Consider the following 127291-nt stretch of genomic DNA (forward strand, 5'->3'; position numbering starts at 1 on the left):
TTATCTGTAGCCGGAAGAATGCTTATTACTCTTAATGTGGACACAGCATGCATACAATGTGAACGGGAAGCCCTAATCCTCTGAGATGCTGCCACACGGCACAATGGTTAGCACACTGAACTTGCAACCCAGAGGTTGCCGGAACACCACAGCGAGTCAGCAGCAGGTCGAGTGTGATGGGGTGAACTGGGGGTATTCCACCGCTTCCGAGACGTGTCCGCCAGCGTCTAGAGGGGCTCCATAGATCTCCTGCTAGGGGACACCCTTCCGCCGGCAGTGACGCGAGAAGGAAATTTCAGGGCCGCACCTTTACCTATTACACTCTTCCTGCACGCTATAAGTGCCTTGGAGGCGTCAAAAGGCGCTAGGTAAGAGTCTGCAAACACTTGCAGAAGCCGTGCAAGTTAGAATGTTCGTATCGCGAGGAGCTGCAACCGTGCGCGCGATCGTTTGAGCGCACGCTCGCTCGCTCGCCGCTTTGTGCCTGGCGGGGTCCAGCCGGCACCTCGTTGCGTGCCGGGAGCTGTCCACGTGGCGGGAGCCGCGGTGGTGTCGAGACCTCTCGCCGGTGCCAATCGTGCCCCGAGAGCGTTTGGCCAGAGGACGACAGTTGTGATATTTATAGGATTTAAAAGTGAGACTGTTAAAAACAATGATCCCCTTCTTCTTGGTTCTTTCGGTAAAGTCACGTAGAATGGAAATAATAAAATAATAAAATGAAACATAATAAGATAATATATTTTATTATTTTATTATTTCCATTCTACGTGACTTTACCGAAAGAACCAAGAAGATGAATCCCTGCAGTCACGAAAGCTTTAAATCGAAACAATGCTCCCGTTATTTATTCTAATTAGTATTATGACGAGTCTTGTTTACCCCAGAAAGTCCCACTTAATCTCAAGACTCTTTTTTCTAGAGGGTCCTGTAAAGTGTCCACAGTAGGGCGGCGATGTTCATACGTTCCATCTCAATTTGCAGGTAATATTTTCTGTCTTGTGAATGCGGAAAAACATTTATGAACGATGATAAGCCACTTTGTTTAACTATCATTTGTGGCCAGGTCGCTTCTGATAAAGAAGCCGTACAGCTCAGTGGACCTTACCTGGTAAAATTAAAATATATAGTTAGTTTGGCGAATAACAGTTCTATTGTGTGGTACAACATGGGGTAAATTTCACCCGTAAGCAAAACCTGATCCGCACCATGGAACAATCCCCTGGCCTCTGTCTGGCTTGCCCACTCCTCTCCACCAGTGACCTCCGCTACAAGAGGCCGTGTGCCAATGTCTCAGGAGTGTTGACCCCTGCCCTTTGAACCCAGTTCAAGTGGCAGAGGGCAGCTGGTTCTCACTTGGGGGACCAACATTCCAGCGCTTTTCCTTTGCTTTCAGTGCTGAAAAAACAAGAGCTTTGAACGCAAGAGACTTGTGGACCCAGCGCACGATGTTAATAGTCGATGCGTTCACGCAAAATCCGATTCGTGTATCCTGAGCGTGAGAGTTAATTTTAATCAATGATGCCTCGCGATAAGTGTAATTACTTGCCCACTCGCCATCGCGATTTAAGCCTGACATTCGCTGACATTTCTTGACATTCCCAAGACTTGCCTTGCATGAGTGGTGGTGCAGTGATTAGGGAACTCCGCTGTGAACCCGGTAACCTGAGTTGGATTCCTGGTCCTGCCTTTCTCCGCATGCCCCTTCACCACGCCTCACGAGTCAGTACAGTACAACACTCCTCCACGAGCGACACAGTGAGGCGGGCCTTCATCGAGCGGTAGATTGAGCGAGGACTGTGAATCACCTTGCATGGAAGGCCACCGCCATACAGCTACCACCAGGCCTTCCCCAATCACTACCCCAATCACTACCCCTACCCCAATCACTACCCCTATCACTACGCCTGCCCCAATCACTACCCCTAGCACTATCCCTATAACGACCCCTATCACTACCCCAATCACTACCGCAATCACTACCCCAATCACTACCGCAATCACTACCCCAATCACTACCCCTACCCCAATCACTACCCCAATCACTACCCCTATCACTACACCTACCCCAATCACTATCCCTATCACTACCCCAATCACTACCCCTATCACTACCCCAATCACTACCCCTATCACTACCCCAATCACTACCCCTATCACTACCCCAATCACTACCCCAATCACTATCCCAATCACTACCTCAATCACTACCCCTATCACTACCCCAATCACTACCCCAATCACTACCCCTATCACTACCCCAATCACTACCCCAATCACTACCCCTATCATTACCCCAATCACTACCCGAATCACTACCCCTACCCCAATCACTACCCCTATCACTACACCTATCACTACACCTATCACTACACCTACCCCAATCACTACCCCAGTCACTACCCCAATCATTACCCCAATCACTACCCCAAACACTACCCCTACCCCAATCACTACCCCTATCACTACACCTATCACTACACCTACCCCAATCACTACCCCTATCACTACCCCAAGCACTACCCCTTTCACTACCCCAATCATTACCCCTACCTCAATCACTACCCCAACCCCTTTCATTACCCCTAGCACTACCCCTATTACTACCCCAATCACTACCCCTATCACTACCCCAATCACTACTCCAATCACTACCCCAATCACTACCCCAACCCCTTTCACTACCCCTAGCACTACCCCTATCACTACCCCAATCACTACCCCAATCACTACCCCTAGCACTACCCCTAGCACTACCCTAATCACTACCCCAATCACTACCCCAACCACTACTCCTAGCACTACCCTAACCCCAATCACTACCCCAACCCCTATCACTAGCCCTAGCACTACCCCTAGCACTACCCTAATCACTACCCCAATCACTACCCCAACCACTACCCCTAGCACTACCCTAACCCCAATCACTACCCCAACCCCTATCACTACCCCTAGCACTACCCCTAGCACTACCCTAATCACTACCCCAATCAATACCCCAACCACTACCCCTAGCACTACCCCAACCCCAATCACTATCCCAACCCCTATCACTACCCCTAGCACTACCCTAATCACTACCCCAATCACTACCCCTAGCACTACCCCAATCACTACCCCAACCCCTATCACTACCCCAGCCACTACCCCTAGCACTACCCCAACCCCAATCGCTACCCCAATCACTATCACTACCCCTAGCATTACCCCGACCGCTATCATTACCCCAACCCCTATCACTACCCCAATCACTACCCCTAGCACTACCCCTATCACTACCCATATCACTACCCCAATCACTACCCCAACCACTACCCCAACCACTACCCCTAGCACTACCCCAATCACTACCCCAACCTCTATCACTACCCCAATCACTACCCCAACTCCTATCACTACCCCAATCCCTATCACTACTTCTATCACTACCCCAACCCCTATCACTACCCCTACCATATAACTACCCTGATCTCAATAACTTCCCCATCCCCTATCACTATCTAAGCCCCAATCCTTTCTCAAGCTGTTTAACACGTAGCAGGCTTTCGCGACCAATATCATCCATAATAAAGGTTTTTTGGGGGGTTAGATCGTGTAAATATATAAATGTGTCTTTAAAACCCGCCACCACCCGACACAGCCAACTAGTAAGGGTTGTCACGTCAACAGCACGTGGACAATTCGTCACGAGTACAGCACTAGTGTGTAGTGTAGTGTATAGTTTAGTATATAGTAGTGTAGTGTGTAGTGTAGTGTATAGTGTATAGTGTAGTGTATAGTGTAGTATATAGTAGTGTAGTGTGTAGTGTATAGTGTAGTATACTAGTACAGCACACCGGTGTGTGTTGTAGAGCCAAGCCACAACATTTACAATCAGAGTACGACGTTTCGCCAGTAATTACAACTAGCTTCATCAGGCGACAGCCAGCTCTCCAACACAAAATAAACCTCTTTCTTCAGCTCTTCCACCTGTGCTCCTATCACCATGACTGCATCACCTTTAACATCATCTCAAGTGCAATTTTGTAACTGCTGTCAAGCACCTTGGAATCGAGCGCGATGTAAAGCATCTCCACGAGGTGAGAAGGCGGCACGCTCGTGTATGGTTGGGACGCGACTGGAGCCGTCTTCACGACGGCCTCGATCCCGCAGGCCCTGTGCTCGGCACCCGACTCGCCGTGCTCACAGGAGACGACGCTGGGGGTGCTCGCTCACTGGGGGTCCCTGGGGGTGCTCGCTCACTGGGGGTCCCTGGGGGTGCTCGCTCACTGGGGATCCCTGGGGGTGCTCGCTCACAGGGGGTCGCTGGGGGTGCTCGCTCACAGGGGGTCGCTGGGGGTGCTCGCTCACTGGGGATCCCTGGGGGTGCTCGCTCACAGGGGGTCGCTGGGGGTGCTCGCTCACAGGGGGTCCCTGGGGGTGCTCGCTCACTGGGGATCCCTGGGGGTGCTCGCTCACAGGGGGTCGCTGGGGGTGCTCGCTCACAGGGGGTCCCTGGGGGTGCTCGCTCACAGGGGGTCGCTGGGGGTGCTCGCTCACAGGGGGTCGCTGGGGGTGCTCGCTCACAGGGGGTCCCTGGGGGTGCTCGCTCACTGGGGGTCCCTGGGGGTGCTCGCTCACAGGGGGTCGCTGGGGGTGCTCGCTCACAGGGGGTCGCTGGGGGTGCTCGCTCACAGGGGGTCCCTGGGGGTGCTCGCTCACCGGGGGGTCCCTGGGGGTGCTCGCTCACAGGGGGTCGCTGGGGGTGCTCGCTCACAGGCGGTCGCTGGGGGTGCTCGCTCACAGGGGGTCGCTGGGGGTGCTCGCTCACAGGGGGTCCCTGGGGGTGCTCGCTCACAGGGGTCCCTGGGGGTGCTCGCTCACGCTCACAGGGGGTCGCTGGGGGTGCTCGCTCACAGGGGGTCCCTGGGGGTGCTCGCTCACAGGAGACGACGCTGGGGGTGCTCGCTCACCGGGGGGTCCCTGGGGGTGCTCGCTCACCGGGGGGTCCCTGGGGGTGCTCACTCACTGGGGGTCGCTGGGGGTGCTCGCTCACCGGGGGGTCCCTGGGGGTGCTCACTCACTGGGGGTCGCTGGGGGTGCTCGCTCACCGGGGGGTCCCTGGGGGTGCTCGCTCACTGGGGGTCGCTGGGGGTGCTCGCTCACAGGGGGTCCCTGGGGGTGCTCGCTCACAGGGGGTCCCTGGGGGTGCTCGCTCACAGGGGGTCCCTGGGGGTGCTTGCTCACCGGGGGGTCCCTGGGGGTGCTCGCTCACAGGGGGTCCCTGGGGGTGCTCGCTCACAGGGGGTCCCTGGGGGTGCTCGCTCACAGGGGGTCCCTGGGGGTGCTCGCTCATCGGGGGGTCCCTGGGGGTGCTCGCTCACAGGGGGTCCCTGGGGGTGCTCGCTCACTAGGGGTCCCTGGGGGTGCTCGCTCACCGGGGGGTTCGCTGGGGGTGCTCGCTCACCGGGGGGTCCCTGGGGGTGCTCGCTCACTGGGGGTCGCTGGGGGTGCTCGCTCACAGGGGGTCCCTGGGGGTGCTCGCTCACCGGGGGGTCCCTGGGGGTGCTCGCTCACAGGGGTCCCTGGGGGTGCTGGCTCACAGGGGGTCGCTGGGGGTGCTCGCTCACAGGGGGGACGCTGCCTCTCCGTCTCGCCGCGCGGTAGTGCATGGCGCCAGTTCGCACCACTACGCGCGGGTTCACGCGTAGCGATCATCGCATTTCACGAGTGAACGGCGCGCACCAATTAGGGATTAATGCAAATGACGATGATTGTGGATGGTGGAGCGCGCAGCGGCGCGTCGCCGGCTCCCTGCGCACCGTCGGTTAGCCCCCCCCCCCCCACCGCGATAAGAGCGGTGGCACCGTGACAGGTAGCGGTGTCTGCAGCAGATGACCCTCCGTGGTGTCGCAGCGACGCGTCAAATCCCTGGCGTCTAATCCGAGGCAAGCCGCGAGTAAATCAACACGAGAGTCGAAAGCTGCCTCGGACCTCTCGGCGTTGCGGCGTCGTCGCGGCACGCTCGTGGTGCCATGTCAGCCGACGCCGAGAGCCATTCCTCGGCCGTGCTTTTGATCCGAGTGCAATGCCTGCCCCTTCTTTCTTTTGTCTAAATGTCGGTGCGTGAAAGTGGCATGCCGGCTGCAGTGCGTGCGTCGCGTTGCTGCAGTGCGTGCGTCGCGGGTACGGCGCTGTGGGGCCGCCGGGTGGATTTTGTTTTAGGAGCAAAGGGCAGTCGGTGACCGGACCCCCCCTGAAGTGGAGGAGGCGAACGAGGTAAAGGCGTCGTCGTCGTCACGAATCTCCCTCTCAGCCTCGCTCCCTCGCCACTAGTCGAGCCCAGCCACGGTGGAGCGAGTGTCCGGCGAGACCCACAGCCCCGCACTCGCAGCCCCGCACTCGCAGCCCCGCACTCGCCGTCACGCACTCGCCGTCACGTCACAGCGACACTCCTTCCTCTCAAACCCACCTGGGCATTCCAGCGTAGGGAAATTCCACATTCTTGTGACAGGGTCACTCTATTCATAGGTTGAGCACTGTTGTTTCCACAACATCATCATCATCGCTAGCAGCATCATTATCATGAGCCGTGGTCGCTTTCCATAACAATCAATATGTTAAAATAATACAAATAAAACAATACAATTCTCACGACGTTTCAATAGCAACACAAGCAATCATCATCAGGTGTGAAAACCACAGCAAGAAAAATAATTCATTAATTAAGTTGCTATTTCCCTTCTACGTGACTTTACCGAAAAAACCAAGAATATTAATCCCTGTAGTCACGAACGCTTTAAATCGAACAATCAATATGTTGTCTCTAACTTTCCATAACAATCAATATGTATGTGATGTATTCTCTGATCTGTGTGTTTCCTCCTTCTGTCTCTCAGAGTAATTCCGAGCACGCAGCTCTCCGTGATTCTCTGCGCACGTTCCATCTTTTGTCTCAGTTTATCTGTCAATGCCCCTGCGTCTGATCCACGTGTCAGAGCAGGTCATGCGCTGATTATGAACCTTTTATACTTGTGCCGGCTTTTATACGTGGATTTTCTGTAGCTGCTCTTCCAAATCCACACAGCACATCCAGGGACAATAGTCGATTGCATCTCATACTCTCTTACTCGTGGTTGCTGCATTGCCGTCGGCCGTATAACGTGTGCAAGATTTTGCAGTGCGCGTGATGCAGTGGGAGACTTTCTTGATCACGCAACGCGACGTCACGTGACCCCCAGCCTCGAGAAACACTTTCTCTGCGGGGAAACGAGCAATGAATGAGGCCGGGGGCCTATCGGATGTCTCGCTCAGTCAAACTCTGCCAACTCGACCATCGGCACGGAGTTGCCACGAGCACCGATCACACGACCGCGCGCGCGCGCACGGGGATCCAGAGCCGCTGGGATCGCAGAGCGCTGATGTTGAATTTGTAATTGGGAGAGGTGCGCGACTAATTGGTAACGAGCAGCATCTGAAGCGCGCACAGAATTCCCATTGACTGAGCAGCTGGCGCACAAACGCGTCTTGTTCGCCGCAGCACAGAGCCGGCGCTGTCTCGCGGAACAACCCGAAGCCTTGTCTGCGACGTGGACACTAAACTATTCGACTTTATTTATTTATTTGTTTATTTTGGCCAGGTAAGGCTCCACTGAGCTATATAGTTATATTTTAGAAGCGGCCAGGCCATCAACAAATGATAGGTCAAAGAAGTGGCTCATCACGTGGACATTTATAGCGGCCAAAGACTCTAAATTTTCGTCGATTCTCTATGTGGAGGGAAGAACCCAGAGGGCTCAGAGAAAAATCCACGCGACCATTGGGAGAGAGAGACACGCAAACTACAAATATACAGCAGCAGGCATCAGGGTCGGTATCGAGCCCGCGACCTCCTGTATACCAGGCGAGGTAGTCAACATCCCGTCACCGTGACACTGGCCCACTCGGCCACCACCCTGCCAACAGGCCCTGCTGTTTTACCGACAACAACAACAACAACAAAACAGCACTCATCCATCTCCTTGCTTATTTGTGTGGAGATAGCATTGATCCAGGCCAGATTACGCAATCTCGCTAAAACAAGCAGGGCTCAGCGCCCCCCCCCCCCACACACACGGGGAGGGAGCAGGGACACGAGGCGCGGCCCTGGCGGTCGCTCTGCGCGGAAGGGCCTCCCTCGAGAGAGAGCTCTAGAGACACCCCACCCTCCGTCTCTCTCTCTTAGAGGGTATTTTGGTCTACTCTTCCACGGTGGCGTGACGAATTTGGAAGAGGTGTGCGTAACCCACCACTTACCCCACCGCGCGCGAGCCGACGACCGACTGACGGTGGTGTGCGCGCGCACAGGTGGGTCGACAGAGCTGCGGGGACTTTGAGAAACTTGTCGTGTTTATTTTGTTTCGACTGCTGACGCTGGGAGATGGGGCTCGCTCCAGCAGCGTCCGGATCGCACCGCGGGTGGCAACATCCCTTGCACGTAAACACAAACAAGACAAAGATCCCCCTCCACCCCGTGTAGCCTTAACAGACTGTAGGGGCAAGTGCTGTTAGCTAGCACCTATGAAGACCAGCACGGCACGAGGGGGTGGGTGGGCAACACCACGCCCGGCCGCCTTTGTCTCCCCAGTGGTGATGTTTACACACCGCACCAGGTACTCATTTTAGGCTGAGACGACCTAGGTGAAGCCCAGGACCGGTTCAGATAATCGTCACTGGTGTTGGCCGTAAGTGGGATTCGAACTCGGGTGTCCGGGTTCGTAGCGCAGCGGAGTGCTAACCGTTACCCTTACCGCTCCCCACTTAAACACACGTCGCACACACACATACACACATACACACACACATACTCACACAACAACAACCGCCATTCGCCACTAAGTGGCGGTGACGTCACCACGACGCTTGTGCCAGGCCATGTGCACCTTGAGGCCACGTGAAGTGTCGAACGCCCGCTGGCAGGAGGTCACGGGGCAGACCCAGCAGGTGCCACGGGTCGACTGACCGAGATGACCGAGATGACTGGCTGATGCACCACCTGTGCCCCCTACTGTACCAACTTGCTGTGCTTTATCCACCCGGCGCTCCGTTCGTTGTTGTGAGCGTCGCTCCTCCGCCCTCCGTTGTTGTTGGAGGGCGACTGCCTCCAACTGCCCAGTAGCGTCCTTCACGAGCCTCCTCCACTGAGGCCGATCTTGACACCGCTGGTACCAGTCATCGGCAAGTCCACTCAGCTCCACGTCCTCCTGTACCACATCACTCCATCTCTTCTCTAGCCCGTGCCGCGCCCGTTTAGCCCCCTCGATCCAGGCCGAACAAAAGCTGTTTAGGCATGCGGTGGCTGGGCATGGGCATACTCACACACACACACACACGCACTTTTGTTAATGTTGTCGCTACATCAGTGAATATTTTCAATTCAGGCTCGGAGCAATTGAATATTGTGTAATATACAAATACATTTTGATAAATAGCGGGAGAAGATTGCATGGCTCGGTTGAGAAGCCTTATTCAAGATTTTTTTTTACGTTTGTCAACTTTGGTGTTGAAGATACCCAACGATGAATACATTCTTTGAAAGTAAAATATGTACTCGCTATTAACGTGTGAGTTACGGACTGATGTGCTCCCGATTTTTCGCTTTAATCTTCAAAATCCGCAAATCAGGCTTGGATCCAAAATTTGGGACGATCTAGGTCGACTCAGCCTCAAACGAGTACCTGGTGCGTTGTGTAAATATCGCCGCAAGGCAAACAAAGGCGGCCGGGCGTGGTGCTGGCCACCCACCCCCTCGTGCGCCGTGCCGGCCTTCATAGGTGCTCGCTAACAGCACTTGCCCCTACAGTCTGTTGAGGCTACACGGGGGATCTTTGTCTTGTCATCGTGATATTTTTTTTTTCAATCTGGAAATCCTGTCGAGCTGCCGTTTGCGATTGTGGTCTCTTTTTGATCTCCAGGGTTACAAAAAACATCAACAACAATAAAAATAACAACAACAACAATAAAAACAATAAAAACAACAATAAAACAACAACAATTAAAACAACAATAAAAAAACATCAACAACAATAACACCCCACTGCACTCCGTGCCACTGCGGTGCGTTCCGGAGAGCTCCACCGAACTTGGGGCTCGCGCAGCGGTAGAAGCGTCATCGTGTTTGTTTGTTTGTTGTCATCGTGTTTGTTTGTTGGTTTTCGTCGAGGGGGAGTGCTCGCGGGCGCCGCCCCGGCACGCCTCGATCCTCGCGCCGCTCTCCTCGGCGGCGGCGGCGGCGGTCCCCTCTGTGCGACGTTGGCGATCGTCTCGAGACCCCGGGGAGCTGTTGCTACCAACCAACTTGAGGATGCAACAACCGGGAAAACGGTGGCCGGAGGGACGGGGACGTGGCTGCTCAAGAGGCAAGGCTGCCTCTCAAACACAGTCGGCGTCCGCTATTCCCGTCCGACGCAGCGCCGCCGACTTGCGATCCGGAGGTCGCCGGCTCGATTCAACTTCTCGGCGTGGCAGTGGCAATGAGACGGTGGTGTGGGCTTCTCAAATCCCCGGTCCCTTTGTCCACCGGCATGTTTAGAACGGGGTTCACCACAGTCAGACGTGTGGTGGGGTAAAGTGTGGGTAATGCGACCCCTTCCTAAACGCCCGATCGGTGTGACAGAGTCGGCAAGGCAGAGTGGTTCTCTAAAGCTCCCTCTAGCAGTCGTGATTGCAGGGCTCCACCTTGATACGCTTACCATCAACCACTCCTTTATATGCTTCCACCTTGCTCCCAACACTATTCATTCGGAACACTCCCCCCCCCCCCATGTGTTAGAGAATAGCCCGCTGAAGCAGATTTCAGAGAACTTTACGGAAATTATGAGGATTCATGCTCAGGAGGATGTCAATGCTCTTTAGCCAATGCGCCACCGGATCGCCTGCACCCAATGCTGGAATCGTAGCGTGTAGCTTCTGCCGTCACTAGAGGCCGTTACATTCACCACAGCGCCATGTATTTACTTAATATGATGGACGTTCCAATTGAATCGCAGTAATTAATCGAATTTTCGGGTAGGTGTGTAGTGTTGGTCTTGGGTTTATATTGTACGGCGTGCGGGTGTGAGTGATGGGACAGCTGATGACTAATGCCAAGAGCATTAGAGCGTTAGTGCCTAACCTCCCTGGACAGGACAGAGGATTAAAATCTAATTGGAGAGGAAGGTGTACGTACAATGGGGCAATTCTCCAGTGAAGTATGCAAATGAAACAAAAAGACCTACTGCACCTGTCATAAATAATACGACGTAATTATGAAATATGGAATATGTTGATAGGTGTCTCGGGTATCGAACGCAAAAAAAAGTGTCGGCTGCAGATATTTATAGACGTGTGCACACTCGTGTTCCAGGAGTACTGGGGAACCTGCTGCAATTGAAGGGGCCCATTTATCAAAAGATAATCTTTTGAATTATTACATGCCTACATTGTACATTCAATGGCGAATTGTACCCACCATCCCCAAATGATGGTAATTTATTTTGGTAGTCCATAGCCAGTGGTGGAAATTCAACATCTCTATGGCATGAACCAGTATTTTCACAAAAGTAGTACCTGTTTTATCGACCACCCAAAGTGATGATGGCCTGAATTGAAACCATGACCATTATTTGAATTGACAACTTTGCAATTGCGAGTCGAGACATCAGGCACATAACCAGCAGCGTATGACCTTCCGATAACTTTGTCTCGTGGTCTACAGGACTTGTAGCAACACAGCGTGTTTAGATGCGATCGAGGCGAGAGAATAAAGTGAAGGTTAAAAGGTCACCACTGCCAGTGCCTCGCCGCTGCTTACTACTCTCTGCTGGACCCTGCAGCGTCATTCAAGTCGACACGCAGTTCCCGAAGAAAAGTGCTGTCCTGTAGGAAAAAAACCACAGCGATTTGTAGAAAGGTGCCAGTTGTTCTCCCACCGGAAATCCCATTGTTGCTGGGACTGCTGGGGGGAAGGGGGGGGTGGAAGATGCTCTTGACTGATGATGAGCAACGAGTCGACAATGTTGGCAGGGCGGTCCAGAATAAAGCGGTCCACAAGTGGGATTGGGCCCTGGGCCTTCAGGAACCTCTGAGCCGGCGTGACGCTTGGGGAGGGCAGCTCCGGCTCCCGTCGGAGCGGATGTCGCCACGCGCCGTGCGACGGATCGTTGCCAGCAGAGTGTAGGAGACGCACGTGGTTATAGAGACATCGCCACCCGCCCTTCCCCAGTCTGTCGGTGGCACATTTGTGAGTGGATTTGAATGCCACGCGGGAAGAAATGCGCCCTCGATAGAGAACGGTTTGAGCCGCGCTTCTTTCTTGGCACGCGCCAGGATTGCTCAAGGGCAGGAATCGACGGGTAAGATTTGTGAGCGCTAATTGCGTGTCCGCGTGGCTCGCGGGCGTGAGAACGGCGCCGGCAACGGCTGTGCGCACGTGCGAGCGAGCGGACGAGCGAGCCTGCTTAGTCAACATCGAAGCTCTTTGGGCAAAGTACAGCGATGTCTGGTGTGGTGCTTTTTCACTGTTTGGCAGAGCATGACCCCAAAATGTAAACTGCACTGACAGCCACGGACGTGCTCTTTAATGAAAGGTTATCTATTGCCAGTGCGTCGACGCAGCTCTACGATCTTGTACGCCATAATGAGATACCGTACATCTATGTATTTTTTTTCTTTTTGTCTGGGATTAAATCTCTTGGGGATTTTATGAAAAAAAAACCGTTAAATGCCATCATTACCATGTGAAAGATGGGCCCTTTTCATATTAAAATAAGCGACGTATAAGATATTCCATCATCATTTTGTACTGAATTCAAATCGAGTTCATCACAAATTCCCACGTTTCAATAAGCATTTGAAAGCCCCGAGTTGGTAACTTCCGGGTGTTGAATCAATGGCCCGGGCATGATCTCACAACCACCCTTGAGTCAGCCAGTAACAGAGAAGTCATCGCCAGAGTCAGCTACTGGCCTCCCCACCACCTCCCCACACCGCCCCTTGCGAGTGCTCGGCGCGCAGGCCAGGTCACCGAATGTTAATGCGGTTTTCCCACAGGCCTCGGGCTTTCGCAACAATTGTTACCTCTGCAATTAAAGGCTCCGCTAAAGCAGGCGATTGAAGGTGGCGTGAGACAGACAGACGGGAGGGAGGAGGCACACGAACCCCAGGAACCGCCAGGAATACCGATTTAAGAACGGGTGTTGCGCTTTCTCCCCCTCCATCTCTCTCTCTGTTGTCGTGCGGTGCGACGAGAGGGAGAGATGTCTCAACGTTCGCCTCTTTGGCCGTGCGTGGTGAACCCTTTTACGGGGAGCAGTGGCACAACAGTGCACGAGCTGAGTTCGATTCCCACCCACGGCTAACGTCGGTAGCAATCCAGATCATAAGCCTATCTTGGAACTCCGCGAAACGTCGTGATTTTTATTTTATTTGTATTTTACTTTTATTAATTTTAATTAAAACATTTTACCTACGTGATTTTACCGAAAAAAAAATCTAAGAATGTCAACTTAAACTAGTACCTGTGTCTGATGTGGTGGTTTCAGATGCCTAGGAGACAAAGGCGGTCGGGCATGGTGCTGTCCATACACCCCCTTGTGCACGGTTGCGGCATTAATAGGTGCTCGCTAACAGCACTCGCCCCAGCCAAAAATCATGGCTTTATGTAGAAAGCAATGCGTTACCTTACGTAAAGCATTGCTTTGAATAACATTTTCTAACCAGGTGAGCAGTAATTAAGTGTCATCTTCTCTTGTTAAGTATAGCTGTATCACTACACTTACCGTACGCAGATGATTTTAGATTTGATTTCGAGTAGTTTTCGTATTTTATTTTTGGGGACTTTAAGTAATGACACGTCGCACCGTAACCTACCATTTGTAGTTATGTAACACAATATTTAATATACACTACAGCGTGTTACGTAACCGAGTGATGGTTCGAGCTGTTATGTAGTGAAGCGTGCGTCTGCTATTTTAACACGCACAGAGCCGTGCACCGTCACTGCGCTCTTGATAGAACGGGACCCTTCCAGACAAACGTGGAATTTCCACAATTGTCTCAGGGCCCGCAACAAAAATGAGCGCGGTTGGCTACGTGTACGACGCGAAAGAAGTTCAACACACATTCACACGTACATGCAAATGAACAGCGGGCCCACGTGTTCACAACGGGACACTTTGACTTTGGCAAACGCTGCCGCGGATTTTAACCGCACGGAGCGCCGCGTCGGAGCCACGTTCAGGAAGGCGTCGTCCCGTTTGTCGAGGCAGCTGTCCCCCTCGCCCCCCCCTCCCCCCTCCCTCCCATCGCGCCCTCGCCCGAGTCCCTCGCCTCCAAACGACTCCCGTCGGAGAGGGCGCGGACCATCGCCAGCCGCCCCGGCCCCCGTCCGCGCCTCCGCGTTTGAACGGAGAGCGCGAGCCGCGCCGATCTCCTTTTGTTCCTGACACCGGATTATTCCGGAGGGGGCAGGGGGGGGGGGGCACGGCTGGACCTCGACTCCTTTCCCTGTGGGGCCGAGGTGATGGAGCGGTGCGGCGACGACGACGACGAGGAGGACGAGGAGGAGGAGGAGGAGGGGGCAGGACTATTATTATATCCAGGAGGCCAACAAAACCAGGAGGAGCAGCAACATTCGTCTTGTGGACGTGTAGAGACATTTCGGCGGCTCTAGGTGCTTTGCGAGGGTCCGGGTGATGGGGGGTGCGGGGGAGGGGGTGGGGGGGTGGGGTGTGTGGGGTGTGGGGTGGGGGGTGGGGGTGTGTGGGGTGGGGGTGGGGTGCGGGGTGGGGGTGGTGCGGATGAGACGTGGGCAGTGATTTGGAAAGACATCGGTGCGTGGACATTATATCTCACGTGCGCATGCGATGTTCAACGCACCTATCACCCGCCTCCCGCGACTGGCAACTTGACACGCTCATTACTAATGACTAATGATTATGTATCAATCCGTCTCGGGACAAGTTCTACACGTATATCCCACGATCTGTAAATCTCCTTGCGGCGTTTCTGTGTCCGTGTCTGCCCACGTGCCTTCGTGTGCATCTCGCCGTGCCGCGCACTATGCGAGTCTCTCTCCTCCTCGAGATCTCGGCAGGGCGCGCGCGTGTTCACCCAGTCGGGAGGAGCTCATGCAACAGCCCATCATCCGCCCAGGGTGGATAAAATGCACACGGCTGTGTTTGAAGTCAACGGTGCTTGCGCTACAAACGGTCTGTCGCTGTCGTTGGAATGTGGAATCTGCGTCGTCGGACGAGTGCTGCTGCTGCTTCCAGACACGAGCCCCGCCAACCGTCGCTAGACAACGGAGACGCTTCGACGTGCAGCCGCACGCTGCCACGCACGTCGCTCGGTGCCTTCCCATGACCGCACTCCACGTCCCAGGGCCCAAGTGTGGCATTATGATCATTTCCCACACCTCCGATGAGCACGGTTGTCTACGTGCAGTGCGAAAGACGTTCAACATACATACATACATATCTGATCGAGTTCCGTGAAATGCTGGCGTGCGTTCGGGGTTTTTCGCTCCCGGCCGGGGACTGCAGCGTGTCCGGCCGCTGACATTTGGTGCTTCTCTGCGGAGTACGCGAGATGACGGAGCAGCAGCAGAGCGAGCAGAGCAAGGGCAGCCGCCGGCCTCGTCCCTTGCCCAGACGGGGCCGGCAGACGCCACGAGGCCTCCCAACGGACCGGGGCGCGCGCGTGGCTCACGGGCAAAGCGGCGTGGCCATCTGCCGATCGGGGCTCATTTCCCTTTCTCGCGCGGCGCTGTGGTGTTCGTCGGCAGTTCCAAGCGGTGCATTGAACGCTTTGTGGGCATTGTTCTCGTATCGGTGAGGCTGCTGTGAGCACGGCGAAGGGCTGGCGGCAAGCCGAGTCAAAGCCGCGCAGCGTCTGCCTCTCGAATTCGAATGAACGGCGGGGCAGTGGTCATCTCCATCGGTGGCCCCTCGTGGGTTCAAATTCAACATTTGCACGTGGTGGTTGGGTGGGGGGCAGTTTGTTTATGACAGGATAGGCACGGGTCGATTAATCGATGTATATAAATCCTTGTTGTGCAAATAAGCATCACCGTTGAGTCATGTCGCCTGTTGTTTCATGAACTCTGCAATCACTGGAGGCGCTACCATAATCGCCATAAAAAAGAAGAGTTTAAATAAATCGTGATGCTTCATCGAATCGCGATGGGGCAAGGGAGGATGACCGCCGACTTCCGATGTTATCAACCTGAGAAATATGAAGAGGTGACTCCACCTTAGATCCCAATTTCAGCTCTCAACCTTTGTGACTGCGAGCGCTTCTAACCACTACGCCACCCAGCTCGACTCCAGGCTGCGGTTCGAGGGGTAATTACGCGTAATCGCTATCAATCATTTCATTAACTGCACTGGCCGCACCCGACACAAGAACCCGGACTACCTGGGTCAGGTGACAGCATATCTCGCCCCCCAAGGCCTCGAAGGCTGCCCGCACAGTGGGGGGGGGGGGGGGGGGGAAGGTTCCAGGAGCCAATCGTGACGAGACGATCTCAACGGGGCCTAAGACGATGAGCAAATTGGCCGGACTTGTGTCCTTGTGCCACCATGGCGAGATGTCAACTACCTCGCCTGGTATACAGGAGGTGGTTCGAGCCCGACTCTGGACGCCTGTTGTATATTTGGAGGTTGCATGTTCTGCCCGTGGCCACGTGGCTTTTTATCCGGGTCCTCCGGTTTTTCCCTCCACATATAGAATCAACGTCCGTTTAGTGTATTTGGCTTCTATAAATGTCCACACGATGAAAAGCCATTTTGTTGAGTTCTCATTTGTGGCGAGGTCGCTTTGAAAAAGAGCTATCGAGCTCAGTGGGCCTTACCCGGAACAATAAAATAAAAAGTGTTTATTTATTTTCCCACCCCTCACCCCTCGCTGATTCTCTATTCGGCTTCTTGGCTCGAGGCGATTAACCTCTGACCCCTGCTCCACGATTCGGTCGGTCGTGGTGATTCGCGGCTGCTATTCAACCGTAAGAATCGATTCTTTTTCTTTTTTGGTCTCTAATTTTAATTGTTTTGTTGGACGATCCGCCTCGCCTGTTCCTCTGCGTTTTCATGGGTAACGTTTTTCGCACGAGTTGCACGAGTGAAGGAGTGTGTTTCGGATATCTTCATGTCCACCGCTGGCCCAGGTCCACACGCGGAGATGTGCTTCGTCGTATGAGCAGAGGTTACACTTCCATCGTTGACTTGATCAGTCCAAGACGTATCCGAAAGCAAACGCCTACTTGCCTGGCTGCAAGTGTTTAAGGCAATTACGGTATTGGCCCCCGCTTTACCGTACACACTCTGTACAAAGTGGGGTACAGGCGCAGTCCTGCAATTGCTCGCTCGCACATCACTGCTGAGGAAGCTCTCGACATGCCCCTTCTAGAGGGCAGTTTGGCCTACTCTTCCACGTTGGCCCGGGGTCTTGGAAGAGCTGGGAGTGACCCACACGTGCCCCTACGCGCCCAAACGCCTCCCTGCGCCGGCGAGCCGCGGGCGCCTCTCCCTCGCGCGCCGCAGTCGGCGATTTGGCGATGTTGAAGCGACGTGGTGCTGCTTAATGAGCCACCTGATGGCCTGCCGTTGAGTCGTGGTCGTTCGGCTGTCGAGCGCGCTCCGGCGTCAGCGCGCGGACGCCTCTCCCGCCCGTGCTAACGAATGAGTGTTTACTTCCTCGCGAGTTAATCACCGTCACGCCGAGCGTTCCCACTGGCACGGTATCAGGAAAGATGTCACCTTGTTCGGTCATTCGTCATGTCGAGGCCTCCCGCAGCAGACGCATCCGGTGGGGGGCGCGAGGCGGCGGTGCGGGAGGCGAGAGCACAAAGTCCGGCTGGAGGAGCACCCCCCCCCCCCCCACTAACACTCATACGGTGAGAAACGCATCGCGAACGACGTCATTCTTCGGCCCCTGGCTTCGTTGTTCAAGAGGCAACGAACTACGGCCGTGGGGTTTTTTTCTCCCCAGTCGCGGGTGATAACGCGCGCGGATGGATTGAGCGAGAAACCCGATTGCGCTGGCGGTGGCTTCGTCATCAGCGTGTCGTCACGCGCAGATCCATAGACACACACGGAGACGTGCAGATTCACACAGAAACCCGCGGACTCGCGTGGTGGAGACCAACAGAGAAACTTGAATGCGCTGGCGGTGGCTCCGTCATCAGTGCTGTCTCCAGCACGCGCAGCTTCCCAGGAGAAACAGGCTGTCGGGGGCTCTGCACCATCATCATCACCATCGTCATCATTACCATCACCGTCGCCATTTATCTCGTTAGAATCATCAATTAATCCACCAGCACGTGGTGCCTGAAACTGTACAAGGCGAGGAGGTGTTTGCTGCCACCTTCAAGCGGAGTTCAGGATGACGGTGAAACCCTCTAGGGTACGGGCAGCGTGGTGATCCTGTCACGAGCGGGGAGACCGTGTTCCGTCTGCTGAGTGAACTCTTAGACCAGCTCTTGCCTCTGACGGGTTTACAACAAACGAAGTGATTTGAGCTGGTGGTGGAAAGTCTACATTCCCACGACAGGGGCGAGTATATCCATAGGAGAAACCAATGCTGACTTCCCCACAAAGTGGTAAGCATTTTTGACCCCGGAGAGATGATGGGCCGAATGAAGCCCTCGGCTCGGATGTGAACTCGCCTCGTTCCACCCGCGAGCCACGCGGGGTGGACGTGGATGCCGCTCGTTCTATCCGCGAGCCACGCGGGGTGGACGTGGATGCCGCTCGTGGTGCTGGCACCGCGCCAGCGAACGGAGACTGCGCATTGGTGGCGTCTGTGCGAGGATACACAAATGAGTAACGTGCGGTGCGAAAGAAATTCAACATACATACGCAGCTAAAACAGAAAGTAAAAATATTTACATTAAACAAAAAATTGCTTCCGCGTGTTGGAATTGCAGAGTCTCGTCTCAGCCGTGAGTCGCAAGCGTGCAGCCGTGACCCGGTCGCGCCGCGGTGCAAAGCGAATAATTCACATTTTGCTTTGCTCCGCGTGCCAAGAGAAATGACGTGTCAGATATTAACGCATTTACATATTACTGATTAATTGATCTTCTGAGACCTGGATTAAAAAAAAATTTGAGAGGGAGGGAGGGAGGAAGGGGAAAAATCGTCCTCCTGAAAACCGTCAGCAGGGCTTCGGTAATTATGCAAACGACCGCGTCAAGTGCGTTGGTGGGTAAGAGCCCCGTTAATTAATGTATGCGCTCGATAACGGTGAAGCCAATGGGATTGGCTCGGCAGATGTGATAGCGTGACAGTGATGGATTGGCTACGGCGCTCAGCCCACGTGTGCTCCACGGGAGCGCCTCGCCTCGCACCCCCCCCCCCCACTCACTCTCTCCTCGTCGCTCCAGACTTGATACCGTCCGTCGAGATGGATGTAAATACATTAAACGGGGTGAAGCAGTCGGCGTAGGATCGGGGAAGGATCGCTATCGGACGCCCGCCCGCCTGCCCGCCCGCCCGCTCGCGCAGTCGCGAGCCCCACTCTCTCGCAATCATCCGTGGCGCAGGAGCCCGGGACTCCTAATGAGTTTAACCTGTAATGAGGGATCGCTCCTGTGTCTCGGCGCAGCGGCGGCGGCCGGATTAAATTAAGCGCCGCGTTGGGCACGGGGAGCCGTTCGGAACTGACGCTGAGCGAACTTAAATTGTGAAATACGCGAGTGTTCGTCTTCACTCGATTCGAGCGCGCACGCTCAGAATTCATTAATGGGAAATGTTTAATTCAGCTGCGTCTGCTCAGCCGAAATAGCTGCCGCCCAGCGAGACGATGCTCTATCTATCGTATCGGCGGTGCCGTTTAAAGACGTATTGTGTCTGCCGCTGCGTCTGTGTGTTTGTGTGTGGATGATACTCGCAAGCACGTGTCTTGCACTGCGTGGCTGCAGCGTGTACATGGAACGTACGTTCGTACAGATCATAATTAATTGAGGTGTACATATAATTGGTTTCTGTTTCACCGGGCGAGACCCTAATTAGATACTTTTGAAAATTCAGTTCCTCGGTAGCTAGCGACATGAATGTTGACAGTTTTTTGTTTCAGACGTCTTTGGTTATCAGATCTTGAACGTGGTATTCGAGCCGCGATGCGAGCGTATCGTGACCTACTTTTGTAAACGCCTCTCGGGGCCTTTGGGCCTTTCCTCTCCCGCGCCGATTCTCCGGAGAAATCGCCGAGCGGCAGGAGGACATCGCGCGGCGCTTGTCGCGAATCAAAGTGCGCTCACCACGGCAAAGGGGCTGATCCCGTCGCGTTGGACATGCGGCGATGGTGCGTGCTGCTGATGGTCGTGCTTACGGGTTGTTGTTTGTTTAACCCACCGACATAAATTCCGTTTGTTTCCTTGTTCTGAGATGAACACAGCACCTTCCAGAGCTCTCGCAGCGAGCAGCGCACCACCCTGTGGCAGTGAAAGGCTCGCGAGGTGACGTCACAGAAGCACTTCTGTGACGTCACATGAGTACTTTTGTGACGTCACAAGAGTACTTCTGAAGCCCCTTGAGTGGGCCTTGTCACTGGCGCTTGGGACAGCGCGCTCGTGTGTCGCACCACGTGTCAGGAGGTGCAACGCTTTGGTGATCAGAGCTGGGAGATGACGAACCGAGTGGAGTTCTGTTGACGCAATGCGTTCGTGGCGCAGTCATTGGCGGCGAGACTGAGAGCCACAACTCGCGCTTGAGAAGCCGCTCCCATCACGGTGGGCAGCAGCAACCTGGACGTCGAACCTCGCGAATCAGCCAGACTCGCTCGCTGTCACCGCGCGATATTTCCCCTCGATCGCCACCTCCCCTGTGTCTCCACCGTCTTGGAATAAACAACAACAAACACGGCTGTTTTTGTTCAAGGTGTGTCGTCTGAGAAGCGTGACGAGGCGAGTGGTGTGGCTGCCCCCCCTCCCCCCTCCCCCCCGGGGAGCCGACTCATCTCCTCGGCCTAACGAGCTCATGAGCTCAGTGTTTGCACCTCCGATTTCCCGCGACGGGGTTAGTGGCGAACTTGGATATCCCATGCGCCGTGCGTCGTCAACGGCTCGACTGACTCGACGCCTCAACTCGCCGTGGGCGATGGGACCAGTTGTGCAGGGAGTGGAGGAGTTCCCGTGGCTGGGCAATGCGCCGATTGACTGCATCCAGTTTGGCAGCAGAGGTCTCACTCCGAATCAGTCGAGCGGCATTTTCTTTTCATTCAAAGTTTCGGTTCGATGACAAATGTCTGGGCCGGTACTGGGCCTCCCTTAGGTCAACTCAGCTTTAAATGAGTAAATGGCGCGGTGTGTAAAACATCAGCACACGGGGGAGACCAAGGCGACAGGGCGTGATGCTGGCCACCCACCCCCTCTTGTGCTATGCTAGCCTTCATGGGCGGCTCGCTCAGAGCAGCACTTGCCCCTACAGTCTGTTAAGCCTATACAGAGCGGGGGGGGGTCTCAGTCTTGGTCTGTTTTGTTTGCGAACTTAACTTGGCACGGGCGGCAGCGGTGAGCGCGTTGCACGCTGCACTGTTGTTTGTTCGAGCTCGCGGCCGAGGGCATTAATCACGGCGAGACACGCGCCGTGGCCACACGGCAGGGTTCGTGCTCCACTGTCTGACATCTGCTCAACGTAAAGACGGGGGGTGGGTTTGGACGTAAGAGCTCAAGGTATAAACGCATAAATTGCAAGTGGGATTAACCAGTCCATTAAATAGGCTTTTAATTCGCAAGCTGAATTTAAATGCAGCCCTGCAATGAGTTTCGCACAATGGCGTGTCGAGCTCTGCTAAAAATGATACGGCTGTCGGCGGCATGCCAAGTGTGGCTGTTTATATCCGGCAATGTCTGTCCCAAGCCAGCTGTACATGGTGTGTATATTTACACATCCTGTGTATTTACGTCGCGTCTATGTTGATGCTGTACTTCTCGTGTGTCTCTGTGTGTGTGTGTGTCTGTGTGTGTCTGTGTGTGTGTGTGTCTGTGTGTGTGTCTGTGTGTGTGTGTGTCCTGTGATCTTGGGAAGGGCGGTGGGTGCTGTGGTGCTTGGCACACTGCACGATGAACCCGGCGACCTGAGTTTGATATCCGGACACGGTGAACGTGAGTGACGAGTGATATCTCAACCGGTTCTGGACCCCCAGCACCTTCCACCTCCCACTGACCACCGTGGGGAAGTATGGTCAAACAACCTTCACGATCGACACGGCGTGGGATAGCCCTCATCCAGCAGTGGATTGAACAAGGGCTTTAAATTGATATTAATTTTGTAATTTTATACGGCGCGCACAATTCCCATAAAAATACGCTTAATATGTACAGACTGAATTCAGTAGGTGTTGGCTCCACACATTCTCGTATAATCGCCGCAGAAAACCACATTTCATCTGGCGGCAATTACATTCTATTATAATGTATCTAAATGGTAATTGCGGTCGACAATTAGTGCATCTAAACAGTTATAGAAATTCCATTGGCAAGATTACCAGAAGCATCTGCATTGGGGATTATTTTGCATTTTACAATTAATCGTGGCTGCCTGGACACGATAAACACTCTGTCTAGAATTCAGCAGCTTCAAAAGTGACGCCTCTCTCAAACTAACCACTGTATGTACGTATGTGGAACTTCTTTCGCACCGTACATAGCCAACCGTGCTAATTGGAGTGTGCAGGGAGAAGGACAACAAACTAAACACAACAAGCAGTTCTAGAGAAATGAGTTTTCAATCGAGATTGAAAAGTGCATCGCTCCTGGGGCTTCAAATATCGGAAGGAAGAGCGTTCCAGACGGCCCCAGAAGCGGCGCATCTGAAAGGAGGGGAATGGCGGAGCGAGAGTTCTCTGGATTGTAAAACACAAGGACACACAGGGGACGCCACCACGGTGTTATGGTGACGGCGCTGGACCTGCAATGCGGAGGTCGCCAGTTCGATCCGAACTCCCGGCGTGGCAGCAGTTGAAGCAATCGGGAAAGTTCCTCACATCCTTCCCATCCGCCCAAGCACCACGGTTGGTCGATGTGGCAGGTCCGCGCGTGGTAGGGTCACGTGTGGGTACTCCCGCTTCTCCACAGACGTCCCCGGCGGCGTGCCAGGATAGAACGAAGTCCCCTCTGCAGGGGGGGCTCTATTTAGCTCCCTCCAGTGGAGGCCCTTTCGCCAGCAGTGGCGTCGAGCGAGCACTTGCAGCGCTGCGCCTTTACCCTCCCACACGCGGTAATGAGATGTGCCCACAATTGACGACTCGTGCTCGGTTATTAAGAAAAGCAAATGCATCACTTTGTGTTCGTGCGACAGTGATTCATCAGCGGCTGCAGTTATTCTGTTCTTTCAATAAATAATTTAGTATCAATGGAAGTTCCTTTTTATTACGCCGCGCCCCGTGTTGTTTGTGTAATTTACTCTGCGCCTGCAAGCGAGACAGAACGGACAGACCCATTACAAACCACGCTGGAATCTATTTGCGTTAATTTCTCCGTCAATGCGGCTCTTCATGAAAGGTATTAATAGAAACGGGGTTATTACGCGAACACAAACAAAAAAATGTTTTTTTTTACAAAATCACACACGTGACTTATCAGCCGCGCTGATAAATGAGATGGATGAGTGTGCTAACTTCATGAGACCGCCAATGATTACATCTACGCAACTTCAATAAGTCCCAGAAAATCATTTACAAATGTAGCTCATGGCTTGGATGTGGTTATTGATCGGCGCTTGAGTATATTTTGGCGAGGTGTGGTATTTCTTTGTCCTGGCGAGGGGAGGTGAGGCATTGGTCCGTCGCACCTGAGGTGGGCCAATTTCGGTATTCAATGTCTGGCCAATCTTCAAGGTTGTTTTTGGGTTAGACCGCGTAAATATAAATGTGTCGTTCACCCACCACCATCTGACACGGCCAATTAGTAAGGTTTGTCACGTAAACAAAACGTGCCAATTGGTTGCTAATTCAGCACACCGCATGTGTGTTGGAGAGTAAACCCACAACATTTACAATTTGAGTACGACGTTTCGCTGGTGATGACAACCAGCTTTTTCAGACGATTTGCCAGAATGGTGACATGTTGTTGCCGTGGTTGGTAGCAAGCTGAGTGCAGGCCCCAGGACGCGTGGCGTGTTCTCTTCTGCTGGCGGGGTGTTCCGGTGGGGTGTCCACACGGACCAACACTAATCAGGAAACTATTTGTACATTTATTTTAGGACACAATTGCGTATTTTACTCGTGAGGCTAACTATGGCAACGTTTAATCAATTAAGCAGATTCTATTGTAAACGAACGTTCAGTGATAAAGTTACGAGATTTTCACCTAACTCTGTTGGTCAAATATAAGTGTCGTTATTTAATGTGAAAGGAGTCTGGGCAATTTGGTGGGGTGTAATAAAAATGATATCTCCTTGATCAGCAAAGCGACACGGCCTAGCAGTCGTGCATTCACCGCTTGGTGTAGAGATTCACGGTTCGCTTCGAGCCGCCGCCCTGGTTAATACTGCGGTGGTGTGTTGGTATTAACCAAACCTGTACTACGCGCCGTCTGCATCATATTAGACGTTAAGATTCCCTAACGTCGTTTGCAAAAGTAAGGCCATGAGGTGCTGGTGTTGCTCTGCTCCCACACCTCTGATCAGAATGGTTGGCTACGTAGGGTGGAAAGAAGTTCAATATGTACGTACATCAAGGCCCATTTTTGCCAAATTTGGAATTCATTACTCGATTGGGATTACACACACGGCAGCAATCATCGCCCCTTACTGGGAGACCAATGCCCCAGGTAACCGCTGCCAATGAAACTAACCCCTGGGTCTCTTGAGTTTCCCACTTGGTTCAACAAAATAAACGCATCCAACTACATTGGAAGCACTTTTAGGGTGCAGTAAAGCAAGGGGAATGCATTGGGTGTAAATGGAGTGATAATCTCATGCCGTTTTGTCCGAGGCGCGCGTGGTGGGACGTGGGTGCTGACGCCACCCACGTGGCGCTCACCGCACGGCGCTCACCCGGCGGCGCTCACCGCATGGCGCTCATCCGGCGGTGAGCATCGAGTGGTGAGCGCCACGTGGTGAGCGCCACGTGGTGAGCGCCGTGCGCGCCTCGGCTCGTCATGGGAAAGTCATTCAGAGGCAAGGGCAGCCTTCACACCGCTTGGGGTTAAAAAATAAACCCCACTGCCAGTTGGGACTCTCCGCCCTGCCACAGCCGTAGGTCGTCCCGCGGAAGGGAGCCGGTAGCGGGCAGACGGTGACTGTGAGGGGGCGGGGGGGCTGTGGGCCAGGGCTGGAGTGAGGAGGGGTGGGGGTATCCTTGACGTTGATAGATGCGCGGCCAGTAATGACGTCCCCTGCTCTCCGCCGGGCCCATAAATCACAGGGACCCCCGCCGTAATTGCAACGGAGCGCGCCGGCAATTGTTATTAACCGCACCGTGATACGCGGCCGGCTGACGGCTCCCGCCGTCCGTCTTTATTTGGTGCGCGCTCGGCGCGGACTCGGCAGCGCTGCTGCGCGGAGGCGCCGGGCCTCGCACAAACAAACAAACAAGATCCATCGCCAGGCCACGATAGATCATCCCTATTGATCGTCCTCAACGTGCATTTTCCGCGCTTTATAAATACCACGGACGGCGAAGCCGGTTCCTGTCCGAGTCGCCCGGCCGTGGGAAACGTTGAGCTGACAAAGAGCAGAGTGCATGCGGCGCCGTGCGTAGGAACAGAGGAGCCTCATCGGCGAACGCGTTGCGTGAACGTAGTTTCAGGTGTGGCTCGGATTTCATATCAGGCTCTGCCGCAGGTGACCACCAAATGTGTGGTTTTCCCACCTTCTTTCCACTGTCGCACTGTGGGCCTTTCATCAGCGGCTCTTGGCACAAAATCACGAGTCGTACCCGCGTGATGTGGTGAGTTGTTAACTACCTCGCCTGGTATACAGGAGGGCGTGGGTTCGATCCCGACCCTGACACCTGCTGTATATTTGGAGTTGGCGCGTTATCCCCTATGGTCGCGTGGATTTTTCTCCAGGTCCTCCGGTTTTTCGCTCCACATTTAGTATCATTTGGATGCTATACATTTCCACATGATAGGCCACTTCGTTGAGCAATCATTAGTGGCCAGGTCGCTTAGAAAAAGAGTTACATAGTGAGTTCACAGTTAGCTAATAGATGTTAGTCACCATGTCTGACCTCTAGCCCCACGAGCCGGGCGCTTCTTCGCGGAGGAGATTGGCGGCGCACCGCCCGCGTGGTCCAAGCAGCACGCGGGCGGTGCGACCCGACGGCACCTCGGGGGAGCCGTGCGGCACGGACAGCGGCAGGAGGCCCCGGCGGCGGTCTGAACGCACCCACGTGCAGCAGAGAGCCGGGCTCGGAGCGCTCCCTGTAACTTACCAGAAGCTGCACATGCTGGGATTCTGAGCAGCTGGCTGTGAAAGCTGAGATCGTGTCAGAGTGGTGCGGGGGTGGGGGGTGAATTTTTTTCTTTTGTTTTTTGTGACCAAGCGTAAAATGGATTAAGATTGCGGATTTTTTTGTTTGGGCACGGTGGGGTTGTGTTTCTGTAATGTGCGATAAAATTCAATAGGTATTCTATTACCAGCGTGCAGCGTACATCATAATGTGAACTCTTGAGACAGAACACAAAATAAATAAATAAAATCATAATTCACGGACATGCCCAGAAGGCAGCCGTAATAAAAAGTAAACACAGTGTTTTGGTTTTTTTTTAATATGAATGTCCTCACGACAGGTCACGCGATATTGCGGTCGTAATGGGTTTAATGCCACACACCCTCAGCTTCCTGCCATCACTAACGCATGCAGGCACAGATATCTAAACATTGACACCCTTTTCATTTCTCTTGCAAGGGGACAAATTTCATTTTCACCGTGAGTTATTGTCCGGCGCTGCTATTCTTCTCTCACGCGGCTTCACAAGAAACTGCGCGCGAGCAAAATGTGGCGGGGCTCTGCCTCGGCGCTTTTGGACTCTTGACGGGACCCATTTGAATAATCAGGCGGCTGGCCGGGACGGTCGCAAAAGAGCTCGGCGTTCACGAGGTCACGAGCGGAAATGCTTCGCGTCAGAGAGAGGAACGCAGCACCAGCGCACCGTCACTGTGGCTATCCAGGGACGACAACCTATTGAAACATGCTTCCACCCCAGGCACACCACGTCCAGTATACCACAGGCCGCCTGCCGGAAATCTTTGTACCAAAAAAAATTCAGTGAGCGATTAAGCTCTGCTCCCAGGAGAGAAAAAAAACAACACACAAGTCACCGATGCGTGACTTCGAACGGTGGTTTTTGTATCGCTGAACTGGCCCCCGCCATAGGAATGTGGAATTTTCACCAGAGGCTCAGAGTCGCCAGGGGAGATAAGTGCCACACCATGTTCGTTTGACAGCGGAGGCACTTTGAATTCCTCTTTTAGAGGACTCACGACGTGAGAATAAAATGTAATTTTCAATTCAGCGGGAAATGTCCACCGGATACAAAGAAGCTGATTGCGCCAGCGTTGATCAAACCCTTAAACGTGAGCTCCTGCTCGTCTCTAATTGCCTGTTTTAATGTCTTTTCAAATATCCTTCCTGCCTGTATATATGATTACTTCCAAAACGCAGCCGTATATCAACGATGCAATTATGGATGATGTAGGCGAACACAGGACGTGGTCATTTTCCCAAAATGGCACTGACACGACCACGACCACAACAACCTCGCACGATAAAAAAATAAAAAAATATATACGAGATAGAAAATTGCGTCAAATAAGTTGTGTTCTCAGCCGGGAATTTCAGACTGACTGCCCTTCATCATTTCTGAGTTTCTCGTGTGCCGCGTCCGTGACGTCCGCGGTTTTCTATCTTGGCAGCATTTCCGAGTCGTCACTTCAAAAAATGTATAAATTGCTGCGACAACAGAGTGTGTCTGTGTGCCAGAATTGTGCTTCGCCATCATGCGGTAATGGGCACATTTCACTCATTGTGGCACCAATTTGTGTCTGTGGCGTGACCCATCGGCAAACTCGGATAACGAAGGCAGGAGGGAGCAATTTCTCGCTCGCTCCACTGCTGGTGAAGTGGGCCTCCACTAAGAGGACGGACTAGAGAGCCTCTGTGTAGGGCATGTTTGGACTACTCTCCCACGCTGACGGAACATCTTGAAAGAGGTGGCAGCAGCAACACTTTACGCCACCACCCCACGCGATCTGCCGATCGACTAAGTGTGGCCGTACCCGTTGTAAAACACACAACGCGCACACGTGACGTGTGACGGACTTCATGATGAGAGTTGAACGATTTATTTCGGTGGGGAAACCCCCCCCCCGAACATTCTGTTGTCTCGTGCAGTTCTTCTTAACCCACGAATGTCCACATTGTCTACAGAGGTTTTTTAAAAATACATAAACATCTTAATTACCTTATTCTTTGGTTTTTTCGGTAAAGTCACGTATAAAAATAAAATAATAAATTAAATTTTTTATTTTATTTTTATACGTGACTTTTCCGAAAAAACCAAAGAATAATTCCTGCAGTCACGAAAGCTCCAAAATTAAGATCTTAATAACCTTCCATAAGAATGTGTTTTTTTAAACCGCTATTTTTCTGAAAAATCTCTTTTTCGTAATTGGCCACTTGAGTGACCGGTGGGCATATACCACAGGACCCCCGTGCCTTCCTGTGTCACCGAGAAGACGAATGAAACGAGAGGTCGCTTGAAGCGCCACTGAGTTTGTCGGCGTCGCCGGGCAGCCTGTGGGCACAGCGCGCGCAGTGCGATCACGGCAGCACTGCGAGCAGCTCGGAGAGATTATGCCCAGCGGCGCAATTAGCGCAATCGCCACATCCATGCTATGTTTACGTAGACGCGCGTAAGAGTACTTAAAATGAAAATTGCATTCAGCAGTACAGTACACACACACCCTGCACGTTTTGTCTGTAATTGTACAATAATTGCATCAGCCCTTTTTCACATGCGTAAGCCCATTGTAGCAATGGGCTTAAATGGACTTCATTAAAAATTGATTGTTTGTTACGTAAAGCCGCTTTAATGACGCCAGATTAGCGGCGAGCGCAGCCATCGTTTGGTCGTCGTCCTCAGCGCTGTGCCGGGACGCGTCGTAACCGGCAGCCAAACGGCAAACACCACCACCGTCTCGGTGCCTGGAGACACCCCCGCCCCCGCTCGTCTCGCCTCCGAGCCCCCCACTCGACTCATCTCCGAGCCCCCCACCGCTCGTCTCCGAGCCCCCCACGAGCAAACGGAGCGATCATCCTTACCACCCAGACGGGCGCCCCTTGCTCGTTCGGGAGCACGTCCGCCAAGGGAGATGGAGCGAGGAATTCGGTGCTCGTGCTGGCGCTCGGCGGATCGTCACGTGGCAGGGTTGTGAGAGATGGCGACGCCTTGAGGAGGAGGCCCTTCTGCGGTCCAGCAGTGGCTTGGTCCTGGCTGATGACGTTGGTGATGGTGATGATTGAGAGAACCCATTGGGACCAAATAGTTTATCTTTTGAGGGGTGACCGAGGGTCGTAAATGACAGCGAGAGAAACGTTAAACGCGACGGGACTGATGCGGCACAGCAATGGGAAAAAAAGCCCTTAAGTTTAAATGAGTAAAAAAGGTATCATTAAATACATTTAGAAATTTGGAGTTGTTACAAAAAATGGCATGCGTGTTGTTCAGATCACCACTTCTTGCAACGGTTTGCCATTGGGTGATTCGGTTTTCTTCGCCCACTGCCTCTGTCCAGCCAGCAGTGTCAACGTGTTCGCAGGTGGTCTATGCTTGGCAGGTGGCGTGTGGTGGTGGTGGAGTAAAGTGTGGGTACTACCACCTCTTCCGGGACGTCTGGTCAGCGTAAAAGAGGAGGCCACAAAACCCTCTGCAGGGAGTCCCTCTCTCTCCCTCTCGCTGCACTCCGTGTTGTAGTGGAGGCCCTTCTGCCAACGGTCACACGCGCGAGGGAAATTGCAGGGCTGCGCCTTCATCTCGATTACTTTCACGACAAAGCTTCGTCCAAATCCTCGTCCTCCCTATTGACGACAGAAGAGCAAAACGGTCGTTTTGTCAAGATTGCCGTGATGGACGGAATAGCCCTCGTTAAGGATAAAGCACAACAGCTGAAAGGAAAACCAGGACCTGGCCCGTTTAGCGAGGTGTTTTATGCCGATTTGTACCCCACCACCACCACCAACCACCACCACCACCAACAACACCACCACCAACACCACCACCACCAACACCACCACCAACCGCCGCCGCATCATCGTAATTAACCTGCCCAGCCCCCGAGTTGCGTAATGCAACGAGGCAGGGGGCTGCCCGCGCGTCACAGACATGCCACTAGAGCCCCCCTGTCGTCCAGCTCTGACAACGTCTCCCTTGCGCTCCGTGTGCGTGCCCGTGCAGTGAGGAGGGCCGAAGTTCTTTGTTCATGAACCAGACGAGAGACCCCCCCCCCCCTCAGATGCGATCTCCCGCTGACTCGGGGAGGCCGGGGGGGCACGAATAGGGCATCAACTATGGGGGTGCACGAATAGGACATCGACTCTGGGGGTGCACGAATGGAACATCAACTCTGGGGGTGCACGAATGGGACATCAACTCTGGGGGTGCACGAATGGGACATCGACTCTGGGGGTGCACGAATGGGGCATCGACTCTGGGGGTGCACGAATGGAACATCAACTCTGGGGGTGTACGAATGGGACATCGACTCTGGGGGTGCACGAATGGGGCATCAACTCTGGGGGTGCACGAATGGGACATCGACTCTGGGGGTGCACGAATGGGGCATCAACTCTGGGGGTGCACGAATGGGACATCAACTCTGGGGGTGCACGAATGGGGCATCGACTCTGGGGGTGCACGAATGGGGCATCAACTCTGGGGGTGCACGAATGGGGCATCAACTATGGGGGTGCACGAATGGGGCATCAACTCTGGGGGTGCACGAATGGGGCATCAACTCTGGGGGTGCACGAATGGGACATCAACTCTGGGGGTGCACGAATGGGGCATCGACTCTGGGGGTGCACGAATAGGGCATCAACTCTGGGGGTGCACGAATGGGGCATCAACTCTGGGGGTGCACGAATGGGGCATCAACTCTGGGGGTGCACGAATAGGGCATCAACTCTGGGGGTGCACGAATAGGGCATCAACTCTGGGGGTGCACGAATGGGGCATCAACTCTGGGGGTGTACGAATGGGGCATCAACTCTGGGGGTGCACGAATGGGACATCAACTCTGGGGGTGCACGAATGGGACATCAACTCTGGGGGTGCACGAATAGGGCATCGACTCTGGGGGTGCACGAATGGAACATCAACTCTGGGGGTGCACGAATGGGACATCAACTCTGGGGGTGCACGAATAGGGCATCGACTCTGGGGGTGCACGAATGGGGCATCAACTCTGGGGGTGCACGAATGGGACATCGACTCTGGGGGTGCACGAATGGGGCATCAACTCTGGGGGTGCACGAATGGGGCATCAACTCTGGGGGTGCACGAATGGGACATCAACTCTGGGGGTGCACGAATGGGACATAAACTCTGGGGGTGCACGAATGGGACATCGACTCTGGGGGTGCACGAATGGAGCATCAACTCTGGGGGTGCACGAATGGGACATCGACTCTGGGGGTGCACGAATGGGACATCGACTCTGGGGGTGCACGAATGGGGCATCAACTCTGGGGGTGCACGAATGGGACATCAACTCTGGGGGTGCACGAATGGGACATCGACTCTGGGGGTGCACGCTGGTGCTCACACCTTCGTAGCGAGCGGAGGAGATCATAGAGCGGTCCGATCATGACTCGTCACGTGCTCACCGTCGAACGAGTTGTACACACACTGGGAAGTAACACGCGCAGAGGCCAATAAGCAATAAATGCGCGATGTTTACTGCGATAGAGAACACGGTTTAATGCATGCGTCTAACGAGCTTGCTACGTTTTTGTTTTATATCCAAGCGTTGCCAGGGCCTTATCCGTTCAATTATTTTCTCTCTCTCTCTCACACACATACATATCACCCCACTGCAAGAGAAGAAACTGTATGGGAATTAACCACAGTGACATTGGCACAACCCGAGCGGTGTCATCATCATAATTACACTCGTTTGTAATATTAATTACCTGGGGCGTATTGGTCCGTAACCGTGGCCAGAGCGCGCGATCTGGCGAGGCGATCCGCCGCAGATGCTGCGTCTCGAGCGTCGCGCACGTCAACACGTGACAGTGAAGTGAATCGAGGAACGAGACGACTCCTCGCGAGCCGATAAGCCCTCGACAAACCCGAACTCTGGCAAATAACGACGACAAGGGAGAGCGCACGGATGAGATGAGCGATGCGGTGGGTGGTGGTGGGGGGGGGGGCTTACAGAGAGAGAGGGGGGGTAAGAAGACAGGGGAGGTGCAAAACGGCAGCCGAGGTGGCGCAGAGGAGGAACGGTGAAGGGCGCGAGTGGGGTGTGGGTGAGGGTGGCAGGGGGTGCTCTCTGGGGTGCGTCCGTCGGTGGAGGGGCGGCGGGGGGTGGTGGAGGAGGAGGACCGTCAGTCTGGGGGTAGTGGCCCGAGATCTCCGCCTTTGTGGTTGGGGCCGCCCCGCGCGTCCCCGCTCGGCGCTCCCACGAGGGGTCTTCCTAAAGATGCGGGCCCCGCACCCCCGCACCTCCGCCCGCTCGAGATGACACTCAAAAGCCAATAAAGCGCCGCGGAGCCAGCTGGGAATTCGGAGCAAGATCCATTTCCAGAGAAGGAAATAAATAAAAAAGAAGAGGCTGGAAAAATTGCGTTACCGAGTTGCGGTGTTAGATCGTATTTTGACAAGCGGCTTTGATAGACTGCCGTGGTTTGACCTTTCTTTGACTTGGGAATTACATAAAAGGGGCATCGGTTTTAAAGGTGATTTTAATACGCGACCAATTAGAAGCTGACGTCCGCTTGCATCGATATTTCAAAATGATGCGGGGATTGTGCAAGTGTTACGTAAAATCATTGGCGGTGGGAAGGCACGAAATTAAAACGCACGGCGTCTCTAAGGTGCGGACGGACACTTCTCAGCCGACCGACCTCTGCGCGGCTCGCTGTCAGATGTATTTGATTTGGATCCTCGTAAGAACAGCTGCTGTGATGTATGCCACTGCCTTGATGTCTGAATTCAAGCGTGAAACAGCAGCAGAATGGAATCCCCACATCTTGGCGCCACCCCCCCCCCCCCAACTTCTCCAACGTCAACTTCTAGAAGTGTATCACAATCGCCAGCCAACATCAACCCACTGCTGGATGAAAGCCTCCCGAAGCTTCGGCTATTTCTCAGACACGTGTCATGGCTTGGCACAGCAGTACAGCACACACGTCACTAGTGCGCATGCCCTGTAGCGACAGATGCAATTAGCAAGAATCGATTACGATCGGCGCGACACACGATGGGGTGGTGTGGCTGACAACCTGTCCAGCCACACGTGTCCAGCCTCCTTGCCGGCGCTGAGATGAGTGTTCAATCACAATACCCCAAGTACTAATTCGAGGCTGAGTCAACCTGCGGGAGGCCCAGTCGAGGTCAAGATACCGCACGCACACCAAATGCTGTGCGTGTCCGGGAGTCGAACTCGGCCCCGCTGGGATTGCAGCGCAGGGCACGCATCACGGCACGACCGCGCTGCGCAGCCAGCCACTCACGGCACTCGGTTTGTTTACTGCGCGGAGAGAGAACAACATCGGCTGGGCCAATTAATGAGATGGTGAAACACTCTCCATTGGGTCACGTTGGAGGTCGGGGCTGGGGGGGGGGGGAGTAGGCAGGTGGGGGCGGGGTGTTTATGAACAAATAAATAAATAAACTAAAATGTGACTTGAAGACGGAGAGAGAGAGTGACAGTGGACGACCGTTTGATTAGAGCTAAGAGGTTTGCCCGGGCCTCCAGGGAGAGCCATCAATGGGGGGCAGACCCCATAAATGGATGCGTAAGTGTGCGGGGCATTTTTGGGTTCCCGCTCGCTCTGCGAGCCTCTCTGCTGCCTGTGATCTCACCTCGCTCGCCGCCGGTGATTGATGAGCTTCGCGTGCGCTGGAGACGGGGGGAGGGCTCGCAAGTCCGCCCGTGCGCCCCTCATTTGCCGCGGCTTTCATTTCGAGCCACGCGCCCGCTGCAGTTGCAGGCTCCGCTTGGCGGTCGGCCGGCTGGGCTTGTTGTGTTTGTCGGTATTTTGTGGTTCTCGTTCGATTGTTGTTCTCATCATCATCATCGTCGTCGTCGTACTTTGAGTTTTCTACGTTTGTTGTTGTTGTTGTTGCATCCCCTGTGGAACAATCATCCATATGGGGGCACTAAAAAACAACACGAAAAAAACGACACATTTAACGGTGCTGCAGGCTCATTCGAATTGATAATAATTCTTTTAAACGGACTTCATTCATTCTGCTGGATGCTGGTAGTGCCATCCCTCCATAAAACAGCGCAGCTGGGTGCGTGTGTGTTATATTGTTGGTAAAAGCGCAGCCCTTGCAATTGCCTCGCTCGCGCCACTGCTGGAGGAACGGCCTGCACTGGAGGGAACTCTAGAGGCTACTTTGGCCTACTCTTCCACGCTGGCCAGACGTCTTGAAAGAGGCGGGAGCATCCACACTTTACCCCGCCGCACACGACCTGCCGAGCGACCAATTGTCGTGAACCGATTTATACTCGTGGGTGGACAGAGGCGGAGGGAATTTAAGAAACTCTACAATTGTTGCGACCGCCACGGCAGCCGACCGAAGGCCGGTTTTCGAATCATTACAACGCGGCAGAATCCTGACCTTTCCTAGGTCAAGTAGCGTCAAATAAGCTTGGAACCACAGATCTTTCCCACTTATGCAGAGCAAAGGCTGAGTGTGCAATATTTGTTTTCTCTAAGTTGTTTTGCATGGTATTTCACTTTGAAGCGGTGGCCCAAAAATAGTTTGTTTTCTTATTTAATTGAGTCGGCCCAAGTGACGGACAATGGCATCATAATTGGCATTGAGCGCCCATGTTCGTGTTACACACGTGCTTCTGTGTGCATTGCACATCGAGACACGTGTTCTTTGTGATCTTGATCAATCTGCATGCAAACACAGCGACAGCGGTCTACAATAGGTGCTGTGGAAGCGATGCCTTGCGATGAATGTGCTTCGGAAGTGTGAATGTCTGCAGCAGCTGCGCTGTAGCTGTGCTGTAGCTGTGCTGTAGCTGTGTGTGTGTGTGTCCGTCAAAGCCACAACGCTGGTACTTGTGGTAGCATGTAACCGTGCATCGCAGGTGAGTGAGAGATTACTGGGTGTCATCATCAACATTTGAAGAATTCACCCTCCCAGAGAATTCAATACGAAACCCACCTATGTGTTTTATTTTACCAGGTACAGCCCACTGCGCGATGAGCTCTTGTTCAGAGGCGGCCTGGCCACAGGTGAGAGCTCAGCGAAGTGGTTGATGTCGTCACAGGTGAGGATTTATCGTCGCAGCCACACGATCTACACGCGTGTTGTTTCTCAGCGTGAATGAGGGCAAAACTGGAAGAGAATCCACGCGACCACCACGCAGAGAGAGAGAGAGATGATACGTGGACTCCAGATACACAACAGACATCGTCAGGGTCCGGGATCGAACCCTCCAGCCTCCTGCATGTCAGGCGAGGGAGATAACAACTCTCCACCACGACGCCACAATTTATTTGTTTCTTCTCATTTGCAATGTCTCGTTTATATTCTTTCTTGCATTTCATGTTTATTACTTATTTTGACACACTACGCAGGGGGCATTTGCTATGCCCGGGTGGGTGATTGACAATACTTTACATGGCAAAAAGGGATGTAATATACCACGTAGTACTGTTACCGTATATCAGAATTAATCGCAAACATCTGAGAGAAGAATTTGTAAATATTCCGTCATTGTAAATGCCTCTATTTTATATATGATCTTTGGAAAACATGTTCCAATGTTGCTGTGAGTATCCTTGGTGACAACGTATCTCCTTGCCTGACTGCTTCGGATTTGCATTTTGTTCCTCTGTTCATATAATCTCAGTATATAAATGTTTATATTTACAGTATGCAATTTTTCTATGTACCTTATTAAGCCTCGGTATATAAAAGGCTGGATTGAGTACGTCAAATTCCACAGAATCAAATGTGTGTTCGTACACAAGCAGGGCATTATGGCATGTGGTATGTGTTTTTCTAGAATCTGATTGATAGTATTACGTGGTCCATAGCAGAAAGGCCTTTTATCCTTTGTTAAATCCAGCTTGTGCGTATGTTTGGTTGGCCTCTAAATTATACCTCATTGGGTTGCCTATAATCTTTGTGAACAATTTCGATCTACGACGGTCGGAGGCTAATGGCGTGTAATTTTTCAAATCAGTTTTGGCTGCCTTTTTGAATATAAGAATGATTGAGGCATCAGTCTGCGCATTTCATTTTCTGTGTAAACATTTTCTAAATAGGGTCCTTCTAATTTGTTTGCAACATCTGGTCCCGCTTCTTTAACGAGATCCACATTTATTCCACCTCGCCCAGGAGCTCTTATTGTTTCTACCCTGACAAGAGTGGTGGTTATTTCTCTAGGCGCGAAGCGTGGAATTTTCTCCACTGTCTCTCAAACAACATCACCTTATCCTGTAATAAACACGAACTGAGTGAATATTAACCATCTCATCTCTGCCGATGACACCGCGATCATGACAATCAGTGGAAATTAATGATATAACCGAAAAAGCCTTGCCGAGGCAGAATCAGAATCTTGATTTATCCTGGAGAAATCCTACGAGAAGCTCATTTCCACAGATGAGTCTCCAGTCCCTCGCTCAGCAGGACGGCCCTGCATTGAGATACTCTCCGGTTCTTTCGGTAAAGTCGCGTAGATAGAAAGTTATGAATAGATAACGACGTTTCGATCGCAACACAAGCGACCGTCTTCAGGTGAGAGAGATAAAGCGACTGAAACAAGGTCTTATGGAGGCTTGAGATGGGTGCATTGAGATGTTTGGTAGCCGCGATTTAATGAGTGTGCGTCTTCATCTGGGAGGAAGCCGGAACACCCGGAGAAAACCAGCGCACGCGAGGAAACAGCACTCGAGGCTACGCACAGATAGATTTAAGAATCCATTGCTGTACAGCCCAAGCCTGCAACACTTGCTAATCCCAAGCAGTCTCCCTGTCAAGCACACGCCTGTCTCAACTCTGCTCAGCTTCCGAGCTCTAGCCAGATCGGTGGCACTCGAGAGAAATGTTTGCTGTGAGATCCTTACAGGACACGGTGGCGACGTCACACGGCGCCTCGCCGTTCGTGCTGCTGCTGCTGCCGTGCTCCAGCTTCCACTCCGCAGCCCCCTTCAGCGCGTGGTGCTTGGGAGGAGCGGGGGGGCGCAGGAAACTCTTTCGAACTTGTGCGGCGTGATGAGATTAACAGTTGCCGTTGTTTCGAACGTCAATTCATCTTTCTTGTGTTGCGCCTGCGCGGACTTCACAGAATCTCCCATCCTGTCTGGGTTCAGTGGAATTCTTTAAGCCCTTTGCCTGGGTCTGCCGTTTTTCAAAGCCACTAAAATTCGGTTTGACAAGCGGAGCTTTTGTTCGTGCTTTGGGTCAGTCGGTGCGCCGCACCAAATGAGTAGTACGCGTCTTATATATTTATATTTTTTGTAGTAGCCGAGGAAAACCAATAAATGTTAACGTACGCGATGCGAGCCGTCCTGATGTTTGCGGCCGATATAATAACAAGGCCCTGCAGAGGGGCACCACGGCTCCCACGATCCGCAGGAAATGCCACGCGCACGGGGAGGAAGCCACCGGGGGGAGGGGGGCCCACGGTTTTGCATCGGTTTAAGTCCGAGGAACTCGCGTTGCGCATTCACTCCAATGCACGTGAGCGCCGCAGCAGAGCAAGGGGAATGTCGAGTAACCGGGTCGCCTTCGGTCAGAGACCCACCGGCAGAAATGGAGCGGGAGCATTCCATCGCCGTCGCTAGGCGCTGCCCTATCGCCGTGACCCATCGGCGAACTTTCCCCCCAACGAGGCAGCCCCGAGTCGCTTGGCTCCCCCCCCCCCCCCCCCCCCCCCACGGTATTCGTCACGGATTTGCGTTCCACGCGAGGGAGTTGTGGACGCTGCCGTGGTGCCAACGGTCGGCGCGGGCCGCTTCAAGCCTCCGAGCAGCGCGGCAGCTGAGACAGCAGGGCACGTTGATTAAATTCCTGAACATCTGTGAAAAGTTACTGGGCGACTGTGAGAAAGAGCTCCATAGCTCGTCGGATTCTTGCAGGATGAATAAGTAAAAATCTGCTGTCTGAAATCCACCCAGCACCTCTGCCCACCCAGCATGCAGTATGAACGGGTTCAACACAGATGATCGTCAGGGATGCTTGTGGTAGGGTAAAGTGTGGGTACATACACCAAGATGTCTAACCAGTGGGAAGAGTAGACTAAATACTCTCTTTGCTGGCTGTCTAGAGCTCCATTTGGCTATCTGTATACATTATCACCGTAAATTCGTGACTCTATTACCAACTACGTGTTCATCAAGTCCCGATTGAATCCATTTACTGATTACCAATTACCAATAAATGTCTGCGCCGAATGTCAATCACTGCTCGTCCGTGGGAGAAGAGTCAATGGCTTGGAGCTGATCTTCCATCGAGGCACATGTGGGTGGGTGTGCATGTGTGTGTTCAACTCTCGGTTGCCAAGCGGAGGTCCCAAACCATTATCACACAGAGAGGCCAGAAACAGTAAGATCGAGGGTAGAGACGGAGGGAGTGGTGGCATTTCACAATGCACCTCTCCACCCCAGCGTGACTCAAGGAACTGTCATCATTCCTGGGGCTTGCGGTTCAACTCAGGAATCAATTATTTCGCCTTTTCTTTACTTCTTGTTTCTATTTTCTGTCAACTGCTAAAAGCAGGGTGACCAGCGGTAAGTCACCGGCGGTCAGTTGCCTGCTGATCACTCTTCTGTCGCTACTACCACGGTGATTGTTGCCCTGAACTGCACTCGTTTATTCATAATCAACGTTTTTGGGTTTAGATCGCGTTATTTATAAATGTGTCGTAACCCTCCACCACCCGACACGGCCAATCAGTAAAAAAAGTGTCACGTTGACAAAAGACAAATAGTTCACTGCTTTAGCCCACCGGTGTGTTGAAGCGTGAAACCACAACATTTACAATTTGAGTACGACGTTTCGCTGGTAATTGCATCCAGCATCATCGGGCAATTCGCCAAAAACGTTGATTATGAATAACATTGGTCGCGAAAGCCTACGTGCACTCGTTTATTTCTCCTCCCACGTTGGAGACTCGGTCTGCACCAGCCACCAACCGTGTCATCTCACCCTGCTCACTGTGATCACCAGCCACCACCCCCGCACTGTAGGCCACAACACTTCACCACCACCCCCGCACTGCAGGCCACAACACTTCACCACCACCACCACCGTGCCTCAGGCCACACCACTTCACCACCACCAGCCACCACCCCCGCACTGCAGGCCACAACACTTCACCACCACCATCGCGCTTCGGGCCACAACGCTTCACCACCACCACCGTGTTTCAGGCCACAACGCTTCACCACCACCACCATCGCGCTTCGGGCCACACCACTTCACCACCACCAGCCACCACCCCCGCACTGCAGGCCACAACACTTCACCACCACCACCGCGCTCCAGGCCACAACACTTCACCCCCACCACCACCACCACCGTGCCTCAGGCCACAACACTTCACCACCACCACCACCACCGCGCCTCAGGCCACAACGCTTCACCACCACCACCACCGCGCCTCAGGCCACAACACTTCACCACCACCACCACCGCGCCTCAGGCCACAACGCCTCACCACCACCACCACCGCGCTTCAGGCCACAACGCTTCACCACCACCACCACCACCGCGCTTCAGGCCACAACGCCTCACCACCACCACCACCACCGCGCTTCAGGCCACAACACTTCACCACCACCATCACCACCGCGCCTCAGGCCACAACACTTCACCACCACCATCACCGCGCTTCAGGCCACAACGCCTCACCACCACCACCGCGCCTCAGGCCACAACGCCTCACCACCACCACCACCGCGCTTCAGGCCACAACGCTTCACCACCACCACCACCACCACCGCGCTTCAGGCCACAACGCCTCACCACCACCACCACCACCACCGCGCTTCAGGCCACAACACTTCACCACCACCACCACCGCGCCTCAGGCCACAACGCCTGACCACCACCACCACCACCGCGCTTCAGGCCACAACGCTTCACCACCACCACCACCACCGCGCCTCAGGCCACAACACTTCACCACCACCATCACCGCGCTTCAGGCCACAACGCCTCACCACCACCACCACCACCGCGCCTCAGGCCACAACGCCTCACCTACCATCCACCACCGCGCTTCAGGCCACAAAGCTTCACCACCACCACCACCATGCGCTCCGGCCACAACGCCTCACCACCACCACCACCGTGCCTCAGGCCACACCACTTCACCACCACCAGCACACCACCCCCGCACTTCAGGCCACAACGTTTCACCACCCACCACCCCGCTTCGGGCCACAACCCTTCACCACCACCACCAACCACCGCGCCTCAGGCCACAACGCCTCACCACCACAACACCACCGCGCCTTAGCAACAACGCTTCACCACCACCAGCCACCACCCCCCCGCACTTCAGTCCACAACGTGTCACCACCACCACCCCGCCTTCGGGCCACAACACTTCACCACCACCACACCACCGCGCCTCAGGCCACAACGCCTCACCACCACCACCACCACCACCGCGCCTCAGGCCACAACGCTCTCACCACCACCACCACCACCGCGCTTCAGGCCACAACGCCTCACCACCACCACCACCGCGCCTCAGGCCACAACGCTTCACCACCACCACCACCGCGCCTCAGGCCACAACGCCTCACCACCACCACCACCACCGCGCTTCAGGCCACAACGCTTCACCACCACCACCACCGCGCTTTAGGCCACAACGCTTCACCACCACCACCACCACCACGCTCCAGGCCACAAAGCTCCTCCATCTGCTTCCTCGCTGTCACTTCTCCACTTGGAATTCCCTCCCCGTCGTCTCCCCCCCCCCCTCTCCCCAAGCTCTCACAACCTCGCTCACGTCCGGCACCCCCCACGAAAACTGTCATCGTGCTGTCTGTTGCTGGCCGCTCGACCTTTTAGGCCTCTAGGCCTGCGCTCAGCAACTGTGAGTTGTTGTTGTTGCTGTTGTTTTTTTCCACAATGTTCGTTTCATACGTTTGTCGTTGTTTGCGCAATCTCATTTGCACCATTACCCTAAATGTAGCATTTCCATACGATCTGCATACATTGTAAACAATTGATTCTCACGTGAATGCTTTGATAGATGTATCCTGGGCATAATAAGTTATTTCATTTAATGAATCAATGAATCATTGCACGCCTCGTGAACAGTAACACACTTCGTATTTCCCCGCCCTATTATTTTTGATCCCAACTGCGCTGTCGGACCTCGTGTCGGCCTCACGTCACGCACGTTCGGAACTTTCGCAGCAAGCAGTGCACCACCCAGGGCGATGCAGTCCTATGACAAATGACACCACGGTGGTGTGATGTTAACTACCTCGCCTGGTATACAGGAGGTCGTGGATTCGATCCGGACCTTGAAGCCTGCTGCATATTTGGAGTTTGCACGTTCTCCACGTGCTCGCGTGGATTTTTCTCCGGGTCCTCCGGCTTTTCCCTCCACGCTTAGAATCAACATCGCGCGCTTAGAGCATTTGGCTGCTATAAATGTGCACACGATAAGCCACTTCGCTGAGCTATCGTGCTGTGGCCAGGTCGCTTCTGAAAAATAGCTATTTAATTCTAGATTTGAAGCTTTCGTGACTGCAATGATTCATACTCTTAGGTTTTAACGATAAAGTCACGTAGGTAAAAATCATAATAATAAATGAAAATAAATAAATTTAATTGATTTATTTTCATGCATTGTTATTTATAAATTTAATTGATTTATTTTCATTTATTATTCTTTTATTTATTATTATTTTTACCTACGTGACTTTACCGAAACAACCCAAGAGTATGAACAGCTAAATTTCGATTTAAAGCTTTCGTGACTGCAGGGATTCATCTTCTTGGTTCTTTCGGTAAAGTCACGTAGAAGGGAAGTAATACAATAATAAAAATAAAACATAATAAAATATTATTTTATTATATAATAATATTATATTATTTTATTATATTATTTTATTTTATTATATTATTTTATTATGTTTTATTTTTATTATTTTATTACTTCCCTTCTACGTGACTTTACCGAAAGAATCAAGAAGATATGAACAGCTATTTAGCTCAGCGGGGCCTTCCCTCAGCAGAAACACCCATCGGCGCCGGCTTCTCAGGGCTTCCGCGGGCAGCTGCCGCGGCGCGCGACCCCGTCCGTGCGCAGCCTTAAATTTCCTTGGGTCAAGCTCATAACGCACGGCGGCGCGGAGCCTGTGAATTACATTTCCTGCTGCGACCTCGTGTGACAGTGTCCCTGGATTGATTTGTTACTGGAAGGCAGAGGGAGAAAGAGAGAGGGGGGGGGAGAGGAACCCCTCCCTAGCCCCCAAATCAGATCGTTACAGTAACGCAGACAAACGGCCGAGCGGCGAGAAGGAGCGGCGAGATTGTGGTCTTTCTCATTTTTCAGCTGGCGGTCGTGTTTCAAACCCCGCACACTTTGTCACCCGTGCCCCCCCCCCCCCCCTTCTCCTTGGGGTTTTCATTGCGTCGCTGGCGAAGCGTGGAAAACTTTATAAACCCCTGCGAGATGCACGATGGGCGGGCAGGAAGGGGTCGATGTCGCGACGGCCTCTGTGTGGGACGCGTAGCGGGCGGTGCCCCTCGCCGCGCGCGCCACTCGGGTTGCTCGCTCACCTCCAAGGAGGTTCCGCTGGGCCGACGCGTCAGGAAGAAGAAGCGTCGTCCTCGTCGTCCTCGTCGAATCGCCGCTCGTGGAGCTCTCGAGTCCGCGTGCCGGACCCGTGCAATGGCGCGTCGAGCGAGCCTCGTGCCCGACGGCATCGATGGGAGTCGATGCTCGGGGAGGCGATGGGTCATGGTGGTGGCGGCGGTGGTGGCGGTGGCGGTGGTGGAGGGGCCGTGTTGGAACGAACATCACCTCGACAATACTCACAATCTGACACCCAATGACATATTTTGGGTGCCATCGTGGCGAGATGTTAACTCCCTCGCCTGGTATGCAGCTGGTCGTGGGGTCGATCCCGACCCTGACGCCTGCTTGTTTGGAGTTTGCGTGTCTTTCTCCCCGTGGTGGTCGCGTGGATTTTTCCTCTGGTTCCTCCGGGTTTTCCCTCCACATTTAGAAACACGCGTTTTGAGTATTTGAATCTGATGGCGGAACCCCGAGGCACCATAGTACCCCGGCTCTCGCATAATGTCCTTGATGCAGTCATGTTCAGTCTGTTGATGGTCGGCGATGCGGCAATCGACTCATCTCGACGAGCTGCACGCGATGCACCACGGCAGTGCGTGCGAGCGTTCACGGTTTCGGCGCAATCGTCCTCGACGCGTTTCGACATCGCAGAGTAGCATTGATGTCGGATTGATTGGTACCCCAGTCGCGGAGTGAAGTACACCCCTGGAAACAAATAGTGTCCCAGAAATAAAATACTTAATTGCCTCGGCTATTTTGTATTATTTGCTACCCCGCGGTACCGCCATAAGGATCGTTTGGCTATCATTCGTGGCCAGATTGCTTATGAAAAAGAGCTATAAAGTTCAGCGAGCCTTACCTGGTAAAAAATATGTTTAGTTTTTGAACCAAACGAAGTCTTCATTTAGTTTTAATGAATGTATAAATGAACGTCAATCACCAAGCTCCAATATTTACAACTTAATGTAGTTTCTGAAACCTGGCATATTTTCTAACCGTGATTTATACAGTCCCTTCCTAGGCGATTGAGGGTTGTGGTTTGATTCAGGTATCAAATATATCCATAGAATTGTCATGTAGGTGTAACATCAACCCCGCGTGAGTTTGCAGGTATTGTCAAACCATTAATAGATGAAGCCCTCCCCATGCCAATTATTTCACCTGCGTTGTTTGACCATACTTCACCACACTGGTCAGTGAGGGCTGGAGGAGGTGCGGGGACCCAGCACCTGTTCAGCGATCACTCGCCAACGATGTTAGCCGTGGCTGGGATTAAACTCAGGTGGCCGGGGTCGTAGTTGCAGTATGCTAATCACTGCGGCATCACTCCACCCACATACAGCAAACATCAATGTATACACATTGATACCTACACGCATGATTTGATGCATGTGTCTCGAGCTTAAGAATCGACATTAACCGATGAAGCAATGCGGTGTTACATCCTTTTTCAGTTGTTACGTCCTTATCACCACCACCATCACCATAATCTAATGACATATGTGACTGGTAGAGGAGCCGCTGCCATTGCTGCTGACCAGAGTCTGCCAGCGAGGAGGGAGATGATCTTAGTCTCTGATCTCTCTATACGAACTATACGATTCCTCCAGCTGTCCGTGTGCACACACACTGCACACACACACACTGCACACACACACATTGCACACACACACAGACACTGCACACACACACACTTGCACACTGCCACAAAAAAACCCCAAAAAACATAAAAGAAAATGTTAAAAGGCCGGCTGGCGCGCTTGACTGAGCGAGTCTGTGGCTTTATGTCCCCGAGTGGCAATATGGAACCGCCTCGTGTCCTGCCCATTGAATTTCAATGGGCGCTGTTTATCGCTCGGCTCCGAGCCACTGCCGCTGCGGGCAACAATGGGAAACGGGGGGCGGGGGCTGGAGTAGACGCGGGGAATGGGGTGAGTGGGGGGCTGAGCAGGGGCGGGGAAGCTGGGAGGACGGGAGATGTTTAAGGGTACATGGACGGCTGCTTAAATAAAAAAAAGCCTCGTCTGCCTGTCCTGCCGGCCGGCCGGCCGGCCGGGTTGCGCACTGGCTGCGTGGCCGTGTCGTCGCACCCCCACCGCGTGTACACTGCAGCGAGTGCGTCGATAAATGTCAGGGTCGCGACAGAGAGCGGGACAGTTGTGCGCGCGCGAGATTGGATTTGTTGCGCTTGGGGCCACCGCATTCACGGCGCACGGGTCGGTCCGCCGACTGCGTGGAAAGTGTGCGGAGTGACACAACATAACCTCGCATCGCTGGACGCGAGACAGAGTGGCGGCACGCGGGCTGCCTGCCTGCCTGCCTGCCCACGCGTGCCCGCGGCAGCTGAGAGCGAGTTCCAGTGGAGTTTTATTTTTAGTGTCGCCCATTGCTTCTCCCGTCGGCACGCCGGCGACGCATTGTGCGCAGGAAGGGTCGAGTGGGAATGTGAACATCACGGGTGCCTGCACTCGGCATTGGGTAGTGCGCGTGCGGCCGTGAACTCGACGATCCCCCACTGAGGCTCACGGACTCGTGCTGTTCGTGAGCACGAACGGGTTGGCGTCGCGGTACCACGCCGCTATTGTCTCCCTGGTGCTGATTCTTACTTGCCAGCGCCAGGTACTCGTTTAAGGCCGAGTCAACCTAAGCGAGGCCCAGGACCGGTTCTGATATTCGTCTCTGTTATTGGCCACGAATCGAACTCAGGCCGCCCGGCTTCGTAGCGCAGTGACGCGCTAACCGTTGCGCCACCGGTCCCCCACGCGCGCACGTGCGCACGTGGCACGCGCGTGCCACATTCGCGGCTCCGTGGCTCACGCCGAGCCACCTTCGTGCCGCCCCTGCCGCTCTCTCGCGAAGCCTTTCTCGTGGTGATGGGCGCGGGAGGCAGCGGCGCGGCGCTGCGCCAGCGGCAGATGCGGGCGGGCGGGCACCTCCGGGACGCGCGCGCGCGTGCAGGGGGGCGCGCGCGCGCGTGCAGGGGGGCGCGCGCGCGCGCGTGCGCGTGCTGCCGAATCAATTTCAGCGCCGCTGAATAGAAACCAAAAAAAAAACACCGCGCGGCACCGCGCAACGCGGTTGGCTGTGCGCGGGACGCTAATGGCATTTCCAACAAATTAACTGCCTCACAGTTGCTGTACCATTAATTTTCAAAGAGTGCGATATTCAAAATTTACTTTATTACGGTGCGTACATTTCTGGCGTGTAACTTGCACGATTTAATTCCGCCTAATAGATTGCTTTTCGTGCATGCTTTGCCGTTGTGTTTATTAAAAGGGGGCTCTTCCGCATTCTTGTGCTTCTGAACCATTCGCCTCGACACGTCGGGCGCGTACATGAGGTTACCACAAACGTTGGGTACTGCGTTCGTGGGTTTTACATCGGTTGCGTTTTTTGCAAACAGGTTGAATATTCGGACAAATCAAACGCAGTAATAGTCCTGCAAATCCCCAGCAATCACTGGCAGTAAAACGAGGGTGATTCAGACGTTCAGCAATCGCCATCAAAGCGATACTCACAAAATTCAGATTTTTCAAATCCTTGGATGCGGATTATTCACAGCAGCACTGCTGACTCCACGTGGCGGGGAGCGATTTTCACGCGGGTCGTGATGGTGGTGGTGGAGGGGGGGGGCAGGGAAAGTTTCCTGGCCTCCAGGAATAAACACGAGGGCGTCTTTGAACGCGCTTCCGAATTTCTTGGTAAAGGGTCTCGGCGCTCTGATCCGCATCAAACGGGCTCGGTGCACGCGCTGACGACGTCTCTTCTAGGAACCGCGACTCGCGCCTCCAGGCCCGAGGTTCATTGGTCTGAGCCCGCGGGTGCCACGATTAATGTGTGTGGGGATTATGATCAATAGGTGTGCATTCGATTGTGCGAGGAGCGGAGAGATCTGACACATTTTAAGCCACGATAAGATACAATATTGTCTCACGGCCAAATCAGCCGTCCACAGTTATCTTTGCTTGTAACGTCTACAAAGGCAAATACCCCCCCCCCCCCCCCGATGTAACCTTTAACAGGCTGCTGGGGAAAGTGCGGTTAGCGAGCACCTATGAAGACCGCCACGGCACACGAGGAGGCGATGTGGTCAGCACCACGCCTGGCAGCCTTTGTCTCCCTGATTTTTACACATTGCACCAGGTGCTCGTTTTCGGTCGAGTTGACCTAGAGGAGGCCCCACTACTGTTTTTTGAGAATCGTCAAAGATGTTGGCCGGAGGCAGGTATCAAACTCGGCTGGGCCGCTTAGTAACGCAGTGTGCTAACCGCTACACCACCGCTCCACCCAAGGTACATACATACTTACACGTGTATCCACTCTGTTGAAAGTACCATCATTTAACATTAAAACAAATATTATTTATGAATCTATTGAAACTTCTGCTTCACAATTTCCACGTTAATCACACAATTTAGCAGATGGGCACAAATACACATGTCACAATGAAGTATTTAAATATGTATAGTAATTGATTCATAATTGATATGCCACTCTGCCGGAGCACAAATCAATCAGCCACTCTATCAACACACAAACACTTCGTGAAAAAAAACATTTAATAGCCTGAATCAACTGCGACAATTTTATGTATATAACTGGTAATCCTCTGCATTAAGGCAGCATCATTGCTTTCACCATGTGGTGCGATGTACAAGTATGTCCACTGCTGGATGCTGGAATTCCCCACGCGATAAAGGTCATAGAGTTAATTTAACCATACTTCACCGCGCCGGTCATTGCGGATTCGTGAAGGAGGGGAGCATAGACATGTGGACATGGAAGTGCAGCAATTCACGTCCTGCGCCCTCACCCGTCACAGCGCTATCCAGGCTCAAAACCTGCTGAGCCTGCGAGCTCTGATGAGACGGGTGCATTGCACGTGACCCGGCCACGTGGTGCGACACGTGGCTCGGCCACGTGGTGCGACACGGCGCCATGTTCAGCATCCTCGGCACTGTCAAAGGTGAAGCCCCGCAAGTAGTTGCCACTTCAGGCGGAAGAGGCTCCACGAAGCGTGAGCTCAAGGGCCCCTTCTCGAGGGCATTTGGCCTACTCTTCCACACTGGCCAGGCGTCTTGTGCAAGATGACTGTGGAGGGTGTCTCGTGACGCGCGCGTTGTCTCCGCGTGATGCACTGGAGCGCCATAGGAGGTACGACTGTAAGTACATTTACCAACACACACACATCACGGGCAGCTTGTCAACGGGGGCGCAATGTCCATGCATCGCGACCTCCGTTTCAGAGGCGAGTCTTGGGGTTTTCCACACAACCGGTTCACTGTCCGTGAAGAATCGCGACGCCGCGGGTCGTGATCTGCAGGTTGATGAACCCACGGGCGGCGAAGCAGCGGCCGCGCGCGTCTCTCGTCCTCCTCGCCTCCTCGTCCGTGCGAGCCTCCCTCTCTCGCTTGCCCGCCTCTCTCGCGAGCCCGCGGCCCCTGACGGTGTACATGGAGCAGGAGAGTTGTGTGTGTGTGTGATGGCGCTCACTCGGGGGCCCTCGGGTCGTCTCCACGTGGGCGAGCGCGGCCTCGCGCCCACAGTGGCAGTATTGGCACGTGGCCTGGAATGATTCACACCCCCCCCTTTACCCGACGAATTGTCTCCATTGCGTGTCGTGATTTATATTTTGTGATTTTCGTTATTTGGTCTAAGACTCTAAGTATAACCATGCAAAAGCCATGGCGTTGATGCTCTTCCTGTTTCACCAGAGGCCTGGGCCAGTGGTGAAACTCCACATTATTGTGGTGGCCGGGGCACGTTTCTCTATTTCACAACCCCTGTTGACTTTCCCGCAAAGTGGTAGTCGTTTTACATACCGCGGAGGGATGATGATGATGATGGGCCGAGTGAACCAGCAGCCACCATGTGGTCTCGCGACCTTCACGATCGCGAGCCGCCCGCTCCACCTGATCACAATGTAACGAAGCGCCCATTAGCTTTGCACATAGCACGTGCGTCTGCCTGTCGGTCATACTGCACACCACTTTACCACCCATCGTATGTATATGTATGTTGGACTTCTTTCGCACCGTACGTAGCCAAGGAAGGACACCAATCCCATATCCGTGACGGGCCAATCGCGGAGGCAGCGCTCTCTGTGGGCCAATCGGACGCGCCCAATTAGAAGCCATCTGCTGCTGCACGACAGTATGCACAAGAATACATTGTAAACATAAATGTGTAACATATTGTCTGATGATTTTTACATCAAAACAATTCAAATCGCCATCAAGACTCGATTAGTTATGGCCAGCTGGTATGGTCAGCTGTGGTGTTTAAATAAAGGATGGGGGGGGGGGTGTAATTATTGTGGAATTTTAAATGCGCAGAACTGTACAGTATCGTATGCCCATTTAGGAAAAAGAAAATCCATGATGCGTCTCAGATGCTGTGCACCGTTTTTTCCATACATCTCGATACACGTAAATAAAGTTCAGAGTGGTAAAGCGGTGTTAGTGGTTTGCACGCTGGTCCATGAGCTGGTGAGCGTGTGTTTATAATCATGGCCAAGAAACATCTAAACCGGTTCTAAGACCCATGCATGATGAAGTATGGTCAAACGACCACCATGATTGATGTCGCGTGGGAAGTCCTTGATAAGTACAGGGAGGAGACATCCCACGGACGAAATTGTGCATAACTAAGTGCGAGTTCACAAAAATATAAAAATAAATATTTAAAAAAATAAACCAGAATCGTCAACGGCGCCGCATTGCCTGGACGCGCCGCTCCACGCTCCGAGCATTGCTCTTCGCCACGGATCTCGTGTCCCAGCCGTGCCATGATATTGGGAACTTCGCAAAGTGCCCGCTGCACTGTCACTCGAGAGCCACTTGCCCATCCTCGGAATGCTGCACATAGAGAATTCATGCCAGTCGAGTGGTTCCCAAAGAAACAACAAATTTGACGACAAAATGTTCAGGATACAAAAACGTTGGGGTAGTAGTGGGGTGGGGAGCGGTCATTAACCATCGTGCCAGGGTGATCTTTTGTTGTTTTACGACTGAACCCAGGGAGTCGCGCGCCGTTGATCCGTCAGCGGCGAGTTTCCCCGCTAACCTCTGGTGTGCATCGATGTTTGTCACCGTCATGAATTGGGCGCCATCGAGCCCCTTCAAGGAAGGTGCCTCGTCCCAGCCCCATCGGTCACAATATTTAGCGGCAAAGTCATGGCGCAATGACTAGTCTCTGAACCGCGCGGCCGTTTGTCACGCTAACAAATGAGCGTCGCCGTTTGGTGGCGCGCACTGTTTATTTTGTGATATCGTCATTACGAAAACCACCAGCCGCAAGATAAGTGACCCAACCTCTAAGGTGACCTTTGTGTGCATCTGGCCGAATAATGAAAGTTGCTTTGCTTGTATAGGTGGAATCTATATAGATGTATAATGTGCGTGTCGCGTGTACGTCGCTTGTGTCAGTCCGCTGCTGGATGAGGGCCTCTCCATGCCGTGTGGGTCGTAGGGGGTTATTTGACCGTACTTCGCCGTGCTGGTCAGTTGTGGGTTGGTGCGCGGAGGGGGCCGAGGACCGATTCAAACGTCACTCCCCAATGCCGCTGCTGCACAGGTTTTGGCGGTGTTGCTCTGTAACTCCTCTGCTGTATTATTGTTTTGTTGTACCACGTGCCGGGAGCTTCTTCCATTCAGTCTCTGAAGAAGCTCCTGGCTCGTGGAGGGAACCGTTGGACAACGTGCCGGACGCCACGTGGTTACAGCCAGAAAACGCTACGGGCGAGTGCTTTACCCACCAACGATGTTAGCCATGTCTGAGAATCAAACTCAGGTCACCAGCTTCAGAGGGGTATACGCTCATCACTGCACCACTACTCTATCAAGCTATTTCCAAAGGGCAGGCTGTTGCAAGCAGCTGGTTCGTTCACTCGGTGCAGTTGGTGGGTAGACCAGTGGCTCTGGGAACCCGTGGCTCAAGAGCCTGCCCAGAAAGCAGCAATAACTCACCAATCCCCTAAGCGTCACACCACTCGCCACATCCTGATATGCGAGAGTGAGTGTTTACTCACCGACAAGTTATCCTTCATCGCGTGTAGCATTTCCCGTCTCGCCACAAAGTCGGAAAAGATGCCATTTTGCACAATCTGCTGGACCCCTAATGTGCCTCTCGGCCGCGTCAAGCCACGCTCCTTCGTACGACATCCATTACCCGCGGGGTGTGGGGATATTTTACGTTTACCGAGCGATGCGGATATATGATGGAATAATGTTGCAAGTTATCGCACATCTTTTACCCTATCGTCGTCATCATCATCGTCGGGTACGATCAATCCGCTGCTGGATGCAGGCCTCCCCAAGCCGCCGTCATCACTCACGGATCCGCGATGCAGCAAACCGTTCAGCACCCGCACATGAGCTTATTCCGTCGGTCCAATATCCCCGCAGCAGATGTCTTCTCGAGTGTGTTCCCTTCTTTGGCTGCCACTCCGACAGTAGTCTTAGACCGGACAGCCATCGTCTGTTGCGGTGTCGAGGTGACCTGCCCCAGCCCCCTGTGGCTGTCCTTTAGCCCATCAGAAGGGTGGCTTCCAGATTTGTTAAGGAGCATCTGCTGAGCTCCTGGCCTCCAGCAGCCCCTCTGAAATTCCAGGTGGTGGAAATTCCACATTCCTGTGGTGGGTGGGCGAGTCTACCCATAAGCCAACTACTGGTGACAGGATGTGAACTCGCAACCTTCCGATTGCGAGCCGCTCGCCCTGCCGCTGAGCCACCTGGCTGGCCGGTAAACATGAACAATTCCTATAAATGTTTGCTTATAATTTGGATAAGTTACAAGTAATTATTCTTAAGCGCAAGGTTTGGTGCTTGTGTACCACAAGTCTTAAGAATCAATTTTAACCTGTTCATTGTTACATGCGTACTACTACACCACTTGCATCCGTACTAATCACTTGCGGCCATAAAACAATAAAATCAATGGAACGGCAGTTAAATAATTTCCCAGTGAAGATGTTTATAATTGCAGAATGCACACCGATATTTATTGATTAACTTTATCCAGATGAACACAAATCGGATGTATTAATGTTTCTGTTCATGAAAGTAAAACGGCCTTGGGGCAGGACACAGCGGGGACGACGGCTCATGGACAAAGACCGGTGGTGGAATGGCACCCAGAGAGCAGGACAGCTGCGGAGGTGTAGCGATGAGTTCAGCTCGTGGACACGATGTACATCGGTTGTGCAGGATCAACTCGGAGTATGGATTGCAGGACCGTGAGGGATGACGATGGTATCGGGAGGCCTTCACCCTGCAGTGGATTGACCATGGCTGATGATGTCGATGTTTTAAAAGAAGGTGACGTTGAATACAGACACGCATGCACACTCGTTACAGAATTGTGCTTTCCTGCACATGGGGATACCAACCAAACTTGCTACTCATTCCATGAATTATCCTGAAAAAGTGGGACATTAAAATAAATAACCTGCCTGGGCAGTTTATTGGTACACCTGGTTTTGATAAATGATCTTTATTTTATAGATTTATATTAAGACATTCCACCTGAATGACCCCTCGAGACGGAACATCTCGATTGCAACGGCGTCCAGGAGCACCAACGTAGGCGCGTGCGCCTAGACCCGACACGCAGTGACACGTCTTGACCACGTGGCGTTCGCTTTGGGGGGGGGGGCCTTCACCAGGAGTATGACCTCACTCGCGACTCTGCGCGTGTGCACGCCGGCGGGCCCGGCCACGCCGAGGCAGTCGGCGCGCGGTGCCGCTGCCGCGTCGTGAGTAACGGTCACCGTGTTCGTCGCTCTTGTTAATTTGTCTCCGGGATCTCCCATCTGCACCTCGGCTCGTTAACATTCATCACCCAACTCCGTTGTAGTCTTGGCCGCGGTATGCTTGCCCACTCTCGAGTGGAACGCCCCTTGGGATTGTATATTTTAATGGCGGCAACGTCGATATGGGTGGATCGGTGGTGCAACAGTGGTTCGGGCCCTGCGCTATGGACCCTGCAATGCCAGTTCAAGTCCTGGTCACAGCTAACATCGGCGGCAAGTGATATCATAACCGGTTCCGCCCTCTCTCTCCCCCCACCCCCTAAACCGATCCACAATAACCGGCGTGGTAAATTATAATCAAAACACCGTGACTGACATGGTGTGAGAACGCTTTCATCCGTTGGTGGATTGAGAATGTCTGAAATGCATTATTTAATATCGTTATAATAATAATGGCAGTGCCTTTTATATACCCAGGAAAGACTCGGGGAGTCTCAAGACTCGTTTCAAGTAACCAGGCTCAAAAGCTGCTGCTTAGCCTCCGAGGTCTGCAATTGGGCGCATGGCAGGGCGGTTCACGCAGGCCAGACGGCCGCGTTGTGTCCGCACAATTCATGGTCGCGATGGGTGTTTAATATCGGCCGCCCACGTCGCCACGTGTAGCCGGGATTCACGGTGTCCCTCCGCATGCCTGCCAGTGGAGCCCTGGCTGTAGCTGTGGCATCTGGATTACTGGTTTTGATTATTTTTTTATAACAATTTTTTCATATAAATGCCTCCGTTTTGCGAGCGCTTCAATGGCGGCATTCATTTCTACCGAATCAAATGCCTCGTGCTAAGTTTACAGAGCAAGGCAACAGCGGTATTTGATACTCATTTAGTGTTTGTCTTCGTGGAATCTGAGTAATACGTGGTCTATAGCATGCTAAAAAAAACTTCTAAATCCATCGGGCTCATGTGGTTGTTTGGCCTTTAAATTGCCCAATATTCGATTCCCTTTGATCTTCGTGAACAATTTCTATATTCCTGATGAGAGACTAATGGGTCTGCTTTGCTTTTCTTCTTGAATGGGAAAACAACATTATTGCGGCATCATTTCGCATTTGAAGTATTTCATTTCTGCGTAAACATTTAGTAAATAGGTCCAGCGACATTATAAGATGTCTTCTGAGAACTGGTTTGGAGAAATGATAGGGTAAAGATAAATGGAGAGCGTATTTACCCCCTCCGATGCGATGGATATGCGAACCATGGGAATCGATTAGAGGACTTTACAAAGGAGGCCAGAGAGGTTTTTTCTAACGATGAAGTAAACTAACATCATGATGCATGAGAACATACTCTTTGGAGGGACACAACTGCAAAACACATCGGAGTATGTACGTACGGTATACCGAAACACATGATTCATGGCAGACCGGGATCAAAAGTGATCAAACAAACAGGTGAGAGTGCAGGTTTGCATCTTTTTATTTTATTTAGAATTTTAATCGTTAACAGAGGAATTAGCAATCAGTGGGCACTACGACCTGCTGTGATGTGTCAATTATAAACATGGACCCAGTGGCAAAAAAAAAGAAAACTGACCAAATGCACAAAGAACAACGGACAGATGCATGCTGGGGATTACACCGAGTGACAGAAACAGAAACACGTGGATCAGAGGACACATGTAAATGAGAGATATCGCATTGACCGCCGTGAGAGAGAGTAGGCGTTGGCAGGACACACACCGCGAGAAGGAACGATATCTGATGGATTAGCCCGGTGATGGAACGGCAGCCAGAGGACAAAACACACCGAGATCGAGTGACGAGATGGTGTGCGGGAATGAGATGGATTGTGGCACAACGAGACCGGTACGGGGAGGCCTTCATGCGGCAGTGAGTAAACCAGCGCTGACGATGATGAGGATGCCACAGGCTTTCCAACTCGAGCGGAGACCTTGGCACCAAGCTGGAGTTTCAGCCACCGCGATGGCTATCATTGTTTTTTTCCTTAACCGGCTTGGGGTGTGAGGATAAATAAGTAATATTTAAAAAAATATTTTTTTTAAACACGCTTTAATGAAATGTACCGTACGAGTAATGGCAGAACTCCACGACTCCAGGAAGTGGCCCCGAAGCTTGCCATAACGTAAGGGGCCGTGGTGATTTACAGCCAACGTCAGTTGAGCGTGGACAATTAGACCCAAGCCGAAACATAACATAGTATTGTCATCAGTATGACATACGACATTGGGAAGTGGGTTAAAATTGAGTTACAAGATTTGAGGATACGACAACAGACAGAGTTGATGATACAACAGACAGAGTGAGTTAAATAAAAGCGTGTAAAAAGCATTGCTCCTGGGGTCGATAAAATTAGTACCGCTTAGTGTGCAAGCTAACAGTGGTTGTCCTATGGAGAGACTCGCCCTTGCAATAGGAACGTGGAATTTCCACCACTGGCTCTGCAGGGCTGTAAACAGGAGATGAGCGCCAATGGCCTCGTTGTGCTGAGCTGAGCATCACTTCGACTCCTCGTTCTTTCTTCGATCCCACACACAGAACAGAAAGTACTGTGATGAAGTCAACTTGGCTGATGGTATTAGTGAAAGAGCAAAACTACTCGACAGCTGGGTTTGTTAAGAATATACATTCAAATGTGCATGTCAAAAAAGTCCAAAAGATCTACTGCTCAAACGAGCATGCAGTCGGTGTGCATCTCCTGTTTACAGGCCTGAGCCAGTTGTAGTTAATTCCACATTCCTATGGTGGGGGAAAGTTTATCTATAGGACAACCACTGTTGATCTCGCCACAAAGTGGTACTACTTTATACGACCCTGGAAGGATGATGGGCCAAGTCAACCCCAAGCGGGATATGAACGCGCAACTTTCCGATTGCGAGCCACTCGCTCTTCCGCTGAGCCACCGGCAGCAGAGCGAGCGCAAGGGATCTGGTAATGGCAGGCTAATGGCTCGAACGGTGCTCATCCGAACACACAGGTGCCGCGAACGCTCCAGTCGCAGAGCACCGGGGCGGTGCGGAGCAGCAAATCGCTCGGTAACGACACGCTTCCCACTTTTACGGAACTTCAAACGGGAGCGAGCCTCCGCGCTCAACGGAATATGAAAAGGGGCCACCCCCCGTCGGCCCGAGACGGGCGCGCATCGACTCCCAAGCGAGGGGCCGCTCTAGACTCGACTTGCGTCGATGATCGTTCCCGTCAATGGGACGACGTCGGTCGTGTCGTGCCGCCGCTTTGTCCCGTCGCGCCGCTGCCGCGAGACTCTTCCCTTTCGTTTCTTTCCAGCCGAGCGTCCGGGAAACCGCGTGGGGAGGGACTTTGAAAGGCGACGGATTCGTCCTCGTCATGTGGACGGCGAGTGGGTTGGAGGTTCCGCTGGGCTCCGCGCGACGTGGTTGGTGAGCGCCTGCACGGAATCCTGCACAGTCGACAGCAGCCCCATGGCGGGGGGCAACAGGGGGACCCCCCCCCTCCTCCCTGCCCACCTCGCTACTGAACTCTTTGCCCCCTCCTTTCTAAATTTCTTACGTTCAAAATAAATGAATGTAATTTTCTGCTGCTTAAATGAGGCATCGGTGCTCGTCCTCTTTACAGCCCTGAGCCAGCGATGGAAATTCCCCATTCCTATGGCGGGGGTGGATTTCTCCATAGAAACGACCGCTGTTCATTTCCCCAACACGGCGGTGCCAATTTTATCGACCCCGGAAAGATGATTGGCCGAGTCGACCCACAACCGGGATTTAAAGTGGCAGCCTTGCGAGAGTGTGAGCGCGAGCCGCCGACTCTACAGACATCGACGGTCAAGCGGAAACTTGCTGCTGCGGGATGTAGAGCCAGCGGCAATTCCGCATGTTTCTTTCTGATGTGCATCAGGGTGGCGGGGGGGGCTGGGAGCTCGCGAAGGCCGCACGACAGGCAGACGCAGCTCATCGCACTCCTCCGGTGTAACGAAAGGAAAAGTAAAATTAAGATTCTGATACTCGTTCCGTTTTGCATTCCAAAGTTTGTTTAGCGTCGACTGTTCCGTGCTCCTCCCCCACCACCCCCCAAATCTCAACAAGTTCTCGCCACGGTGCCGGCAGACGCAGCGACCAAGTCGTAGGTGCGGGCACAGGGGGGGGGGTGCACGGGGACGACTGCCCCCTCCCCGAGACTCTCTCTTGGGATGAGGGCCACCGAGTCTCTCGGTGGCTCTCACCTGCTGTGGAATAACAGAGATCAATAACAGAGATGATTATCAATATCAGAGATCTATAATACATATTGTGAACGTGGGGTAAGTCATGTGTCCCCTAAATTATTCACGTCCATGGGTCCCCTTGGCTACTTGCCCTTCCCACAAACTCCCAAATGGGTCCGGTGACCCCCCAGTTGATCAATTCTGCACCCTAATTGACTATCGGGACATTTTTGTTGATAAGGCATCAAAATACAAAATGGGCCTTAATCCAGCAGTGGGCTTGGTCTAGGCAGATGTTGATGACGAAATACAAGAGGCATCTTATTATTCTGTGCCAAGTAGGAATGCATTGAATGAGTAGCAGACTCTTTACACATTCATCCATTTGAAGTGTCGATATTAAATAAACGCGAAGACGTGGAAGTGGGATGCGGGGGCAGCGTGATCGGGGTTGCATTAACGTCTCGCGTGATAATCCCGCTTGGAGATGCCTCGTCTCCGATGCGCTCTCTCTGTCTCTATCTCGCCTCTTGTTTACTTATTCACTCACGGCGTTTCCGCTCGAATGTAAAAATAACGATGTTGGAGATTCCACCACCACCTCAGGCCAGCGACCACCCAACCCAACACCCCCCACTCGTGAGACAAAACTACATTCAGAACTGATTCGCTGCTCAAATTCCACGTGGCGATGGAGTCGGACGGGGGAGCCTCGGTCCCTCCGTAGGACAACCGCTGTTAGCCGGCGGTGGCACTCGTTTTATTCACCCGCGGCGTGGGCGGGGACGATGATGGGCCGAGTGACACCGCGGCCTCTGTGTAGGACGGATGTCGATACAGACATTGCCGCGAAGTGAATACATTGTCTTGTCTAACACGTGTCTCTGTCTAACATGTGTTATTGCCAGGCCGTCACTGTATGATGCATTGCACTGTACACGCCGGATCGGCGTGGCGCAGACGTGGGGAGGGGACAGGGGGGAGGGGGCAGGGTGGAAGGGAGGGAGGGAAGGGGGCTTTTGCAGCCCCCATGGTGGTGGAGCGAGGCCCCTGCCCGCTGCAGCAGCGAGGGGTGGCCGCGGCGCGAGCTGACGCCGTTCCGTCGTACCACCATCATCATCATCGTCGTCGTTGTTATTAAACGAGGAGATAGTGGTGAATTAACGGCACACGTATCGCAAAACATTATTAATATATATACAAAACAATAACGATGATGAAAGTATGAATCGCTGCACGATTTCGAGTAAGATTTGTTTCGCGACCCTGTTCGTCTCCCCCCCCCCCCCCCCCCCCCCGGCTTCACCAGGCAGGCGGCGGCGGCGGTGGTGGTACATTCTGTCTGGTGACACACTTCGCAGTGGTACAGCCCGTCTCGTGTCGCTCCAACCCGCCTGTGGCTGCAGTCCGCCCCCTCTCCTCCTCCTCCTCCCCCTCCCCCCGCTCTCTCGCCCGTCCCACCCGTCACGTCGTCCACGCGTTGCGCCGGCGCCCTTGTTTGTGGCTACTTAGGCGCACGTCAGCCGCCAATGACATCCCCGACCATGACCCCTGCCGAGGCTCTCGATGAGCCAACGGAGTAGCCGGGCACATTTTGAACGCCGACGGACGGAGGACGGAGGAAGGACGCGGCTTGGCTTTAAGCGTGGGAAATCGGACGTGGCGGAGCCGAACGGAATTGGGGCTGTCGCTCCCGCACGCTTATTTCCAGGAAAAAGCAGCAAAAAGCCCACGGTGCCTCGAGAGCGACGCTAATGCCCGATGTGGATTTGAAGTCGTGCGCGCCACCGTTCGTGGTCGCGCGCCGTCCCCGAAGCCACTTGGCCGGGTTACGAGTGCAGCCACGGCGGCCGCTTCACGCCGGGGTCGTCTTCCCCGGTTTAAATGGCTTCGTTGTGATGCAGCGCGGTTCCGCAGCGCTACCGCCATCATTAATTCACGTGGGGAGGCCGCCCCGACAGCTGGTTACTTACATAACCCGAATGGATTCGGCCATAGATCAAAGTGTTCTTCACACGGGGGAAAAGGCAGCCTGCTGAAACTCCACCTATTATTAAGAAAATGCATGCAAGCCGGCTGAATGTATTACACACAAAGATATGCTTTCATGGCTCCATTGCTTTTTTTTTAAATCAAAAGCCGACCGACAATGCAAGTCACGAGCGCTGTGCGCTCGAGAGAAACTGAGGCGCAGAGCCGAGAGCGAGGCGGGTTCACGCTGCGGCAACGACGATGGGTGGCGATGGTGGTGGTGGTGGTGGCGATGGCGGTGGTGCCACCGAACGTGGTGGCAGTTTGCGGCGATGTTTTACAGCCAAAATGGTAATTGTAACCACTCCCGCGAAGGCGCTGGCGGGTGATAATGGTGGATAATTGCGACGGCTCAGACGACAGCGACCACGAGGGTGGCGCTCCCCTTAACGTGGCACGCACGACGGCAGTCGAGTTTTGCCGAGCGGAGACGTTCGACGGCGCCCGCTCTCGATCCGCCGTCTGCCCGGTGGCGCTGGCGCGCGCCGCTTTACAATTGAGAAACCCTCGCGACCCGCTCGGTCCGGAGCCTTCGCGAAAACCATAGCGCGGTATGGCAAACGCCATCGAAGGGCTGAATTAGCGGAGCACGCGGGTCTCGCCCGGCCGCAGCAGCACGCCACCCACACCAGGGGGGGGGGTCCTGCAGACTGTGCCACCCGATCAGGCCGCACGTGCGTGTGATGAAGCTGGTGCAGTGGCACTGGCGGAGCGCTCGCTGCCGACAGGAGACGGTGCCGCATGGACGGTTCGGACGTACTTTGCTGTGCGTGCAGTGTCCGGCTGGAGTAGGTTCATAAGCAGCTCGGTGACCTTTGCTGGATTTGAGCCACACGTCACGGCGAGCTCATGGCGTGCAGCGGATCGTGCGCTGCGTCACGAAACCCGGCGACCCGGGTTCGATTCCCGTCCTCGGCGGACATCGGTGGCGAGTCAAATCCCAACCGGCCCTGGACGCGCCCCCTCTACTCAGTAACCCACATTGCCCAGCGCGGTGAAGTATGGTCAAGCAACAACCATGGCCGACATCGTACGGGGGCAGGCCATCACCATCCAGCAGTGGATTGGAAAAAGCCTGAAGAACACGTACACGTGTGTATATATTAAAAAAATCGGCTACATGTAACCGCATGACATGCATTGGAAATAATTTAAAGAGAATGGATTTTATTGGAGAGTGGGTGGATTGCTGGAGGCTAGAGAGGGAAATGAGACGATGATAAGGTAAAGGTGTAAATGAAGGCACTTCACTGGCAGAGAGTCGAACGGAGGGGGCTCTGAGGCTGCACGTGAACATGGGGAGGGAGTGAAAGTTGCGTTCCACCAGGGGGAGGGAAGTCCAGGCAAGGAGCGACCTCCTTCCGCCTTGTGAGATCACCATTCGCACAGCCCTCGCCTCACGATAGGGCTTCATTTACAGAGGCTAAGGGCCGAGCGCGACTGGTGAACGTTTATAAGGGAGACTTACCGAGCCTCGGTGTTTATAAGAACATTTTTTTGACTTTGGTGTCAATTTTCACATTTGAAGTGTAAACAACGGTGCCGCTACATAACGGCCTAGCAGTGCAAGTGAGGTCCCGAGATCTGCGATGTTCATTTTGCACGAGACCGCAACAATTCGGTGGCACTGGGCAGCGTCAGAAGTGGCCCGCGCGTGCCCATGGGTGTCCATGGGTGCCCGCCGTGGGCGGTCGCGCTGGCACTGGTCGCCAACGCTCTTGCCCCTTACGTTTCCTTTTCTAAACAAAATCTGAACGGTGAGTGAACATTTAGAAATCGGTAACTCGAGCGAAAAATCGAGAAATCGTTTTTTGGCGCGGGCAAAAGGCCTTCAAATGGAGAGGCGCACGGCACCCGCGTTAATCACACCCACGGCCACAGGAGTCGCGTTTGTTTACAGTTCTTACATAAACGGGTTTTCTCTTGCCGCGCGCACACGTCTCGGCCGAGAATTCCAGCGCATGTTGTGAGAGACCTGTCTCGGGTGTGAATTACAAGCCGGTTCGCTCCTTACCCCCACACCGCGTCTCCCCAATCTCCCCCCCACCCCCCAACACTGCAGCCCACCCCCTCCTCCTCTCCTCCCTCACCCCGTCTCCTCCCTTGCCACCTACTTCACAAACACGTGCCAAAAGGTTCCTGGGGCTTGCGAGGTCTGCGGAGTTAATGAAAGAGGGTGCTTGCCTAATTGGGCTTAAATGCGGATCGATTTGGGGGCTTGCGGGCCGGGTGCGGCCCCGAGTAATTAAATGCTGGCCGCCGGTCTCGCATCGATTGGTGCGCGGCGCTTGACTCGCTCACGGGGGGCGGCAGGTGGGGTCGAGGTGGGAGAGGGCTGCGGGCTGCTGAGACGGCGGTGGGGCTGCGGTGGGTCGACGTTTTTTTCCGGCGCGTCGATGCGTCGTCGGGTTTTCGTACGGGGCGCGTCGTTTTCGGCTCTGACGTCTCTCCCAACGTTTCGCTGCCAGCTCGCCGCCGGGGAGAAAGAGACGATGGTTCCCCGGCACTCGGGGCGGAAAGGGGAGGAGGGCGTCGCGCCGAGCCACGCACGGCCCGGACATGCACCGGAGAGCCGCCAGCCGCGGAAACGTACACGGAGTGACGCTTCTCTGGATCTGTTTCAGCAAACTGTGAGCGCTGAGCGTTTGGATGCCTGGCTGCCCGTGTGTCGTCTGTGTCAAGTTGTTGTTGCTGCAATAATGCTGCTTATGTCACCAGCAGGGGAACAGGTCGCCGAGGTCACGCGTGTGTCGGCGTGTATTTAGTTGCTATGTGACTCTGGCCAGAAGTGGCCCCGCGGTTCAACGAGCGCTGGGGCGGCGTTCGTCTCCTCTCACGGTGCCGGTTTCCGCTGAGTGGACACCGGCACCGGTCTCCACCGTACGACCAGTCCCGCCAAACCTCCTGACATCACGAGCCGCATACCAATATCTTCATACGAGACACAGGATGCACACGCTGGTCACGTGGCAGGCTCAGCTCGTGCTGCTTGGCTGTGGAGTTTTGAATTAAAAAAAAATCTGCGGGAACTCCCCGGGGGCACTGACGTCCGCCTCTGCTTCCATGGGCGTCCGCAGATTTTTTTTTCGTTTCAAATAACGTTGTGTCGAAAAGTAAAAAGAATGGTCGTGTCTGTGTCGAGCCATGCTTGAACTGTCCGGGAACTGCACGTGGCCCACGAGCCACTGTTTGGCCACCCCCTATATGTTAGATACAGTGCAGGGTATATGCATATAGGGTTCCCAAAAAGTGGTACTAAGTTTATACACCTCCGAGGGATCGTGGGCTGTGTCCAACACCTTCCAGAATTTGACCTGGCAGCGTTGCGATTGTGAGTCGAATACTCTGACTGACCACAGTGGCAGCTGGCGAGATATGTGTCCGTGGTCATCCGTCCCCCAAATGACAGAGAATGGCATCTCGTGTCACCCAGCGCATGCTTGCGTGCATGTGGTGTCGTGTTGTGTCTGTGCTGTCAACGTTATCACGCGAAAGGGGAATCATTTACCAGCTGAATGCAACTTTCCTGTGGCTCTCCGATGTGTTTGGGGGTTGTGCCGAGTGCTGTTCACCATGGTGTCCGACGTTCGCGCTCCAGTGGCTGGGAGCCTTTTCGGGACTGAAACCAAAAAACAGAACAAAATGTAGCAGCCGTAGAAACGTGCGAAGCAGTTCTAGATATCCCTGCGTGTCACATCGCAGCCCAACGACGTGTCGAATATCCCCGATTCCTCTCGTGAAGTAATCAACTCATGGCTCCGTCGGCACAATCCATGCACAAACCAAATACGCAGAGAATATGGCCCTGCATGTGGAAAGAAAAAACTGTAAATGTGTTTTGTACAAAGCCCATTAGCCACACGGCCTTCTGGGAGTGCATCATTTCAGCAGCATCTATTCAGCACATGGGGTAGGGTACAAATATTCTTTTAGGGACAAATATGTGAAGAACGCACATTGTCTGATTTATTTATTTGTTTCATTTATTTTCCGTAACAAGAATTGTTATATATTCCCTTTCATGAAAAGGTCTTGGAATCAATTTTAGTTGGTTTTTGAATGGTAATCCGTGTGCCACTTACACCTTTAATGTTACACGGTCGGCCTGTAATTCATTCATTGCTATTCCACACTTGTAATTGTTAACACCGTCAGTAAGTAGTGAAATAGAGTTACTCATAACAATGCAACATTTGCAATGATTTGCCCATTAAAACCTTCGGAGAGCCTCGAGACGCGTTTCTGAGAGGGCCTCTGCATTGGATTTTCACGAAGGGTAGAACATTTCTATTCTAACATGACGGGGGATATCGCTCGAAGCGCCGCACAGACGGGTTCACGAATCCGCTTGCTGCATTACCAAGAGAGAGTTGCCATGGCTTGGAGAAGCCTTCATCCAGCAGTGGATCGATGACGATGGTAATGATGAGTACGTTACAGTAGTTGAGCTCTCGATAATAGCAATCGGCAACGATTTTCTTTTATTAGCATTGATAACCCAGTGGGTTACATGCCGGATACTTGATGAGATGACCTGATAATGGATTATCCATGCTATCACAGATAGAATGGGCCAATTCTGACCACATAAAGCATAGATAATGGGGGATGGATTGTGCACCAAGGGAAATCGCATTGTACATTAATGAACTCTGCATTATTGGAGTTGATGTGTGTCTGAAACCAGTCCTTGGCCTGCCCTAGGTGGACTCAGCCTTATATTATTACCTGGCTACGTGCATAAATATTAGCACTAGGGAGACGAAGGTGGCTGGGTGTGGTACTAGCCAATCGACCGCATCGTGTGCAATGAAGCGCCTTAACCGGTGGCTCACTCGCAGCCCCTGCAACGATTCTGTTAAAGGCCATCCAGGGGATGTTCGTATTTAGAGTGTGTGTCTGTGTGAGTGCATGAGTATCTGAGCATATACTTGCCTGCGAGCGAGTGCGTGTACGTGTGTGCGTATTTTCTGGCCGAGTGCGCGGGTGCAGTGCGTGTACGTGTATTTGTGTGAGTGTGTGCGTGTATTTGTGTGAGTGTGTGCGTGTACGTGTATTTGTGTGAGTGTGTGCGTGTATTTGTGTGAGTGTGTGCGTGTATTTGTGTGAGTGTGTGCGTGTATTTGTGTGAGTGTGTGCGTGTATTTGTGTGAGTGTGTGCGTGTATTTGTGTGAGTGTGTGCGTGTATTTGTGTGAGTGTGTGAGTGTGTACGTGTATTTGTGTGAGTGTGTGCGTGTATTTGTGTGAGTGTGTGCGTGTACGTGTATTTGTGTGAGTGTGTGCGTGTATTTGTGTGAGTGTGTGCGTGTATTTGTGTGAGTGTGTGCGTGTATTTGTGTGAGTGTGTGTGTGTACGTGTATTTGTGTGAGTGTGTGCGTGTATTTGTGTGAGTGTGTGCGTGTACGTGTATTTGTGTGAGTGTGTGCGTCCACTGGGGATAATAATGTAATCAGAGTCGGTAGCTTGGTGCTTGAGCTGCTGTCCATGCACATCAGTGGCTATCAATATTTGATGTCTGACCCTGTCCTGGGTCTCACCCAGGTTAACTCAGCCTAAAATAACTACGCTACGGTGAATTGCATCACCAGCAGGAGGGACGATGTTGCCTGGGTGTGACACCATGCCCCCCACTCCTCCCCCGCCACAATGACCTCTTAGTTAATCATCTATACAGCCACTCTCAGTCCACCCCATTGGATGAAGGCCTCCTCAAGCCAAGCCTTTCATGGGAGGGGCGGGGGAGGCTCTGACCATACTTCTCCACACGTGGTGAAGAGGAGTGTGGAGGGCAGGATGGGTTCTAATTTCGCTCGCCACTGATTTTCGCCGTGTCCGGGAATCGAACTCGGGTCACCGAGTTTATCACGCGCCATGCTAACCGCTGTGCCTCCGCTCCCCCGACCCAAAAGTATTCCTAGACCACAAATCTGTGCACAAGTTGCCAACCGTGCTAATCTAGCGTGTGACGGTCAGTGCACGAGAGCACAAACGTAGCTACAGATACAGGACCAGCATCACGTGTCTGACCTGGGGACCGAGGTATAGGCGGAGAAACGGAAAGGTCAAATTTGTGGAGGTTGTATATAAAAGGCAATGATTTACCACACACAGATAGCAAAGCACTTGAACACGTTCGTCAATAACACTGTGGCCTTAAAAATAAAATACATTTTCAATGGGCGACGTTTCGAGCAGCGGCGCTTCTCCAGAACACGGGATAGGTTGCCAGACGTGGGGAAATGCTGGACTGTGCTTTAGAAGTGAGCGGACGTGCGTGGGCTTAGGAACGCTTTCATATTGTAATTGAAAATATATAATACAACCATCCCCTGCCACTCGGTGTGGGCAGGTAATTAATTAATTAATTTGGGCAGCAATGCGACGGTCGGATACGTGACGTTGCCCTGTACGTTTGTTTGGCATAGTCGGCGGGACGTAGCGGAGCGATGGTTCTCGAGGCGTGAAGAGGGCAGAGGGCTCGCTCACAAGTGCCGACAAGTACCGACAAGCACGGACGGCGTGCGGCAAATACTCGCTCGCGCACGGTCACAACCGCTCCCGTAGTTTACGCCGTTCGGTCGCACAACACACATTTGTGGCCTGTTTTTCTCCCGACCGCTCCGGTGTGAGACTCTCACCGAGGTTCTTAAGTGGCCTCACGGGAAAATTAGTCACGTGCCGGACAACTCTGCCGTCTCTCTGCCGTCCCTCTGCCGTCTCTCTGCCATCCCTCTGCCGTCCCTTTGCCGCCGCCGCGTGGGGCCCCGGTGAGCTCAAGGCCTCGTGGTGCCGGTGATCGATGGCGCGCGAGGGGACCCCGCCGCGCGCCGCCTCCGTTCCCCCCCGCGCCGCACGGCCCCCCGGCGCCCGGCCGGGGGGCCGCCAGCTCGTTCGTGAACGTGCGGGCCCCCCCCCCCCTCTTGCTTCGTGCAGAGCGAGATGAAAAAAAAATTCTCTCTCGCCTAGTCCATAAATCAGCAAACGGGCGCTGCCTCTTTATGGGAACCGCAACGGAGACGGAGAATTCGGCTGCTTTGTTGCTTAAATCGATAGCGGCGAGAAGCGCACCAGGGTCCCCGCTGGCCCAGGTAGTTTGTGGAGTTTACGAGGGGGCAGGCGAAAGGCTTTGCAAGACGAGACACTGAAATGTGTTGTGCGCACTTAATGATATGCTTATTTTGGATCTCCTGTTTTACGTTCACATAATAAAATATTTTATGATAATGCGTGTTGTATAGTGCCCAGGACATGAGTAAGTGCACGAGGCAGCGTCTTCTGTTGCTCAGCGCAGGCGTCTGAAATGCCCTCCCTGACATCATCATCATCACCATCGCGGTGGTATCTCACGCTACAATTTAAACACAGTCCCCGTGCTAATGTATTCACTGCGGTGGTTCAAGTGAATCCCTGTTTGTATCAGGTGCGCTTTTTTTTTTATTCATTTTGTTTTCACCGCTTTTTTTTTAATCATCAACAGCATCATCGTCATCCTCCTCAGATGGGTGAGATAATCGTCACTGGTGTTGGCCGTGAGCGGCAATCGAACTCGGGTCGCCGGCTTCGTAGCGCGGCGTGCTAACCGCTACACTACCACTTCCCCCATGAACACATGCGCTCACACGCTTACACATACGCACACTAATGAAACGCAACGCTATTACGATTTGGCAGGTCACGTAAAAAATATGAGAAACGACGATTATAATTATTGTTATTTCCGTGAGCCCGCGGACACGGGCCCACGCGGCGACGCTTGTTGCAGAGCAACGCGAGAAGTTCATCGTCGCTTGCGGCGGCGGCGGCGGCGGCGTGAGTCACGGCGAGCCGTCCCCACGCTGATTCCGCTGCCACCGCTGCCACGACGCGGGGGGCACGCGGGGGGCGCATGGGCACAAGGGGCACACAAGGGCACAAGAAGGGGCACAGGAGCACACGGGTGCGTGAAGACGTGGGCACAAGGGGCACACAAGGGCACAAGAAGGGGCACAGGAGCACACGGGTGCGTGAAGACGTGGGCACAAGGGGCACACAAGGGCACAAGAAGGGGCACAGGAGCACACGGGTGCGTGAAGACGTGGGCACAAGGATACACGGGGCTCATGGATGCGAGGGTATAAATATAAACACACTCTCTTAGGTTTTTTTTCAGTAAAGTCACGTAGGAAAAAATAAATAAATAATGAAAATAAATAGTAAACGTGGTAGAAATAATAATAGAAATAAAATAATAAATCACGACGTTTCGGGGGCAACACAATCTTCCTTCATCAGGTGTAATAAGGCACAGCAAAATAGCTGTAGTTATAATAACTAGCAGTTATAATAAAATAATAAATCTTGTAGTTATAATAACTACAGTTATTTTGCTGTGCCGTTTTACACCTGATGAAGGAAGCTTGTGTTGCCTCCGAAATGTCGTGATTTTTTATTTTATTTTTTATTATGATTTCAATTATTTAGCATTTATTATTATTTTTTTCACCTACGTGACTTTAACGAAAGAAAAAAAACCTAAGAGTATGAATCCTTGCAGTCACGAAAGCTTCAAATCTAGAATAAACACACTCGTAGGTTTATAACGGTTGAGTCGCAATGCTGTAGCGCGGTGATAAATCTCCTCTCGATAATTTCGTAATGAAAGCAATACCTCAGCTGTGTATTACTACCACGTGGGCATGCAGACGCATGGGACACGGGGGGGGGGGGGGGGAGGCATGTGTGGAGACGACTTTATTACATCTAAGGAAGTTTGAACGAATTTGTCCAGTCGACTCTGGATATGAGTACACGCCATGGGAATAAGGGCAGCTGTGCTTGTATGCGAAGTCGCCCTCGCCTTCCCTCCACCAGCGTAATCTAAGGACGTGTTGCTTACGTCAGAGCTGGGCTTATACGAGGTGTGCTTATCCGCAGTGTTTCCTGCGCAGCGGTGACTGACTGCTCGTTGCCAATGACGGTGCTTGGCGGAGGCGCCGCTGTGGCTGAAATTCCCAGGAGATCCTTTTTTTTTTTTTCAATGAACTGGCGATAAAATAAATGGCCCTGCTTACTCAATAGTATTAGCGTTATTAATCACAACAAGTTTGTTGGCGTAATGTCCATAGCTCGTAAGTCAACCTCGACACCAATGAATCATTGCTGTTGGCTAATGAAACATTTAAAATGCTTCACAGCTACCGAGGCTAACTTGAGCATGTTTTGCTCACAAACTCCCCAAGCTTGCACACGTCAAGAGCACGAACTTCATCATTATAATAGAAACACATTGACGGCCATGGGCCAAAACATTTGCTACCCATATGATAAAGTAATCATTTTTTGTAATTATTTTGGTACAATGTTGAGCCGTGTCGTTTTGGCTTGTACCGGGTGTAGGGATCGATGTGTAAAGATGGATTCAGCTCCTGAACAAGCTCCCAGCGCGTGGAGTGAAACGTCGGACGTCAGAGGGCCACGCTAGACTAAACTATTTTTTATTTGACGAGGTAAGGCCCACTGAGCTCTTTCGCTCTTTTTTAGGATACTACCTGGCCACAGGTAGTATCCTAAAATACTTATCACGTGGACATTTATAGCAGCCAAATACTCGTAATGTTGATTCTAAATGTGATGGGAAAAACTGGGGAACCTGGAGAAAAATCCACGCGAACACGCGGAGAACACGCAAATTCCAAATATGCAGGCATTATGGTTGGGATCGAACCCACAACCTCCTGTATACCGGTCGAGGTAGTTAACTTCTCGCCACCGCAGCAGCACAACCGAGAAGATCCCGCGTGGGAGTATCGATGTGCCGCGTTGTGCAGGCTTTGCGGTTTCTTAAAACAGGCCGGCCTCATTCTTCTGATGAGACTCAAAATGTTGAAACCAGCCCAGCGTTTGGCTGCTTAAAGCAATGTTGCTACATAACACTGGTCCAGATGGTCCATAAGCTGATGGAATAAAAAACAAAATGATGTGGCGAGACAAGTCCTTGCACGGTTACCGATAGTTCTATGTCCGTTTCTGTTGTTCCGTGGCGCTAGCCACGGCCAGTGTCTGTCTTGGTCCGTGCGTCTGCACCACCAGCGGCGCAGTCTCCTCGTAGTTTATTTATTCATTTGCTTACTTCGGTTTGCCTGAGACCCACGGCACGGATGAGCAGGGAGACGCTTGGTCTTGCAGGATGGCGACGCGCCGACCGTGCCGCCGTACAGACGGACTGCGGGCAAGGACACAGCTTGCTGCGAACGTCGTGACCCGCCAGACCCTCGCAGGTGGCATTGACCGTTCTGAGATCGCCCCTTGCCAGCCGAGTTGTCCTGGACGGCGTTCTCAATCGTGAGGCACGGACAGGCGCTCGACGAGGGAATTGGCACCGGGTCACCAAATGTATTTCTCGGTGCCCGCCCCCACACGTCCACACGTCGCCTACATTATTCATGGAGTTGCAGCGCAGCTTCCTGAAGGGATCCATAATGGCCAGGCTTGTTTTCGCGGTGTTAATTACTTTTTCCTCCCGCTCGCTTTGCCACGTCGCCCCGTGCTGCTGTGGCATCCTCGCCATTTCTTCCCCCCTTAAACTAATTGGCCAAAATAATTAAGCGCGGGGCAACACGCGAGTTAAAAGGGCACACACCTCGCAGTGAGTTTCTGAACGCGGCTAACGCGCGAGTTACGCGCCTGTTGGCGTGCTCGCTCTAACCCGCGTGTGTCATCTGGAAACACGAGACCCGCACTGGTCTCGGGGCAGGAAGTGCGCGACGTGTTTTTCCTCGCTTGCGGTTAACCCAGCTTCCAAATTTAATAATTTATTTTAATTCCACTCACTTAAAAGAACCCGACCGCGTGTTTGCGCAACAGTTGCCCAGCGAGTGTGAGCGTATCGTAGTGCCGTAATTAGTACAAGGTGAGGGCGTTGTTGAGCCAACTTCCCAACAGGCCAAGCGGCCGTGTAAGTTCTCTCCGTTTGAGCACCAGTCCAAGCCTATTGCGTTATTGCTGTGGTTTAATGGAGTGACTGGTCCGTGCCATGGGCCGTTAGATTGCGGAATTTCCACCGCTGGCTTTGTTCGAGCCCTGGAGATGAATGCTGGCGCACGATCGTTTGAGCACTTTGACCCGAGGGGCTTTGACCTGACGGGCTATTACAAAACCGTCGACGCATCTTCGATTCCGAGGTGGTGTTGCGGCACGGTGAAGCGAGGAAGGCCAGCTCCTCAAGCTGCTGAAATTGAGCAGTGATGTCAGTGGTGGAGGGGAGTGTAAAAACTTCATCGTCGCCAGCGGCAGCGTCGTCGTCGGTCACCTCGTCGCCGCGCTCACCGTCCGTTCCTTCCCCCACCTCCAGCCTCGCTGTCTTCCTCGTCATCGGCGCGTGGATCAAACGCCGCCCTCGGCGCCTGTCATTTATTGGATGCGAAAGAGCATTCTCCGTGGGCAGTGGGGGTTATGTGAACCCATTATATACGAGGTATACAAATCGAAAATGATTGATCCTTACGTGCGCAGGCTTGGTACACGTGTCGCGAGCTCAAGAATCAATCTTCGTCAATAAAGCGATGGACGTGGCGTAGCAGCACCCCCAATATTTTGTCGTTTTTTTTTTATTGGTCGATCGTGAGACATTTTACGGCCAAATCGGTCCGACGTCACATTGCGTAAATTCCGGGGCGGCCCGGCGGCAGAGCGAGCGCCTCGCGGTCGGAAGCTTTGCGAGCTCGCAATCCTGGTGGTCGTCCCGCGGATAGACTCGGGGCCCCCCCCCCAATCCCCCGCAGCCGTAGGAATATTGGAATTCCCGCCGCTGGCTCGGGGCTGTAAATGGGCGGCGGTGAGCGCCAGCGCCCGGACGACTCGCCGGAGCGGGAGTGTCGCCGCGGCTCTGCCGTCGCTCCCGTCCCCGGGCGTCGCTCTCGCGCCGTTAGCGATGTCGTTACCGTAGCGACGTCGTTATCGTAACGACGTCGCAGGACGGGCAGTCGCCTTTATTTGTCGCCTGTATTTTACTTAATATCCCTTCAATGTTTAATCGACGTGTTGCATATTTTATGACAATTATAATTGTAATTGCCTCCAAATTGCAGCTCGTAATGCGAATATCTCGCCTTCTCCGCGCGCGGAGTGGTGATTACGGCGAGGAAATGGGATTCTAATGCCCACCAGCAGCTGAGAAAGGCACCCGCGTTCCAATTTCATTTTGCATCGTAGCCTTAATGTGCCCCTTTGTTTGTTTTAAAAATAATTTAGACATTCATACCGGAGTTTTTTTTTTTAATCGAAGGTTAATTGAATGCTTTACCGAGCGTGGAGCACCTCGGCCGCGTTTGCCGAGGTGGCATCGCTCGGGGTGGCGTAGCGCTTACTACCTGTAAACACAGCCCGCAGCCCACGGAGCCTTCAGAAGTGACGTACACTTAACGGCGGCAGACGGGGCGACCGGGCGGGTCGAGACTCGGAGCACACACAGAGCTGGCAAGCACTGGGATCCTGGGCTTGAGATTGACTCTCAGCCGCTCGTGATTAAACCCCACCGTGTTTTCAGGTCCAGGGAGCTGATGGTGTCATCTCGGTCGTCGGTGACCGCACAAAGCACATGTCGTGCGGTGTTGGGATTCTCACTCGATTTGCCAGCTCTGATAAGAACGATAGTTGGTTTGTCTGCCGTGCGATGAACATAGCAGGGAAATGTGGAATGGTGCACCTTTTTAGGTTGCGAATAATGAATAATAATGTTCCTTGAATAGGTCTCGGTAGTAGTTCTATGACATCTACTTCTGGGGCGGAGCGACCATTGTGAATGCAGCGGTCTGAACCCACCCTTCCCTCTGTGCCCTCCTCGCAATGCCCTGTGTGGCCATCGCCGACGGTGAGAAAGCAGTGGTCGACCTTTTATTTTACTTCATCATCAACGACAGCAGCAACAACAGGAGTGGGTAGACGCCAAACCAGCAACCGGTACAAGCGTCGCAACAAGGTGGCCTTCGTCATGATCTGGGGAACAGGAGGAGAGCGAGCAGGAGGAAAGGGTTAGACGGGAAAGAAGAGACGGAGACGAGGAAGGGCAAGGGACAAAGTGGGATGAGAATGGTAAACTCGGGAACGAGTTGCAAAACGGACTGCGAGGAAAGCGTTTGGGCTCATCCACGCGACAACTCTTGTTACCACAGCCGCTGCTGCGCTCACGAGCGCGTGGGTGCACGAGCGCGTGTGTGCTCGGGTGCGCCGGCGCGCTGGTCGGAATCCCCAAGTCACATTTGGCGTTGGCAGAAACTGGCGGCCAAAGCAGCCTTGGCCGAGAGAAGTAAACGAAGCGCTGTTCAGCAGACTGGATAAATCCCGTAATTGGTGGCAGAAGATTAGGCCGCGGCTTAGTTTGGCTTGTGCAACAGAATTGCTGTCAGGTCACTGAGTGGTGGACCGCCCTTTCCCTTCACTGCGCCCCCCCCCCCCCCCCCAGTAATTTAAAGTTGCACATAGCAGCCGCTTTGTAGCTTGCGTGTTGTGCTCGACGATTTCCCAACCGCCGTGAGACTCGCGCGTCGTGTGACGTGGCTTGTAACGAGCTCTTCTAACAGCTGTTTTTAAAGCGCCGTGGTGTCCCATTACGAGAGCCTTTTAAATCCACCTCGACTGCGATTCATCTCAATTTTGCAGGAAAGTAACCCGCATGGCCGTTACGGTGTGTGTGTGCGTGTTCCTGCGTACGTACGCTCAACTTTTTTTTCGCACCGCACGTAGCCATCCGCGCTCATCGGAGGTGTGGCATTTGGCCGCCGAAATGGGAATAATTGAGGTGGCCCAGGAGAGGAAAGCGAATGCGCTGGAGTGCGTTGGGAACATCGCGGGTGATGAGCTCAGCGCACTTGTGGCGTGTGAGAATCCTGTTGTCGTGAGCCCTAATCCGCTCAAACCGCGAACCCCGCGGGAGTTGGATATGAGGCCTCAGCGTCTTGGCATCGGATCTCCAAACCACCCGGTTCACCCTGAACCGCGTTCACCTGTGTTTATTTACTTATTATCGATCTGTGAGCAGCTCTTAAGCGTGTTACGATCATTTAATATGTTCCCTCCGATGTGTTTTTTTTGGGTTGTACCGCGTGTTGTTCGGCATGATGTCCGACGTTTCCCTCCATGTCCTAGGAGTTTCTTCAGGAATTGAAGAACTGAAGGAGCATTCCCCGCACGTGAGGTTCTTCATTTCCTGAACAAGCTTCCAGCACGTCGAGCAAAACGTCGGACATCGTGCCAAACAGGATGCGGTTACAGACGGGAAAAGCATCGGAGAGCTACACAGCCACAACTGCGAAAACCTGTGCAGTAGATTTATATTTCCCCTGACTTTAACCAAACCCAGACACTACAATATTAACAATCCCATCAGAGCCGATTTATGGCACTTACTTTGCTTTTTGGGGACATTATGTTCGAAACTTAAAATAATTAAATTTGATAAGAACTGCGTTAGACGTACAATTAATGGAACAGTACGCCCAAGCAGACGGGGCATGTCATTTCGATGCGAGTTCTGGCTAATGTTAAATTGCGAATATCTGGCGCTCTTAATTGGAACGTAGCTTCTGCGGCGTGTCCGTCGCGTGTCGCTCTAGCGTCTGGGTCCCCCGCGGCGTTGCGGAGCGACAGTCGGCACGACGCCTTTCATCGCGGCGGAGCGGACGTGCGTGTGTGTGTGTGCGTGCTCGCGCGCGCGCTTGAGCGCGGCCGGGAATTTACACGTCACCCTGCGCGGCAACACAAGCGCTTTGCCCCCCACCAGCCTCCCCCCCCCCCCGCACTCTCTTGTCACGGGGAATTTCATCAATTAGTGGTTCGCGTGAGTGTCGGGGGGTTAAAGAGCCGGGTTAAGTGAAAGCGGTGCGTTGGACGTGCGCAGCGGAGTCCGGCGCGTCGCGCGACGACGCCACGGCGGCTGCGGGTTCCTGGGTGCCCTTGATCCCTTCACCAATCCGCACTCACCAGCGTGGTGAAGTATGCTCAATTAAGGCCTTATTACAGCCGTAATTATAACCAGGGTGGCCCGCTGGATTTAAGCCACGAACGTGCTACAGTCGGGCCTCGTCGCCACGGAGATGTCGCAGCATCCCTCATCGCGACATTCTGTGCGCGCGTGCGGTGTTCCCGCCGACTGCGCTAACCGCCGACGTTTGTTATCGTCAAAAATTACGGGGCGTGGGATGCATATTTCCCGGCTGCTGATTCCGTGTCATTATATTGTCACGAAACGATAAACGTACGCACGACACGGAGCGTCGGGCGTACGCCCGCCAATTTATTATGGCGCAACTCTCGGGGGCGGTGACGCGGCCGGACAGTCGCGCGTTCGTGGTTTAAATCCAGCGGGCCACCCTGGTTATAACTGCGGGTGTAGCAAGGCCTTGTTTGGCCATACTTCACCGGGCTGGTGAGTGAGCATCGCCGAAGGGGTCGGGAGCACCCAGGATGTTGCTGGTCTAAGCCGTGGCCACGCTCGCGCCACTATCTGCGTTCCGTGCAAATCTTTGCTACGGAAGCCGCGGCTCGAGGTGGGGCTCATTGCGGGGCCTGCTCGTGTGGCCTCTCTCGCCACGGCGAGCGCACAGCGAGCGCATGGCGAGCACTCCCGCGTGGGGTGGCTTCGCGCCCACTTGCCGACGAGCGTCCAAAAGTGGCTTAGCCCTCCGAAGTGGGCTCCGTTGAAGTCGGCTCAAAATCGAACTCGTCGCCCAAGGGCGCGTCGGTGGAACTCTTTGAACGAACGATGGGGAGCGCTCGACGTCGTGAATTCGCCGAGTCGGTGAACTCCTCCACTCACGCGTCGAGCGCGGGGGCCCGAGATCCAGAGGCGGCCGCGCTCACTCGGCGCTTTGACGGGGGTGGGGGTGGGGGGCAGAGTGCGAGCACTCGGCAGCCACCCAGCCACTCCAGAGCCGGCGCTGCAGGAGCTAATTGTCTTAACGTCAATTAGCGAGGTGCCGACGAACAGATGGCGAGGGTTTAATTGCGGCGCTTTACACCGGAGGTGACCCCCGCCACCCGCGCACGCGCCGCCAGAGCTGCCGCGGCGTTACCGCTGCGTCGTCGTTACCACGTCGTCGTTACCGCGTCGTCGTCGTTACCACGTCGTCGTTACCGCGTCGTTGTCGTTACCACGTCGTCGTTACCGCGTCGTCGTCGTTACCGCGTCGTCGTCGTTACCACGTCTTCGTTACCACGTCGTCATTACCGCGTCGTCGTCGTTACCGCGTCGTCGTCGTTACCGCTGCGTCGTCGTTACCACGTCGTCGTTACCACGTCGTCGTTACCACGTCGTCGTCGTTACCGCAAAATGTTGGTCAGGAAGGAGGAACCGGTAGTCGATTAATTACATCGGTATTTTTTCATCTCGGTGCTTAAATGGACGACTGCGTGGCTTTATTTATTCATTTACTGTCAGCAATGATTTTTGCACTTCGCTTTGAACGTGGGCCATGGAAAGTGATATTAGAACTGGTCTTGGGCTCTTCTTTCGCTAATCCGCGTGGACGAACATGGTGAAGTACGGTCATACAACCCCCACGGACAAAATGGAATGGGTAGTTCTTCCGGTTTATTTTGAACTGAAAAGTGTTTTAGCCAGCCAATGAAAAATAATAACTCGGGTGTGTGAAGGGCGATGCGGTAAGGAATTATTATTTTTCTTCTCGCGCGTGGACGCCGCCGCCGCTGGGTTGCCGCTACCGAACGGCGCGTGGCGGCACTCGCAGTCACCTTCACGGCGGTTTAACCGGGAACGGTGGGGGGGGGGGGGGCAGCCGCCACCGTCGGGGGGCGGCATCCGCGCCACGATCGCCCGCACGCTGAACGAGTCGTCCGTCCTGGCGCGCGTTATTGACAACGCAAAGTCTCGCTTTTTTTAATCCAATAAATCTTGAATATTCTTTTCCGCCCGTCCGTTCCAATCCGTGAGCGCGCGCCGACACGGCAATCGCTGTGACCGAGAGATGCTGCCTGGGCGGGTGGGCGGGCGGGCGGGCGTCTCGCCAGAACATTCTAAACGTACGTAAATAAATCCCGTACACGTATCGCGCAGCCCGCGCAAAGCATTGTCCCTTACATGCAGCGTATTTCCCTTCATCCCAGAGGTAATTTTTTTCGTGCTATGCATAGTGTGGGCCATTGCCGTAGATCAGAGGGAGCTGTCATTGTGCCGAGCCAAATTTTTTGTGTTCGGCTCCTGGTGTATGCGCCTTTTTTTTTACAATCCACCCCGGAGCCTCGCTCCTTAAGTATGCCCGTATGACCTCAATCAATACACCCAGTGGGACGTAACTCCATGCAGGTTTGTACGGCGGGCAGTCAATGGCTCCGGCTGCATTAATTAGGAGCGTGTGTGTGTGCGTGCGTGCGTGTGCGAGCGAACGAGGAGTGAAGCGAATATTTGTTGGGAATGCGGGGTTCTTTTCAGCCGCGGCTCTTTCCATTTGCGCCTGATAGCAGGGGCACACACATTTAAAATGGGAATATTATTCGGGTTGTGTTGTGCCCAGCTCCTCGTGTGTGTTTTTTATTTATTAATTATGATCGCATTCATTCTACCCACGCATTTAAATGGGCATGTCATTTGTGCAGATTGGAATGTCAATGCCAAGTACCTCTGCGCTATAAATCATTGCGAAATAAATAAAGAAATGGCGCGTTTATGTTCGCCAAACAAATAACGAGGATGCAGGAAAATTACCCCGAAGAAGTGTTCGGTCTCTTGTCTGACATGCAGGGAGACAAAATATCCAGGACTCCTGGGCACAGAACCCTTTCTTTGCAGGTCTGATATGAGGCCTTGAAGGCAAAGTGCCATTGACTGCACTTGAATAAGCATCACAAATGCACACACTATTTTCGTGTGCAAAATAGAGCAATGCTTTTCCACGCAGCCCTTTATATTATGAATCTACCGCGTGTTGAATGCGTGCCTTTTAAAAAAGTAATACATTTCTCTTGGCAGCGTGGCCTTGCGATTGTGCGTGCTAATGAACACATTTCCTGTAGGTTTGTTGGCTTCGATTGAGTTCCAATTCGCTTCCCTGTCCCAGAACCCCGTCCCGACTGTGGAAAAAAAATGCCCTCTTGTAAAGCCGGAGGAACCGAGGACGAGAGAGTTCACGTTCCAAGTAATACATAATAAGTAAATAAATGGCAGTGATCACGACGTTAATAAATAAATAAACTGCCGGCCAAATGAAAACCTTGCAGAGAATCGAGAAACCCAGTCTGCATCGTGCCTTCATGTCATGCATTTGTTCACCACCACAATCATCATCAGCCAAGATGTATCCACTGCTGGATGATGAAGGCCTCCCCAAGGTGTCGCCATCTCTCACGATGATGTAACAATCCACCCAGCGCTCGCGCATCCGAGCTGATGTCATTGCTCCGTCTCTACGGGGAGCCTCTCCTCGGACGGCGTGTGCTGCCACTCCGTCGCCGTTCTCGACCAGCAGCCATCGCCCCTTCAGGTGGCGTGTCCTGCCTGGGCCCCGCTTACTCTTCTGAACAGTTGGAATGACGTCGTTTGCCCGCGTAGTTCTTCAGTCAGAATCAGAATCTTTATTGATGCTGCAGGAATCTGATGAGCCTCGAAGATTTTTTCACGCATATCCTCGTTTCCGTCTCGCGCTGAAATTCCAAGCGTGCGTCTCTCCACGCTTTCTCTGCACACTCTTCCGTTTTTGGTCTCGTTTTTGGTCGACCGCGTTCACGAACCCGCATGACATAGCGGGCAGTGGGCACGGCCACTTAATTCGCGGACACTTTGCCCCACAGCTCAAAAATACATGGGAAAAGACCTCGCTAATCACATCAGATTTGTCAAGTCGACAATTAAAGCATCAAGAGTCTTATGTGCCATTGGCATTTTTGAGCTCCGGCTTTGCAAATGCTGCCGATGTTCTAAAAAAGGATTTGGAAAATCAAGTTAATTTGTTTCACCAGGTGAGAACCAGGATAGTGTAATTTGCTAGAATTACCTGCGTCACCAAAATGACGATAGATAAAAAATAAACAGATAAAATATAGTAGAGCAAAAACAGCTGTGCCACAAGGGAAATGTTAAATGAAGTGAAAACTTTACAGGGGAATCCTCGGTGCTAGCACTGAGCCAGCACGGTGCTGAGAACCTGGCCTCGACTCGAACCCTGGGTTTTGACGTTGCATGGTGGGTGATGGCCCGAGGCTCTTCCCCAATGACTCCGCCCGTGTAAGTGACGTTCAATTCGTGTCCTTCCCAGCTCTGAGAATCGCAATTTGTTGCTTTCGTTAATATCCCACAAATAGCCATGGACTATTGAAGTGACGGGTGCCCTGAATTTGGATAATCCCAAAACAACTCGAGTGAAGTGACAACACCTCTGGCCATTGAGCCTCTGCCCACGGGGTGATCAACTGCTCACTGCGAGAGCTCCAAAATGGATATTTCTCAATCTCGCCACGCGACGCCGAGAGCACAACTGGAATATTTTTGCGGGGGCGAGAGCCCATCGAGGATGCAATGGGTGACCTGAGTCGTCATATTTTATATTTGTCGTGCTGCTGTCCCGCCGTGGTCTAACGGTCAGCGCACTGGACTTGCCGGAGCTCTTTGCCTCCCTTCTGCTGGCAGTGGTTAGAGCAAAGATATTGCAGGGCTGCACCTTAGCCACGTTTCTTCTGTCATTGCATGCCCGGAATCTTCCTCCGTGCTGTTCTCATCGATCTGCATCGAGACAAACACTTCACGAGTGGAATGCTTTTTGGAGTCTCAAAATAAGGTCGCACTCCTTGCACACGCGAAGTGCTCGCCACAAATGAACCACAACACCTTGCTGATCTCGTCACGGAGCATAGACCACCGCACGAACTCCGCTCATCCTCGCAGCAGCGGCTTCTGGCTAAGCCATCGAACAACGACGGGCACCGTGTCCAGGCGCCTTCAGACGCGCTTCTGCGGCCGTCTGGAACGGTCTTCCGATATTAGGGAGCCACTGGAGCTATGCACTCTTAAATCATTTAGATTGAAAACTCATTTCTTTAGAACTGCTTTTTATTGTTGTTTGCCCTCCCCCCCGCACCTCCAAATTGTTAACGGTTGCCTACGTACGGTGCGAAAGAAGTTCAACATACATGCAGACGCTGTGGGGTCAGAGTTCACACTGGGAGCGAGGCTGCTGGCACATCGATGAAGTGAGGGGATTTGTGAATTGCTGTCGCTGAGCGGCAGGGCTCGTTTGAGCTCCGGGTCATATCCGCTGAGGTTAAACATCATTCGTGGTTCACTGGAAAAGTTTTGTGGCATTGATAAAACATCGCGATACATGACCCTCTTGTGAAAAATAAGAGTCTGGAGACTGGAAAAGTGGTGTCTTACCTGGATAAGTAAATGTCAGTATTATTGGTATCTTTACTGCACAGATCTTAGGTGCTGTATAATCAGTGCAAAACTTGTTATATATGTGAGTAAGTGCGGACACACTTTCTTCCAGACAAACTATAACTCTGAACAATATTGCACAAAATAAAAAAACATTCGGAGCCCTATAATGTCATAAGTGCATATTTCCCATAAACATGTTATTCATCCAAAGAAATAAGACGTTCTCAATTATATTTCTGTCTAAATATAGGTGTGTGTTGACTTGTGCTGGCGTACTCCCTGCACTTGCAACATGTTCTCTGGGCTGGTGTTGTTTCTGGCAGGGCTGCTCTTGTGACACGGCCAGGGAACAGATAACTTCTGTTCTGAAAACATCTGTCATGTCCCCTCCTTTCATGGCTTTTGTCTTGGCCACATTATTCCTTGAGCTTGACACACAATTGCCCGTAAATCTGGCAGCTCCGATGTTTTTATTTGAAGCTGCAGCAATGGATTGCTTGTCGTTCTCTCGCCTTTAAAGGGAATGTTGGATTGGGAGTTCTCGTTCGCGTATCCAGGATGCGGAGCTGTAACGCGAGGGCAGCACCTGTGCCGGTAATGGATGCGGTGGATAAATCATCTGTCGGTGGAGTTCCCCGTGCCCGTTCAAATGCTGCGGTCTCTCTGGGCGCGCGTGGCGGGGGGGGGTACCGTGGCCGATTCTCACGCAGCCGTGAGACGAGACCAAATCCCTAACGCGGGGATTGAACTCGAGGGGCATTGGCTCCGCGGCCCGCGTCTCGCGGACACGCTGACCCGGCGGTGTCACGGCCACTCGTTGCCACGCTTGGCTGCTTCGACGGCGCCGGCTCTCTCCGGTGCCAGCGCGGCTCTCACCGCCGGGGCACGTGGGGTGGGGGCTTGGCTTGCTCTCTTCGGCCCCCGCGGCTCCCCGGGCGGCGTAACGCGAGGCCCCTGCCAGCGGCTGCGGTCGAAGTCGCGAGCAGCAGGCGGGGAGGGCGTGGGGCACGAGAGGGGAGGGCGTGGGGCGTGGGGCAGGAGCGGGGAGGGCGTGGGGCGTGGGGCAGGAGCGGGGAGGGCGTGGGGCGTGGGGCAGGAGCGTGGAGGGCGTGGGGCGTGGGGCAGGAGCGGGGGGCGCTGTCCACCGCGCCGCTTCTGAACGCCGCCGAGCTGTGGCGGTGGCGGCGGCGGCGGCGAGCGCTCGCCCCCTGATTGGAACGGCAACGGGCTCGCGCCGCCACACACCTGGGTGCAATTAAGTGACTCACTAATGAGCTGTGGCAACACATTAGTTACGGGCTTAATTATGCTCGCATGTAGAGTTCACTGAAGCCGGCGTACATTGTTTCTCTTCATTTACCCCCAATCAGATAGAACTATGCAGCACGCGTGTGTTTTTATGGGCTCGAACTGTATCGTTCGGGAGTGCTGCTGTTCAAGTGGGTGATTGACCACGGAAGTGAGCGTCTCTGTCGGTGGCCCTGCGTCAGTTGCGGAAATTCCACATTTCTGCGACAAGGGCCGGTGTGTACATTTGCTGACTCCACGCAAAACAGCCACCGATTTTTTTTGACTTCCACTTTTGCATTGCAAGACCGTGGGTGATGACGGGGGGTGGGGGGAGGCCTTCGTCCAGCAGTGGATAGCACACGGCTGCTGCTGACGATGATGACGACGACGGATGGTAGTGACGAGTGAAGGCAATGAGACATTGCCATGTGCAGTTCGTGTGAGTGTACATCACCGTCCTCGTAGTGGTGGCGATGGTGGTGGCTCTACGCTCACACTGAGTGGACCTGGCCATTTCGGCCAGGGGGTTCACGCGTCGGCCGTGACCTTCGGGTCACCGCCCCGGTGTCACCGTGACCGGGGAAGTGTCCCGGCCTCCCTTGGCCTCTCGGCGTCGCTGGGAGCAGATCTGCAGCTACCGTCAGCCTCGCCACCACAGCGGGTGGAGGAGGAGGACACGTATACTGCTCCGCCTAAAGGCGTCACGTGGTTTAGAGAGTAACACGAATAATTTCGTTCGGACTTCACGGCCAGCCTCGTCGTTTGACGGAGGAAAAATGCGCGCAGGCTGCATGGGGTTACAAGTGCACGCACGACTAGAAACCGGTTGGATTTCACGATTTGTTTATGCAAATTTCAACCTCCCCCTGCGTTTATATGACGTCAAACACTCTTTCTTATAAATGATCGATTTCCTGTGCGTGCTGGAGACCAGAAGCTGCCTTTACTGGAACTGAACACCCGGCAACTCACCGCGGTGGGTTTCACCGCCGCAGTGCAATAATCCTGCTGCTTGTGCCGAGCTTGTGATGCTCACGCCGGCTCTGTTGGCAATGCGAGTCTTTATATTGGCAATGCGAGTCTTTATATTGTGATAATGGTGACGATGCCTCAGTGGTGAGTCTCGAGGCTGGGTGGGTGGCAGGGAGCCGCTGGCTGGGCCGTGCACCACCACGAGGAAGGGTCCCGCGGTGGCGAGGAGACCTCAACGACCTCTCCTGGTACACAGGAGGCCGTGGCTTCCATCCCCACCCTGACGCCTGCTGCTGGATATTTGGAGTTTGCGTGTCTTTCTCCCCGTGGTCGTGTGGATTTTTCTCCGGGTCCTCCGCTTATTCCCTCCACATTTAGAATCAACATCACGCGAGTTTTTGGCTGCTAGAAATTTACACGCGATAAGCCACTTCATTGGGCTATCATTTGTGACCAGGTCGCTTCTGAAAAAGAGTGGTCTGGCTTGGTGGGCCTTACCTGCTAAAATAAAACATAGTTTTATAGTTTAAATGTCCCTTTGGCATCACTGTCACTGTACCCCCCGCCCCCCCCCCGCCTCTTGTGCCCCCCCCCCCCCCACCACTGCAAGCGGAGGCAGAGTCGAGCTTCGCTGCTGAGCCACCCGACCAGCTTCTAAGAATGGCGCAACATCAAAGTGGCCGTCGTAGTTCATGTATTTATTTAAAGAGGGGAGGGGGGAATCAAGAGGTGGTGGCTGAGAAGGTGGGGGCAGTGGGGACGGGGCTCCCCGTTGCGAGTGAGGGCCCGGGTCCCCCCGGCTGCGGTCACCGGCTCTCTCTCTCGGGGTAATGAACGCCGCGATGAATCGCCGTCGCGTGAGCAGGTGGCCAGCAGCCTGGCTGGGCGCTTCACCGGCCCAGCGCTCCCCGGGCCCCGCGCGCCCACAGCAGCGCTCACGCAGACGAAAAAAGACAAAAAGGAAGAGATTCCCCCGTATAGCCTTCAACAAACTCTGGGGACAAGTGCTGTGAGCGAGCACCTATTAAGGCCGGCACGGAACACGGAAGAGGGTGTTTCCAGCATCGTGCCCAGCCGCCTTTGTCTCCCAAATGCTAAGGTTTTCAAAGGAGACGCCCAGGAAAGGTTCAGATATTCATCACTGGTGTTGGCCGTGGGCGGGAATCAAAACTCGGGTTTTCTAGGGCCCGTGGCGCAGTGCGCTAACCACTGCTCTACCGCTCCCCACGCACACACACACACGTACACGCACACGTACACGCACACACGCGCATTCTTTCTGCCAAGGCCACTGTCAGTGGCTTGTGGCGGCGTCTCCCAGCGCCACTCCACGCACATCAGCGCACCACTCCGTGGCTACCGCTCTCTCCCCTTCAGTATTCCTCGGTCGTGAAACGCTGCATGCACCTGATGCATGCAGCGTGTCCCACGTGACATCGAGAGCACTGATTCTAATGAAGAAAGAGGTTTAATCTTTCTGTTTGTGTGTGTCCCTTACGGGGAGTGGTGGCGCAGTGGTTAGTGCACTGCGCTAAAAACCCAGCGACCAGAAGTGTATTCCCGGCCACGGCGTGATGACTGGTTCTGAGCCTGTCCTCTGGGCCAGGTCGGCATTAAATGAGCAGCTGGTAGCACCTGAGCATGCCCCGGCATGGTCCTGGCCACACCGCGCCCTCACAGGCAGCATTTTGCCTTGAAGAGATTCTTGCGAACAATATTTGCCTCGACAGGCAATGCAGGCGATACGCGAGACCTTTTGTCTTTTCCCCATATGACACAGCGCTGATGCAGATTAAAATGCAGATCTTGTGCGTGCGTGTCCCACATGACGCGCACAGTGCCGATTCCAATTAAGAACGACGATCTCCGTATGAGCCAGCGCTCTCTGCACACCTGCGTGGGGCGACGTTGCCGATCGCCGGGCACGCCGAGTGTGTAATTGACTTAGTTTGTATTTGAGCGGCGGAGAAGGCTGGTCAGTGTGGGAAGTGGACCATCGCGGGTCACTTGGGAAGCCCCTGGCCGATGATGGAAATTTGCCCAGGGCCTTTGTGAAGTCACGGAGCGCACGCGAGCGCTGGGAACGGTACGCATCTGTTAGTCTGTTGACGTGAGCAAACGCAAATCCTCGTTTGATGACCGTTCTTAATTCAGATTTTTGCTTCGCCCGACCCGAGTGTCGCAGATGGCCGATTTGCATTTTTTATTGACCGCGTAAAAAATAATTACCCGCGCCGCAGCGTGTCGTGAAGTGGCCGCTGCTAACGATCGACCTCACCTTCTTTACCTCTGCCCGAGCCGACCGTCATCCCCGAGCCTTTGCGCAGCACAACTTTCAATGGCGGTCGTCATTGAAATTTCTTGAACATTCCCAGAAAAAGCCGGCGTTCTCGATGGCCCATAGGGTCTGGGAATTATTCATGGGTTTTGTTTTCTGACGTGTATTCCGAAAAGGCATCAAATGGGTGCGCACCGCCAGCAAAGAGGAGTGGTTTTTAATGAATACAGAGGTGTATTTACACACTGCGCGGACCGTACAACATCTTCAGAATAATGGAATTCTTTATGAGCCGAGGTCTGCAACTGAAATATCCCAAGACATTGCGTTGCCCATCGCCGGCTCGGCCAGAAAAATAATGAATGTTTCCATGGATTTGACACAGGCTCGATGCACGGTGCAAAGTAATGAAATAACAAAATTCCCGAAGACGGTTTGCGAGGAGAGGCCTCTTCCTTTGCCTGCCGATGCCGAGCATGGGGGAGCAATAACGTTTATGTGCACGAGATCCGCCCCGCAGAAATGGATTTCCAGCTTCTTCCACGCCGGCGCTGAGCGAGGCCTTGGCAAGGCGGTGATCGTGTGATGTTCACCGCGGTTGCAGCGGAAGGCGGACGCGCGTGATGCAGGTGTCGCCGTGAGAATGCATTGAGGCCTCCTTAAAAGTGACGTTCCAGATTCTCGGGACAACGTTGGGTTTTTAGTTTTGAATACAGTACCATTTCACGTTATGTCCTGTACGTGTGTACGGCGGTTCAACCCTTGGTGTGCTACGCTACGAACCCGGTTGGGCCCAAGTTCGATTCCTGGCCACAGCTCACATCAGTGGTGAGCGATGTCAAAACCCGGTGCTGACCTCCCACCCTTTCACCGAGCTGCACTGGCCAGAGTGGTGAAGTATGGTTAAAAAAAACACCCACGATCGACACGGCATGGGGAGGACTTCGTACATTGCTGGACTGAGAATATCTGTAAGTGATCTATTTAAGCTGATCTATTTTGTTTTCCTTATATATGTCGATATGTATGCAGAAATGTTCCCTGGTAAGCTGCAGTATCTGGAACTTGCTCATTAGATATACAAGTGGGTATTTCATGTCACAAGCACGTGGTGGTTGTTGTTGCTGCTATTCTACATGTCTGACCCTGTCCTGGGCCACCTCTGAGTTCACTCGGCCCTGAATTAGTATCTGGTGTGTGGCAGGTACTTTCTAAAGCTGGTGGGCCTATTATGATTTATGACAGCCTTTGTTGTGTAATGTTTTAAATACAAATATTTCTCTGCTGCAGTTGTGTACATTCTCAGAATAAACTTTCCTCGGAATATCTACGTATGTATGTGTATATATCTAAATATATTTCTCCCATTAGTGGGTCATTTCTTTACAGTAAATATTGTTGCGCAAAATTAATCACGTTTTTTTTTTAATACACGCAGCGTTACGATGCTATAAAATACGAGCACCAGTCCGGGGCATTTATTCAAAAGAATTGGCGCAGATTGCGAAGCGCTCGTTAAGTTTGCGTTATCAAGTGAATTTATCGGCAACCATAAATCATGCGGGACAGTGATTAAACAAAAGCGAGCGGCTATCCCAGCGTGGCTGTGGCCAACGGCAGCTGCCTCTTACCGCCCTGGAACCCGTTTACTTGTTGAGCTTCGGTCAGCAGCGGGGATAAAGTGAAGCGCTCTTCACGAGGCGCCTGGTTGCAAAAAGCCCGGCACTTATCAGCGCCGTTGTTTGCTCAGCCTCCTGGCCACTTGGCCCTCTCTGTGCACACTCTGAAAGAATGTGCGGAGGCTGTGGAGAGAGAGAGAGAGAGATGGAGAGACCCAGAGAGCAGCAGCGACGGACGAGGCGCCTGGGTTGTTTGTTGATGGGGAGACCGTGCCCAACCGTGGACAGTCGATTGGGAAGCTCTTCGAGTTAGGATGAAGCGCCGTGAATAGTGGCGACGGCACGAGAGACTGGTGCCAGCAAGATGTGCCGCTGCTCAAGCGTATTGGCACAAGACGGAGGAAAGTGGAAGCAAGTGACGAGATGCGCAGCGCACGCCCGCGGGCTGCCTGCCCACAATTCGCGGTGATGACCGTGAATGAATGGGACTCACGGACAGATGCGTGACCTCCGCGGGAGGATGGCCCACGCGGACCAGCGGTAGTGCCGCTCGTTGCAGAAGTTCGCGGTTCGAGCTCCAAGGCGAATGCAAAATAGAACACGCATCTAACCGCTTCATCGTGGTCGATAAAGATCCCCTGGCGTCGTTCGAAAAGAGTGGGCCATTGTGTGCCTGGCGTGAAAAATGTGGAGGGAAAACCCGAGCACCCCGGATAGAAATCAACACGACCACGAGGAGAGAGACGTGCCAACTCCAAATATACAGCAGCAGGCGTCGGGTCGGGATCGAACCCACGACCTCCTGTATACCAGGCAAAGGATTTAACGTCTCACCACCGTGACTCAAACTATCACAGACTGTCTGTGACTGACAGCGGAGACTTCCTTCCTGATAGCCTTGAGCTATGAGAACGGTGCCAAGGTTACTTATAGAAAGTTGTTAACATGCGTGACCACCCACCTCTATCCAGAATGTGTGCCCAGTGTGGGAGAGATGGCGCCCTCTGTAAGGGCTCTCTATAGCTGCCTCTAGTGGAGGGCTTTCCACCAGCAGTGGCCTGAGCGAGTAATTGCAGGGCTGCGCCTTAACCCTTACACTGCCCGTGGGTTTTGTTGATACTGAATATAGCCGATGCCGAGCTGATGCCACGAGTGCCCTGCGCTGATGACGCGTCAATGGGCTGCGATTGCTGCTGTTGCCGACACCGCGGACAGGAGCGGTTGTGTGTCGATGGGGCCGCGTGATTGGTGAATTCAGAAATAACGCCACCGCGTGATTGGTCTATTCAGAGTCACTCTGCTTTGTACTCCCCCTCTCTTTGGCAATTCCTGGTCATGCCACTGAAGGGGCCTTAAGTAAATACTTTAGAAAAGCATAATATACACATGAGTGAGCTAACATGTGCAGCAGTGGCCCCATACACACAGACACCGGATGATGTAATCCTGCTGTGGCTTGCTGCTAAGCAGCGCAACCTTGAAGCACACTCACCTTGCGTTTGAGGAGCACGAACTCACAGTGCAAGCAGCAGGGTGGCAGTGCAGCGGTAACACTCGTGCCTCACAGCAACAAGGGGCCTGGGTTCGAGTCCCGACTGAGGTGCCTCTCAGTGTGGAGTTTGCATGTCCCCCTCCTGTTTCCTCCAGGTTCTCTGATTTCCTCCTGTAGCTACAACAACAAACAAAACGTGCAATGGAATTGGTGTTGACCAAAATATCCCAATGCTGAGAGGGATTACCTGCAGGCACTCAACTGGAATTACAAGCAGAGCGGTAACATTGCCCGCGACCGCGATACATTTCGCAGTACCCTCCAGAAATATTAGTGAGACTCAAAGAGGCTATAAAGAGAGCACTGTAATTAATGCTGTGCGGTCGAACAGTGTACGGCATGTTGGGTAATCCGACGCTTCAGCGTTAACGCTCGCGGCTCACAGAGACAGATCAAGGTGCACTGGTGGTGGTGCCCGGGCATCATGGCGCGTGGTGGCTGCGTGCTCGTAATGACGACGCCGGCTTTTGTGGAAGGAGACGCACGTTGGGCAACACTGCGTCCGTGTGCGAGCTGAGCAACGGGGGAAGGCGCAGCGCCTCAAAGCGCACCCAGCCTGGCACGAGCGCCGTGGTGACGTCATCGCCACTTAGTGGCGAATGCTGGCTGCTGCTGCTGCTGTTGTTGGTGTTTTGCGCCGGTGGTGTATCGGGTAGCACAATGCGCGATGAACCCAACCGCCCGAGTTGAATTCTCAGCCAACAGTGGGCAATATCAGAACCAGTTCCTGGCCCTCCGCTGGCGTGTAAACAGCAGCACTGGGGAGACGAAGGTGGCTGGGCATGGTGCCTGTCACACTGCCGTCCCGTGCGCCATCACGGCCTAAAATAGCGAATTCTCCAGATAAGAATAGTTTTTTTTTATAAATCCAGGTCACGAACAGACTGTTGGGGGAAATCTTGTGAGCGAGCACCTACGAAGACTGGCACGGCACTCGAGGGGGTGGGTGGCGAGCACCGTGCCTGGCCACCTCTCGTCTCCCTGGAGATGCTGTTTACACATACCGCACAAAGTACTACTCATTTAAGGCTGCGTCGACTCAGGGGAGGCCAAGGGCCGGTTCAAATTTTCACCGCCGATTATTGATCGTATACGGCGGGATTCGAACTCGGGGCAGTGCAACTTTTGGGTTCAAATACAGAGAGAGGTGGGGGGGGGGGGCGGTGTGGAAGCGCGTCTTATAATGCGCGATCGTTGCTCGCTAGCTAACAGCACTTGTCTCTGTTGGCTACACGGGGTGGGGCGGGGGGGGGGGGCCTTTGCTTGCCACTTGACATCGGCTCGCAGCGTTTTGCTCGCTGCTTGCCGAGCCGTGGCGCCGGGGACGCCGCACGGGCAGTTCGAGCGACGTCCGCGAGAGGCGAGGAGGGAGAGAGAGAGAGGAGAGGGGCAGCTGAGAATGCAGAACTCCCCGCTGATGTGCCCCAGCTTTCCCCGAATCTGTGGCGCAAATTAATTAGATAATTACGCCTCTTTCACACAGCACATTAGGGGCACGATATGCAGATGGTGAGCGGGAGTTTTCTGAGATTCCGGGATAAACATTGGGAACGTTTAACAGAGGGGCAAGTGTGTGCGCGCGCATATATACACACGCACACGCGCGGCACAGTGTGAGCACTGTTTTAACGTTGAACACATGGCCAACCGCGCTGTCGTCTCTTTCTCTCGCACTGCACGATGACAAAACAATGTTTGACAGATGTCCCTTGAAAATGCTTGCAATGAGAAAGTGTAGCTTTATTTAGTATTCATGAGTTGTCAAGTTTATCCAGCAGTGGATAGCTCATGGCCAGTGATGATGATATTGTTAAGTACACATGGACGTTAACATTGGAAGAAAATGTGAAGGGGCGGTGGGCCAATTGTACGGTGCAGTGGCAAGCCGGGGAGTGGAACGCGTCGGAGAGAAAATCCCAGCGTGGAGATGGAGCGATGAAATCGGCATCGCACGCAGGGGCTCTGTGGATTCCTGCAACGCAGGATCGTGAGAGGTGGCAGCGGCTTTAAAAGGCCTCATCCAGCAGTGGATTCAATGTGGTTGCTGCTGCTGATGAAGATTTTTATGGAAGCACAGTTAGCCAGCATTTAAGCTGCTTGGAAATGAAATTTAAAAAAATCTCACGATTAAAATTAACCATCCGCTCATTTACTCTAATTCCCTTCAACTCGCTATTTAAAACACTGGCATTCCAATTAACAAACATAATTGATTTCGAGCAGAAACTGCGATAGTGCCGTGTCAGCAAACCCTTTAAAGGCAACGTCCGCAGCGGTCGAGTGTGTGTCGTCGCCGCCGTGCTTTGTTGTTCGCAGTGCCGAGCTTCTCTGTCCCCCCGACCTCGGAGCGTCTGGCAGCCCGCCGTGGGTCAGAGCGATTGTGTGAAATTGCCGCTCCACCTCGGTGAGAAAAACCTCATCAGCGCAAGGACACAGCGTGAACGCCGCCCGGAGGATCACGTGAGCGCTGCCCCGCCCGTGTTGTTGGCGGGGGGTGTGCGCCAATATGCGAAGGTAAAGGCGCAGCACTGCAGTTGCCTGCTTAAGCCACTGCTGGCGGAAGGGTGCTCCGCGAGCGGGAGCCCAAAGAGGAGTCGGCTCCCTCCGGACTCTGGAGTGTATTTGGCCAACTCTTCCATCTCGTAAGGGGTGGAAGTAACCCACACCTTACCCCACCACACGCGCGACCTGCCCATTGAGGAATGACGATGAACGCGTTGGTGCTGCTGCTCAGCGGGCAGAGTCGGAGCGGGGATGGGCGGGGGGAGGATTTAAGAAACCCGCACCGTTGTTTGAGCTGCCGTGCCGGGAGATTGGACCGGCGACCTTGGAAACCAAGGCCGGTGTGATAACCGCAGCAGCGTCGTCACAGAACACACCGTCTAATCTGTGGTGATTTTGGATGGGGTTTTTTTTTTCCCTTCCAGACCGTGACATTCGGTGGGGCCTCAAGGTAGAAACAAACCGCTGGCCCGGGTTACATTTGCAAAGCTTCACTTTTGCTTGGTACATGCGGTGGCCTCGGCCGCATGCCAGCTACCCCCTTTGCTGCAATTCACTGCCCACTTGCGAAAACACGGGCCCGCATCGTGTAAGGATCAACGGGCCTCTTCCAAGAAAAATGTAAAAAGCGCATTGATTTTCAGAAATTTTGCAATTGTGTGCCAGACCACAAGTATGCTCGATATCGCGCTGTTTTCCAGCAAATGCAGGCAGGAAACTTTTAAAAACGTACGCAACGGTCTGAGAATGCACCCTCTGGCACGTATGCCAGTGCTCTTGTACTACAGCCTGGCATGGATTTTGTCAGCTGCTGCTGCTGCTGCTTTAGCCTGGGCTCCAATCTGCGCCGGCCCTGCCCGGGTATCGCATTCGGCGCCTTCGAGGCACCGAATCCGTGACCGTGTGACCCTCCTCTTCCTCCCACAGCAATAAACACGGCAATGCCGCTGCCCCCGTGACCCCCCCCCCCCACCTCGATGTCCGATGTGAGCGTGTGTGTGCGAAAATCAGGGAAAACTTAAAAACGTGACGGCTTATATATCTTTTTGGAACATAAAACAAATGGGCTTTGCTTCTTCCCAAACGGGTCCCCTGCGGAGGCGAGGATTCTGCCTATCTAAAATTGACCATCGCTGCCACGCGTAGCCACCATTAGCGGTGATTAATGTGCCCAGCGGCGAATTTCACGAAAATCCCACGCCGTTCCATTTCAGAGTCCGCATAGCAGCAGTTTCCAAGGAAGGTGAGGCTTAGCCCCGCTATTAGGGAGACCTATGGCTCGTTACCTCGTGGGCTACGGTGTCTGTCAGTGGCTCCACGTGGATGCACGCGAGGGTTATAGCGGAGGCCCAGTGCGTGGCACCGGTGTAGAGTTTCAATCAAGCGCCAGCCGGGAGACCGTTGTGCCACCGTGACATTGCACAGTTTGAGAAGTGTTTTTGTTTATATTGCCAGGCTCCGTGCTACGGTAAATACAAGTCGCAAGTGGTTTCCTGCTCAAATGAGCGTTGAGACGGTGCTCACTCCTGCATGCAGCTCTGAGCCAGAGGTGGAAACTCCACGTTCCTATGGTCGGGAATGTTAGGGACGAATCTCCCCATAAGATGACCAAATGACTTCCCACAAAGGGGTACTCGTTTTATTGACCCCAGAGGGAGGTTGATTGGCCGAGTCAAGCCCCAAACCGCTGAAGCCACCAGGCCGGATGCAATTTGCTCTGACTTTCAGTAACATCGTCCCTTGCCAGAGGCAACGTGAATCAACAACACCGAGTGACCTGGGCGTCGAGATGGTTTTCCACAGAGAGCCGCGCATTCTATTCCTTGCCTGTCCACCTTGAATACAAATGCTAAACCCTTTCAGCCACAGGTGCGTCCCTCTGCCTCAGCCCTGAGCACGGCTGCTGTGCTCACAGTGGATGTCTCGGCCTGCTGATACGCACTGCGAGTGACGCGCACAGCCCCCGGCGGGCAACCCACACCCTTTATGCCATCACCATGAGCCAGGGTCAATCCACTGCTGGACAAAGGCCTTCCAAAGCCGCCGCCACCTCTCACGATCCCCGCGTTGCAATAATTAATAATCCACCGAGCAGCCAGCGCCGCGAGCCGAGCTCGTCGCTCCACCTCCACGGTGGGCGTCCTGCCCGGCGAGCGTTCCGTTCCGCGGTTGCCGCTCCGTTATCAGTCTTGGCCACGGCCACCGTCCCTTCTCGCGATGCCTCCTGCCCCAAGCCGGCTTAGTTTTCTTAACGGTGTTGATGATGTCATAACCCCCCCCCCCCCCCCGCGCACATGCACGTTATCTATCCTTCTTCTTTCTGTCTCTACGTGCAATCCCAAGGATGCGTCTGCCCACGCTCTTTTTTTTGCGCACTTTTCCACGTTTGCCAGGTGCGTTTTGTCACTGACCGCGTGTCTGAGCCGTGCACCGTGGCAGGCAGCCCGCGCTGCCCGTCGAGAGTTTGCGGCGCCCTGTGCCAGGCGGCAGCGGCAGGCCACTTTGTATGTACGCACGTACGTGTGCACGTTAAACTTATTTCGCACCGTACGTAGCCAACCGTGCTAATCGGAGGTGCGGGGGAAGAAATCGGAGGTACGGGAGACGTCGCGCAGGCTGCGATGCGTGACGGCCGCAAAGGCAAAGATCCCCGTGGAGCCTTTACAGGCTTTTGGGGTGAGTGCTGGAGGGCCAGGCATGGCGCACGAGGGGGGTGGGCGGCCAGTGCCACGGCTGGCCGCCTTTGCCTTTCCAGCGGCGTTGTTTGTGCACCGCGGAAGTCACTCGCTTGAGGCCGAGACGAACCAGGGGAGGCCCGGGGCCGTTACGGGTAACCGTCACCGACGTGGGCCGCGAGCGTGACTCGGGTGGCCGTGCTCGTCGCCCAAGCGCGCCGACCGCTGCGCCGCCGCTCCCCGCCGGTCGGCAGCGGCAGCCGCTTTCCGCGCGGACGTCGCGAAGGCCGCGCCACGTGACGGCCACGCGCATCGCACGGTCACCGCTAAGAATAGGAAGGTGCGCTCTTTAATTCGGTCATTCGGTCTAATTGTCCACAACACACGTGGGGTGGGGGAATCATGTGCCCGACAAAATGAAATAATTTGGTGGGCTGAAGGGTTAAGTGCTGCGTTGATGAATGCACACGAGGAGGTGCATTTGAGCATGCCGTCTGACCTTTCCAATGTTTCAAACTTGTCTGCATGCATGAGCCAATTCGGAGCGCCGTAATATGTCACCTCTGAGCACATAGCCATTAATCTTAGTTGCACGGTGTCTTGTTAGAGGAGCTGCCTTTTGTAATATGCAACTCTCACCCCGAGGAGGGACCTTTCACTTGTCAAATTGTTGCAGCTTTGAGGATAAGAATAAAGCCTACAATAATATTCTTTAGCTCAAGAAAAATCATGTCGGAGGTTTCTTTGTGATACGCAAAAATATATATTGGGGGGGGGTTTGCGTGTGATTTTCTTTCTAGTTTTTGCCACGAATCTTTTTTTTTCAAATTGTGCCTGCAGGGACTTGCTCCGAAACAGAGTCAGCTCGATGGGAGCGTCTTGGAAGACTTCCCAATGAATGTGACACCTTTAATTACAATGAGTTGTACTCTGGTGATCAGCCGTGACCTGATGGCCACAAATCTGAAGTGGCCTTTGTCTTTTTGGTACTGTGTGGCTAGGCCACCAGACCATCACGTATACATTACTCTCTACCTTGTCAATCCACTGCTGGATGAAGGCTTCCACTTGCCGCTTTGGACATACTTTAGCGAGCGGGTCATTGCGGGCTGGCGCAGCTGGGAGTGGAACGCTAGTGCAGTGGTTAGCGCAGTGACCTACGAACTTTAGATACCCGCATTTGATTCCTGGCCACCGTTTACATTTTTGGCCCAATTTAAATCTCAATTATAATCAGCTGGCAAATTACTGCACTTGGCCTGCGCATGTGGTGACCCCAATGTGGGACGGTGTTCCTGGGCCTGTTGTGTTGCTGCGTCTGCTGCTGCACGCACACAGCTCTTGCACGCAGCAGGACTCCCATCGTGCTCTTGCATGCACGTCATGTGGCCACCACGTGGCATGTTCAATGCTCTCATCCTTGTCTAGACCACCAGCTCAAAACAGCTGAAAGAAAATAAGATGGAGTGAGCAAGTCTCACATCTAGCGCATGTGATGAACATGACCCCTTTACATCATATCTCGAGCGATCAGGATTACATTTTTGAATCACGCGTTTTCACCCTTTCCAACATACTGATTGGGCCTCTGATTGGCTGGGTGGGTTGTTGCTATGTTAGTAATGTCCGTGTTCAAATTAACCAAAATATAATTGCCCCCGACTTCCGTGGAAATGCCTTACCTAGTCGCTGTGAGTTGAACTTTCAACGTGGCCCCAATCGGCAAACGTCTTCAAATCCACAACCTGTGGGCCCTCCTCGCAGTGCCTGCGCGTGTTTCTACACAGTTTGCTGTCCCCTGTCATTGCCATTGATTCATAGACATAGGGGGACAGTCCTCCCTTTTATCATCGCAGCACCACCTATGACGAGATCGCCTGGAATGTGCCCAATCTCATCTTCTTCTCTCGGAAGCTAAGTAGGGTTGGATGCGTGACCAGCGCGCACAAACAGGGTGGTGGAGCAAAACCCATTGCTGTGCAGTACTTCTGTGCTCCCACGTCAATGCTTCCCACCTCCACGGTACGGTGAAGCGGGCTCCAGTGACCCCGGGGAGGATCCCATCCAGCAGTGGATTGACAGAAGGACCGTCTTGGCTCTGCGGTTTTCGGCTTCCTCCACAGGAATGCGGCCTTTCCACCACCGGCTCCGGGCCGCCAGGGGAGATAAACGGTGAGAGCCGACTCTCATTTGAGCTGGGATAACCTTTGGCTTGATTTGATGAAATAACTCCCCTATTTACTTACGGGTATATGTACAGTAGATTTCTGCATTTATTTTTTAAACCCGAGTTGTTGAGCGCAGGCCTGCGATGCGTGTCGCGGTCGTGCCGCGTGTCGTCGTTCGGCGCGGACATGCCCGCGTTCCTTGCAGAAGCTCGTCGAGCGAAACGTCGGACATCGCGCCGATCAAAACTCGCGGTAGGCGCAAACCCTTGAACACATCGAAGGGCCGTGCAGCGCGACCAGGAAGAAAAAATAAAGCCTGCGTGGTTTTGTTGTCATCTCCGTGGGGGACAAAAAATACGCTCGTCCGTTCGTTGCTGACGGCACATTTCATGCCATCGTTCGGATCAAACCTCGCGCGAATTTCTGGCATTTTGCAGGCGGCGCGGATACCGTAGAACTACCCCCGAGGCTCATTAGAGGGATGAGACATTCTCTAACCACTTCAAGCACGACCTGTAGCGGGAATGCGACGTTTAAGCAAGCAGGAATGTGCCATTATAAATGAAATTCTCGACCTCCACACAAATAAGTCGCTTGAGTTGGGGGGCGGGGCCCTCATTTGCTGTCCATATTCAGACCACAAGGTCACCGTTTAGTTTTTTCTCTCCCCCACCCCCACCCCCCAATTCGATTCCAATTAACCCATCAGTTGTCGATGTCAAGTGCCGGAAAATGTATTTGAAACTCTCAAAGGGCAGTGAATCACCCCGTGTTAAGGAATGGCCTGTGGAAGGTGATATCATAGGACTACTGCTGAGATCCCTGCAAATGACCTATCTGCACTCGGAGGTATTGTTACTATCCCATGGGCCCTACTGAAGAGATGTTCATTGCAAGGCAGTCAATATGAAAACTAAATTTGAGAGCTTGAATTTTGGCAGATTCAAATTTTTTCGTGCGAGCATCGGTGACTGGATGAAGACCACCACACTTGAGAAGCCAGTTTAATCATGGATGAGTGAACACTGGATTCTAACCAAGGCTTTCTCATCGGTGCTGGCTCAGTGCTCCGACCTGTGAGCCACCCGGCCACCTCCAAGCGCGTTCATGTGACCGCTGTTCGCGTTCATTCATCGTTACTCAGGAAAGCCTTTCTGAGTCTCTGACACTCATCTTCAGGAGGGGTCCTGTTAAGTTTTCTCAGTCGGAGGCCGATTTTGCTGCTGATGCTGTGTGTAATCCCATTTGAGTAATTTGAAGGTAATTTTTCAGCATTGGGACGTTTGGCCAATACCGGTGACACTGCGATTGTTTAGCTGCGGAGAGGAAAGCGGCGAACTCAGACGAAGCCCACGCTGGACACAGGAGAACACGCAGACCAGCGCCCGAGTTGGGAGTCGAACCCAGGTGCTTCTAGCTGCGAGGCGTGAGCGCTACCACTGCGTTAGTAATACTGCAACACTTTTAACATCATCTCTGAGGCGAGGGCTGCGACTTGTAGACATTTAGTGATTGCGCTGTTACGTCAACTAACACGGGTGCACATCGTGCCGTGCTGCCACTTGCCGCATCCATGAGTGGACGCGGAACATTGCGCTTATTTAACGTAGAATTTATACCCTCACGTCGAAATCGAAAAGTGTTGGAATTCAAATTTACGGGCAGCGTTATGGAGCAAACAATTTGAGTCGTTTTCCCTCGTTTCTGCATTGATCAAAGAGCGCCGTAGACGCACGGCGCTCGGCGTGAACGAGATGTACGCCGCTTAATGGAGCTCACCTCAAAGGAGGTGCTCAATAAAATTAAGATCCTGTCTTCATAAACAAGACGCGCGCTGCACGCGGCCGCTGTGAACATATTCCATAAAACACCCGGGCACACTCTCTTATAGACAAGACACATTTGCTGTGTGGCAGCTCTCTCTCTCTCTCGCAGATATCAAGAAAGCCAAAGTGATTTGTTGTTTAACCGAGAAGTCGAAGTGGTACTGATTTCCTCTCTCACAACCCTGAGCCAGTGGTTGAAATTCCACATTCCTGTGGTAGGGGCGAGTATATCCATAGAACGACCACAAAGTGGTACGCAGATGTATCTATCCGCGAGCCAAGTCAAGGGGCAAGCGGGATATGAACTCCGCAACGTTCCCATGGCGAGCCGCTCGCCCTGCCGCTCAGCTGCAGTTCAGTTGTCCTGTTGGCTTCGTGGCATGCGATGAAGATGTGTTCATTCTAATCGCTTGTAGCGACGAGCAGTGTACCACCCCGTGACAGAGAAAAGCCCTAGAAGCCCCACGTCAGCGGGCCACTGTGTCCACACCCGAGGGGCACGCATTGTGTCTGCCCTGCAGAGAGTTTTCATCGCATGTCAATCAAACGGAACAATATTTTCATTTTCAGCGCTGTAAAAAGGAAAGTTGAGTGACAAGCTCAAGTTGAACACGGTTGGTTTTTCGGCAACCGGCCAGGGCCGCCAACTCACTACACTCGGATCTGGTTTAATTACGAGATAAATATAGCCAGACAGTATATACGCCTCCTTGCCCGTATCTGTCTCCCCACTGCAATCTACAAAAGCACTGTGGGGTTTGCTTACCACAGGTGGAATTTACAGGCGGCGGAAAAAGCCCGGATTTGAACCCTTGACGGCGCACGCGGGTTCAGTGTCTCCGACGAGGCATGGGCCCCCTGAGCCTCCAGCCGCCTCCCTCACATGGAGATATTAAACCGGCAATTGATAGTTATGGACAGACATGTTATGCTGACAGAAATCCTATTTACTGGCCCCGGTTGTTGCTCGGCCATCTCTCGCGTACCATTCTCAGCGGTTGTCACACGAGCATGTAAAGATCGGTCTTCCGGCTAACGGTGTTTGATGTACAAATGCTTTAACGAGGCATTTTCCCATCAATTGGTCATTAACTCTTTTAATTGTAAGACCAGGAGGGAGCTGCATGATGTGGCATAGTGCTGGTTTTTATGGAGCTAATGATTGTTTTAATGTATGCTGTGTCCTAAGAAAATATATTACAAACAAGCCAAAGTTTTTACTTACTCTACTGAGGATACGAGTGGACACTCATCTCCATTGGCAGCCCTGAGCCATTGTCAGAAATTCCACTTTCCCATACCAGGGTCCAGTCTGTCCAAAGGAAGACCACTTTTCACCTCCAAAAGTGATACGCAGGAATACAACTCGGAGGAATGATTGGCTTCACTGAGATTGGGATGCTCACGAACAGACCTTGCCTCTTCAGCCGATTCGGCCAAACAACGGAGTGTACGTGTATTGCTTTGTATGCGTGCGAATGATACGATAGTCGCCCGAGAGAGCAGCCGAGCGCCGGGCAGCTAAACCCAGCGAGGTGGCACAGTGTGCAGGACAGCTGGGGCAGCTGCCAGCCATCTCTGTAGGTTAACCCACAGCGGTTAACCCACATCTCTGTAGGTTAACCCACAGCGGTTAACCCACATCTCTGTAGGTTAACCCACATGGCTCTGGTCCATGATCTGCCAACGAGCCTTGGGCACTTCACTTTTCCCCATAAGTGCACCTAGCCTGGAACAAGCCCCCCGGGTGTGACGTCACCGCTGCTCGGTGGCGAATGGCAGCTGTCGTCGTCGGTGGTAGTGTGGATAGGAGAGAGTCGGGCGCAAGTCGTCTCGGTTCACAGCAGACCTGATGCCCCAAGTGTAACCGCATCCATGGAGAGACCCCCCACCGGACCAATACACAAGGCTGTGCCGTTCGCCAACTTGTGAATTTGCAGATTATTTTTAAACTCGAGTGATACAGCAATTCTCCAAGAAGGTTAGGCACATATGTGTAGGTCTCTCGTGAACCTGGAACTGCGTTACTAATATCTGTTGATAAGCAATAGCCTAATGATATGTACGCATTCAAATGCGCCAATTTCGGTTGACTTAAGACTCGGTCCATGAACGCAGAATATCACAGCGATACACGACCATTGCATTTACGTAGCAATGTTTTATATGCCTCACTAGCAGTTGCTTTCAGTGAGTAACATGCAGTACAGTGTATATTCTTGGCCTGGTACGACTCTTAATTATGTATTGGCAACAGGCCCAGAACTATTCATGTCCACCTCGTTTAATCTGTACTGTACTCCCATCTGCTGTATATCTCAAGAGTACGGTAAATTCTGCCCGCTGTAAAACTCACCCTGTTATAATCCGTTCGCAAGGTACGCGGCGGCGCAGGGCAGGAGGCCGCGAATCTTGTCCCTTTGCGCAATTTGTAATGGCCAAATGGAATAGCCATTGAATATAAAACGCGCTGGGGTGAAGGGGACATTTTTGTTTGTTGATTAACACGAGATGGCCATCGTTTACGAGCGGCCGTTAGCGCCGGGCCCCACGCTCTACCGCCCCGTGGAGGCCCGCGGCGGCCCGGGGCCACCGCGTGGGCATCGGCAAAGGGGGGCGGAAAAGTGCCCAAACGCTGAAAAAGGCGACGACGAGTTTGGGAGAGGGGCAAGCGGCTTTGCGGTCGAGCTCGCCAGCCCACCGCTGGCGAGCCACCCCCTGACCCTGAGCACCGAGCCAGCCGAAGACTCGCACGAGTCCGACCACCTGACTCAATTCAACTCGTCACGAGTACTGGCCCCTCTCGCTGACCCTCTCCTCCTCGCCGTCTGCCCTCTTCCTCGGTCACGCTCGTTACGGCGCGGCGGGGAATCTTCGTGGGCCGATCGACAAGGACGCCCCCGACGCGTTTCCCGAGCCCAGTGCCCGCTCGCAGCGCGCGCGGCCCTCCCGTTGACCGCACCGCGGCCGCAGCTGCGGCCAAGCCCCGAGGGTCGGGCACGCCCCGGCCGTCTGCTTCCTAAAGATAAAGGGCGGTCGATGGGCGGGTGTTCCACTCAATTAGAAAGTACGCCGAGGGTGCACCCCCTCCGTCCGCCGCCCCCCCACCCCATCAACCGCTGGGCCCAACACCTGGCTAGCCGAGTGGGGATACGGCCGTGGGCGCAAGGGAGGGAGGGGAGGGAGGGAGGCGGGTGTCAGTGGCAGGCTCAGTACAGAGGCGGCGATGGAAGTGGCGATCCATACTCTCTCTCACAACTCCCCAACTCGCCGTCGCGGCCCCCTTCTGAAGCGCGACCTCTGGGGACTCCCAGACCTCCAGGCGAGGCAGACGGGGAGGGGGGTAGCGGTGGGGGGGGGGGGTTAGGGGGAGCTGGTGGTGGAATGTGTGACTGATCACACCAAAGGTGTGACACTTCACACCCTAGATTTGGAAAGTTGCACTCGGAGCAATGATAATGGGGATCGGCCGCCGTCAGACGGGATCCGTTGAATTCCACGCGCGATGTCGCCCGAGCGGGAGCCGGGGTGGCGCGAAGCTTCACGAATGCTGCTGCTCCGCGCACCACTCGGCCTGCACTTATTAATTCTTAACGCACAGGTGGAGACATCGCCATGGCAATAGGAGCCGACCGCCCGTCTGCACTGTACCGTCTGAGTTTTCATCTGCCGTTTGTGCTCAAAGATTTCAAGAAAAAAAGCTTCGGCCGCGATCAGTCCAGACGAGGGGTTTTGTTTTCCGCGACCGCGACCATCGCGAACGATTCCATCCCGCTGTCGCTCCCCCCGTAGCCAACGCCTCGGTACCGAAACCTCCGATGAGCACGCTTGGCTCCGTGCGTTGCGAAGGAAGTTCAACATGCATACACACTTACAAACGGGCACTGGAAATTGTGCCCTTTCCATTGTCGCACCCAGACCAGCGCTGAAATTGCCCGTGGAAGTGGATACTCCATCTTTAATTGTATTTATCTGTTTTTTTTTGCTTTCTTCCAACTGTATTGCAATGTCGCTGGCGACATGACGCCAAGAGAGGAAGGAATTTCCACACGGACCCCTGCGTCTCGGTGGCGGTGGTCTTAGCGCTCCGACGCGGCCTTTGCAACCTCTCTGAGTTACCGACCAACCCCAGGGGGCCAGCCCCTCTTGAAGACAACCGCCGCATTTAATTTAATTGTTCAACACATTACGGCGTTTTCACTTTGAGGGCACGGATCACACGAAGGTTTTTTTTTTAGGCCAATAATTTACACAAGAAAACCTTGCCGAGTCTCTTTTTCAGGAGGCGCCTGCTTTGTCACGTAAACAAAAAATTACCCACAAACTACTCGGTTGGGATTATTGCCCCAGCTGTCAGACGACTGCCCATTTTCAGGCCAGTTGCCGAGTCACATTGTGCCCACAGGGACAGCTGCCATTGGGGGTGCCCTTTCGAATGTGTTGAGGCGAGAGGTCACGCCGCGCGGCGCTCGGCGTACAGGAGGGCGGCTCTACCAACAACGAATCGTTCTCCTAACGCCGTGGCCAGCCCTGCGGGGCGGGTGAAGGAGGGGGGGGGGGGGCGGCCACCCATCCAAGCGATAACCAGGCCCCCAAACCCTGCTTGGCTTGCACGGGCGGGCGACCAGGAACATTCCGGGGTTATTTTGGTCGCAGGCGTTTGCTTGGCCCCTCGCTCATTAGTGAGGCGGCGGCGGCGGCGTCGTGCGGGCCCCCGTGGGCCCCCACGGGCCCCGCACCGACCGCTGCACCTGGGGCAGCGCGCGTCTCGCACTAATCAAGCTGTCAGCTGCGCTTGTAGCGACATGACGGACGGCACGCACGCGGACCCAGCCTGCGCCACCTCGGATTAAATCAGATCAATCAGATCCACTGTGCAAGGTGCGAGGAGGAGGAGGACGGTGGTGGTGGTGGTGCTGCGACCTCTCCCTCTGTCTCTCGCTCTGTCTCGCTCTCCCTCTGTCTCTCGCTCTCTCTCGCTCTCCCTCTCGCTCTCCCTCTGTCTCTCCCTCTGTCTCTCCCTCTCTCTCGCTTTCCTTCCCTCCCTCTCTCCCTCCCTCTCTCACGTTGGGGGGACCTCTACCTTCCCCCGTGCTCCGATTGTCCACGGTGGAAATGGGGGCTTGGGACGACGCGTCGGTTAAAGTCGATTCCGCTGTCGATGCGTGCGTCGGTTGCTTTATGAAAATTGTATGTAATATGCAAATTAAGTGCAGCGATTATGCAAATTCTATGTGAATGATATCTCGGAGAAGTAGGCCAAATTCCATATAGAGGAGCTCTTTAGAGAGCGAGAGCTCCTTTTGGCAGAGACAATTGCATGGCTGCACCTTTATCTTTTACCGTGTATCTGCGATTGGCAGGCCAATGAAGCACTCAAACGTGCAGAATATCACGTGTGTGAAACAATGGAACTGGGAAACGTTTAAAAAAAAAAAACACGAGACATCAAATGATAGTTTCTTGAATTGTAGTGCAACCTAGCCGAAGCGATGGCAACCAAGGGGTGGACTTCACCTTTGCTGGAATCCGTACGACCTGGGCCACATCGAGGAGCAAAGGTGAATGCTTAAAGCAAGAGATGCTCTTGTTGGTTTGTGTGACGCCTCGGGTGGTGGTGGTGGTGCTGGTGGACGGTGCTTAGCCTCTGCTCACGTGTCCGTAGGCGCTGCCCATCGGGCAGGATGTGCTCTGATTAGTGGTTCGTACGCACGCACACGTCATCGGAGTTTTGTGTTTGGAGGGTCTGATGGGATGCTGGCAGTGAGTTAAGACCGCTGCGGGGACCACGAGGCGCAAGTTAAAATAAAATAACAACCTCGACAAATTCGTCGTTAACACTGCAGCTAAGCAGCTTGAGAATATTTCACAAGTTCAAATGTCCGGCCTTCTTCGGAGCAGAGAGAAATCATTAAGATTGACGTACTGTATTTAATATTTCACAATACCTAATGATAAGTCAACTGTTCTGCTCTCATTATTGTGAATAAGGAGCATTGCCCGTAACTTTAGCCGATTGAATTCATGTCACCGTCACGAGGCGTCGGGAGTGACGAACCGCGTGGGTTTTGTTGTATGGAATACGTAGATGGTGTGGGCAAACGCTCTCCACTGAGCCATCCCGCATCATCGAGCCGCCCTTCTGAGCCACCAGACACCGTGCGGCGAGCTCACTGAGCCGCCCTACTCAGCCACCAGACACCGTGCGGCGAGCTCACTGAGCCGCCCCACTCAGCCACCAGACACCGTGCGGCGAGCTCACTGAGCCGCCCTACTCAGCCACCAAACACCGTGCGGCGAGCTCACTGAGCCAGCCTACTCAGCCACCAAACACCGTGCGGCGAGCTCACTGAGCCGCCCCACTCAGCCACCAGACACCGTGCGGCGAGCTCACTGAGCCGCCCTACTCAGCCACCAAACACCGTGCGGCGAGCTCACTGAGCCGCCCTACTCAGCCACCAAACACCGTGCGGCGAGCTCACTGAGCCGCCCTACTCAGCCACCAAACACCGTGCGGCGAGCTCACTGAGCCGCCCTACTCAGCCACCAAACACCGTGCGGCGAGCTCACTGAGCCGCCCTACTCAGCCACCAGACACCGTGCGGCGAGCTCACTGAGCCGGCCCACTCAGCCACCAGACACCGTGCGGCGAGCTCACTGAGCCAGTCCACTCAGCCACCAGACACCGTGCGGCGAGCTCACTGAGCCAGTCCACTCAGCCACCAGACACCGTGCGGCGAGCTCACTGAGCCGCCCCACTCAGCCACCAAACACCGTGCGGCGAGCTCACTGAGCCACCCTACTCAGCCACCAGACACCGTGCGGCGAGCTCACTGAGCCAGTCCACTCAGCCACCAGACACCATGCGGCGAGCTCACTGAGCCACCCTACTCAGCCACCAGACACCGTGCGGCGAGCTCACTGAGCCGCCCCACTCAGCCACCAAACACCGTGCGGCGAGCTCACTGAGCCGCCCTACTCAGCCACCAGACACCGTGCGGCGAGCTCACTGAGCCGGCCCTACTCAGCCACCAAACACCGTGCGGCGAGCTCACTGAGCCGCCCTACTCAGCCACCAGACACCGTGCGGCAAGCTCACTGAGCCAGTCCACTCAGCCACCAGACACCGTGCGGCGAGCTCACTGAGCCGCCCTACTCAGCCACCAGACACCGTGCGGCGAGCTCACTGAGCCAGTCCACTCAGCCACCAGACACCTGTGCGGCGAGCTCACTGAGCCGCCCTACTCAGCCACCAAACACCGTGGAGGCACCCCGCTGAGCCACCCCACTCCCGCTCTTCACTCGCGGTTCCTCCCAACGCGGCACTCTTCCCGCGCCGCGTCTCCCCACTAATCACCTCTCACCCCCTTCCCCTCCCCCACACGCCCCCTCCGCCCCATACCCCCCCCCGCTTTGCTTACCTGAAGTGCTCATTATCACTGCTCATTTGTGGCACTGGTGGGGTGTGTGGCTGGGCGAGGTGGGGGCGGTGGGGGCGGTGGGGGTGCTCGTGTGGATGAGGACTCTACGTTGGCTGGGCGAGCGGTCACGGCAGCCAGCGGCAGTCACGCAGTGGGCGAGCGCCCGGCACTTGACTTTGGGACGACGGAGGGGGGGGAGTGGCGGGCGGGGGGGTAACGTCGCGTTTAATTGGAGCCACGGCCGCGCTCGGATTTCGTAGGCGTGCGCCCTCGCCGCGGACGCCGTGTTGTGGCACGATAATTGGGGTGGAACAAACACTCGTGTGCACATGTCGGCACGCGCGTGTACGTGTGCACGTTTTATGACTACGCACAGACGCGGCTTGGGTGATTGGGAGCAGACTGAAAACACCACCGTGAGTGCCACCAAGCACCACCACTTTGCTCTCCTCCTCGCCCTCTCAGCTCTCCTCCGCTCAGGATGAGAACCGTTCCCAACAGCGTCGCCCACAGTCGCCCTACACACTGGACTTCGGTGTCTCGCTCGCTCTTTTCCAGAATGGTGCCGTAGGCTGGCTTGGAATACGGATTAAACGGCGTAAGGTACTCCCACTACAATGCAAGGTGCGCCTATCCACCTAACAAATCCTACGCTACCGTGCCCTCTTAGCCGCACACTGCCGGCAGTGTGGAGGTGCGACGGATGCCAAGAATGATGCCCGGAGCAGCGTTCCGGGCCGTTTCAGGCCGAAACAAAGCCCTGCGTACGGCCTAGATTGACGTCTCCACGAAGCGCATGCTTGTGCCACACATGGGGTGATAACGGAGCCCTCGCCAACGCGCGCCTCGTGCCCCGCTCCGTGCCCCGTGCCCCGCTCCGTGCGCGCTCCAGACAAGAGTTTGTGAGGGTGCCGACGGGCATCGACTCGTATCCGCTCCACCTTCGATGGTGCTGTTTGTTGCTGTATCCTTGTGCCCGGCATTTCGTAAATAATGACGACACCTACGTCTACTGTACGCCTCACCCCTTCCAGCTGCCGTGCCCCCGGTTCACGCCGGCGCTTGGAGCACGTGGCACCGCCCCACGCACGCACGTGGTGCACCCACGCACGCACGCAGCGCACAAGCGCACGCACGTGGTCCACGCCGCGACGTTTCACTCGGGTCGGGATAACGGCACTCGCCCTACCTGGCGCCTCGGCGCTCCCTCCGCGTGTGCGATGGTGCGCTCGACGTTTCGTTCCGTGCGAAGCGGCTAGAGTGGGGCACGGCGCTCGGAACGCCAGTCTCCCCACGCGCCGCTCGCTGCCCGTGACCTCAATTACGCGCATTCCCCCGGGGGATGCGTGCCGCGTTTGGGCCACGTCGGCCGTCTCGGCGAAGCCGCGACCCTGTGGCGCGCTCCACGGCGTGAGTGCCGTTTACCCGCCGCGAGTTGTGATTGGGTGACAGTGACGACGCCAAGGTTGACGTTATCAGCGCGTTGAATGATGGTCAATTGGTGAAGCGCGGCGAATTTACTGAACTGCAGGAGCGAAATAAAGAATCGGATATCCCGGCGCTCATTTTGGTAGCGCTTCGCCCCTCTGGAGGGAGAGACCCTGACCATCATCACCCACGCGGCGCTTTATGTGTGCGAGCGTGTGCGCGCATACACGTCGCTGTGTGTGTGTGTGCGTGTGCAAAGTGGACCCCCCTAATGGAACATCTTCGCCGGTTAGAAACTTTTGGCTGGCCTGCCTACGACCCATCTTGGGTTTAACCAGGCTGGATTGTGTGAGGAGCTCACAAATCCTTGAAAGATCTGGGCAAAGTCCCATCGGTGAGCTCCTCCAGCAGGCAAGGCTACGTTGGCTGGGTCATGTAGCCCGCATTCCCAGCCACCTCATGCCTAAACAGCTTTTGTTCGGCCGGATTGAGGGGGCTAAACGGGCGCAGCACAGGCTAGGGAAGAGATGGAGTGATGTGGTACAGTAGGATGTGGAGCTGAGTGGACTTGCCGATGACTGGTACCAGGGGTGTCAAGATCGGCCTCTGTGGAGGAGGCTCGTGAAGGACGCTACTGGGCAGTTGGAGGCAGTCGCCCTCCAACAACAACGGAGGGCGGAGGAGCGACGTTCACAACAACGAGTCGAGCGCCGGGTGGCTAAAGCACAGCAAGTTGGCACAGTAGGGTGCACAGGTGGTCCATCAGCCAGTCATCTCAGTAAGTCGACCCGTAGCATTTGTGTCTGCCCTGTGACCTCCTGCCAGCGGGCGTTCGACACTTCACGTGACCTCAACGTGCACATAGCCTGGCACAAGCGTCGTGGTGACGTCACCACCACTTAGTGGCGAATGGCGGTTGTTGTTGCGTGCAAAGTGCAGGCCAAATGGAAAGTAAGTGTTGCAGCCTCGGCACAATGGCTACGTTGCAAAAAACAAGCTCATTCCACTGAATTATTATCAATAATTCATACCTGAATATTGGGCTGCAACGTGAGCCTGATAACGCGCCGATGGGAATCGGTTAAGTACCGCATTCCATACACACTTCGGATTTGCTCTGCTGCTGCCAACAATGTGTGGAACTCACTCCCAGGCTCTTGCTGTCTGTGCTGTTTAGTCTCTCAGCCTATCATCCCTGTGGGTCAATAAAATGGACACAAGAAAGTCACCTGTGGTTGCCGTATGGATATGCTTATCGCCATCATATAATTATGGAATTTCCACCACTTGCTCAGGGTCAGCGGTGGTATGTTGAACTTCTTTCGCACCGTACGTAGTCAACTGTGCTTATCGGGGGGGGGGGGGGGGGCGGTGGAAGGACAACAAACTAAAGACAAAAAGCAGTTCTAAAAAAACGAGTTTTCAATCGAGATTATTTAAAAGTCCATCACTCCAGTGGCTTCCCGATATCGGAGGGGAGAGCATTCCAGACGGCCTCTGCCTAGGACCGGCTGCCTCCGGTGCCCTCTTTGCCACCCTCGCGTCCACGTCGCCGCGCGCGGTGGTGGAGCTGCTCCGCTGTCGCCGCGCGGATTTGCCAAAGCAACGCCCCTCCCCCCTCGCCCCCCCCCCCCACACCAGCCCTCGGCTCGACAAGCGAACACATTCCTACCGCGTACGCGAGCGATCTGCGATGAACTAGCGAGGCAGACAGCGGGGAGACAGGGGAGGTGTGAGGATGGGTGAGGTGGGGGGAGGGAGTGCTCTAAGCAGACCCCCTTTTTTTGGAAGACCCCCCCCCCCCCACCCTTTAAATGTATAATCTCCGAGTGAGGTTATGGAAGATTTCGGCGTATTGAGATAAGAAAAATGTAGACAAAAACAGAGATGCAGAGTGAGATGAGAGACGGGAGATGCAGACAAGATAGTGGCAAGAGAATGTAATCGGATTTTCGTATCGGGTCGCTCGTTGTGTCTGTTGGGATGTGAATTGAGCTAATACTTGACACACCCTGAATCTGGGGCCCCGTTTGCCGAATGGGGCACTCCGCTTGGGCACTGGCTGTGGGTTAGGTGCCAGCTTGGACACGTGCTCATTGCGCTGGGTTCCCTTTTGGTTTTTGTAGCGGCTGAGATGGCGCGACAGCTTTGGGGGGAGGCCTTCGATCAACAGTGGATTATGGTGATGACGATGCCGATGGTGACGAGACAGACAGTTCGCAGAGCAAGCTGGCGTCAGCCTAGCGGTCAGCACGCCCGACTGCCCGGCCTGCATCTCGTGACTTCTATATATATGTATATTCTTACCGACATTTTATCGCTGGATGCACAGTGGAGGAAGGACAGTGTGCCTCAAAGGGCCTGAGGCTAAAGCGCAACCTTTTGATTACGGCTGTCTGGGTGACTCCCACGGACGTGCCTGACGGCCGCTCACTATCGCCACTGGCACAGCCGCCGATGACTGGGTTTGCATATTCCAAAGAACACAGGATGAGACGCGCGGCCTCTTTCGTCTCGTCCACACCGTGCTTGACCACCACACGCCCGCAGTTTCACAACATACAAACACACATTGCACATACAATGCTTTACACTATCTGCTTCTTCCCTCCCACCCATTGTCTCTTTTCGAAAGCTCTTGCAATCACTACAATTCTTATTACAAACTTTGATCGTGCCGGTCGTCGCTGGCCACTTGATGTTTTGGGCTTCTGGGCCCTGTGCCCAGCAACCGTGTAAACATATCGAGTCCTGGTCGACCCAAGAACCTGGTTTTGCCAGCGAGCATTTTTATTATTGAAGCCCGAGGGATTAACGAGCTACGGTCGCGTTATCCCATCTGCGCTGCCGTTGAGCGGGGCGGGCGGCGGTGACGTCGGGGAGAGCCTTGACCTCGCCTCGTCCGATGCGGTTATATTTAACAACAACGGCGGTGGCGGCGGCGGAGCGCACCGCTTGCCGTAAGGACACCACAACCGGAGCCCCTCTGGGCTTTGTGAGAATCACTTTAGACGAGGCCGCTCCACGCTAAGGAGAGCGGAGCGCCGGGAGAGACGTGCCCACAGAGCGTTGTGGCGCGCGGGAAGAGTTCTCCGTGAGTCCTCCGGAGTCCTCCCAGAGTAAATCGCCAATCCTGGGTGCGGCAGTGGCAATCCGCGACGCTGCTGTAGGAGGACGCTGCGTGCGTCGTCGTCGTTGTGCTGCGCCGCATAGATCGCCGCCGCTCGCGTTCGCGGCACCGTCGTCGTAGTCCAGCACGATGTCCGACGTTTCCCTCTGCGTGCCGGGAGTTTCCTCGGCAACCGAATGCATTTCACAAGCCGATGGATCCTGGGTGTGGGTTTCCCATTGCTCATAATGACGCGAGATGTTTCCATGGCTGTTGGGACAGGCGTCGTGGGACAGGCGTCGTGGGACACACCGCGAAGAAGCTGTCCCCTTGGCCCTTTCAACTTCTGTGCTAATTGTCACCCCTCCCTCAATCCCTCTGGTTTTTGCGGACCGTCTCGGTGCGGATCGTCTCGGGGTCGTTTTACGTTCCAGCTCGCCCACCGCGTGGCGGTCGAGGCGACGGCGCTCGTCCTGCCGCTCGCGCGTCGTTGGCGTGTGCGGAGTCGCCCCCCTCTGCCGCGGCAAGATGCCCTCCGATACGCGGACGCCATCGGAACTTCCCATGATCATTGCTACCGTGAAGCGGCCGATGAACGCGATCTCCAATCTCTCTCCCTCTTCGAGCGGTGCTCCTCTCCCCGGCAACGACAAAAGTGAGGCGTCGCGCAAACAAGCGCGGCTCTAAACCCGACCCTCTCCTTTCACCTTCACGGCCGCGGAGCCCCGACTCTGTCAGGCGGGCGATACATCACAAGTTTTCACAGCAGGCACCGCTGCCCTTATCCACGCAATCACGCAGTAAATCAAAACAACGACCCTGTTGCGAAACCGTCCCCGGCCGTTATATTTACCGGGACCACACGAGGTAATTGTGGGGGCGGGTGGGCGCGTAGAGGAGAGGAGAGGAGTGGCCTCGCTTAACGAGAGCAGCAGACGACAGCCCGCCGTCCCCTGCGAGCGTGCCCGCCCGCCCTCCGCGGCCCTCTAGCCGTAACCCGATCGCGGCGCGTCCAATTACTCCGATGTGTGCGGGGCGACGCGCGACGAGGTGGCCTGCGCTGTGAGCGCAGCGCTCCGACGCCGCCGCTGTCCCCAGCGGGCGTCCGCGCACGGCCCTCCGGCGTGGCTGCCGTGTCGGTTCTCGTGCGGGCGCGCGCGCGTTTGAGCGTGCCTGCGTGTCTGTGCGTGTGCGCCCGCTCTTTAGCGTTTGCAATGCTCAGCCTAAACAGTCAAAGCAAAGGTCATCGTTTGTGAGAGGAGCGACTAGCGGCGCTCGTTTGCACGGGGGATGCGGTGCCACTTGCCCGGAAGATGGCTGCGAACCGGCTGTCATCCTGCCCCCAAGTGAGGGTTATGAAATCGGACGCGCGTCACAGACAATTAATTTTGCGAGTGTTCGGCTGTTTGCGCAAAGCGGAATTTGCTCTCGGTTGGTGAAGCTTTGGTTTTTTTTGGGAAGAAATTGGCGCTGTCACATTCGGGCTCCCATTGCATGCTGGGAGTTTGTGAAGCGGGAGGGGATGGGGATGGCAGCAGCGTCTGGGCGGAGGCCTCCCGTGGTGTTCAGTGAACCGCACGGTCATTGTTTCGTGTCTGCGCCGTGCAGCATTGCACCTCACGGTTGAGTGTTTATTTTTATTTTATTTTTTATTCATCCCGGTTGCCGAACACAGGCCCCAAATGTCAAGCGTTCCGCAACAGGACGGCGCGATGGAAGCTGTAAAAAGATGAGAGCTAATCATCCCCTTCTTGAATTGAACGAGGTTATTATGCACTCTTAAATCTGAATTGGAAACTCACCTCTGATTAGCACGTTTGGCTACGAATGGTGCAAATTAATTTCATAGTATACTTAAGAACCTGGCAAAAGAGACGATGATGGGATGAGGGAATTCCCACGGGGAGTAGTGCAGGGAACAAGCAGAGAGAGATGTGTTGTGGCCTGCAGTGTGGTGAGTGGGTGTGTGCTGTACAAACTCGGCGACCCGAGTTCAAATCCCGCTCACGGCCAACACAAGTGACGATTATTTGAACTGGTCTTGGGCCCCCCTAGGTCGACTCGGCCTCTAATGAGTAGCTGGTGCGTTGTGTAAGCATCTTCATTCGGAAGATAAAGGCGGCCTGGCCTGGTGCTGGCCACCCACCTCCTCGTGTGCCGTGCCAGCCTTCGTAGGTGCTCGCTAACAGCACTTGCCCCAACAGTCTGTCAAGGCTATATGGGGGATCTTTGTCGTTGTTGTGTATGAGTGTGAGTGGTTGAGTGAATGTGTTGTTGTGTCCTGCAGTGCTGGTGGTGGTTGAGCACAGTCGAGAAGGGACAGTTTGTGGTTGAGGTGCGTTGGGAGTGCAGCTCGCGATGACTCTCGCCGTGCGGAGCCACGCACGCCGTGCAGAGCCACGCACGCCGTGCTGAGCCACGCACACCGTGCGGAGCCACGCACACACGCACGCACACACATCGCACGTGAACTGCCCCTCTTTGCCCGCGGACCGTACCGACGCACGGAACGTTGGGGACGGCATCGGCAGGAATGGGTCAGTCAAAATGTGACGGTGGCTTTTTGTTTCCCCCTCTATCCCCCGGAGAGAAGAGCTCTCCGCCCGCAGTGCTTGCCCTGTGCCCTGGACGGTTCCTTTCATGAGACGGTGGTGGCGATCAAGTCGTCGTCGATCTGCGCAAGTAGCACACATGCCCCCCGTGCCCTCCCGTGAAGCTGCGACAACGGTGCGGGGTTCTTCACTCGCCGCCCCCGTCCACGAGGCCGTGGAGGTGGGCACGCGACGAGGTTAAGCGCGGGGTACTCCCGTTTCTTTTTTATTTTCCAAGACGCCTGCCCAGCTTTTGAAAAGTTTGCCCGAAAATTCTCTCTTGGGGAACTCTCTCTCGAGCTCTCTTTAGTGCAGAGGGCCCTTCTGCCAGCAGTGGCACGAGCAACACATTTCAGGGCTCCACCTTTACAGTTTGTTCTCCACTATGGGGACCTCATTTGCCAGTAAAAATATGATAATTGGTTCTTTACCCTTCTATCTGGCAACAAAACTGACACCTTTTTGCAAGGAGTCATGTTTGCATAGACCGCAATACCTGCAGTCATAATACAAACAAAAGAACATAACTCTGATAATGTGCACTGTCCTTGAAGTTGATTGGTCCACACCCGAGACAGCTGTCTCGGGTGTGGACCAATCAACTTCAAGGACAGTGCACATTATCAGAGTTATGTTCTTTTGTTTGTATTATGACTGCAGGTATTGCGGTCTATGCAAACATGACTCCTTGCAAAAAGGTGTCAGTTTTGTTGCCAGATAGAAGGGTAAAGAACCAATTATCAGTTTGTTCTCCACTCAAGGTGCTCGTGTACAAATAACACTGTGGCGTTAATGTTGTACAAAAAGCCCTTTTCTGTTCATATTAGTCGATAATTCTGCAGTTGAGATGATCACAACATTCTGCGTGGTCGACACAAGTTGGGTCAAAGTGATGTCCTGCTCAAATGAGCATTGAGGCATTGGTGCTCATGTCCTTTTTTACAGCCCTGAGCCAGCGGTGAAAATTCGACATTCCTAAGGCGGGGGTGAGTTTATTCATAGGTCAAATCCCTACAAAGTTTTGCTCATTTTATCGAACCCTAAGAGATGATGGCCTGAGCTGAAGCATTTTCATTCCCTGAAATATATATTAATTAATGTAATATTTTAAAAAAATATGCTTTGCATATTGGGGCAATCACGCCGAGTGTGCCTGATCTCATTCGAACTCAGAAGCGAAGCAAGTGTGTGATGATTCTTATATAAATGTAAGACCTGGGAAAATAACAGGTGTTATAGGTCTGCGAGGTATTTAGGAGATGGTAGTACAACGATGGCTTCTCAAATCTATCTGTGCGGACCTTTGAGCGTTATCCCCCTCACACGCGTGGCGAGTTTTCTCCGAGTTTTCCGGGTTTTTTCCACGTGAAACCACCAAACTCTCATCAACGACATTTGCCAAACAACCCAATTGTGGCAGGACCCTCCTGAAAGCAATCCCTGGTACTCGCCGAGGGCTTTATTATTACTATTATTATAATTGCTACTCTTGTTACTTTTTTTTAAACGGGGACTTTTTTGCGTGTGGCTCCTACGCGGTCGCTCTGCCTTATCTGTGCAGCAGCAAAAGCTCTCGCATACCACGCCGAGCTGGAAAACTAGCGGTCGCGGTGACGGCGGCGACGGCGCTGCGACTCGACGGCCCTTGCCGCCTGCGTCACTCGCCGCCGTGCTTGTGTTGCAGACGCCACGCACGCACGCACGGACCTCTCCCGCGTTTCTCCAGCTTTTGCCGATTTCGTGGGGGTAACCGCCGCCCCGGCTTTTGTTTGCGTTTGCAGCGGTGCCGTAATCAGAGTGAGCGCCAAGGTGCGCCGCCGCCGCGCTGCTGCGGTTGATTCACGAGGCCGTCGCGTCGCCGCCGCCGCTCTGCGGCCCCCCGGGCGGAACCGCGGCGACGCGCCCGTGTGCCGAGAATGTCGCGTCAACGCCGGCGCCTCCTCCTCCTCTGCCACGGGGTGAAGCTAATTGTCCATAATGACACCGGCGCGTCGATATCGCGCATGCGATTTAAGCGACGCTGTGCGTCACGCTGCACTCCGCCGTCCGTAATGTCGACCGCGCGCACAGGATACACGCGCGTGCACGCTGCTGCACCGACTACGCGTTAGCGGGCTGCACAAGATCCTTTCGAGAAAAGAATGAAAACCTTTCGGTGGGGCGCTACGCGATAGTAAAAACACCCGGAGCCGTCGCCGACGAGCGGCTTCAAGCAGGAGCCCGATGCTGCGAAGGTGCTGGGCGACGATTCGGAGCGAGCGTTGCAATATCGATGCCGCGAGCGGGAGATCGGCAGGGCCGTACGTCACGTCGCCGCGGCGCCGCTCCTCCGCGCCGGGGACTGTCGGAAGAGTAAAGAAGCCTCCGACTCGGCACTCACTCGTGTCTTTCTGTCGTCGAGTGCCGCGCCCCGCCGTCGTTATCCCGGCGCGAGGCTCCGGAGCGAGGAGCCGCGGGTCGGGGCCCTGCGCGAGTCGTGGGCGAGGGCCGGGGTTGGAAGAACCCCCCCCCCCCCCCCCCCCCCGATTCGTCTGGCTGCCTCTCCCTCTCTTCCTTCCCTCCCGGGTCCCACCCCGCAAGACACTCGCGGCGCTCGACCAATCCGCGGCAAAACCGACGTGCGCGCGATGCAGATGCGCACGTGCATGCGCAGGCACGCGCGTGCGGGCGGGCACCCGCAAACGGTACCGCCGGGAAACCGGCGGAGCTATTAATAACCGGCACGACGGCCTAATCCGGATGCCGTGCCGCCGCCGCTACTGCGGCGGTCGATTTGCGTGCGTGCGTGTGTGTCGGCGTGCGTGTGTCGGCGTGCGTGTGTCGGTGTTGTTTATCGGCGCGTTAGCGATAAAGCGACGGTGAGAGTGAGCCGCCCGGCCGGGCTCGGCGCGAGGACGTTAAAAAGCGGTGGCCCGCGTTATTACGGAATCACCTCCCGGGTCTCTCGACTGCCCTAACGGGAACGGATGGTGCGCGGCTCCGTCCGTGGAGGGCCGTTCAATCATATCGCGGAGTGAAGCGCTTTGCAGCCTTCCATTAGAGGAGGCGGGGGGGGGAATGATTATTTGCGACCGTCGCCCCGCGACACTTGTCGATGCGCCTAATGGAAACGAAGCGGTGCCCGCTCTCTCGCACTACGGGCACCCGCGTCACGTACGCCCGCTGCTAACGCACGCGCCGTCCTCGCTGCCAGCCGGCGCGCTGACGATGGCGGCTCCTCCTGTGCGCTCGGCACGCGCGCGTGGGTTGGCGTGTGTTTGCGTGGGTTGGCGTGTGTTTGCGTGTGTGTTTGCGTGGGTTGGCGTGTGTGTTTGCGTGTGTTTGCGTGGGTTGCCGTGTGTTTGCGTGTGTTTGCTGGGTGAGGCCGTTCACCTACCGCATGTTGGTTGGCCTCGTTCCGACGGCCGCCCGCCACTTCTGCTGGGATTTTGCCGATGCCGTGCGGGGAGGGCGTGGGGAGCTCATCGCGACCATCGGTGCCAAAAACCGGGGTCTGCACGCACGCAGGCAGGCGCGTTCCTGCGTGGCATGTTCGGCGTCGCGCTGTGCCCGCCCCGGCGATGCCCACGCAGCGCAGCCGTGCCGTCGTCTTTTTTTGTCTTCCTTGGTTTTTGTCGTCTCGTTCCTCCTCTTCCTTCGTGCCGCCGTGCGGTGCACGCGAGGAGCCGGGGTAGGGGGGGGGGCGGGGGGGGGGCCGGTGGCACAATGACGCGTGCAGGAGACGGCGGCGACGACGGCGGCGGTGGCACAGAATTCGCCGGCGAAACGTCGGAGCGAGCGGAGTGGCGCACGTCGTTCCGCAGCGCCCGCTGGCTGCAGCCATCCCTTTGTGTCTGCATGTGTGTGTGCGCGCGCGCACGCAGCGAGCGAGCGAGCCAGCGCGCGAGAGGGAGAGAGAGGGGGAGAGGGAGCGCGAGGGAGAGAAATGTGGTGGTTTAAGCGGCGACACGGGAAGGCGGCTAAACAGCCGGCGTGACCCCCCCGCTTCACGTCAGCTGACACAGCGGCGGCTAGCGCGAACCGCCGCGTGCGCGCCACGGAACGCGTGCGCACGCGCGTGCCAGGGAAGTAGGTGGTCTTATGCGGGCACAGAAAAGTATGCGCATGCGCCGTCGGTGCCAACGGGCACAGGTTTGCGCATTCTGGTGGTCGCGTGCGGCTGTGCCTGCGCGTCGGCGGGGGCGGGCGGCGGGCGGGCGGGCGGGCACGCGCGCGGTGTGCCCTGTGACTCGGTGCCCGTGCGTGCGTTTGCGCTCGCCGGGCAATCGCGCGGAGGCGACGCTTGCTCGCTTGGAGATTTGCGGAGGCGAATCCATCGCTCTACCCGCCCACGGCTACCATGCCGGAGCGAAGACGGACGCGGGGTGCCCGAGCCGCACGCTCCAACACGCCCATGCGAATGTTCGGGAGAGATGAAAAATATAAAAATTTAATTGCACTCGTCCACAAATGTGTTTTTTTTGTTCACTTCGCAGACTGCAACTACGCATTGTCAGTTTGTTGCACGATTTTTTTTTTATGAATTCATTTCGATTTTAAATGAGTTCCGGGAAATTGCAACAGACAAACGGGCATTGCCATTGATAAAGAATATATATTTCCACGTCACATTGTTTGAAATTACTCAAATATAATGTGTATTACACCACAGTGCTCCGTCGCCTGTGTCATGATGTACGTTGCGTCCAACATATGAGCTCGTCTCACTTATATTCAAACGTATCGCCTGTTATTAGCATTGCCTTGCGCGGACTCAGATGGATGCTCCCGATGGCTCTGCCGCCGGTCGCTCGTACGCTCAATCGCGGCGGCTTCACGGCAATTCCGGAGCCCACGGTTTCATCGATCACCGGACCTGGCGGAGGGAGGGGAGGCCATTCGTCGGAGGGAAGGAGCAATGGCCTCCCGTCTTCCTTGGATCGTCCAAGGCCTCCCTCCCCGAGCTAATTGATCCCTAATTTGCACGTTCCTGATTGGGTGGGCATTGACCGTCGGGATGCTCCGGTTGGGGCGGGCAGCACCGGGAGCTGACCCCTGCCTGACCCGATTGAGTTGCGCGTCGATGGGCCGCGGCGCGCCGATACCGAGCTGCCAAATAATGGCGGAGGAATCCAAATAAGGAACTGGTCCCCCCGACTGTATTACGCCCGGAGTGCTTCGTATCGAACGCCACCTGAAGCTTAACGAGCGCCACGGCCGCGTGGCATTTTTCTCGTTTGGTCGAACGTGGCCGCCCGATATCCTTTTACGGCAATTCCGGCGAGGTGGCCCATGTGTGCCGTGAATGCGATCAATGCGAGATGTAAGTACGCGTGTGTGTGTGAACTTCTTTCGTACCGTACGTTTCCAACTGCGCTAATCGAAGGTGCAGGGGAAGGGCAACAAACTCAACACCAAAAGCAGTTCTAAAGAAATTAATAATTCGGTCTAGATTGAAAAGTGCATAGCTGCAGTGGCTTGCTAATATTGTAAAGAAGAGCATTCCGTGCGGCCGTGCGATGCAGTGACCGTCTTCGTTCGATGGCTAGCCAAAGCTCGATGGTTTATGTTGCTTGGCGAGCTCAGCAAGGTATTGTGGTTCATTTGTGGCAAAAAAAATGAACCACAGTGCCACGAATGAAATGAGATCTCGCGCGGGCAGAGTAATAGGCGGGCTTCGCTGGCGTGCCGCTTACATTAACAGCGGATCCGCGTACGGATCGGCAGGTGTCTTGCGGAGTTAACGGGCGGCTCGCGTTGAATATTGAAATCTTGCCCGTTGGTGGGCCTGTGGTGTGGGGGGGGGGGGGGGGAGTCGACAGCTTTGGGATGAATGGAGCTCCGAGGAAATCACATCGGAGCCTAATGACACCCGTACAAAACACAACAAGATTTACATCATGAATTGCATTTCATGAATAAAAATCTAATTTTGCATCCGGAAGATGTACGAACCAGGGACCTAAGTTGTAATTTTTTAAAAGGGAAAACATAATTTCTCAGATAGTATTATGTGTTTTTACACGTATATATAATGTATGTCAAGGCTAATGCACCTGTCAGGTTCCCCATGTTTAATTCACGTTAAATATAAAATGTGTTTTACTTTAAACACCGACCGCCCCATTAAGCCTCGGAGCAAACACAGTCACGTGATGCATTGCATTGAAAACATCAAACAACCCTCACTAAATCGGTGAACTCAGAAACGGGTATTCTAATACCTGTATGTACGTACTCGCTATGTTTTATAATCAAAAACCTCTCAACTGGAAGGCTACAATGGGAGCGCGTGGGTCCCTAATCTTGTTTAGTGCCCTCACTTCTGATAAACTCAAATGCTGCTGCACTCGCAGAAGGCTTGGTCACAGCTGCGCTTTTTCTTCCGTTAGGGTAAAGGCACAGCCCCTGCAATTGCTTCCTCGTGTCACTGCTGCCGGAAGGGCCTCCACTAAACGGAGCTTTAGAGAGCCCCCTTATACATCGGCCAGATATCTTGCGAAGGGATTACGTTAAAATATCAACTCACCGCTATGCAAAGCTGAAGTTCAACAGAAGTTATGTCGTTGCTTTGTATGCACAGAAATCTCTTTCGGTCCCACTGTACCCACCGTGTCTACTGTACTCACTCCCTGTTCCTATCTCCCACATTCTTCCCACACTTCTCACAAAACTGTGGACTGGATATCAAAACCTCGCGCCACGCTGTAAACGATTGCTGTTCCCCTACGCGACACCGCACACACCGTTCAGTGGATTTGCGGCTGCGTTGCCAAGCGAGGTCTCCGCGCCTGCAGAAGAATCACGTGGTGTCGCTTCGTCTATCCCCGTGCACCCGATCATCACAGTTCGCACAAACTGAGGCGTTTTCGACCGGCAAAGCCCGACGGGATGTCCCAGCATACTTTGCAATGTAAGATGACGGCACCGTCCCTGCATGCGTTTTTCACACGGTCTCTCACCTTGACATGCAAAGCATGCTGGGACTTCTTGTTGTGTGCGTCTGCTGTGTAAAACGCCGCTTTTGCCTTGAGAATTATCGGTTCAATTCTGGCCCGTGGTCGATGGGCTTTGCGATGAGCCGCCGAAAGTGCTTGGACTCGGATATATTTGCCGCGATCGGTGTCACTGAGCGCGACGGTGAAAACGGCAGACGCGGATGCTCGTTAAAGGTGGGGCTTGAGGTACGTCTCTCCGTCTCTCCTTTTCAAATGTTTTATTCCAGCTTTTCAGCAACAGCGGAACCGGCAAAATACAGAAGCACGAGGGTTAACTCGCACGCACGGCGCATTCTGCCGTCCCACCCTCGTCTTAATGTAGGAGCATCGGGGGAGAGCTGAGCAGGAGACAAGAAAAGAGGAGGGGAGAGGACGGGAGGAGAAGAGAGGGAAAGAGGGGGCCCTCCGGCAAGGTGCTCACGATGGAGAATAGAATCAACTCGAAGGGGTCCCTCCGCTCCCTCCATTCCCTCCGCACCATCGCCAGGCTACAACGTCGCCTGCTGCGTTTGCCACCACCGCGCCTCTACGCTCGGCCGCCCACCGCGTCTCTCTCTGCTCTCCGGTGGCCCTGCACCACAGCTCACGGTGGAACTCTCCACAGCAGCAGCATCGGCAGCCTCACGACTCAAATCCTACTCCTCCTCCTCCTCGTCGCTACACCGAGGAGCAGGAGATCGTGGTCACTGCCGGGCGTCGTTTCCCCGTGGCAGCTCCCGCCGTCTGCAACGTGGCCATCGTCGTCGTCGTCATCGGCATCATCATTGGCATCATCGTCGTCGTCATCATCATCATCGTCGTCATCGGCGTCATCGTCCCACTGCTGCTGTGCATTCGCAGCAGCGTTCAGTCTGCACTTATTTTTGAGCCACACTTAAAGGCCCCTCCTCTTTTTTAAATGCCCCACCTCTTCAAGGCCTCACCTTTTTCCCCTGGCTTTAGAACCACGCTGAGCTTGGGCTCTGCGTCTCAGACACACGGACATTCATGTCCGTAGAATATAGTGCGCCTGTTCTAAATTGCATTCTTTATGTGACCGGGGGGTGGGGTGGGGGGATGAGACCATGATCTTCGCGTAGTCTTCGTCGCCAGCGGTCCCAGAGACAGACCGTCCAGGTCTCTCGCTTTCAGGATTTCTCTCACAAGGCAGATGGAGGCAGGGGGCTGTCTGGCCTCTTCCTTTACCGCTTGAACATCTGCAGCGCATTTTGACAAAATCCAGCTCAGCTGCTCTTGCCGCAGTTTCTGCGCGAGAGTTTTTTCCCCCCGTCCTGGTCTTGATCATCTGCGACATTTTCGATAATGTTGCGTGCGCGCGTGTGTGTGCACGCGTGTGTGTGTGTTTGTGTAATCTTGAAAAAATCTGTACGATAGAATACCGATTCTGTGTTATTGATTTAAAGATAATTAAAATAAATGTATTTAAGTTTGCGCGCTAACCGTTGACGCAGGAGACGGAAACGTGAACACGACCAAATCGGCTCGCAATCGGAAAGACGTGAAGATCAAATCCCAGCTGGGAGTTGACTTGGCCCATCATGCCATCTCGGTCGATAAAACGATTACCACGTTGGGGGGGGGAATTCAACAGCGGTTGTCCTATGGATAGACTCGCCTCCACTCTAGGAATATGCAATTTCAACCGCTGGCTCAGGGGCTGTGAAGGGAGATGGGCACCGATACATCAGCGCTCACTTGAGCAGGAAATCACTCCCGACTTGTTTTGTATCTATCCCACGTGTGTGTGTGTGTGTGGTGCATATGGGGAGCGGTGCTGGAGTGGTTTTCCTACTGCACCACAATACCGGTAGCCTGAGTTCGACTCCCAGCCAAAGATAACGTGCTGACTTATAACTTGTTATGGGCATCCTCTAAGTCATCTCAGCCTTAAAATATGAATACCCAGTGGCGTGCAACAACAGAGTCAGAGGAAACATGGAACGTCTTGAGCCTGGACTTGAGCAGGGGCTGCGAGTCGACAGCACGGTCGGCTGGGGGGCGGGGGAGGGGGTTGACAGTTCCAGACATTGGGAGCATCAGAAGAGAACTCCCCCCAACACATTTGAGGCTCCCTTAATGGACTGGCCTGCCGGCTTGCTTACTTCCCTTTTCCAGTGGGGTAACCACATTGAGCTGTGTGCCGCTGATTTAAAAGCGTGCGTGCGTGCGAGCGTGCGTGCGTGCGCCGCGCCCTTATCTCCCAGACAGGTGGAGTTTATCGCCTCTAAATGAACTGCAGAGCCGCAGGAAGGTTGTACGAGAGGCGCCGCTGCGGTGGCGGTAACGAGCAAAATAGAATGCAGTGGCCGGGGGGGGGGGGGGTCCTCCACCCCTCGTGGGGGTTTTTGTTTTTTTCCCTCCAGCATCATCGTCGTCTTGTTGACGAGGCGGAGCCGCTGTCCCGGGGAAATCAGTTTGTGTATTCACGTGTAGTTGTTTCTCCCCTCTCCTGGTATTGTGGCAGCCCTGGAAACTAAAACTTCAAGGTTGTATGTGACCAGCTGTAAGGCCCACTGAGCTACGTAACTCTTTTTCAGGAGCCACCTGGCCATCACAGATGGCAGCCCAACCGAGTGGCTTCTCTTCGTGTGGAAATCTACGGCGTCCCGAAGACTCTGACACGCGTGACGTCCGATCGTGAAAGAAGGGGCCGACTCGGTGCTGGGAGACGCAGCGATTGGCCGAGCGATGGACCCCGGCGGAGAGCACCGATCCTGGCACGGGGAGCTCTCCCACCTGCGGTGGTGGCGGCAGTGCCCGGCCTCAAGAAGCGAAGTAACAGCATGGGCTCCCAGCTTCATACACTACTATGAGGGTGAACCATTTATCAACACGAGCTCACAGCCTTTTACATTCATATAAAAAAGCACGTAATTCTAATTGCGGCGTTGACGTCATTGAAATTGGTGCCTCCGCTTATTGTTTCACGCAACTGATGTGACGTGGCGTGTCCGGTGTGCGACGTTCGTGGCCACGTGGCCACACGCAGGAATGATTTCTGCTCCGGGCCCCCTTGAGCTCGCGGCCGCTCTGCCACCGCCGCGTGCCAAGCCCGGTGACGAGCCACGGCAGTGATTGTTGTTAATGCCGTCATAAAACTCATTAATGTTACGATTTGTGTATGTAATTATGCACTGTTGTGGGCCATTACGGGTTGTTAGACAAACAACCGCACACTTTTGTTATACACTAATAGCTCACGGGTCGCTGTGCGTGGATGTCAACCGGCAGCGTCCGATTCGGCAGGCGAAACCTGGAGCCACTTCACCCTGCTGGGTCTCATCAGCTGAGCCGAACTTGATAGACAAATGCACGCCTGGGTTGCCAGATATGATTGGCAGTAGTCCTTCAGACATTGCTGTTTACAGATCAATCAGACACGAGGACTCTTTATCCAAGCGCCATGCAAAGTCAATAACAGAAGCGCCTCTACGTGTGATCGTGGTGTAAGGTTTATTAACGCTTGTCCGGTTCGGTGGTGATGTGCCAAGACTGACTCAATGTTAAGGCCATAAGTTCAAATCCCCGCGAGGGCTCGATCCATCCTATCACCCCTCCGGGCCAGTGCCATGGGCACCAATTGGCAGAACGCCATCGGCGGTTGTCCTGTGGAGAGACTGAAGCTTGGCGTAGGAAGGTGGAATTTCCATCACCGAATGAGGGCCATCAGTGGAAACGAATATTGCCCAACAGTCATGTGACTCTGACTCGACAGAGTTCGTCTTTTGCCTAACACAATCGCGGGAATTTATTTTTAAATGATTTACCTCCGTTTTGTAGATAATAATCGTGGTACATGTCACGAGTTTTCCGCACGATGACATCGCAACATCCAAGCGGCTCCGGGCAAGGAGAGATCCGAGCGACGCCCCTCCGACATCACCTCCGTGCATCTCCTCGGCGACATCTCTCCTTGCCCGGTCGAGACATCCGGTGTGAATCCCGATCGCCGCGACGAGCGTGTTCGGCTGCGTGCGTCACACTGCGCGGTGCAGTCGCCCCGTGCTAGAACTCCGTAATATTTAAACAAGTGTTTAATATTAATCGCGTATTTTGAGAGAGAGGGAGAAATTGTTTACTCGGGCCGTGTGAAATCAATGATGCCTCGGTTTGTAACCACAAGCCGGAGACGAAGTGATAAATATCATATTGGCTTTCCTAATGACCTGCCATTCCTCATAACGCATGCCTAATTATGAGTTATTGGCTTATAAACACGGTCATATTTAATGCAAAACCACACAATTAAGATATCATGTGTCATTAAACCGTTAAAAACACGAAGAAAATCATTAAAATAACTATTTAAACGCGTGAGATGCTGCGATTCACTCCGATTTCATTGTACTCTGTGATTAATCAGCAATCCGAGGTCAAGCGTGCGTGGATCAGAAACGGAGGGTGGATGTTTCAGATGCCTCTGCAGAATAATTATGTATACATTGACATCCTTTCACAGTTGTTAAGTTGCTAAACTGAATGAAAGTGATATTACATCCCCTAAAACCTCTATTATACATCCCGATATTTACAGCCCATTAATATTTCAGACACGCATCTTTCGAGATCTGACCTGGCATCTACTGGACATCTGTGTCAAGGAGCTTTATAGCTCGTCGGATTCTTCCAGGCTAAATACAGATTGTGTTTTTGTGTCTCATCATCCGGTCTTAGGTCTCCTCCTGGGGTCTCGGGACTCGTCGAGACCACTCCAATGTCCGTCTCGGCAACTGACATTCCTCCGTGCCGACACACGCGACGTATCACCCAGTGCAGCCGTTTATCCCGAATTGTACCCGCAACACTCGCCTGACTCGCGCATTGCTGACCCTGCCTTGCCACTAATCTCATCGCATCGCCCGCCTTCAAGGTGCCAACAACTTCCTTTCCAACTGCGTGGTCCATCCTCTTGCTTCACACGGGACATGTGTGCACCAGAGGGGAAACTGAGCTACCTAGGCCACCTGAATTGTGTTTCTCAGGAAGGCAGGCATGGGTTGGGGGCGTTTGTTGGTGGGTCGGTGGGTGGGTTGGTTTGTGGGTGGGTGGGCCAGTAAGGGCATTCTGTGGGAAAATTTACTGGCGACGCGCAGAGTGATGAGCGGCTCGTTAGCGTGCATCACGGAGTGCGGTCAAACACTTTGGCGGAGCATGCGTCGTCATCGTCGTCATCGTTGTCATCGTTGTCATCGTCGTCATCGTTGTCATAGTTGTCGTCATCGTTGTCATCGTCGTCATCGTCGTCATCGTTGTCATCATAGTCGTCATCGTCGTCGTCGTTGTCATAGTCGTCATCGTTGTCATAGTCGTCGTCGTCGTCGTCGGCAGCGGTGCGCGTGGGAGCCGGGCGAGCGCCACCGGCTCGTTCTGCCGCGCACAGACGCGCGGGCGCCGGCCCCCAGGAGCCCCCTCCTCCCATCAAATATTAATTAGAGCACGGGCCCCTCATGCGTATAACGAGCCCTAATTGCGACTCATTTGCATACGCAGGTAATCCGGCGATGGTCATTGCTCGGCCCATTCATCACAGCGACGCGGCCGACACGTGGAGGTTAGCGGCGCGTCCGGGCTTAACTCTTTGCCTTCCCAAAGAAAATCCCGCGTCAAATCCCAGCGGCGAGCACCGCGGGCGCGGATTGCGCTGCCTGAGTTAAGAACCGGGTGGAGAGGCCCCCCCCTGAGACCAGAAGCCTCTCTCTGTTTTAGTTTTTTTCTTTTTTCCCAGCGAGAACGAGGCCACGGAGCGTGCGACCGTGACCGGCCAGGCAGCTTCTCGTGAACAGAATCGGAGCGTTTATCCGCGGCTCAGCGTAGCGGGGCACTGTGTGTCTCAGGTTCAAACACTGCTCATTTGACCCAGGTGCCTACTCATTTGATATCCTTTGCAAAGGTTGTCCGGCTGATAATATGCACATAATCACAGTTGCCTACATTATTCTACTTCGTAAATTCGTTCCGTGTAGTTTTACCACGGAGAGTCAGGGGTTAAGAAGCCGCCGCTGGCATCGCCTTCTCTCGTCAATGTCGTCACGGACGATGGGGGTCGATCACGGTCCACTTCACAGAAGATGACCTGCTTCAGTAAATGCCTCGAGGAATGATCGGTCGGCCGCAGGCAAAAGATTGAGCAGTCAGCGCGTCAGCTGCCTCGACGGCCAGCGTTGCCAAATTAGAAATTAATGCCCCATTCGTCAACTCGAGGCACGAATTAGACGCTTCTCGCTAATCCCGCTGATGAACCCGCGCGCGCGTCTGCGCTTCGTTTCAACCGGTTCCGAGTCGCTGGCGCCCCTCACGGAGCGGACCTCAGATCGTGGTCACGGCCAAGTCGGCGTACGCCCCTCGGGACGTCCTTCTGACGCGCGTCACCGTTTGAGTTTGCGAAAGGTTTCATATCATCCGCGCTCGCCTCGCGTTCTTGTTTAAGACTCAAGTGCCAGGAACGCACACACACACTCACGCACGTACACACGCACACACACGCACACGCGCGTGCATCCAGCATCGGCGTGCAATGCCTAACAACGCAGAGCAATATCCATTTGAAATTGTTATCGGCCCCTTGCTCTGCCGAACCAATAACCTGGCACAATGATTGATGTTCGTATTAATGGATTCTGTTTAAGGGGGGGAGGGTTGGGTGGGGGGGGGGGAATCACAACGTAAAAAAATGATGCAATTAATGCCCAGCAGTGGCTACGATGTCAGAACATCTGTTATGCAGTCGGATAATTACATCAATAACTGGTGAGATTATGGGTGAGCTGATAGCGCGTCAAATCAGTCAGTGGCCAGCCCTGCCAGGAGGGCCCAGCGCAAGGGGCTGTGACTGCGTGACGCGGACAACAGCACTCAGCCTGGGTCACCGCAGCAGCAGCAGCACACAGCCTGGGTCACCGCAGCAGCAGCAGCACACAGCCTGGGTTACCGCAGCAGCAGCAGCAGCAGCACACAGCCTGGGTCACCGCAGCAGCAGCAGCACTCAGCCTGGGTCACCGCAGCAGCAGCAGCACACAGCCTGGGTCCCCGCAGCAGCAGCAGCACTCAGTCTGGGTCACCGCAGCAGCACACAGCCTGGGTCACCGCAGCAGCAGCAGCAGCAGCACACAGCCTGGGTCACCGCAGCAGCAGCAGCACACAGCCTGGGTCCCCGCAGCAGCAGCAGCACACAGCCTGGGTCACCGCAGCAGCAGCAGCACACAGCCTGGGTCACCGCAGCAGCAGCAGCAGCAGCAACAGTACACAGCCTGGGTCCCCGCAGCAGCAGCAGCGCAGGACCCTGGCTTTAAAACAAACACCTCAATCCTGCTCCCGTCCGATCCCGAGTCGAACACCGAGATAGGTGTCTCTGCCTTCAAGCTCCTCCATGGACTCGCCCCTGCCAACTACTTTGTCTTGTCTCACTACTTACCTCCACGCGCTCTCCTACCTCTCCACTCTCCTACCTCTCCACTCTCCTACCTCTCCCCTCTCATCGCACTCTACTCCCCTCCACACACTCTCCTGCCTCTCCCCTCTCATCACACTCTACTCCCCTCCACGCACTCTCCTACCTCTCCCCTCTCATCTCACTCTACTCCCCATCACGCACTCTCCTACCTCTCCACTCTCATCTCACTCTACTCCCCTCCACGCACTCTCCTACCTCTCCCCTCTCATCTCACTCTACTCCCCATCACGCACTCTCCTACCTCTCCACTCTCATCTCACTCTACTCCCCTCCACGCACTCTCCTACCTCTCCCCTCTCATCTCACTCTACTCCCCATCACGCACTCTCCTACCTCTCCACTCTCAACTCACTCTACTCCCCTCCACGCACTCCCCTACCTCTCCCCTCTCATCTCACTCTACTCCCTTCCACGCACTCCCCTACCTCTCCCCTCTCATCTCACTCTACTCCCCTCCACGCACTCTCCTACCTCTCCACTCTCATCTCACTCTACTCCCCATCACGCACTCTCCTACCTCTCCCCTCTCATCTCACTCTACTCCCCATCATGCTCTCTCCTACCTCTCCACTCTCATCTCACTCTACTCCCCTCCACGCACTCCCCTACCTCTCCCCTCTCATCTCACTCTACTCCCTTCCACACACTCTCCTACCTCTCCACTCTCATCACACTCTACTCTTCACGTGCTCTCAGCTCCAGAAAGCAAGAGCTTCTGTCGAAACCCTCGCTTAACAGAGGTCGCTGCTTCTTCTCTGCTGCTCCCACAGTCTGGAATCCCTCGTGTCTGGGCACCTGCACTGCGGAGGCCTTTCCTCTTCCAAGTCCAGACCCGAGACTCTCCGCATCCCTTCCGCCTGTGACTGATGTCTCTCTCTCTCTCCATCTACACAAAAGTCTTCAATCACATTTCCACCATTAAGTCTCAGTTCCCCGTCTGGCATGTAAAATTCGATCCCTCACTCCCCGTCCTAACGTTAAACGCTCTCACCGTGTGCGGGCCCTCTCTCCAGATGGGTTCGCATTCCCCCATTCCTGCAACGGCTCGAGGTGCGGTCACGTGCCCGACGCCGCATGCACTCAAATGGCAGTCTCATTTCGGCGAGGGCCCATTGGACGTGCTGCGGTTTGCACTTTTCCGTCTGCTGTGCTGAAGGAGGGCCGTCGCCTGAAACATCGTTACATACAACGGGCTTTTTTTTAAACCGTACGAAGCGATCTGAACGTGCTTAACACAAGCGTCGTGACCTTGAGGACGCGATCGCCGCGTAGGCTGGTCTCACGCGGGCGACTGAGTGCGATGGGCGGCACGACCCGGGGTCGTGCATGTTGTGTAGTAGAAGCGGCTCGTGTGAGCGAGTCGTGGAGTGCTCTACGCTTCGTGCTTGCACACCCCACTTCCTTACCCTCCCTCAAGCCTATACTGGGGTTTGTATGTTTTTGTACCGTGTTGGCGCATTGGGTAGCGCACTGCGCTACGAACCTGGTGACCCTCGTTCGATTCCCGCTCAACGTCCAACACCAGCGCCTCGAAGTCGTTAACTTGTCTGCAAAATCTGGCGCGTTATTATCTGTACCGGTCCTGGGCCTCCACTAGGTCGACTGAGCCTCAAATGAGTACCTGGTGCGGTGTGTGAACATCTCCACTCGGGAGACAAAGGCGGCCGGGCGTGGTGCTGGCCCCGCACCCCCTCTTGTGCCGTGCCGGCCTTCACAGGTGCTGCTCTCTAACAGCACTTGCCCCCACAGCCTGTTACAGGCTACACGGGGGATCTTTGTCGTGCGTCATACACATCACGGGAGTTTGCTTTCGCAGCTCCGCGAGGTTTTATAGCGGCTTCGTTTTCGGTGAATCTGGCATCGCACCGGAGCGCCGGAGCGGGGTGCGAAGTTCCCGAGTGGGGGGCGAGGGGGGGGGGCGGTTCGCGGCCGGCGTCGTCCCCGCGGGGCTGTCGAGATGGCAGCTGTGGAGAACGCGCGCCAGCAAACGAGGCTACCTGTCACGCGCGTTGTGCATCTCTCGCTATTCATTTTTTTTTACTTTACTCGTTAATCGGACACCGCTGGCAGCGGTAGAGATAAAGTCCCGTAATGAATTAGAGTTAAACAATTGGGGGGGGAGGACAT

At 54.1% G+C, this 127291-nt stretch overlaps 1 protein-coding gene and 2 long non-coding RNA genes across 3 annotated transcripts; 1 reads left to right on the forward strand and 2 right to left on the reverse strand.

The window, feature by feature from the left end:
* Positions 1-4179: 4179 nt before the first annotated feature.
* On the reverse strand, positions 4180-5648 carry LOC133347942 (proline-rich proteoglycan 2-like). The gene is made up of 4 exons (XM_061560708.1): positions 5554-5648; positions 5088-5233; positions 4835-4931; positions 4180-4708 (listed from the first exon to the last, which is right to left on the reverse strand). The coding sequence occupies exons 1-4, from the start codon at positions 5646-5648 to the stop codon at positions 4180-4182; spliced, it is 867 nt and encodes a 288-aa protein (XP_061416692.1).
* Positions 5649-29994: 24346 nt separating this feature from the next.
* LOC133347381 (uncharacterized) lies at positions 29995-34317 on the reverse strand. Its single transcript, XR_009755702.1, has 3 exons — positions 34028-34317; positions 32131-32296; positions 29995-30018 (listed from the first exon to the last, which is right to left on the reverse strand). It is a non-coding gene; the product is annotated as an uncharacterized LOC133347381 (long non-coding RNA).
* A 13560-nt stretch (positions 34318-47877) lies between these two features.
* LOC133347451 (uncharacterized) lies at positions 47878-121213 on the forward strand. The gene is made up of 3 exons (XR_009755720.1): positions 47878-48122; positions 61410-61571; positions 120252-121213. It is a non-coding gene; the product is annotated as an uncharacterized LOC133347451 (long non-coding RNA).
* Positions 121214-127291: the final 6078 nt, after the last annotated feature.

The sequence above is a fragment of the Lethenteron reissneri genome, chromosome 26 (assembly GCF_015708825.2).
Source record: "Lethenteron reissneri isolate LAM-NWPU_2019-01 chromosome 26, ASM1570882v1, whole genome shotgun sequence".
Lineage (NCBI taxonomy): Eukaryota > Metazoa > Chordata > Hyperoartia > Petromyzontiformes > Petromyzontidae > Lethenteron > Lethenteron reissneri.

Excerpts from the sequence above, each read along its gene's own strand:
- LOC133347942 (XM_061560708.1), bottom strand. The coding sequence starts at position 5,648 with ATGCACTACCGCGCGGCGAGACGGAGAGGCAGCGTCCCCCCTGTGAGC. Across the intron at positions 4,932-5,087 it reads GCACCCCCAGGGACCCCCCG|CGTCGTCTCCTGTGAGCGAG; the intron begins GTGAGCGAGCAC and ends GAGCACCCCCAG. Across the intron at positions 4,709-4,834 it reads GAGCACCCCCAGGGACCCCT|GGACCCCCCGGTGAGCGAGC; the intron begins GTGAGCGAGCAC and ends GAGCACCCCCAG.